The 144,179-nt window shown below is 46.7% G+C and overlaps 2 protein-coding genes across 12 annotated transcripts; one reads left to right on the forward strand and one right to left on the reverse strand.

The window, feature by feature from the left end:
* Positions 1–15,003: 15,003 nt before the first annotated feature.
* LOC105487621 (family with sequence similarity 120 member B) lies at positions 15,004–100,838 on the reverse strand. Of its 11 annotated transcripts, none has more exons than XR_011623204.1 (11): positions 100,702–100,838; positions 88,571–90,217; positions 84,493–84,673; positions 75,394–75,495; positions 65,225–65,397; positions 55,316–55,408; positions 29,421–29,627; positions 26,812–26,920; positions 22,468–22,560; positions 15,477–22,377; positions 15,004–15,313 (listed from the first exon to the last, which is right to left on the reverse strand). XR_011623204.1 is itself a non-coding variant. In XM_011751113.3 (11 exons), exons 2-10 carry the CDS (start codon positions 90,194–90,196, stop codon positions 15,488–15,490), a joined length of 2,625 nt encoding a protein of 874 aa, XP_011749415.2. In that variant the 5' UTR covers positions 90,197–90,217; positions 100,702–100,838; the 3' UTR covers positions 15,004–15,313; positions 15,477–15,487. The 11 variants fall into 11 exon arrangements, 8 of the variants coding, with proteins under 8 accessions (XP_011749415.2, XP_011749412.2, XP_011749413.2 ...); XR_011623203.1 differs by having other exon boundaries at positions 15,004–15,317; XM_011751113.3 differs by having other exon boundaries at positions 15,477–15,528.
* Positions 100,839–117,232: 16,394 nt separating this feature from the next.
* Positions 117,233–125,281, forward strand: LOC105487619 (delta like canonical Notch ligand 1). Its single transcript, XM_011751106.3, has 11 exons — positions 117,233–117,360; positions 117,638–117,934; positions 118,657–118,717; positions 118,951–119,208; positions 121,159–121,219; positions 121,759–121,889; positions 122,035–122,204; positions 122,323–122,539; positions 123,457–124,255; positions 124,381–124,498; positions 124,608–125,281. Exons 1-11 carry the CDS (start codon positions 117,307–117,309, stop codon positions 124,611–124,613), a joined length of 2,172 nt encoding a protein of 723 aa, XP_011749408.1. The 5' UTR covers positions 117,233–117,306; the 3' UTR covers positions 124,614–125,281.
* Positions 125,282–144,179: the final 18,898 nt, after the last annotated feature.

Genomic DNA, 144,179 nt, shown 5'->3' on the forward strand with positions numbered 1-144,179 from the left:
ACAAGTCCAGATCCTCCCAGGCTTCCAGGGTCTTCACAGTCTAACCCAAGACTCTGTTCTCATGTCTCTCCTGCTTTTGCTCTTCCAAGACCTTCCACCCAGCACACGCGGCTCACCAGCCTGGTCAACACGCACGCGCGGGTCCCGCCCACCCGGCTCACGGCGCACGCGCGGGTCCTGCCCACCCGGCTCACAGCGCGTGCCACCCTCTTCTTTGTTCCAGTTACCTGAGTCCGTGCTGTCATCTCACCCACATGGGTCGCCCCTCTTCCTGTCTGCCCCGCTCAAGAATGAGCTTCTGGTGGGCAGGCCCAGGTGGACTCATCTTTGGGCCCTGGCATCCAGCACGGACAGCACGCTTGTGGACACAACCAGTCTGCAATGTACGAGGCCCTGTACGCTGCACACGTGATTTTGGAAATACTGTCTACTGAACTGTGTCCGCATTTGGAAGATTTCCATAACTCACTGAACCAGTATCTTCCACATGACCCAAGCATGATGTTCACAGGAAAAAGATTCATTCAAAGTGCAGGACAGACCAATGGATTGTGATACAGCAGCACGCGCGTGGTCACCGACCGGCTTCAGATTCTACACTGTGGTCTTTAGAGGATGACCACTTGTGGAGTTTTGATGTGGTATCAGGGAAGAGTCCACAGTTCCCCAAAAAGGCCACTAACAAGCACCTCCCTGACTTTTCTTTTTGACTTCAACAGCAAAACAACACATTGCTGTGGGCTGACTGCAGGAGTGTGCATGTGGCCCGGTTTTCATGGGATTCAGATATTATGCAGATTTGAAAAAGTGTAAAAAAAATGCTGCTCTTCTAATTGTTTTTTTTTTTGGAAAATATAGAGGCTTTTTGCAAAAACAACATTAACATGTAGGTGGTGTACTGTTATTTTGAAATGAATTAATAAACATATATTTTAAAATTTCTCTGGTAAACCTGCAATCTGCAGTAACTTTTAAGTGTAGAGGGGTCTGGGACCATGGAGAATGAGACATGCTGCTGGAGGGTAACTGGGTTGGACAGAATCTGTGTTGTCTGTGACCGTCTGATTTCTGTCTTTGGACACCTACCCACAGCACCCTGGCAAACCTCATAGCCCAATGAGTGCCTGCTGCTTTTTCATAAAAGAAAAGTCTTCCAGTATCCAAACATAACAGGAAAGCAATTTTGTTATATAAATGCAGAAATACTTAGTTTGGGAGTTAACTGATTCTGTACTGGGAGAACTTTTATGAAAAGCTGATGGCTCGGTCTTACTTCATGCCAAGAACCCTCCTTTAAACCAGCTTTGAGACTGAAGGGTCAAATTGTTGCCAGGAAATGTACAAAACCCAAGAATATTGTAAAGGAGCAAAGGGAGAGGAGGATTTCTGAGGAAAAAAAGAGCATCTGACTCTCTGTTAAAACCCTTCAGATAGAAATAAAATTCTAGAACTATAAACTGGCGCTGCCACCTTAGAACCCAGAGAGCCTCCTGAGGGGTGGCACCTCTAGCACCAACACACCACCGTCTCAGAACCAGCTTCCCACAGCCAACTCCAACCCAACACCGACACCACCATCTCAGAACCAGCTTCCCGACGGCCAACTCCAACCCCAAGTTAGAAAACATTCTCCCTTTCACGTGAAATTCACATTTCTCCTTCACAAACACACCCTGCTTCCTGCCCATCTCTCATCCCCAGAGGAGCTTTTGGAAGAGACATGTTCAGTCGCCTCCTCACACTCCACAGATTTTTTTTGTCTTGATTTGAATAGTAAGGGCTGTGGCTGGAAGCAATTGATTTAATAGACAAATTGGTATCTTAATTTAACAGAATTATCTGCATTGTCCATACTTTTATAGCTACAGGGACTGGGTCAAGGGAGAGCCTGTCTCAAACCATTTCATAAAAACGTACAAACCCGATGCTCACAAAGGGGCAGAGGACTGAGTGGACACCTAGAAACACCCCCAGGGCCCCTTTCACTCTTGGTATTAAACTGTCTCATATAAGATGGGATCAGAAGACAGTGAAATTGTAGAGAGAGCCAGTGGGGAAACGTATGACCTGCATGACCTTCCTGGACTACTGTATCTGGTTTTATTGAAAATGTGATTAAAGTTCAGTGGCCCCCGTGGGGAAACGCAAAGCTGTAATCAGTGAAGAGCTGGTGGTTTCCTGACGTCCACGTGTGACCTGGACTGCCCTGGGTTCTCAGGTTGTCTCCTGGTCAGGGTGAGGCCTGCGGGACCCCGGCCCAGGGTGTGGGTGCTGCCAACAGAAATCACCTCAGTCTCTCACAATGTGTCTTATGGGGTTTATTCTTACTCCAGCTTCCACAGATAAAAGAGACTTTTTAGGAAGTCATAAAGAAATAAAGATAAACCTCCTTTTGAAGGGCTGCTGCTTCTTTTTCTTTTTAGTTCAGATAACATGCCAGGTAGAAAAGGTTGAAGTTGACTGTTTTTTATCTAACATCTAATAAAGTTGGCAATAATGAGATAAATCAGATTCTTAGACTGATTTCACCCTTCAATTTCCTCCTTCAGAAAAACAAACAGCTTGCAAGCCAAGGGCTGTTTCTACAGGCCTGAGGGGCTTACCCACTGGGCTTCCATGCTGTAACATTGCCCACAGCACCTGCAGCAATGACAGGAACAAAATCAGCCATGCAGGCAGCAAGGGCCACCGGGGAAATGGGGGCTGGAGGAGGAGCACAGGCCACAGGGCCCAAGGATGGCACAGGGGACTGCAGACGCACATGGCCAGCAGCCTTCCAGGCACCCAGGACCAGCTCGCACACTTGGCTCAACGTGAGGGAAAAGGAAGAAATCAGGGCATTTCCAATGACTGGCTGGTTTCATCACTGTTTGACTAAATTTCATCACCGTTTGACTAAATCTCATCACTGTTTGACTAAATCTCATCACCATTTGACTAAATTTTATCACCGTTTGATTAAATCTCATCACTGTTTGACTAAATCTCATCACCATTTGACTAAATTTCATCACCGTTTGACTAAATCCCATCACTGTTTGACTAAATCTCATCACCATTTGACTAAATTTCATCACTGCGGGGGGTTGTGGCAACAACAGTGTGTGTTTATAATTTGTTTTCATTTCACTTCTGTGATGCCTTAGATTGAAAGTTGTATTAAGAAAGAACCTTAAGCATAAGGAATCTAAGTTATGTTTGCACATATTTAAATAACATTGGGTGAGCAATCACAAATCACAGGACTCCACACTTTTTCTTCTTTCCAAGGGAATGTACACATGACTTGAATTGGAGAAATCCTGAACTGCAGCAAACCCATCTCCTTGAGGACAATGACACTGGCTTAGGCAGTCAAAAACCAAGGGTGGCCGAGTGCAGAGCAGGGCCAGGTGATGATGCTGTCACAATACCCCATGCAAACCACATGGACTCCGCTTGTCACCTGGGAGGGCTGTCTTAGATGCCCTACAGCCTTACCAGCTCTCGAACTTTAGTAACAGGTCTTGATGAAAAACAAAAGCAAACAGTTATGTTTTCTTGCAAGTAATAGCAGACCATTTGTATTTGGCAAGAAGTCACAAGACTGCATTATGGAACACTGTCACCACATGCAGGAGAGCCGCCAAGCCCTCAGTCTGTGAGGCCGTGGTGCTTCCTCTGCATGGTGGCTTCGTCCAAGGCACTGGCAGATGAAATGCTGGAATGGAGGAGGGGCCTCGGGCACACTCCTGCCCACCCCTGTGTGTGCCACCAGGTCATCTTCTATGAGCCCTGAGTCAGGCCAGTCACTTCCTCTCTCCAATGGAGAGCTCATGAGCTAATGATAAGGCCATTTTTGACAAGACAAACTTAAACAAGAAGTCACAGCATACACACTGATGTGCACATCTCTATGGAGTTTATGAACTTGTACCAGACACATGTGTCAAAAAAGCCAGTGTGAAAGTGACTTGCATGAAATCACATCCTAAACCAAGGGTGACAGGTTTGAGGGCAGCTGTCAGAGGACACTGCATGCCAAGCTGGTGCTGCAGATGTGGCCAGGGCACGTGTGGGATGGAGGAGAGGTGTTCCTGCTGTTTTCTACCTTTCCAAAGGAGAGAGCTCACAGAGGCTGCTCTCAGCTACTTAGCAGAGCACAAGCCTCTGCTGACCACAGGAAGATGGTTCTTCCTTTCTTCTTTTCTGAAAACACATTCACCATGTATATGTAAACATTTACTAATATTTAAGTTAAACACGATCGTTGTATTTAAGGGTGAAGATCAGTGAGACTTTTATGTGGCCGGCAGGTTGTTTTGATGAAGTGTCTGCCAGAAGGTTCTCTGAAGCCCCCTGAGCTGTGTCTCCACTCTGCTTCAACTCCTTGTTGCTCTAAGAGTCAGCCCCACTCTAACTGCTGCACGTAGGATGCACAGCACAGCAGAGCGGCTTAAGCCACGTCCACGTGATGCCATGCAACACATCTGTACTGGGCATCTGTGTAAAATGCACGGTGAATTTCATCATATGCCTTGATTGCAGAATAAGCAAGATACACTGACTTTATGCTCAATGTCCAAGTTTTTAAACAATGCTGTCTTCAACCCTGAAAGGGTTCTGTCCTATTCCGGCAAGTAGGTATCAGCTGGGCCACCTAAAACACCAGCAATCATGTGATATTCCAAGCCGACTCCTGGGACAGGTGACAGAATCAATGTCTCCCTCATCCAGTAGAAAGTGAGCTGCAGCCGGAGGATCTGGGGTGTGGGACGCAGCCCCAGGAAATGTGAGTGGCTGAGGCTGAGGAGCATCTGTCGACTGTGGACTTGTGGATCTGTCACTTGTAGTTCCCTTTGTGAGTGCAGTGGCTGAATTCCAGGTGTGTGTGAATGTGGCAAAGTGACCGATCTGTGGATTTGTAAGATATGTCAAGATTGATTGGGAAAACTTTGTTCTATTTTTTACATACCTATCTGACCTAATTCTAGAATGCCCTTCAGACCTGCTCCCTCCCTTCCTGAACGGAAGATCAAAGCCATCACTATGGATCTCCTAATTGCTGAAACCAAAGATCACATTTTCAGCCATTTTAACCTATGACTAATTATGGGCCCCTGGCATCTCAGGGACACCGCATGTGTTTCCTCGGGACGTGCCCTTTCTAACGGCCTGTGGTGCTGTGTGATCAGTTTTCTCCCCGCCCCTCTCTGTAGACTCACCTTTTCCAATAGACCCACGAGTGCTGGTGTTCCCAGGTTCTATTCTTGGGTCTCTACAAGATTCCTGAGTGGTGCTGGTCCCTGCCATGCCTGTGTCCAGCCTGACGGGCCTGCATGCCTCTAGTGTTGGAAGGAAGCTGTGCCACTGCGAATACAGTGGTGTGTGCTCACTGTGCTGCGTAAGGCTAGATGCTTTATGGATACACATTCTCTCATTTAAACCTGGGGGAGGTAATGTTATCCTTTCAGACATACGTGCAGATTCAAGGTGGCTGTCATGCCCATGCCCTGTGCTAACAGGCGGTAGACACTAAGTCAAGACCTCTTGCCCTACGCCAGTTGCCCAGCCACAGCGGTCCTCAAAGCTGTGTCTTTCTCCTCTGCTTGTGTCCTCCCCTGCATTTCCTAAGGTCATGGTGGTAAAATCTGAACCCAACTCAAGTCAGAAGCCTAGAAGTTGTCCCAAGGCCCTCCTCTGTCACCTCCTACCCTCCCCCAGTTTCAAAGGCTCAGAGCTTCTCTAGAATTTCTAAACTGTATCACTCTCCTTGTGTCTCCAAGAAGAGACCGGAGGACTCTTATCTAAGGAAACTGAAAAAGCTAAGGATTCTAAGATCAGGACTTCCCCAAGGACCCCATGACTGACAAGACAGCTTAAGACCCAATCAGGCAGGCAGGCTTTCGGCCACTTTTTTAAAGCCCAGCTCCTACACGAGACCAGGCATTCAAGAATCACCAGGCATTGCAGAAGAAAAACTGAAAATGAAAACAGACCAAAACAACCAAATAAACAGAAAAAGAAACTTGGAAAAAATAGTGTCTACAAAGGACACTATGAAATAACAAAATAAAACTACTGACACAATTTCCTCAGAGACAGAAGACAAAGTGTTGCAGCCATGAAACAAAGACTTTCCAGCAAAAAAGGAACAGTCTGGGCTTTCAGAATTTAAAAACAGCAAAATTAAATAATTAATAGAAGGGATGAAAGATAAAGTTGAGAAACCTTCCCAGAAAGTAGGGCAAAATGACAGATATTAGGAGAGAAAATATAAGATCATTACAGGACTATGATATAGTGTATGACCTCTGAGACAGGGAACAGAACAGATAAAATGGAGGGCAGAAAATCATCAAAGAAATCATTCAAGAAAACTTTTCCAGATCTGAAAGAAATGAATTAGCTTTATGGCACTGCTGCCTTTGCAGACAGGAGCACTGACAATGGGAGGTGAGGCTTGAGGGCTCTGGGGGCTGGGCCTCCCCCATGGGATCCTCTACTGGAAGCACCAAAAGGCTAGACAGGCAGGTGCCCCAGGACCACAAGGCAGCCATGCCTGGGTCCTTTCGAGAGGAAGCTCACCCATCCCGACCTCTTTAAGAGTGGGGGAAACATGTTCCTTGCCACAGGTCAGAGTCACAAACTCAAGTCTGTAGATGGGAAATGACAGAGATGAGTTGGCAAATAAAATACGTGGAAAGTTGAAGTAAATGCAGTGAAATCTCAGTAATGCAAAATCTTGAACATTGGTTCTGAAGTTGAAGCTTCTAATATTGGGAAAAGATGGAAAGAGCTGCGTCTTTTAAGTGGAGAATTGGATGAGGGGGGTAGGAAGCTCACTGACAGAGGCAGCACACCAAAAGCAGCTTCTACTGTGGAGGGAGGCTCAGCAGAAAGAGGCAAGACAGACGGATTCTGGAATAAGATTCCAGAAAATTATAAAAAGGCCATCTGGGAAGAAGTCAGATGCCCTTCCACCCATTTTCCTCCTCCCATTGATGCTAAGGATGGGACAGAAACTGTGGCAAAGACACCACTTGCACTTTTTGCTCAGGCAGGACAGTTTGATTGGACATTCTCTACAATAATGAAGCTAACAGTCAAAGATGAACTGAGTCAATCACACTGATATCTGGTCAGGCCAATTTAAGTTGCTAGGACATGTGTTCTGTGATGAAGGACTGAGGGGCTACACTGAAAATTCTACAGAGTGCCCAGCATGGTAGGTAAAAACAAACCCACACCAAGGTCTCTCATCACAAAATTTCACAAATAGGGACAAAGAGAGGCCCTTATAAACATCCAGGGAGAAAATATGGGTACAGACAAGCATCGACAACCAGAAAAGCATCAGATGCCTGCCTGAAACACTGGAAGCGGGGAGACAATGAGGCAATGTCTTCAAAATTCTAAGAAATTATTTCCAACCTAGAATTCTACAACCAGGTAAACTTTTAATTAAATATTAAGGTATAATAAAGACATTTTCAGACCTGCAAGGCCTCAAAAACATATTCCCTATTCTCCTCTTCTCTCAGGATAAGGAAATAAATCGAGAAAGAGGATTGTATGGGACTCAGTGCCCCAATCCCAGAGAGAGGGATGACAGCCACAGCTCACAAGGCAGGGCTGGGCCAGTGAGCAGAAGATATGTCGAGAAGATGAAATTGACAGGATGCCTAATATATAGGTGTACTGTGTACTGAAATGAGATTTCTGTAACTGAGAACTGAAATTATGATAAATGTATAGAAAACTAAATAAACTCACAGAAAAAAACAAGAATCTAGGGAAAACAAGTGATAAGTGAAAAAGTAAAAGTAACTATTTGGTTTAGCTGTGAACAGTGATTTCATGGAAATAGTAATATAAACTAACTAAAATTAAAAACATTCGAGAGAACTCGGAAACGCAGTGAGATGAGAGGCAAGAGAGGAAATCCTTTGATGTCCATACTGAGTGCTAGATAGGTAATCCCTAAAACAGAAAATAAAGAAATAGCAATAGGAATATTATTTAGAAGTACACAGATTATTAGGAAACAATCATCTGAAAAGCTGAAAGTGTAAGTAGGTGTTTCTGGGAAACACAGAATAATTTCTAAATTATTCTGCTTTTATAAACAGCCTATAGAACTATTTTGACTCTCTAAACTATGTGAATGTTTTACTTTGAAAAAATTAAACCTCAAATTAGAAAAGAGTAAGTAGGCTGGGAAATCAAGCTAATGAATTATTGTAGGAGACAATGTTGAAACAAATGACATCTTTATACACTGTGAACTCAATAATGTAGATTAGTCAGTTGTTTCTTATGCATTTGTCTTTCAAATCATATAGAAAATAAAAAGTGCAGGTCTAAAAATAATGCTTTTAAAATTCCCCATATATTTATCTCTACTGGAGATTTTTTACTGTTTCATGTGGCACTCGGGAACCAGGCATCAAGTTACTGTCTAGGGCCCTTTAATTTTAACCTGAGGGATTTCCCTTTGGCATTTCTTGCACAGCAAGTCTAGTGGTAATGAACTCCCTCAGCTTATGTTTATTTGGGAGTGGTTCCTTCATTTTTGAAGGATAGTTTTGCCAGACAGACAATTCTCAGTTGACAGTGTTTTTTCTTTCGGCATTTTAAATGTATCTATCTATTGTGCTCTGTCCTCCAAAGTTTCTGATAAAATGGCAATAATTCTATTGAAGGTCCCTTGTAATCTATCTGATTGGTAACTTCTCACTCTCAGGATTGTCTTTGGCCCTCAATGGTTTGGCTATAATGTCTCGGTATGAGTCTCTTTCCAAGTTTATCCTAGCTGGAGTTTGTTGAGTTTCTTGGATTTGTAGATTTATGTCTTTTATCAAATAGGAGTTTTCAGAATTATTTATTCTATTTCTCTCTCTCTTCCCCTTCTGAGACTCCTGAAATGTGTGTGTTGGTCCACTTGCTGTTTCCCAGGTTCCTTAAGCTCTGTTCACGTTTCTTCATTCTTCATTCCATTTCTCAGGCTCAATAATTTTCCTGTTTTCAAGTTTGCTGATTCTTTATTGTCTGCTCAAATCTGCTTCTGAACTCCTCTGGTGAATTTTCATTTCAGTTACTGTTCTTTTCAGATCTAGAATTTCTTTTTGGATCCTATTTGTAATTTATCCTTATTGAGTCCATTTTCAATGGACTTTGTCCATGTTTTCTTTGAGCATCTTTAAGATAGCTGTTTCAAAGTCTTGTCCACTAAGTCTGACATCTAGGCTTCTTCACAAATATTTACTGCCATTTATTTTTTGTTTTGTTCGAATGAATGGGCTATACTTTCCTGTTTCTTGTATGCCATGTAATTTTCTTTATCGCTGAAAAACAGACATTTGAATCTTATAACGTTGTACCTCTGGAAATCAGATAATCCTCCTCCCCTTGGGTTTGCTTTTTGTTAAAGGGTGCCTCTGTGGTGAAGACCAGCCTGAGGGAAAAACGTCTCAGTTCTTCTTAGTTTTTTTCTGAACCTGCCACTCCCCTGGCCATGTGCTGGAGCTTTCTAAATTTTCTCTTATATATGGTTGCTCTTGAATGTCCTAATCCTTAAATGCCTGACTCCCCCAAAAAGCAAAAACAAATCAATAGAAACCCACCAGTGTCCCTCCATTAGATCCCATGAAGATGCTTTAGCCAGGGTCCTTATTGCTCATCCTGGCTCCAGCGAACTGCACCAGGAATGTGTGCATGACTGTCTACCATGCACTTGGGAACCAGGTATCCAAAACTGATGGAAACTAACCACAACTTACCAGGCAAGCTTCCCATTAGAGGCTGCAAGTTGTCAAGTAGACTCCCGAGTTCCAAAATACTTACTTTGGTTAGTTTCTGCCAGTGCCATTTTTGTCTAGGTGGGGATACAGATCCCTGGTGCTTCCAGGTCTGCCATCTTCTCTGACATCATTCCCCTCCCATGAATTTCTTAAGGTAACACTTCTATTTGTAAAAGTAATTTTGGTTTTGATTTCCTCAATACATATTTTTAAATGGTGAGTTAATTTCTCAGTGGAAAAATTTTTGCTTTTTATCCTTTTGTTGTTGATTTCTCATTCTACTTTTCTTTTCTTCTTCTTGTTTTTTTTTAAAGAGTCTTGCTCTGTCACCCAGGCTGCAGTGCAGTGGCGCAATCTTGGCTGACTACAACCTCCACCTCCCAGGTTCAAGCGATTCTCCCGCCTCAGCCTTCTGAATAGCTGGGACAACAGGCGGCCACCACCACGTCCAGCTAATTTTTGTATTTTTAGTAGAGACAGGGTTTCTCCATGTTGGCCAGGCTGGTCTCGAACCCCTGACCTCAGGTGATCCACCCACCTCAGCCTCCCAAAGTGCTGGGATTACAAGTGTGAGCCACCGCTCCTGGCCTCTATTTTCTTAAGGGCAGAAAATAGGCTTGTGTTATTTCAGTAAATTGGCTTTTCAGTATTTTGACTGAGGTTTACTTTGGGGTCTACTACATGGTTAAATTTTGTGAACTGACCATCTGTGTTTGAGAATATTAATAAAAAGGTATCTATTTGTTCTGTATATTTCTATTAGAATAAGCTTGTTTACTTACTCAAATGTATGTCATTTCTTTTGGTTTATGAAATCTTGATTTCTGAGAGTGAAATGCATGTTAAGTGTCCTACTACTGAGTCTATTTCTCCTTGTATTTTGCTTGTAATTTTCATTTATTATGCCAGATGCATGAGGATGATAGCTTTAAGACTTTATTATTTACTTTTCTTCTTTTAATGTGCACACTTAACATTTCAGCATACATAAACTTACATTTTTCCAAAAACATCCAGATTTAATAAAAATTTGTGTCCTTTCTAAGCAAGGTAAGAAATTTAGTATGCTTTTTTCTTTTTATCTCATTGCCCTCATTCATCTCTTTCCTTGAAATAATATGGAAATTTAGTCTCCAATTGTTCGGCTTCTTTGCTTTGGGTTAATAGTTGCTTAGCAATGACTGAAATTTTACTAATTTCTGTACTCAACATTGTTTCTCATTGCCCATGTATTCCTGTTAGATGTGCTCATTTTGCTATCCAGTTTCTCTTGGAAAGGATCTATGGGTCAAATAATTTCTGATTCCTGAAAATGTGTTAACTTTTCCTTAGTGTAGAATGCTAATTTGGCTGACCTTAGGATTCTGGGCTCAACATTATTTTTCTATAAAGGTAAAGAAACATGATGTGGCCGCTGGAGTAAGAAGCAGGTTGCAGAAGTTTTCTGTAAGATGGGACGGACAGCATGGAGGGGACACCGCTGATGACTCAGGGACAAGGGGCTGTCTGAGCAGCTGAGGGACCCTGGGTTCACAGCTGGAGAGATGGCCTTAAGTAGGAGCAGAGAGCTCATCCATGTGGGTAGGTTAAAAAGTGGATACTTCCTCTGTTGTGGATTTGTCTATTCCTACTGGTATTCTGTTTATGAATTCTGACTTGATGATGCAGATGCTTGAAGGGTAGCAAACATGGGTGTGAGAACTTACAGAAAGCAAAGTTGTCACCTGTGACTGAGGACAGGAGAAGTGCTGGAGGGTTGAGCAGAGGACACGAACCAACCATCTGAAGAGCGGGGGGAAGTGGGGAATGGCCACTGGGCAGCACCCAGGGCTCACTGGATTTAAGGTGGGACCAGTAATGATGACTGTGGGATTTTCTCTAGCCACATTCTAAAAGCAGAGTTGGATTTAACACAGGTGTGTGGTTTTACCACATAGACACAATAAAATAAGAGAGGCAAAGTAGTGTATACAAGAAAGTCACTTCCATTACTGGCCACGGAAGTCAGCAGATAGGGGAGGACAGGTGAAGAAGGGACCAGGGCCGATGACGGGCACTCGGCTGCAGTGTGCTGGGTCAATGGACCCAGCTCCTGTCTGACTGAGGAATCACCGTGTGCCAGAGATAACGAGCTGTGTGGCTGGAGAGTGCTGGGGACTGAGACTGTGAAGGAGTTACTGGTAATGACAAGGCCAAAGGTGGGGAACAAGATCACTGGGAGGGGACATCAAGAAACTGAGATCAGGGCACTGGAAGGATCAGCTACAGGATACTAAGGCTGCCAGAAACGATTACAAGAGTCATACTGGGAAGAGTTGACAGCCAGGAACCCGAAGGCCAACAAGGAGGACTGGTGGGTGGCAGGGTTGGATGATGAGATTCCAAGTTTGTTGCTTTAATGGAGAAGGGGAAATGGTCTGTGCAGAAGACTATTTTCCAAAAACGGCCATAGTAATACTTCTGGTCTCACATGATTTCCTGGGACTCTGTCCTGCTCAGTCAAGAGGAAGCAGTTACTTCATCTCCATCTGAATTTGGACTTTTTTTTTTTTTTTTTTTTTTGGTCTGCCTTGATGGACAGGATATGGCAGAAGAGATGTTGGATGCTGTGACTTCGGAGGCTGGGCTATGAAGAGTAACATGGTTTCTACCTGGCTCTTTAGCCTTTGGGATGCTTGTGTTCAGAATCCAGTTACCATCCAGTTATCAGTTAACTAGTCTTCAGGACCAATGAGAGGCTCACATGGAGAGACAAAAGCCCCATCTAAGAGCCAGCATCAGCCAGATACAGGCAAGAACGAATATGTGTCCGACTCCAGGTCTTCCAGCCAAGCCCAGACATGGGAGCCAGGACAGGTGATGCCTGCCATGCCTTGCCTGGACTCAACGCCCAGAATCCATAAGCACAGTGAATGGGTGTTCTGCACCACTACATGCTGAAGCAACTACAACAGCCTGGAAACAGGCCAAGAATGCGAGGGGCATCAGCTCTAGGCACCAAGGTATGGGGGAAACGCCAGCTTTCTGTGAGCAGGAAGGTGAAGGGAACGGTCAAAGACAGGGTGGGTGACGGTAGATTTACGTGGAGTTTCAGGAGTCAGTGAAAGACCACAGAGCCGTGGCCATGGTGGCAGCAGGGAGATGTTTCTGGGGCAGGCTCACCATTCCCCACATCCACATGCTGAAATGTCTTACAAAGAATCAAAGAAATGTGAAAGTATATTAATTATGAGTAATAAACATATTTTGCTTTACTTTCAATTTGATACATGGAAATTTCATCATAAGACTTGACTGCAGTGTTAACTTACATATTGGAATGACAAAAAATTCAGTTCTCTGGTTTTTCAAGTGTAATGAAGATTATATTAACTTAATGGCTTAAATAAGGCTTGTTAGCCAAACACAAATATTTCATTGACAAACTAGAATTCAGGTATTATGAAGGAGAAAACAATTTTCAGAGATGCCCACTCTCTTAGTCTAAGGGATGAGGAATTTATTTCAAAGCTATACAAGTGCAAAGAAATAGATCTAGAAGCAGCAGGATTTCAAATGAGCAAAGATGGAAGAAATAGAAAGTTAATGTTTACTGACATGGGGAAATCCTCACAAGAGCAATGAAAAAAATCTATTTCCAAAGCTAGGAAAAAATGTGGGTCCTACAAAACTTGCATGGAAAATAATTAGATGTAAATGTCCTTAAGAAGAAACTGAAGGGAGTGGTTAGGGTATTTAAAATGTAAGAAATACAAATGTCATAAAATACCCAGAGGCCGTGTCCCTTTTTAGTAAACACTCAGGATTTTAAGGAAAGATGACGCTTTGGAGCTCTGTGCCTTTGGCCTGTTGGTCAAGGTAATTCGTCAAGTGCAGGCACAACGGGCCTGCAAGCACGTTCAGGGGCTTATTTTGTTTTTAAAGAGCAACAACCAGAAGGAAGTGTCTTCAGGTGACAGAAGTGAGCACTCCTAAGGACCCTGGGCACCTTCTGGGCACCTTCAGAGCCACAGTGTGGCCCAGCAGGACCGGGGGTCACACCAGCTTTTCCTCTCCTTTCTCAGGTGGAGAGAGACATGAGTTCGAGGTTTCTGGAAGACGGCCTCCCACAGAGGGCTGGCCTTCTAACTCCTCATCTGAATCTTTTCTATCATCAACACCCTGGCCATTCCTTTTGCCACAGGTACAGCTCCGTACAATCTGGGGCTTAAAATTTCAATTCTTGGATGACCTGAAGATTCTTCCATGAAAAGGATTACTCTGAACTTAATTTTTTTTAAAAAACAAAAGCCTCCAATGCTCAGAGATAAAGAGGAACAAACGTGCCATTCACTTGCGGCATCATAAACCAGGCCTGCTGGCAGCACAGCCGCCGGCTGCTCTCAGCATGTTCTCTGTGGATTTCCTGTGTGACTGCATGGAGGGCCAGGCCTGTCCTCACAGGCACTGCCACTGAAAATCCTGAGCCAGGCCCTGGCAAAATGAAATGAAAGGGATGACTCCACAGAAACAGATACAGGAGTCACACACATGCTGTCATGCCTCCCAGGCAGAACCCTCCAGGCAGAATTAACTCTTCCACCAGAAAGGTGGGAAGTTCGTTGTTACTTTTCTGTTCAAACACTTCTCAGGACCAAGAGCACACATAGTTGGAAACTTACGTTTGATTAGAATTTCTGATTAGAAAAGAATTTCTGAAATACGCCCAGCTTCACTTTCTGGGGTTTTGGTTCCTCATGGTCCACTCAAGTCTGAAAACATTAAATGGGAAATCCATTTTAACTTGCTCGCCATTGTGAGTGGTGTGATGAAACTTCGTACCTCCTGCTCTGTCATGCCCGGGACACGAATCAGCCCCGCATCCAGCTTCTCCGACCATGAGTCACTTAGTGGTGGTCTTGGTTTTCAGATAGCAAGAAGGGTGATTACAGTATGATATTTTGAGAGAGATCACATTCACGTAACTTTTATTGGTTATTGACTGCTGTTAATCTCTTACTGTTCCTTGTTAAGCTTTGCCACAGTATGTACGTAGAGGAAAAAGCCACGTGTATACATATATGTAGGGTTCCACACATACTATCCACAGTCTCAGGCATCCACTGAGGGTCTTGGGATGTCTCTCCCACAGATAAGGGAGGACTACTATATAGTGTTTTCTGACTTTCTAATAACAGGAGACAATCCCTCATAATCTAGTGTTGTTAATAAAAAATCAGAATACAACAGATCCCCATTTATTTTAAAATGAAATTAGCTAGGCATCATATATATGAATGAAAGATCAGAATGAAATACACGAAGATATTAACAATGATTGTTTTGGGCCACAGAATCAGGCACAAGCTCGGCAGAGAAGCCAACAAAAGCTCTTCTGCATGATGGGCGGAGGCACCACTGAAAAGGCATCTTTCCTTCTTCATGCAAGCGAGGCCCGGCTCCCACAGGCATGGTCTCCTTGCAGCTGCGACAGCAGAGGAGGGCGCTAGCAGGGCTCTGCGTCCAGGTGTGCCTCTTTTTCTCTCCACGCTCTTTCTGGAGGAAGCAAGCGTGTCTTGAAACCAAGTTAACTCGGCACCAGGTCAGCAGGATTCAATATCTGAGTCCTGTTTACTTTGGTACGTGATACGGAAGATTTATGTTATAAAGGCAGACGTGACTGATTTCTTCTGGAGATGCGGGTGGTGAACTTACCTGGAGGACGGCTAGTACCTTCTCCACTGGTCATGCTCATACTGTCTGCTTCCTGCAGTAAACAGACATGAAAACCAAAGTAAGAATACATCTCTCTCAATACACAAACAAGAACGCTGCACATTTCTAAGTATGAACAAAGATGCTGAGCTGTATTTGGAGGACAGAGCTTCATCCTCTTTACAGTTGTGGCCACATGCCATTAAAACTGTGTTCCATAATTATTCCATTAAAGTGGAAGCAATTAATTAAGAGGTTCATGGAAGGAAACAATGTCGAAGTTGTTCCTCTTCACACCAGCTCCATCCATCTGCGGGATTTCTAGGCATTTACTATTGCTGACGTTTGGAAATGGAAATTCACATGCAGATGGCTCACCGTGGACGTTCTGCCAACACAGAAAAGCCCACGTGCAGCTCTTTCTGTGGCTGGCCCAGACTTCCCTTCTCCAGTCCCAGCGTGGGTGGCCACTGTCTGCCTTTCTGACAGACAGGGAACGTTGGGAAGAGACTCGGGGCGGAACCTCCCTCCTCGTAGTAGAAACAGTGACAGTTTTTCACATTTTAAAAATAACACTTTTCTTCCAGAGTTCCCTGCTCTATCTTCTGGTGTATGACAGCGTGAGCCTTCACTTGCAGTGACTGGGGACGGTCTCCACCACTCTCCTCTGACCCATTCCTGCCGTGGGCAGTCTGGGTCTCTCACACTCCCCCCAAAAGTGTGGGCTCCGGCAGAAGGTGTGAAAGGAGAGGGTTACAGCCACAGTGAGGTTTCCAGACCCTTGTTACCTCTGCCCCCACCCTTGTTATCACAGATGATCACAGGCAGTTTTACAGCAGGCCTCCTACAGAATCACCACAGAGAAGTGACAATCTGGAAAGTCACAGGCAAATTGTAGCTATGGACTGTGGAATTTAACACATCATCTCTTGCCAGCTGGGCTGAGCAACAGCAAGGAAGAGGTTAAAGCCTTCTCACTTGAGCAGCCTTTGTTCTCGGGGCAGCTGCCTGCACTGAGCTCTGAGGCCTTTGAAGTGGACCAGAGAGTTCAGGCTCCCCAGGACCCCACTACCTGTCCACACACTTAGGCCCCGGAAACTTGACAACCTTTTGGCAGTGACTGAATACTTTCATGATGAGGCATTTTTAGTGTTTTTACTAACACAAGGAATTTTACCTATCAATTGCCCTGGAAACAGTGACAACTTTCTACTTGAACTACTTTAATGTCTCCAAGAAATACCAAAAGAGGAGTTCAAGGTAGGCAAAACCCAGGAAGAAATGTGTTGCCCCAAAGTCACTCACAGTAATTACAAGTGAAAAAGTGGATTACTTGGTCTGAAAAGCACATTCCAGTATGTGTATAACATACCCTTTACACTGGAATCTCTGAAATGAGAATACACACAGGCACCCCGATGTCATTTCTGTAACTACGTCCACATGGAAGGCAGAACGCAAATGAAACGTAGCACCCTCGCTTCTGTTGTGCAAGAACCGCTTAATTTCTCCTGCTCTTATTCCTAAACTCTTAAATCTGGCATTCGGCATTTAACATCTCAATTCTGCCTTTAAGCTGAGAGTCTCCTAGGGCTACTTTCTGGCCCCAAACCACATGCATCACCACTCTTTGATTTCTGTGTTACTGTTACGATCTACTCCAATAAAGCAGAGATCTTTGTCAAAGACCTATTTATGAAACTAGGGCACGGCCTTGAAGTGGTGTTAGGCTCCAGCTGCTGACGTCATTACAGTTTTATTGTTTCTAAGTGACCAGAACAGAAGTGGTAAAACGTGCTTCCCTAGGCCTTGCACCCAGACTGACATACATTCCTTCAGGTGCCCAATAGTTCCTGAAATTCTAAGTGGTCCTGTGGGTGGCGAGAAAGGACCCTACACCTGGAGTTCACGCCACGTAGCCCGACCGTCTCCTCCCTTCTGGAGGGCTGCGGGCTCTGCAGAGCCCGGGAGAGCCCACTGAACAGTGACGTAGGAACGAGGCGGCAGAGACAGGTGTGGAGCTGCTCTCCTGGTCTCACGTCCTTCACTCAGCAGGGCCAGCGGTGCCCACACTTATCCTGGGCCCACTGCTCACATCTCCTCTGTGCTCCTTTCTGGGTCAGGAAGAGCTACAAATTCACTTTGGTTACTTGACTTTTTATTTGTCTTTGTCAATGACATCCTAAATAAATGGATATCAGAAATGAAACTTGTGCTAAAGTGGTACTTATAGATGTGCGTACTGGATTTAAAAGCAAATTACTGGGCATGCTACGGAAAGCTTGGCAAAATGCAGAACCTAGGGAGAACCTCTGCCACCCCCACAGCCTTGTGGACCAGCTCAGGGATTCAGGAATCTACAGGAAGCAAGTATTAAAGCAAGACAAGAGGGCACACACACCAGGGGCCTTCATCTGCTAAGTCTGCCTCCTTAGGTCCATCCTGGGACATGCACAGCACCCTCAGCAGTGGGAACACAGCAAAGATGAAAATGAGGGACTGAGTGTGGGACACGCAGGGTGCAGGGGCCACAGAGCCCAGGGCGCAGGGAGTCCCGAGGGAGGATGGCATGTTCTGGGTAGAGAAAGGAGTGCCTCCTGGGGAGGCCTGTGGCCACTCATACGTCCAAACCCACAGAGACACAGGCTGCGGAGGCAGCCCTGGGTTGTTTACTAGAGGCTGAGTAACCCTTTTCTGAAACGCTTGGAACCAGAAGTGGTTCAGGTTTCAGATTTTTTTCAGATTTTGGAATATCTGCATTATACTTACCGGGGTTCAGCAACCCTAATCTGAATGTCCGAAATTCCAAAATGCTTCAAGGAGCATTTCCTTTGAGCGTCCTGTTGGTGGGTAAAAATTCTGGACTGTGGAGCATTCTGGATTTCAGACTTGGGATACTCAGTCTGTACATATTTTCTGCTTCCTATCAGCAGCTTACACTATTACAGGCAGAAAGGATTAAGAAACAAGTGCTCCCGGAGATACCGGCGGTGCCTGTCCTGGCTCCTGTCGGGGACAGTCTGCCTTTGTTCCCTTCCTCCCTGCTCCCTGGCCCTTTCTGTCAGCTGTCCTCAGAGCCTCTCCTCTCTGCCAGCTTCTGGACGGCCTCCCTCTCCAGCTCAGTCCTGATGGGACGCTGCCTCTGTCTGTCTCCCGCCAGCCCCCCATGTCCTGTCACCTCCAAACCTGTGTCCATCTGAGGGCTGTCTCCTCACCCACACAACCAGCTGCTGCATGCCACTTAGAGATCCCTCAGACTTAGCTCAGCCTGCCCCAAGGAGCTGCCACCAGGCAGGACGAGGAAACCATGGTGGCTTCCGGACTTCTGGCAAGACCAGGGGTGACTGGGGGCTGCCTGTTACTGGCTGGCCGAGGGATCTGCTGCAGAGGCACACAGGGTTCCAAGAGTGAGACTTTCCCCGGCAGGGATCCAGGGCTGACAATGACTAGCTAGGGTTCTGCCTATGGAAAGTCATTCTGCTGTTTTAATTTGCACGAGGAGGAGAAATTTCTGGACGCTGTTCTCTGCTAACAGAATCAGAAAAAAACCTGTTTCCTGTCAATCCAAGGAAGGGGGTTCTTCTGGTCTACTTCAAAGATGCTCGTGTCTCTGTCATCACACTAAAGAAAGAAAGAAGCCAATGTGCATGGCATGCTTCCTGGACCTGACCTAGGGCTATGCTCTGGGGGAGCCCCGGGAGAAGCAGATGGCTCTGCTCCCTCCAGGCCACACCTGCAGGCTTTGGTGCTGTTCCTGCTTCACTTCATTCTGCAAGAACAGCGATACTGAGGTAGGACTGACATTGCTTTACGTTTAACAGAACAGTTTGACATAAATATTAAGAGAAATGTTAGCATTAATGCCAGGAAAGGAAAAACTTGGTTTTGGAAGAAGCGGCCACGATCACCTCCGCCTGGGTGCTGGTGCTGTGGAGGCGCCGTCCCTGCAGCTGGTCAGGCCACACTGATCAAAAGCCAGGGAGCAGCCCAGGGGTCCAGGGATCCCCTAAGGGCAGGCCACTGGGAAGGGACAGAACCAGGGCTTGAGTCAAAGTCAGCCTGTCTGAAGCTCCCACAGCGGGCCGCCTCTGGAAGAAAGGGAAAAAAGAAAAGCCTGTGACTCTTACCATTCCCAGAGGAGTCAGTACCAAACAGGTCCCACTCTACCTACCTTCTAAGATCAGGGCAGGCCGGGGCATGTTCTTGATGGTACATCTGTCTGTAAATGACACAGCTCTACCTTTCTCACTCACTGCTAGGAGTTATGACATGGTTCCACCTTCCTTACTGGCTCCTGAGAGTTACACTTTACTAACGTCTCACCCACCATTCAATAAATAGAATCCAAAGTCACAGAATTCCAGAGCTAGAAAGGACACTCAAGGTTATCCAGGGCACGTGCCCGATGGAAAGGGTTCAGGGCGTTGCCTGCAGCGACGTGTCCCGTCAGTGGCAGGCCTGACGGCACACTCTCGTTTCCTCCGTGACGTGACGGGCGGGCACACCTGTCTGCAGAACCCACAGCCTTTGCCCATCCTCCCATCTGGACTGTGGACTCTCTTGACCATCCCCTCCCCACCTTCCTGAGGCCCAGGGGGAAGAAGGGGACAACTCCAAGCCAGAGGGTAAGAGAAGGTCCCCTTTCTTACCACGAGGCTAGGAGTAGGGGACACGACAGCATGCCCTGCCCAGTCAGGCTGCCCGAAAGAGAGGCTGCGGCTCTTCCCTCCCCTCCAGCCTGCCTTACTGGGTCAGGTGGGTTCTGCTGAATCCTCACCTGGAGGGGCCGATGCCTTTCATGTCATCGAGGTTGGCCTGGCATTTACGGCCAGGCTGGTCATGGATCTCCAGGGCGGGAAGGTGTGGATGGATGAGGCTGGGATGCCCGTTACACCCAGTGGCTTTACTCCACATCAGTCAACCCAGTATTTCCAACATTACTAGACCCTAGATCTAGACCAAGCTGTGTGCCATCATCAGCTGGATGTGGACGGTCTGCAGGCCTTGAGCATTTCCACGGGATGTGGTCACTGAGGTCTCACCACCTGCTGCAATCACCTGGGTCCAGCTTCTTGGTTGGGGTGGACTCCAGATTCACACAGAGCTGCAGGGCCCTCCAGGTCTAGCCCACCTGACCTCGTGACAGCTCTGACTGCCTCCTCTGTCTCCACATCTGGCACAGAGGTGTCTGGCATCAGCTCCCACCCTCTCATCAGGCCTTTGCTTAAATATCACCTTGTCAAGGAGATCTCAGATCCGCTATTTAAAGCAGCAGAGAGAGCGAGGGAGTGATGGAGGGGGAGCGTAAGCTCTACCCACCCATTTGGACCTAAGTGCTCTGCACACGCTCACCTTCCTCTGGGAGCAGCCTCACCATGGCTCATGTGAGGAAGGCCTCTCACCCCAAAGACTCAGAAGCCCAGACCCCGCACTCTTCCCAAAGCAGCCCTAATGTGCACTGCCAGCTGCAGACAGATCCGCCAGGATCCGCCAGGTCAGGGCTGTAGGCCCCCAGCCCATGGGGAGCCCCCAGGACAGGCGCTGAGCAATCTACACACACACGACCTCAGGGCTGCAGTTTCTGACCTGAAAGCAGACTCTTAACCAGAGTGGAGAAGCGAACTGGAAAGCCACAGCACACGCATCGCACAGGACTGCACCCCTAGGCCAGAGTCACCGAGGGCAGCGGCAACGGCCCCCAGCACCAGGCTTCAGTCTGAGGCTAGGTCAGTTTACAAAATCGCTCCTGTTGTTTTCAGGTTCCCTGTTCGTGGTTTACTCCAATCAACTGCAGTACCTTCTAAGTTAAAAGCAATCTCAAATATCCTTGCACAAACGGAAGGTCTTCTGCCCAGATCTCAGCTGCACTGCACTGGTATAAATACTCGGATTTAGTCACTGACAAAGTGGAAGTGACCCTTATGTTAAACTGCAGTAGAGACCATGAGAGGACGGACTGCACATGCTCAGTGGGGGCCATCTTGAAGCTCCAGATGACAGTGAGCACACGGCTTGGTGGGGTAGAGTTTCTGCAGGTTAGGCTCATTCAAGGAAACATCTCAAGCACATGTAAACCTAAATTCATGGAGCCCTCTCTCAAGGACGGGCATTTCAAACACAGTCACCACGAATTCTGATCTACCCTGAACAATCATACGGTGGACTCGCAATGTTTGCTGACTGCACAGACCCAAGAGGAAAGGACACGGTACTCAACAGACATGCGGCCCTGCAGCCTCCATGCAGACTCCACCCCAGACAGACCCCAAAGGTCAACTGGATTCACACCGAAGACTTGCTGTGTTTTAGAGAATAATTTGAGCAGCTTGCGAGTCTACACATTTGAGACGTTGTGAAAGTCACAAACACCATAAATTAAAGGTAGATTTGGCTTTTAAGGCATTAAATGATAAATATTAGGTAATTTCAAAGTTTATGAAGTTTGGCTCTCAAAACTGTAAGGAATTTGAGCTCAAATCCTGATGTGAAGCTCTCGATGTATTTAAATTCAGCATAATATAATGCATTAAAACAGTATCTGTACAATATATGTAAAAATCACAGGGTTGGGGCTATTTTCTACCTCACAGTGTAATCCAAGTCACGGAAAATATCGGAATGCTATCACCTGAACACGGCTATGGTGAAACACTACAACCTGCCCTTTTTTCATGAGAACAATGGATCTTCCACATGTAAACTTTACAAGTGCCTTCTAGCGAGCAAATTACAAAAACTGGATCTTGAGCAGAATGAACTGATAGAAAATGAATAAAGGGGCCAGAAGCAGACAGGGCTAGCATCGAGCATGGAAATTATTTGTTTTTATTTCACTAAATGATAAAAATTAGATGCATCGGTATACTTATCTGTTTATTTACTGGAACTATACAACCTCTTTCTGAAAGAAAGGAAGGCAGTTATCAGCAAAAGCACAAGGTGAGAGGCAGTGCCATGCAGGTGGCCCAGCAGTGACCACTGGCCTTCTTACCTGGTCCCTGGTCTCTCCACGGCTGCCCCTGACTGGAACGGCTATACCCAGAGCCCGTCCTGTGGTAGCCGGAGCCCTGTCTTCCCCACCTCCCTGTGGGAACACATGGTCAGAGGATTAGCAAGTTGTCAAATGTCTTAACCCAAATGACACATCATGTAAAGGTGGCAAGGCGGCACCAGGTTGGCAGTTTGCCTGTACTTAAATCAGAGGGAGGGTCATGAAAAAACGCAAATTTAAGGGTTGCATCCCCAGAGAACCCGGCTCGGGAGGGAGTCACCCATCTGCCTGTTAAACCCTACCCCAGGGGAATCTGGTATTGGTGGTGAGAGGTCAGACTCTGCAAACAAAGACTCCAGCAGCCCAACCACTCCTCTTCCCTGTGGCCCCCTGGACCCACACAGGCCACGGCACCCATGACCAAGCCCATCCCTCTGGGGCCCTGGGTGAGGCATGGAGCAGCACTTCTGGGACTTGTGAGCTTCTCCCCATTCTCCATAAACTTCATTCACACACACTTTTCACACTTTAAAATTTCCGTAACTTCCCAGTCCATGACACCTTGTCCTGTTCGTCTCTACCAGAAGGCCTGATTCAATACAAACTCATGTGATTTTTTAAAGGAATCATGATAGTCCATGGCGCTCCACAAAGAAGGCCCAGGCCACTCAGCCCTGCCATGGGTACCGTCCCTGCTCCACAGGTGCACTGGAAGCATCTGCGAGGCGGGCCACACTGTCACCAGGACTCCCAGTGCGTGACCACACATGCAGCGTGCAGGCCACAGGCCGCCTGGGGCTTTAACTATGAGTGAAGGACGGCCTTGCAGGATGTGCCTCCGCCAGGCTGGTCCTCCCTGGACATGCTGCGGTGTCCATGGGGGCATGGCTTTGTGCTGGCACATGCTGCCAGGCTGCCCTCAGGACACACATGTCTGTTAACAGACACACAAATCTGTTAGTTCAGGACCTGTATCCTGAACTAACAGATTTCTGATCATATCACCTCAAAAAACTTCAAAAGCTCCCCAGTGTGAGGTGGGTAGAAAAGCCATGACTCGCCTGGCATTCAACAGCCTCTGTGGTCTCTGAGGCCAACTTAACTTCCCCAGTGTCCTCCCACTGTGGTACCTTACCCCAGTCTAGCTACTGAAAGTCCCCCAAGTCCACCTTCCTGCCGGGATGTCATCCCTTTGTGACTGCTGCCCTTGCCTCTGAGCTACTGGTCTGCAGGACTGGTGACATGCCCCTCACATCTGGCCAGGGTCAGCCCGTGTGTGCTCATCTTACGCACGTGGTCTCCAGCTCACCTCCAGCATGGGCACTCATGACCACACACGGAGAATAACAGGTGACTCCAAGCTCGGAGCAGTTGTGAGCTCACGGCTGTCGGCATGGGTCCAGAGGCCAACACACCAGGAGTAGGTTGGCGTTGCAGTGGCCTGGCTGTGCGGCCCGCGTAAGCAGACAATGGCAGTCAGGACTGCAGAGCCCCACCACGTCCCTACAGCCCCTCCCCAACAGAGGAGGGGTAAGCTCGGCATTACCCGAGAACACGGGGCTGGGGCCAAGCGATGGAGGCTCCAGCCTAACGTCTGCAACTAAGAACCAACCTTGGTTTTGGGTGAGCCACGTGGGGAATAAGGTTCTTCAGCAAAATGAGGCACTGAACCATATAACCTTAAGTTGGATTTGTGAAGAAAATTACTTTGAGAACAAAAAAGGGAACAGTTTCCAAATCACGAAATGATCTTACTAATCTATCACAATCTATCTAAAATGTAGTTCGCCGCATTAATGGAATAATACAACAGGAAAATGCAGTCTGCCTCATTAACTTGGAATAATATGACAGGACACTGATTTCTGCCCATTTGTAGGCAAACTTCATTAGAAAGGAGTCAAAATTTAGTTTCTATACAAATTACAAGTAACTGTACCACTGCATTAAACTAACAGGTTATCTTTAGTGCTCAAAATAAACTTGTCATGCAGGACCTCCTGGCCTCTGAAATGAAAGAGGAGTTTGGCCTGACAGCCGCCATGCCTGCGGCCACCTAAGCAGCCTGTGTCTCTGAAACGGAAGGGTTGGGCCGGGCAACTGCCATGCCTACTGCCACCTAGGCAGCCTGTGTCTCTGAAATGAAAGAGGAGTTTGGCCTGACAGCCGCCATGCCTACTGCCACCTAAGCGGCAGTGTCCAGGACCTGCAGGTCTCTCAGCCCCTTGCCATGGTTTCGCTGACAACCTCAGTTTGGAGAGGGGAGGGAACCCGCAGGACTGCGTGTGCAGTGCAGACTTTTTTTTTTTTTGTAAAGACAGGGTCTCGCTATGTTTCTCAGGTCCGTGTCAAACTCCTGGCCTTAAATGATTCTCCCACCTCGGCCTCCCAAAGTGCTCAGATTACAGGTATGTGCCCAGCCACGGCGCAGACTTCTGAGGACCTGCCAGCCAGGTAAGGAAACAGACAATGTGAGAGAATATCACATATTTATTTTGCAATAAATCAACTTTGTTTTGGGGTCCCAATCTCTGTCTATCTATAGTTGGTGGCTGAAAGTCAAAGACAGAGAAAAGGATTGGGAACAGTAGAAAAAGCAGCCTTCCCTCTCATGGTTGGACATGGCTCCACACACCCTGGCTGCTCTCCTTTCGTGGGGTGCTACACACGACACCTGGTGGGATCTGGGCGCACCTGAGGTAGCTCACAAAACCTCTGAGAATGGTATTTGCAAGGCTGACACCAAGTAGTTCTCCTAGAGATACTCTGGGTGGATAAGAATCTGGGCTGAGTTCTCTTATTCCATCGAGAAAAATAATGGGACTGCAGTAGTTACAGGTGTAAACATGAACTGAAGGAGGGCATGAAAGAATAATTAAAAAGTCTTATTAACAAAATAAGCTAATAAGATGTCTAACTTCACTGACAGACAAAGCAGCATTCAATCAATGAGATACATTTTTCATCTACCAAATTGTTTTTTACAAACCATCAGAACACGAGGTCAAGAGATCGAGACCATCCTGGCCAACATGGTGAAACCCCGTCTCTACTAAAAATACAAAAATTAGCCAGGTGTGGTGGCAGGCGCCTATAATCCCAGCTACTCAGGAGGCTGAGGCAAGAGAATCGCTTGAACCCGGGAGGTGGAGGTTGCAGTGAGCCAGGATCGAGCCACTGCACTCCAGCCTGGGCAACAAGAGCGAAACTCCATCTCAAAAAAACAAAACAAAACAAAAAAAACCCCAGACTTTTAGAAGTGTCAAGGGTGCCCTGAAATGGAAACTCTTGCTCACTGCTGGAGAAGGTATTCAGTGATCATTTTACCTAAAATTGATTAAATTTCAATCTACGATCCCACAGATGATGACACTCTGTTTTAAGAAAATAATAATAATACACATAAAAGCATTAGGAGTAATGAGAAAAAAATGGAAAGATCCTCAGAGCTCCAAACAGGGAACAAACTATCTAGTAGTGGAAGATTCTGGGACCGTTGCTTAAGAAGAATGGTGTTAACGCCCGAAATTAGGTGTAAGTTGGAAAGCAGGATGCACACTGCGCGGAGTGTGCTCACCACAAGATCCAAACACGGAAAGCCTCGGCAGAAGCCCACACTTGTTATCTTTATGTGACAGAATTAAAGGCCATGGATACTTCCTTTTTAATTACTTTCTTTATACTCATTTTTTATAATATACTTTTATTGTAAGAAAAAATAAACCTAAACTCTTGTCAAATAAACAAACATTACCTAAGCAGCCCTTCTACTTTGGGGAACCCCAGAAAGGTTGTTACACACGCAGAGAAAGAGTTCTTAATTATTTAATTAATGAGTGAATCCTTCCTGAGAAATTTTCCAAATGGGACCAGAATTCAAACCACTGGGTAGAGATCTATCATTTTAATTCTTCTTTTTTTTTTTTTTTTTGAGATGGAGTCTCGCTCTGTCGCCCAGGCTGGAGTGCAGTGGCGTGATCTCGGCTCACTGCAACCTCCGCCTCCCAGGTTCAAGTGATCCTCCTGCCTCAGCCTCCCAAGTAGCTGGGACTACAGGTGCCCACCAACACGCCTGGGTAATTTTTGTATTTTTAGTAGAGACGGGGTTTCACCATGTTGGCCAGGCTGGTCTGGAACTCCTGACCTCAGGAGATCCGCCTGCCTCGGCCTCCCAAACTGCTGGGATTACAGGCATAAGCCACCACACCCGGCCCCATCATTTAAATTCTATTCTGTTCATCCAATTGTATCAGCCTCTTCTTAGAATTCATTTATCAACAAAACTCAGGAAGCAGTTAGGGTCTACGTCTGTGGGGCTTCTTGAGGCACCTGGCCCTTTCCCACCTGCATGGTGTGAGCCCCAGTGGGCTCGGCCGGTGATGCGTCTGTTCTCCTTCATGCAGGCCTTGCAGACCACTGCCTTCAGGTTGTGGAATTTGGTGAGCCGAGATCTCTGCAAACAGACCAGATGCAAATGAGATGTGAGGGGCCAGATGTGACTGGAAGGAAGCTTATGGGACACCCTCCCACGCCACTCCCAAGGCTAGGCAGCAATGGTGGCTGCACCCTCCTCCCAGGCACAAATCGCAGCAGTTTTCCTTCAGCATGGCCACATCCCAAGGGGTTCTTCGAGAACATATTCTCCTAAATCCCCCAGAAAAATAACACCAAGAAGCTTGTGTAGGTTAAACAATCATTTCTAAAAAAGAATCTTCAAGTCCTATTATGACCATTTAGGTGATTACCACACAATTTTACCTTAAAAATGTTTGGATTTAATATATCTTAATCTTTCAATTCTTAATTATAAGAACATTCAGCAGAAATGCCAAGGCCAGAAAACAAAAACAAAAACAAAACATCAGCAGATCAAGAAACGGAACATGGAACATTCAACCTTTCCTTCAAGCTTCCTGTTTTATTACTATTATTCTATCCTGTACTTTTTTTTCCAAACTAGAACCTATAATCACTTGGAACTCGGTCAAGAGATTGGATAAAGAAAGGAAGAGATCCTTGAAGGATGATTTACAGGCTGTGGTCCAATAAGGCTACTTCAGCTTTCATTTCTATAGCCTACTTTCCAATACTTGCTGGCTTATTAGAAGCATATTTTTCCTCTTATTCTGCTTTTGCTCTCTACAAAATTCAGGCTGCTTCTAAGTTCTAAATACTTGCAGTCCTATGCCACTCTGGAATCCGTGTGTGTGTGTATGTGAGGAACAGTGATGGCAACACATTACCAAATGTGTTCTCTCTGCTATGAAAGCTTGGAGTGCTTTATCGTGACAGACCGGTACGCTCTCTCACGGATCACACCGCTTTTTGCATCCCTGCGGGTACTAAAACACATTCCAAATGAGCTTGGCTTGAGGCCTTATTTGGAAATCTTCCAGGAGTCATGTAGCGATTGTATTTATAAAGCTGGACAGCAGCCAGCGTCCCCAACTAAACTGGCAGTCTCTGGGGAGTATTTTCAAGTAATAAACCATAACTATACCTATCGGATTAGTCTGATTATCTGTGGGGACACTTTCGCAGGGAGTACTTGTTCCTCATTAAAAAACGGGGAGAGGGGCTGGTCACGGTGGCTCATGCCTGTAATCCCAGCACTTTGGGAGGCTGAAGCAGGTGGATCACTTTGAACCCACGAGTTCAAGATCAGCCTGGGCAACATGGAAAAACCTCATCTCTACAGAAAATACAAAAATTAGCCAGGCATGGTGACGCACACCTGCGGTCCCGGCTACTCAGAGGGCTGAGGAGGGAGGATCACTCGAGCCCAGGAGGTGGAAGTTTGCAGTCAGTGGAGACTGCACCACTGCACTCCAGGCTGGGCAACAGAGCAAGACCCTGTCTCAAAAAAAAAAGTATGTGTATTACATATATGTGTACACATATGTGTGTGTGTGAGAAATAGGGAGAGGAGTAAAAAGCACTTCAAAAATTAAAAATGTGTCAGACTGGTGTGATGCTGCTTGCCCTACCTAAGCATAAGTTTCGGAGTCCTGAACCCTATTTAAGAATTCTGGAAGAAGCTACAGGTTGAGCACTCCTAATCTGAAAATCCAAAATCTAAAACTGCTACAAGCGGAAAATTCCACACCTGATCTCATGTGATGGATGCAGTGAAAACACTGTTTCATGCATGTCATTAACAATATTGTATAAAATTACCTTCGGGCTATTGTATAAGGTGTATATGAGACATACATGAATTCTGCGTTTAAACCTGGGTCTCAGACCCAAGAGATCTCATTATGTAGGTACAGCTGACCCTTGAACAACATGGGTTTGAACTGCATAGATCACTTACACTCCCATTCTCTTCTGCCTCTGCCACGCCTGAGGCAGCAAGACCCACCCCCTTCCTCCTTCTCCTCAGCCCACTCAACGTGACGATGATCACCTCCATTTAATGGACAGTAAATATAGTTTTCTCTTATGATTTTCTTAATCACATTTTCTTTTCTCTAGCTCACTTACTTTATTGTAAGAATACAGTATATAATACATATATAATACAAATGACGTGTTAATTGACTGCTTATGTTATTGGTTAAGGCTCTGGTCAACAGTAGGCTCTTTGTAGTAACATTTTGGGGGAGTCAAAAATTATCTGCAGGTTTTCCACTGCAGAACGATTTGGAGCCCTTAACCCTTGCACTGTTCAAGGATCAACTGTATATGCAAACATTCCAAAATTCCAAAAACATTCAAAATCCAAAACACTCTGGTCCTAAGTATTTTAGATAAGGGCTATTCAACCTGTATGAGTTATGTTGACGCTGAAGCCAAATGCTTCAAATCATGTGTTCCTGGTTTAATGGAATAATGGAATCCTTTATTTGGAAAGCATTAATTTGAAAAATGCAACAGCCAACTTCATGTTTTTTGTGTAGCCTGGTACTACAGGGATGTTTCTGGTGAAAGGTAGGTGTCTGTGAACTCACATTTTGTTCTAAAAGCACCTCCACAGCATAACCCTTTTCAGACTGCAAGTACTTCTGATGAAAAAGCTTCCCATCAAATATATTCCAGGGCATGAAATCACTCATCTTCCAGGGGAAGCCACACGCGCTGTTGACTAAAACCAGAGTGGTGAGGCCGCGGACGAGAAGGGAGCCCAGCTGCACGGCTCTGGGGTTGATGTAATCAGGCTGTGGAGACCAGAACACACACCAAAAATGTAAGGCAGGAGTCACACACGCAGGAAACAGATCTCAGCACTGCACAGTTACTCTGCTCCAAACGGACGCTCGCTTAGAATGGACGGCATCACCATGGCTGCGTCCTCAAAGCTGAGCTTCACCAGCTCTACTGATGACAGAGGTCTTGGAAGCAAGCTCGGCTGACAGAAACGAGGGCGCCTCTTCATTAAGAGTGTCCCCATCCATCCGCCCATCTGTTTGAACCTCAGCCACTGACTCAGGCCTGCTCCACACACACAGGCGTGAGCACAGTCTCCTGCCTCCCAGGAACCTCTGGGCTGAGAACAGACATGGTGAAAACTGTGGTCCACTAGGAGAAAGCTCACATGATCATTCACTTCTGGGTGCATTCTTTCCTGAACAACTTTCTTCGAAGGCAAAGGGACGGACAGGGAAGCCAAGAGAGTATCATTTTAGACACTATTAAATTTATTGTATTTAAAAATCATAATTGTTGTAATGATGAGTATTTGTTACGAAAGATCTAACTTTAAATGAATACTTACAATTTAAGAATAAAACAGCTTACATATCTCACCAGGTTGGTAGGCTGATAATCTTTGCAAATTAAGATCATACCCGTATGAAATATTTCTTTTCACTGTCAAATTTACCTTGATGTCCAACATTCTGACTGTTCTCAAACAGGGAAGTCATCCTAAGATGCCGCAGAGGGCTCCTGCATTTAGCAAGAACGCTGCATGAGACACTCTCTGCCTCCTGGCTGACACTGGCCCCAGGGGAAGTGACACTGATATCTAGCGAGTGTCCACATGAATCCATAAATGAGGTAAGTGCAACTGAATCCATCATCGTCCGGCTTATCTATGCAGCGCAAATTAACCAAGAGGTATTTTAAATAAAACTGAAACAAATTAGGAGAAAAGTAACAGATATTTTAGCCCCTTTAGAAGTTAAGGTTTCACTTACTAAAATAGAAGCTTGCTAACCATTGTAAGAAATTTATCATGAACTGAGATTATCCGAGAGTTAATCTAAGGTTTAATCACAATGATTTTGGTTGCACAGTACTACTTTATCCTCAAATAGTGCTGTACGACACTTTGTGTTGTACAAAATTATCCAAAACAACACTTGTTTTTAAAAACAGCAATCATTATACAAGTACACAGGGCTCAGCAGATGCTGACTAACAGGACGTGTTAGTGAGAAGTGCATTTCCTACAGAAGCCTGAAGGTGACTGCCAGTATTGTTTTAGCATCCATTCTATGCTTTTTCTTATTCATTGTTATTTACAATGGTTTTCAAATGTTAAATCAACCTTGCATTCTAAAAATAAACCCAACTTGGTCATCATGTATTACTGGTTTTATATATTGCTGGATTTGATTTGTTAATATTTTGTTTGGAAGTTTTGAATTTATTTTCATGAAACAGAACGGCCTACATTTTTATTTCTTGTGACGTCTTTGTTAGATTTTTGCATCAGGATTTTGCTGGACTTATAGAAACAGTTGGAAAGCCTTCCTTCTTCTGCTCTCTGGAAGAATGGGTGCAGCACAGCTGCTGGTTCCTCCTTCGGGGTCTGGAAAAACTCACAGGGAAGCCCTCTGATCCTGAGGTTTCCTTGTGGGCACAGTTTTCATCTCAGATTCAATGTTTTCAGCAGACATGGAACCATTCAAGTTTTCTATTTCTTCATACCTCAGTCTTATTAGGTTGTATTTTTCAAGGAATGTGTTCATTTTACCTGAAATTTTTTCACACGTTTACTCTTCGTGGCACACATTTTACCTGAAGTTTCCAATGCATTGGTATAAATGTTCCCTCATCTCTTTAGTCTGCATTATCTATATATACAGATGTCCCTTTTTCAGGCTGTATACTGGCAATTTATGCTTTCTCCTTTTTTGATCAATTTCGTAACAGGTTTATCAGTTTTATTCATCTTTTCAAATTAACTTAGAAAAAAAGACTTTATATTTTTAGAGCAGTTTTAGGTTCACAGCAAAACTGAGAGGAAGGTGCAGAGATTTCCCACATACCCTCTGCTTCTCTACAGATCAATGCCTCCACCTGCCAGTCCCTGGAGGACACATTTGCTACAATCGATGGACCCACACTGACACGTCCCTCAAGTCCACAGCTGACACGAGGGTTCACTCTTGGCGGTGCACATTCTGCGAGTTTGGACAAACACGTAAGGACCTGGACCCACCATGAGACTCATCCAGAGCAGGTGCACTGCCCTAAAGTCCTCCTGCTGCCTGCTCACCCTCCCTCCCCCGAGCCCTCAGCAAGCGCTCATCTTTCTACTGTTTCCATTGTTCTCCCTCTTCCGACTTCCTATAGCTGGAATCAGACAGTAGCAGCTTCTTCAGGTTGGCTTCTGTCCCTCAGTAATACGCATTTAAGTTTCCTCCATGTCTTTTCATAGCTTGATAGACTTGTTTTTAGTAATGAATGACATTCCACTGTCTGGATGGACCACAGTTGGTTCATCTCATCACCCATCGAAGGACACCTGGCTGCTTCCAAGTTTTGGGAGTTACGAATAGGGCTGCTGAAACGTCTGTGTACAGGTTGTGGTGTGGCCGCAGCAAGGAGCACAGCTACTGGACTGCGTGCTAAGACCCGTCTAACTTTGTAAGAAACCGCTTCACAGCCATCCAGAGTGGCTGCGCCACTTTGAATCCCTACCAGCAAGGAGGGAGAACTCCTGCAAATGACATAAAAAGAAACCTTTCTCTATTCTCCATTCGTTTCCTATTTCACTAGTTCCTGCTTTTACTATTTCCTTCCTACCTACCACACACCCCGCGTTTGATTTTTTATTTGTAATTTATAGAGATGTATACTTAGATCATTGATTTTCAGCCTTTTTTTTTTTCAAGTACATTCATTTAATTCTACAAATTTCCTTCTCAGAATAGCTTTCAGCTGCATCCCACACATTTTTATGGACAATATTTTCACTGTCATTCAAAATATTTTATAATGCCGACTGTGGTTTCTCCTTTTTCCCTGTGAATTATTTAGAAGTGTACTGTTTCAATTTCAAATAATTGAGAATTTTTACTTATTGTTATTACTGATTTCTAGCTTACTGTGGACAGAAAAAAGATGGATGATTTCAATTGTCTGAAAGTCGCAGAAGCTTGCTTTATGAACTGTCATCTAGTCAATTCTGGTAGATTTTCCATATGCACTGGAAAAGTGTTTACTCCAGTTTTTGGGTGCAGAATTCTATAGGCCCGTTAGGATGAGTGTGTTCACTGTGTTCAAAAATGTGTTCAGAAATTCGAATCCATAGCAACCTTCTGTCTGTTTGTCCTATCAGCTCTTGAGAGGGGCTTTGTTAAAGCTCCACAGACTTCCTCTGCAGGGGCCAGACAGTGAAGAGTTTAGGCCCCCTATAGTTTCTGTTAGATATTCTTTTTTAAACTAACCCTTTAAAAATCCCAAAAAGCATTCTTAGCTCATAGACCCACACAAAAGCAGGCCAAAGGCTACACTTGGCCTACTGGCTGCAGTTTGTGGACCCCTGTGCTCACAGGTCCCACCGTGATTACAGATGTGTCTGCTTCGTTCTTCAGTCGTGTCCGTTTTCATCTGATGTACCTGGAAGCTGTGCATACTAACTTACAGATCTAGAGAATCCGGAAATAATCCCGGGGTGCTGACCTTTCTTCTCGGGTGTCCCTTCTTTCTTTCACGGCCGTTTCTAACTGAAGTCTACTTCTGACGCAGGCACACTGGTTTCTTTGGGTTAGCAGTGGCATGAAACAGCTTTTTCTGTCCTAAAACTTTTAATTTTCCAGTGTCCTGAGACCTTAGGTATCTGTTTGGTTGGTGATTATTTTAATTTTTATTTTGAAATGACTACAGATTCACAGGAATTGACAAAGATAGGATAGAGGGCTGTACCTTTCACCGATGGTGAACATCTGACATACTATAGGACAATATCCAAACCAGGAAGCTGACATCAATGCCATCCACAAACCTTATTCAGGTTCTAGGCACTTTCAAAACCTGGTGGGTTTGTGCAGCCCCTGCCACCATCATCAAGACACAAAACTGTCTCTTCACATAAGACCTCCCTCATGCTGTCCCAAGTCTCTAGCAACTGGTAATCTGTTATCCATCTCTTTATCGTGTCATTTTCAGAATGTAACATAAATAGAATCATGTAATATGTGACCTTTTGGGATTGGCTTTTTTACTCAGTATAATTCCCCTGAGATCCATTCAGGCAGTTCCAAGCACCAGCCACTCACCCAAGCGCCAGCCACTCATTCCTCTTTATTGCTGAGTTGTGTTCCCCGGCATGGATGCACCAGCCTGTTAAACATTCATCCATTTAAAGACATCTGGGTTGTTTCCAACCTATGCTACTACAAATACAGCTGCTCTGAATATTCATGCACAAGTTTTTGAATGAACCTAAGTTTTCACTTCTCTGGGATAAATGGCCAGGCGTGTGATTGCTAGTTCAGATGGTAAATGCATTATTAGTTTTTAAGAAACTGCCAAACTGTTTTCCACAGTGACCGACACCAGCCATGTAAGAGGCTAGTGTATGAGGATCGCATCCTTGCCAAAATTTGGTGGTGTCACTATTTTATTTTTAATTTCAGCTGCTCTAATCCGTGTGCAGTGATATCTCACCGTGGTTTTAATTTGCATTTCCCTAGTGGTTAATTATGTTGAACAACTTTTCATGTACTTATTTACCATCTGAATGTCTTGGGTAAAATGTCTGTCTTTTGCCTACTTTCTAATTGGATTGTTTTTAATGTTGAGTTCTGAGAATCTTCATATTTTCTAGATATAAGATCTCTGTCAGACAAGTGGTTTGCAAATATTGTCTCCCAGGCAGTGGCTTGTCTTTTCCTTATCCTAATAGAGCAACATTTTTAATTTTGAATTTAAAATGTTGAATTAAATATGTTTGAATTAAAAATGTTTCCAATTTATCAATTTTTCCTTTTATAGACTATGCTTTTGGTATGAAGTCTAAGAACTCTTTGCCTGACCCTAGATACCAAAGATCTTCTCTTTTTTCCCCAAAAGCGTAATAGTTTTATGTTTTACATTTAATTTCATATTCCATTTGAGTTAATTTTTGTAAAACGTGTGAGGCCAAAGACAAGGTTCTTCTGTTTTTTTTCTTTTTCTTTTTTTTGGCTTATGGGTATCCAATGCTCCAGCCACATTTGCTAAAGAGGCTGCCTTCCTCCAATGAGTTGCTTCTGCACCTTGTCCAGATCCGCTGGTGGGACTCGCGTGGGTCTACGTCTGGGTTCTCTATTCTGTTTCATTGACCTTGTGTCTGTCCCTTCACCAACACTACACTCTCTTGATTACAGCAGTCGTATAGCGAGGTATGTTATCAAGTGCAGTGATTCTGCCCATTTTATTATTCTTTTTCAAGATGATTTTTGTGATTTTTAGTTCCACTGCCCTTCCAGATAAATTTTAGAATAATCTTGCCATATCTGCAAAAAAATACCTTGCTGGGATTTTTGCTAGCAAGTACATCAAACCCGTACATCAGTTTGGAGGGAACCAACCTCTCTATTATGCTAAGCCTTTCAGTACATGAACATGGCATGTGCCTCCATTTATTTGGGTTTGCTCTGATTTATCAGTATTTTGCAGTTTTTAGCATATAGATCCTGTATATGTTTATTTGATTTATGCCTAGGTAATTCATTTTTGTGAAACAATTGTTAAATGGTACTATCTTTTACATTTAGGTTTCCATATGTTCATTAATAGTATATAGAAATGTAGGTGATGCTTGGTATGTATGTCTTGTAGCTTGAGGCCTTGCTGAACTCTCACTAGCTCTGGTTTTGTTTTTCTTTTTTATTTTTTTGAAAGACAGGGTCTCACTCTGTTGCCCAGGCAGGAGTGCAATGGCGCGGTATTGGCTCACTGCAAGCTCCACCTCCCAGGTTCACGCCATTCTCCTGACTCAGCCTCCCGAGTAGCTGGGACCACAGGCACCTGCCACCACGCCCGGCTAATTTTTTGTATTTTTTAGTAGAGATGGGGTCTCACTCTGTTGCCCAGGCTGGAGTATGGTGGTGTGATCATGAATCACTAGAGCCTTGGCCTCTCCGGCTCAAACAATCCCTCCCACCTCAGCTCCCTAAGTAGCGAACACATCCAGCTACTTTTTCAATTTTTTGTAGAGATGGGGGTCTCACTACGTTGCCCAGGCTGGTCTTGAACCTCTTTGTTTAGGTAATCCTCTTACCTCAGCCTCCCAAAGTGCTGGGATTACAGGCATGAGCCACCACACCTGACCTAGCTCTAGTTTTTTTGTAGATTCCTTGGAATTTTTTATTTGGAGAATCATGTCATTTGCAAATAGAGACAGTTTTGTTTCCTTCTTTTTGTCTGCATGCTTTTTATTTCCTTTTCTGTCCTCACTGCACTAGCCAGAACTTCCAGCACTATATTGAATAAGAGTGGTGAGGGCAGACATCCCTGTCCCTAATATCCCTGATACTGGGGAAAAGCAATTAGTCTTTTACTGTTATATGTTACATTGGCTGTAGGGGCTTTTGTAGATGTTCTTTATCAAGCTGAGAAAGACCTCCTCCATTATCATTTTTCTGAAAGTTTTTTTTACCATGAATGGGCAGTGAATTTTGTCGAATCCTTTTTCTGAATGATCTATATAATCATGTGACTTTTCTTCCTTAACCTATTAATATGGAGGTTTCACTGACTGAGTTTTAAGTACTAAACCAGCCATATAGTCCTGGAATAAAGAATCCACTTGGTCATAGTGTATAATTAATTGCTGGATTTGATTCACTCATATTTTGTTAAAGATTTTTGTATCTATGTTCATAAGGGATAATGGCCTGTAGTTTTCCGTTTTGTACTATTTTTTTTTTTCTGTCTGGTTTGGGTGTCAGGGTAATACTGGCCTCACTGGGGAGTAGTCTACCTTCTTGTATTTTCTGGAAGACTGTAGAACTGCCATTAATTCTTCCTTAAACATGTGGTAAATTGCCGAGTGACACTTCTGGGCTAGAGACATCTTTTGGGGGGAGTTTGCAAACTGTGGATTCAATTTCTTTAACAGTTATGGAGTTCTTTAAAGAACCTGTTTGGTATTGGGGGTTGTGGCCACCTGTGCTTTTCAGAGATTTGCCCCTATATCTAAGTTGTTGAAGGCATGTGTGTAGAGTTGTTTGCAGTGCTTCCCTTTCTTCTCAGAAGGGTCTATAGTAATACCCCCGCCTTATCCCTAATAGTACTAATTTGTGTTTTCTTACTTCTCGACAGGCAAACGCATCAGAGCGTAAGTGGCTTCTAACGACAAGCTGACCCCCCTTGATCTCTGTCTTCTACAGGATCTTGACATGGCACTTTTTTATAACCTTTTCGGTTCACTGACACCTTCAAATAGCTTTATTAAAAAATGTTGTGCTAGCTTTTCTATTTGTCTTCAGCCAGAAAGTGAGTCCAAAGAAATTGTTTCTCTCTACAGCTCATTTTTGGAGTATGACACCCCAAGGCTCAGGCAAGAAAAGCAAAAATAAACAAGTGGGACTACCTCACATAGCAAAGCTTCTGAACAGCAAAGGGACCAATGAAGTAAACGAAAAGGCAGTCTATGGACTTGGAGAAAATATTTGCAAACCATGTATCTATTAAGGGGCTAACATCCAAAATATGTAAGGAACTCACACAACTCGACAGCAAAAAACAACCCAATTAAAACACGGGCAAAGAACATGAACAGACATTTCTCTAAAGGCAATACACAAATGGTCAGCAGGCATATGCAAAGGTGTCCAACACTAATCACCGCGGAGATGCAAATCAAACCCACAGTGTGAAATCACCTCACCACGTGTTCGGAGGGCTATCGTCAAAAAAGACAAGAAATAAGTGCTGGTGAGGATGTGGAGAAAGGGGAACCCTTCTACACTGTTGGTGGGCATGTAAATTGGCACAGTCATTATAGAAAACAGTACGGAGGTTCCTCCAAAGCCTAAAATTAGAACTACTATACGACCCAGCAATCTCACTTCTAGGTATAGATCCAAAGCAACTGAAATCAGTATGTTGATGAGATACCTGCACCCCATGTTTCCTGCAGCACTCTATACAACAGCCAAAGCTCAGAACCAACCTAAGCATCTATCAACCGATGAATGGATAAAGAAAACAGTACATATACAGAATGGAATACTGTTCAGCTATTAAAAAAAGAAAAGAAAAGAAATCCTGTCACGTGACGACATGGATGGAAGTGCAGAACTTTATGTGAAGTGAAGTCAGGCAAAGTCAGACAAATACTGCACAATCTCACCTGCATGTGGAATCTAAAAAACGCCAAATACAAACAAACCAAGAGCAGAACGGGAGTTCCTGGGTGAGGGAGGAAATGGGAAGAGGTGAGTCCAAGGACACAGAGTTGCGGTTACACAGGATGAATGGGTCTGGAGAGATCTAATGCACAGCATGAGGACTAGAGGTCATAACACTCTACTGTACACGGAAAATCTGCCTAGAGAGTAGATTTTAGGTGCTTTTACCACACACACATACACAAAAGGTAATTATGGAAGATGACGCACAGGTTAATTTGGGAAAAAACAAACAAACAAAATCTCTTTTGTATTGTGAATCTTTCTGGTAGTCTCATGAAGCCTATGAACACTTTCTTAGATCAGCAGTTAATGTGTATAATAAAATACAAAGATTTATAAATTAATTATGAGACAGTTTTCAAAATAATATAAAAATCAAATGTAAGATACAGTAATTTAGCCCCCTTTTTATATAGGTTGAGCATCTCTATTCTGAAAATACAGAATCTAAAATACTGCCAAATCCAAAGCTTTTTGAGCACCGACATGACGCTGAAAGAAAATACTCATGGGAGCATTTTGGATTTCAGGTCTTTGGATTATAAATGCTCAAGTAGTAAGTATAATGAAATATTCAGAAATCTGAAACACTTCTGGTCCCAAGCACTTTGGCTGAGAAGTACTCAACCTGTAAAAACTGTACATAAGACCCAGCAGTGGGCCTAATAACCATAGTTTTGAGAAAATGATGACAGTAAACAATATATGAGGACTTCTCCAACTGTAATGAAAATATCTGATTTCTATTGGTAACAGAACCACAGGTGCTGTTGACTATATCATAAAGGAAATGATAAATTTCAGTTAGAAGTTAGTGAAAACACAGGTATATTTTTTCCTGTTTCAGACCACAGATCCCCACTGAAGGACCCCTGCACTACAGCCTAGTTTTAACAGAGCCAGCAGGCTGATTCAAAAGGTGAGTTGGGTCATGTCATTCCTTCGTTCCAAGTCTTGAGCAAGGAGAAACCCCTCACCAGGCTGCCTGGGCCCATGGCTCTGGCCCCGTCCCTTGCTCCTCCTGATTTGCCCGACACAGGCACACCCCCACCCCGGCACTGGCCATCTACTTAGTACGCTCTTCTCCCAGAAAGCTGAATAGTTAATTCTCTTATTTTTTCAAGTCTTAGCTCAAATAGCCCCTTTTTAAAGTGGTCAAATAAAGGTGCAGCCCACCCTGCCCATACCCGGAAGCTCAGGGCTCAGCTCTGCCTCTCTACGTTCCAGGGTGCTGGCTGCCCCTTTGCAGGCCCGTCCACGCCAACGCTTCCTGGTTCTGCTTCCTGCTTCCGGTCCATTTCCCCCAGTAGGATGTGGTTCTGCTTCCTACTTCCTGCCCATTTCCCCTGCTAGGATGTGGTTCTGCTTCCTGCTTCCTGTCTCTTTCCCCCGCTAGGCTGTAGATCCGAAAAGGGCAGGCGTCGCTCACTGATATCCCATTCTCTTCACAGAGCATGGCATAGAATAGGCGCTCAACGTCCTTTTTTTATTGTTTTAAACAAACGGAATGAACTGACAAGAAACTTTACTGTGGGACATGAATGGGAACAAGTCCTCAGGGAGGGGTGATGATGAAGAGGACTCTGAGTTACACATCCTCCTAGCGGGTGGCACGGTGTGTGCCAGGCGTCCACAGGTCAAGTCCAAACCAAAGGTCTGGGCTCTCAAGTCTCATGCTCCTCTTAGAAACTGCTGGGGGTTAAAGAATCCTTATAAAAAGAAAACTTACATAAGATGTGCCACAGCTACTCTGGGTATGGTAAAGATTAATAGATAAATAAATGGCAGGAGCGTTCTTTCAACACCTGGGCTGTGATCTCTGATGGAAGTCTGCAGAGTGTATGAATCAAGGAAAATTCCACAGACAGAAATGAGCATTTTATGGCAACTCTATCAGGTATTAAATATAAACTGTAAACCAAGAAAAAAACATTAAGCTGGTAAAAAGGTCACAGCCTGAAAGGGCTGACTGTGTTGATGAACTGATCTCTCAAAACATAAACATTTCCCTTTTGTTTTCAACTTCTTCAGTTAACTGCTCTATTCTAAGGGTTTCTCTGCCATCCAGAATGAATGGTGCTCTCCCAGGCATCTGGGACTAGGGACGCACGCACAGCACAGGGCAGCATGAGCCAGTGCTCTCCCAGGCATCTGGGACTAGGGACGCGCACACAGCACAGGGCAGCGTGAGCCAGTGCTCTCCCAGGCATCTGGGTTTAGGGAAGCGCGCACAGCACAGGGCAGCGTGAGCCGGTGCTCAGGCATCTGGGATTAGGGAGGCGCACAGCACAGGGCAGCGTGAGCCGGTGCTCTCCCAGGCATCTGGGATCAGGAACGTGCGCACAGCACAGGGCAGCGTGAGCCGGTGCTCTCCCAGGCATCTGGGATCAGGAACGTGCGCACAGCACGGGGCAGCGTGAGCCGGTGCTCTCCCAGGCATCTGGGATCAGGAACGTGCGCACAGCACGGGGCAGCGTGAGCCGGTGCTCTCCCAGGCATCTGGGATCAGGAACGTGCGCACAGCACGGGGCAGCGTGAGCCGGTGCTCTCCCAGGCATCTGGGATCAGGGACGTGCGCACAGCACAGGGCAGCGTGAGCCGGTGCTCTCCCAGGCATCTGGGATCAGGAACGTGCGCACAGCACGGGGCAGCGTGAGCCGGTGCTCTCCCAGGCATCTGGGATCAGGGACATGCGCACAGCACAGGGCAGCGTGAGCCGGTGCTCTCCCAGGCATCTGGGATTAGGGAGGCGCATAGCACAGGGCAGCGTGAGCCGGTGCTCTCCCAGGCATCTGGGATTAGGGAGGCGCACAGCACAGGGCAGCGTGAGCCGGTGCTCTCCCAGGCATCTGGGATCAGGAACGTGCGCACAGCACAAAGTGGCTTTCTGCACCTGCTCTACGCAGAAACAGGCACTTCCTCCTCTTCTCTAGGGGGTTACCCAAACCCCTGTGCCAAGCACTCAGATTTCTATTTCTTACCAAGTGGCCGCTTCTCCATCCTCTCCATGTTCACATCTGGCTAGAGTCCACATTTTCAGTTCACATTCAAACGCCTCAAAAGATGATCTCACTGTCTCTCCTGCCTCACCATTCGTCCCTGTACCAAACCGCTCCAACCAGCCTCCACTCCTCCAATCTCCTGGAATTGTTCTCAACAAGGTGAGCAGTGACCAAGGCTCAGGCCCAATGCGTACTGACCAGTCTTTTCTGGCGCACTGCCCTGCTGCACGTGGTCGCCCCCACATGCCAGCACTCTCTGCTCTACCATTCCTCTGGTATCCCCTCGCCCACCCCTGTCTTCCTCCTCCACACTCTGATCTCTGTGTTCACTGTCTTTCTGCTGGTCCTTAAACAAGGGTGTTATTCCCCTTGGCTTACTGTCCTTATCACACTACACGTACATCTCTCAACTGAACCTCATTCTCATCTATTTACAAAGACATGTCTTATGCTTCCCAAATCTTCAATGCCAAACTCTCTTCCAAGCTTCACACTTGCACATCCAGCTGTCTGGAAACAGATCCCATACACAGTCCTCACAAAGCTGACTTCATCACCTCCTCCCCTTGTCTGTTAACCTACCCCAGAGACCCGAACTAGAGAAACAGTAACCACACTAGGGCCTCCTCCTCATCTCATGCTGTAATCACGATGAGGGCCTAGCAATTTCACTTCCTGAATGTGACCTGCCATCTCTCTCTTCACCTCCACCTCCAGTTCTGCCGTCCCAGTTAATTCGTTACAGCTCCCCGTGTACCTGGGCAAGGCTCCTCACTGGCCTTTTTAGGGCCACCCGTCTGCGGCTCCCAAACACCCCAGGGAACTTCTTTGCTCTTTCTTCAGAAACAGTCCCCACTCTTTCCCTTGTTCTTACCTCTGACTCATTAAATCCTGCCCACCTTTACAGATCTAGTCCAGGAGTCATTTCCTCCTTGGAGTTTCTGAGACACCTTCCAGGCCCAGACAGGGGCATCCCTCGTCCCTGCATCCACTGTGCCCTGTGTGTCTCCTGTGCAGTTCTTGCCGCTGCACTTACTTTCTCAGGACTCTGAGCTCTTTGAAGGCCTCCTTGCCGTACCTTCTCTGTACCCCTCCTCACAAATCTGGCACATCACAGGAATTCAAATTTCTACTGACTAAATGAGTTTGCTGATTAAGTATCTGAACATGATTCTCTACCAGCTGAGGCTGCTCAATGAATGCACGAGCGGAAGTGTCTGTATAAGGAAATATGCTGATTCCATTCGAGAACACAATGCTTATTTGCAAGGACACAATTATTGACTTACTGTGTAACAGGCCAAGATTCTTACTCAACATACGTCCTTTGTAGGCAAAAGCAAACCACAATAAGCCTACCCTGACCTGAGAGCTTGCTGTTAGGAACAGATAACCTGAGAACTGTGTTTTGCCAACAATCCGTTTCCACCCTGAAGGAATGGAGTTCACAAGGCCTTTGCTTTGTGAGCCCTGCTGCCTATGTGCTGTGTGATTACAAACATTCCACAGTGGGTTATTTAGAAAGATACTGAAACTGCGGAACTCTGTGCTGACACACTGATTACAGCAACAACCACAGATTGGACCTACTTCGTATGAACACTTTAACCACCAGCTTAGGGACCATCCCTGAGTTACAGCAGAGGGAGCCCTGAATTGGAAGCCTCAGCTCTCTCACCACCTGGCCAAGGGGCTGAAAGCAGGTGATGCCACTTGGGTGGGTTGTGGCGATCTCATCTGTGCAATGAAGAACTGGATTTGGTTCGGTTCAGTCACCAACAGCTAACAACTACTGAACCAGGTGCAAATGTGGAAGTCCTATCCTCAAGAAATTAAAGTATAATGGAAATAAAGACAGATGACATCAAACTATTATCTACTGATGTGCTCTGAAGGCCCTTCACAGGTAAAGCTGCTATGACACGCCGCAGCAAGGACAGGTGAATATTCCTTAGGAATGTAAAGTGACATCACCAGTTCATCTAACAGATGCCATCCTGGGTCAGACACTCAACCAACAATGCTCCATTCATTGCACTAACACTGAGTGAAGGGAAGAAGACAGGTGATTATTTCCCAAACTGAAAACTGAAAAGTTTGCTCTTGAAAATAACCAGGCCTAAATGACAGACGTGTTCATTATTAGCAGTTAGGATGTGCTCTGAACAAGTGTTACGTGTGGGTCATTTTTTCAGTGAAAAAAAGCCTCAACAAGTCAACAATAAACATTAAACAATTCTGTTCCAAGCAAGAACTCGCCAATTCCTGGTGCAAGAGCATCAAGAAGAAATGAGATCTCATCTCGGGGAGAGTAAACGGCTGAAACGGAACCTGCTGGGGCCACGCCAGTTCACCCTGTTTTTCCTAAATACACCTACTTCTGCCAGGCTCATTCAAGCTAAAAGTAAACCAAACTTGCCATGTTCCCATTTCACAATTTACATATAATTTACCTGTTTTATTTCTCTGCCTCAAAGAATTACACATATGATCAAATCCAAAATGGGCAAAACCACCAGTGGAGGGTTTGAAGGGTGAGGAGCCAGGACGACACAACCTGAGATGCGCTCTTGCCGAGTCAGAGCACCTACTGTGCGGAGTGGTGTCAGCACCAGAGTGAAAGTTTAACCCAAGATGCTTTTTATAGACATTGTTTCCTCAGCGAGGCTTTCTTTTGCCCGCTACTCTACGGAGAAGTGAGGGTAACAAATCCAGGTAGAACTGAGGAATGATCTGGCATGGTAGCAGCACTGTGTTGGTGCAGGGGACTCTGGGATGCTGGGTTTGCATATTCCGTTGATTTGGTACCTGGGCATTTACATCCAGCATCAACAAGCACACCTATGATCTTTCCCAGACCAACAAGCACACCTATGATCTTTCCCGGACCAACAAGCACACCTATGATCTTTCCCGGACCAACAAGCACACCTATGATCTTTCCCGGACCAACAAGCGCGCCTATGATCTTTTCCGGACCAACAAGCGCGCCTATGATCTTTCCCGGACCAACAAGCGCGCCTATGATCTTTTCCGGACCAACAAGCACACCTATGATCTTTCCCGGTGTTTCTGGAGGTCAGGGAGACAGAAGATACTACTTTAAAAGTGTGTTCATTGCAACATTCTTATTTCCCAGAATATACTTTAAAAGTGTTTCTCAGGCCTGTTTGCCTTGTACTTTACTTTTCTAATTGTAACGTAAGTTTTGTAAAGTAAATTACACCTCTTCTCAGCACATTTCCGTGAAGAGGTCCATAAAAACACTGTGCTGTAGCCTTGGGACTTGTGAAAAGCCTGGAAACAAAGACCGACTTCCAAATTACTAATCACACAGAAAAAACGGCTAATTTAAGCTAACTGCGGTTACATGGGGAGACAGAACATTTTCACAGGCTGCAGGAGTAAAATCTGAGGATCTGAGGTTATCTTTTCAGCAACAGAGAAAGTCACCTGGCGACGCTCCTTCCCTAAGGAACTCTGGAATTTAGGGAACATCCTGGGAGCCCACGTCAGCGTGACAGAGGGTGGCCGCAGGTCTAAGGCCCACATCACCACTTCACTATGACTGAAAGGTATGGCCTTTGGGTTGTCCAACCCAACGAATAAAATTCGTAAATAAAAGCAGCCTGTATTTTGGAAATAGGCTTTAAGGTGCTCTGGAATAAAAGACAAGGAAAGCTGAGCTCTTCCGGCTGAGGCCATAGAGTCCAGGGTCCCAGGGCATCCGATGGGAACCAGGAAACTGGAAAAACCAGTTCTTAAAGTTCCTAAAGCCTGACAGTAAATATTTAACAGTAAACAGCTCACCGTTTTTGTGTTTATATGCTAAGGAAGGTTCATTTACTAGGGTTTATGGGCAGTTATGTAAAATGATACTTGTATGAACAAAACTGCTATTTTAAGTTTCAGACATTGCTTCATCAGGGCCCTTGTCCTACAAGCTGGTGGAAATCTAAACAGAGGGAAAACATTATGAACACATTGTTATTTATTAGTAAAGAAAACAGCAAAAATAAACTGGTTTTCTTTGGTCCAAAAGGCCTAGTTTGATTTTATAACTAAGATTCTTTCTCTTCGCTGGAAGCCTTCCGATTGTAGTGGGCAGTCTTACAGAATAACTCATAACGATGTCTTTTCCCGAAACCTCGACGGTCCGGCATTCTGGTGGCACGACGCACAGCGAGAGCCCGTCCAGCTTCTACTCATGTCCGGCTACTCCTCAGCCTCCCTGAGCAGGGGCAGGAGGAGCCCAAACCTCCCATGTTGTTAGAGATGCTCCATGAGGGCAGAACCCACCAACCCAGCAGCACCGCAGTTCACAACTGCATTCATCTGAGATTCCCGTGTTGTATCCGACAGCTGCCTAAAGCCCACACAGTATTCACCTAAGGAAACAGCACGGCTCTGAGTTACAACTGTCAGTTCATAAAATTAGACTATCTTCTCTTCTAAGAACGCGCTCACATTCAAAGAATCATAGAGGGGAAGAGACCAGAAGCACAGCCAGGCAAGGCTGAATTGAAATCCCACCGTCCCGCCCCTGTAGATACTACCATCATCTTGGAGTATTTTACATTCGTCAAACCGCTTTCACTAGATGTCTCTGAAATACTAATCTCAGTGACTCCTAATAAAGATTTAATCACTCTTTTAACATTAATATAATTAAAATAACGTATATAAGCAGTACCTGAATTGAGGCTTTCTTAGCTTTTAAGACTAAATCGAGTATAAAAAATCATTCTTTAAAAAAGTTTAATTAAAACTGAGAGTAAACAAATTACTCAGACCGCATGAACCATGCTCTTATCAAATGGCTGAAACAAGACACTGTATGTCTCGATAGAAAATAAGCTCTCATAATTCCTAATAAAAAATTTATTTTACTCATATTAGTAGGATAAACTCCTTAAAAATAACTGAATAAATCTGAGAGTCAACTACCTACCTTCACGCTTATTTTTTCTATTTTTCAATTTCCTGACTCACTTAACACAAGGAAAACATTAAGAAAAGATGAATTTCTTGAAAAATGTGCGTGAAGGTCCTGACCCGCCTCAGTTATTTGGTTTCCATCTCTTCTCTGCTCCAAGCCTGAGGGTGGCAGCTGGCGCCAGGCGCTGGTCTCGCGAGCTGCAGCCTCCTGGCCAATCATCTCTCCCTTCCTGTCCCGGAACGAATGGCGGACACTCTTCAAGGCCTGACTCCTGAAGACTCACGAGCTAGGCACACAGAGGGGGCTCTGACCACCAGGCCTCATTTGACAAGTGTTGATTGTGAGGTGCTTTTTGCTTTTTTCTTTTTCAATTAATCTTTCTGGAGAATTTCCTTTTTTCCCTTTTGCATCTTAAGGTGGAGGTTTTTATTCCAAATGTTTTTTACACACAATTCTTGAAACTCTTGAATTCAATGATAGCTTCTTATCATGGCAAAAGGTACATATCAAAAAAACAGAAAAGTTTTAGTTACTAACATCTGAGGGGATGTCATTCCACATATTTAAGGAAATTGCTAAGCAGGTCCACACAAACACTTGTAAAGAAATGTTCACAGCAGTGTTATTCACGGGGCCAAAAAGTGAAACTACCAACTGTCTCTCAGTCGATGATGGACAAACAAAACATCGTCCATCCACACAACCCTCAGCCATTGAGAACCTGGGAAACACAGTGCTCCGTGAATGACGCCAGACACGAAAGGCCACAAACTGTGCGATGCCATGTTTATGAAATGTCCGGGACAAAGAAATATACAGAGGCAGAAAATGGACGCGTGGTAAACAGGGGCTGAGGAGTGTGGGGCTGGGGCTGGGGGGAGGGAGACTGCATAAGAGGTAGAGGTTTCTTTCTGAGGTGACAAAAAAGTTCTAAAATTGATTGTGGCTGAACAACAACTCTGTGAATGCACTAAAAGCCATTAAATTGTACACCTTAAATGGGTGAATTGTATAGTTTATGTGACTTTGTCTAAATAACATCTGTCTATCCATGCACCTGTACTGAGATACATATCCACTATTTCTTGCTTGACGTGGTGGCTCAGTGTTCACTCCCACCTGCACACAGGGCTAAGTGCTACAAACTCTGCTGCAGCATCTCCATCCGTGAGAGATGCACAACCATCCTGAGACCTCAGCATGATGATGAATATGAATAGCTGTATTTATAAATGTAAAGCTGCAGGAAGAAACCAAGTTTAACAGAATGTTAACGAAAACAAGTCCTTAAAGGTGTCAGAAGGCGAATCTTCCTGAGAAATGCAGTGAGGTACTATCTGAACTGCTGACTGCAGTTCCTCTGTTCTTCTCCTTTACTGCCTTGCCCCACCCTCTTTAGTCATTTAGGACATCCCACAATGACGGCTACAGGATCAGACAGCTAACTGGAGAGGGTAATATTACCGAGTTCTGGCTTCTGAGTTTAGGTTTAACCCCCAGAAGAACTTAAAGAACTCAGATTTGCCAGAGCAGGACTGGACAGCACTCCTGGAACCAGGGAAGAAGGAGAGGAAGCCAGGGGCACAGAGAAACTGGGAGCCCTACAGAAACGGGGTCCTCTGCCTTGCCCCCCCAGAGGGAGGGTGATGGACCCTCAGGTGGCTGGTGCATCTTAGAGCAGACCATCACTTTCCCTGCCCTCCACATAGAGCTCGGGGAAGTAGCTGCATCTCAGAAAAGAAAGATCTGCATGGAGTGTCTGGGCAGCAAGGGCCCCCTAAGGTGCCACTGGCCTAGTGCATGTGGCAGCAGGAGGACACAGGGCCTGAGGGCCGCTCGCTGCGGAAGTCTGTGAGGTGCAGAGAGTAGGGTCAGGAGAACAAAGGGCCTGAGGGCCGCCCGCTGGGGAAGTCTGTGAGGTGCAGAGAGCAGGGTCAGGACAGCTCAAGGGCAGCTGAGAGTCTCCTGGTCTCACCTCTGCAATGCCTCTGTGATAAATTTCTGCCAACTCACAGAATGGGTTTAAAAGAGAAATTACATTGCTATATTCAAAAAAGGTACATTTTTGGTAAAATTGAAATTACATCCTGAGATTTGTTTCCGCTGTAGAAAAATAAGTTACATGTGAAAGATTCTTATTCATGCAGACAAAACACATCTACCAGCATTAAAGCATAAACTCTAAGTATAAGATTTACAGATACATTCAGCAAACTGACCATTACTGAGCACCTACGAGGTGCAAAGGTTCCATGGAAATTAGAAAAGACTCAGTTTCCACCCCCAAGTAACCGAGCTCTCCTGATTCCAAGAACACAGACATTCTTCTCTTAAGATTCTCCAGGACAAGAGAATCTCCTATCTAGGAATCAGGTAAGGGAGCAGGAAAAAAAAAACTACCCTAAGTTTGCTGAGGCAAGGGTCACCCAAGGAGTGCCACAGGCTACATCCAGTGGTGGGTTCAGCCCCAGGGCCCGCTCCAGCACTGCTGGCAGTAACGCCTGGATCCTTTATCACGAGAGACCCCGCCAGCTGACCTCTTCACTCTCTCCAAACTGGACTCGGAATTCCTCACAGAGATCACATTTTCTCAGACACGGACCAGGCTCTGCAGCAGGAGACACCTACTACAATTATGAGGATGATGGGCAAAGCCAGTGAAAGTGAGGCCCTGCTGCCAAGTCCAGGAGGCAGACACGCTGCACAGCTGGTTCCAGGCACCTGAGTTCTCAAAGTCAATTCCTAGATTCAAATGCAGCCACAAACCTCTCTTCTTTCTCGCCTGTGAAAATTCTGGATAAATATTGGAAAGTCCATGTGCACAAGAGAGAATAAAAGTGAGAAAAAAATATGAATACTAATTTATTTTGCTTTGTTCACTTCCATCTTATCTCATTTAAGCTGTTGAGGGACTCATCAGTCATCTTCTGTGTTTACATTTCACTTTGAAAAGTCCAGTAAAACTTTCAAGATTCCTATTTCTACTGCTATGGGCAAATATGTCCTTCCAAAATTTCTTTTTTTTTTTTTATGTTAAGCAATTCTTTTTTTGTTTTATACTTTAAGTTCTAGGGTACATGTGCACAACGTGCAGGTTTGTTACATATGTATACATGTGCCATGTTGGTGTGCTGCACCCATCAACTCGTCATTTACATCAGGTATAACTCCCAATGCCATCCCTTCCCCTCCCCCCTCCCCATGATAGGCCCCGGTGTGTGATGTTCCCCTTCCCGAGTCCAAGTGATCTCACTGTTATGCTGAAGGCTAAATCCCCAATGGGAAGGTATCTGGAGGTGAGGCCTATGAGAGCTGACTGGGTCATGGCGGGGGAGGGGGGTCTTATGGAAGAGGGTGAGTGCCCTCAGGAGACTGCTGTCTGCTCTCCGCCCTGTGAGGACACAGTGAGAAACCGGCTGTCGGAAAGCCAGGAGGGAGCACCCCCAGACAGCAGAGCTGCTGGCACGTCGATCTGGGACATCAAGTTTCCAAAACAGTGAGAAGGGAATGTTTGGATTTTAGGCCACCCAGTCTGTGGTGTTTTGTTATGGCAGCCCAAACTGACTAGCACATCTACTATTCATTCATTCACCAAATTTTTATTGAGCGCCTATTGTAAAGCAATTTTCCTTCTTTAAAAATTGTATTTCTTCTGTGGACTTGTGTAGGGAAGTAAAAGCAGTTTAATAAATATCTCCTTGAAAACATATTACACAATCCTGTATTTTCATGGTTGTCTTAGGGATTTAATCAGTAAAGCGCCATTTTAGCAGCTTGATCTCATTATGTCTCCAAAGCATTTTGATTCTGCCTACAGGAAAACATTTGATTCGTAAAGTGAGAATTCACCAAGAGCAGCACTGAGTAAAGATCTTTTATGAGAAGGTTTCTCAATCTGCTTTTGACACAAGGCATACCTGCTTATCACTTTAGAGATATCTCACTGTCTAGTGAGAAGACAGGAAGTAAAGGCAGTGCCTGGTAGAACTCGGAACCCTGGCCTTTTGATCAGCTCGGACATGTGCTAGTACCTTGACCTGGAGCAAACCGTTCCCCTAATCTGAGCCTAAAATCCTGGTCTGTAAGGCAAAAGTGCTTGACTAGATTGTCTCTAAGGTACCACTGTGCTCTGAACCAACAGGCAACATGACACTTCACAATTAAATCACACAACATATACGCATATTGAAACACTGCACTGTACCCCATAAATATGCACAATTATTATGTGCCAACTGAAAGCATTACTTAATCTTAAAAAAGCACTTGATGCTTGTAAGGCATCCTAACAGGTGTGAGGAGATCCATGTGAGTCAGCCACCCCCCGACCCCTAAGACTCCCAAATCCAGGTTTTATCACGGCGAGAGTCTTTGTGTAGGAGAATGAGGTGGAGGTGGAACTAAGAGTCAGCGAATTTACATCCTCACTTCAGCTCCTTTATAAGGACCAAGGCCAAGACACAAAATTCTTTGTATCTTAATTTTTCTAAGAATAAGATAAGACTTAATTACCTCAAAGGAATGACATGAAAACTAACTACCGAAGCCCTCTAATGTCTTTAAAACCTGCCACATTCATGCATGGGGTTATTACTGTCACTGTGTGTGCGTGCAGACCTGGCTGCAGGAGGGGCACAGAGACAAAAGCATGGGGCTCCCCGTCCCACCTCTCCCCGCGGACTGACCTGCTGGCTCCAGCCAAGGGTTAGCACGCTCTTCTGGAAAGAGCCGGATGGAAACACTTTTGGCTTTGGGGGCCATATGATGTCCCTCGCAGCCGTTCAACTCTGCTGTTGCAGGGCAAAGGTAGCTGTAAATGACTGAGCATGGCTATGTGCCAAGACAACCATTTTGGACACGGAAATGTGCGTTTCATGTAATTTTCACATCATGGAATAAGATTCTTTTGATTTTTTCCTAACCATTTAGAAACAAACACCATTCTTAGCTCACAGGACTCACTACATGCTGGTGGCAGAATGTGGCCTATGGATGATAGTCTGGTAATCCCTGGTTGAAGCTTTTGAAAAAGTGAGAGTATCATTATCATTTAAAGTTTCATTAATTTGTAGCAAAATAAAAATATCATTTGGAGATTCAATGGCATAGAATTATTTTATTTTCAACTTCTACTGGTGAGTTTTATAGCTTCTCTATAACCTAAAAATAAAAATTTGTTTAAATCAGAATTGTCACAATTTAAAACAAGCTTAAAAGTGACTTATTCTAGGTTAATGAACTGTTTCTGGTGAGAAGAAAAGGATCAAAGCAGTGTGGGCTCAGCTGCAATGAGCATGTTCTGCCTCATTCTTCTCTCATCAAAGTCCTGAATATGAATATGGCAATAAGAAGGAGAAAAAAAAATCTAAAAAATAACGTGAGCTTATCCGAGGCTGGGCAGGGTGGTGAGTATGTGTGTCCTGACCTGAGGCCATAATCAACAGGACTAAGGGAAGATCAAGGCCCACAACACTGCTCATTTTGTGTACTCATGCTGACAAAGTACTCATTTGTTGGAAACTGTCACGTGTTCTTCTCAACAGCTGCATTCACCTAGTCTTTCACCCTCTAAGCCTTGTGGCTGGCTCTGCTCAACTCCCACTCACCCCACACCAGAGACCATGCGGGCCCTGAGCTCTCTCAACTCCACCCCCCACCTCCCAAGTGACGCTTCCCCTCCTGTGGGTGACACTGGCCCCTGACAGGTGTGGGCCACCAGGGGCACCCCATTCAGGTGCGCCCACACGCCACTCTCCCTCATGCCCCTGGCACCTGCCCCTCAGAGCACAGGTCCAGCCAAGTAGACTCAGCTGCCTGCCCCTCCCCACTTGCCATTCCCCTTCCCGGCCATCCCCCATTCCCCAATGCAATGGAGAGATTCCTACTCTTTCCAAGGAGCCAGCGAGGCTCTGCCAAGGCAATTGGCCAGAACCTAACAGCTTTCACCACCCATGATTCCCAGCTCTCAGCTCCCCACACACCAAGCTCTCGTCTCACAAGGATAACTGGGGAGGTCTTTGCTCCCCTTTCATCTTTCAGGCAGCAGAATCTAACTCCCAAGAACAGCGAGTTAGTGCCACCTCCCAACAGCCGCAGAGTCTGGATGTGCAACATGCCACTAAATGACAGAATGCCACTGAGTCTACACTTTGCTTATTTATCTATTTTTCCATACAAGATTTAGGCTCCAAGCATTCTCCCACTGAGAACAAGCAGCAGCTCACTGCTGTTATAATCGTGAGGAGCTCCTGCTCTGTCCCCTTTGTGTTTCTGGTCAAGGGTCCTTTTACCAACACCTGCTGAGTCTGTCACAGACCACCCCACCCGATGGTGATGGCAGGCGGATAAACACTTGCACCAACTGGCCAGGCTTTGCAATTCTGATAGGCTCAAAAAGGGTGTGTGTTCCTTCCATGATTCCAACAGAGCCCTGCTCCAGGCAGCCTTGCGGGGGGCGGTGTCAGAGGCCCTGTGCTCAAGCCACTCTGCCACTGCCACCGCCCAGTTTTGCCAACTCTTTGATTTGAATTCCCTCAGAAGGACATATCCAGTTCATGAACAGAAAACATCTGGACCTTTTTCCTTGGTAATTCTCTCCTCCATGGTTTCACGGTTCAGTATCTGCTATCATCAAAAGCACTGCCTACAACCTCTTTCTTCAGGTGGACATTATTTGAGAGTAAGGGCCAAAACCAAAGGGTGAAGTCCAAGACACAACTTTGTTTCAAACAGCCAAGAATGCATGACGTAGACCACAGACGTCATCCCTAGTAAGGCAAGAAGGAACCCTGCAGACCAAGCAGCAGATGAACCTAGACTCTTTTCTGCCCACCATCTTGAGAAATTCCCACAGCCAGCATGAATCCTCGTCCTCCGGGTTCAGACATAAACCTCTCATTAGCCTTGGTTTATGACATTTTGGTCTCAGAAAATCCAAGTGGGCTCAAAGTCTGACCAGCTTCACACACACACAAATACGTGTTCAATTCCACAAGGGTAAAGTGCCAGGAGGGGGCTGCAGGAGAGAGGAGATGGCCTAGGGCTCAGCCTGACTGGGGGTTTCAGGAGTACGTGCCCCAGGCACATCACACCCTCTCCTCCCTCCTTTTCCGCACTCTGTCCCATCCTCTCCTCCCCTTGTTCTGATGTTGTAAACTCCAGAGCCCTAGCTTTGCTTTTCAACCCAGGAGCCAATCCAGCGCATCAGAAAATCATTCCATGGTCATCTACATGCATATGTACGAAAGGGCTTTTAGCTTTACCAACTGTAGGTCTCACCATTGTAATCTACAAGCTCATAACATTTCCAGGTAACAGAGGTGAGAAATGAAAATGCCACCAGTTATCTGAAGAGGATGATTGTGGGGAGGAAGGACAGGCATGCCAGTATCTGTGTTTCAGCAGCACCAGCCTCAGAAGGGCCCCCGGGCATCCATGTCCCAAGTGCCCCCATCAGCTCTTGAGACTAGAATTGTAGGGAACCCCAGAGAGGTGTCAGAGGGAGTTCTGCAAAGATGGGGCTTTGTCTAGACACCTGCTTTGTATTGCACAATCACTTTGCTGAACCAGAGAGACTCTGCCTGTCTCAGCAAATGCTCATGCATACTTTTAAATTGCAGGTATTAATTTAATCAAGTTAATCAATGTTGGCAGGATGCTGGGTACTGGAAAATAAAGAGGAGCAAGAACACTGCCCCTTTTCTCAAAGGGTGTTAGTCTGGGAGAGGAGGGAAACTGAAAACCCTAAGTGGGACCCTCTGGCTTCTCACCCACGAGTCCCTCTCGGAACACACTCCAGACCAGCCTGGCCAGGACTCTCTGGGACAGTGACTTGGCATGTGGATCCAGAACAAGACCACGGTGTGAAAGGCGCTGCTGAACAAAGATAATGAAAGGGACATCGCAGGCTCAAAGGAGGAGAGGTCGGAGAAGGTGGAGGAGACTCAGGGCCCCTGGATATGGAAGTGGGCATTTTTCAGCCTTTGCTTCATTGACTTCATGCAATGGAAGGGGCAGGCATCTCTCTCAGTGACTGAACAAGAGGAAATGCAGCACAAATCACCAGCACGCAGCCACGTCCCAGAGCCTGCCAGAGAAGGGAAACAGAGGGAATAGAAACCTTGCTGTAGGAGAATTTTTTTCCCCCAAATGAGAGACACCTGAGTTTTTCAGCAAGCGACCATAGCCAGTGAAAATAATGAAGTTAGAGAGAGGAGGTAGAGAAGACAGAGAGCTGGAGGGACGGTTCATGCAACAAACTCCCCAGGCAGGTGTGGAGGCGGGGTCCCAGGGCTAAGAGGGCGCTGCAAATCTGTAGGAAATGGTCAAGTTGACTCATTTTAAGTGATCTTCCAAATTATTCCTGGGATTTTTACAACTTCAATTATTAAAGTTCAAAAGTTTAAAACGCACACGCAGCACATGGAGTTGATGAAGATTTACAGACTATTAAACCCACGAAGTTAAAAGACGGATGCTTTAACTCACATAATAGAGATCCCAGCAAAATACATTTTTTAGTCAGGAGTTCCAGACCAGCCTGGCCAACAGGGTGAAACCCCATCTCTACTAAAAATACAAAAATCAGCTGGGTGTGGTGGCGGGCGCCTGTAATCTCAGCTACTTGGGAGGCTGACGCAGGAGAATTGCTTGAACCCAGGAGGCAGAGGTTGCAGTGAGCCGAGACTGCACCATTGCACTCCAGCCTGGGCAACAGAGCAAGACTCCATCTCAAAAACAACAACAACAACAAACCCCAAAAAATCACATTTTAAAAAAAGTATGTTTTGGCTGGGCACAGTAGCTCACAATTTTAATCCCAGCACTGTGGGAGGCTGATGCAGGTGCATCACTGAAGGTCAGGAGTTCTAGACCAGTCTAGCCAACATGGTGAAACCCCATTTCTACTGAAAATACAAAAACAAAAATTAGCCGGGTGTGGTGGTGCCTGCCTGTAATCCCAGCTACTCAGGAGGCTGGGGTTGCATGAGCTGAGTTCACGCCACTGCACTCTAGCCTGGAAGACAGGAGAGACTCCGTCTCGAAAAACCAAACCAAACACTATGTTTAATAAGTGCTTTCTTCAATCATGAGACTATCAAGGCAGTACTGAGAACAAGTTTCACAAAACTGGAATTGAGGCAGCGCCTGTTAGTACCTCATCTGGCTGCTCATCCCAGAGCCCTTAAAGAGACAAACTACTGCATCACGAAAAGATCCTAAAATGCCCTCCTGATCTTTTCCGTGAAACTTCAACTATAACGGGGAAGAGAAGGCTGGACTGCACAGCTGTCTTCCGGGCAGTGACAACTAATCGGTCATGTCTGTACCTGTAGATTTACAAGCTGCGAGGTGGATTTTCCTTGGAGGCACAAGGCCTGCGCAATAAACGCGTGCAAATCCTCCAGGCAAAGAGTGTCCACCTGAAAAGGACAGAGAAAGGCCAGTGTTAGGCTACAGGAAAAATTAACCATTTCTTACAAATTGATCTCAGTTACTAACTATGAGTGGGTGTACAGGTGCAAACACGCACACACATGCACGCACAGGCACACGCACAGGCACATACATGTGCACACAAGCACACAGAGGTGCACAGGCATGCACACACACACGGGCACGCGTGTGCACGCACAGGTGCACAAACAGGCGCATGCGCAGGCACGCACATGGCGCATCAGACCTCAGGCAGCGGACAGTGTGCAGTGGAAAGAGCACAGCCTCTTCACACCATCCTTGGCTCCTGGCTGTGAAGCTCTCTCTATGGTGTCCCCAGTTGTGCCCACAACTCACAGCCCAGCTGGAAGGGGAGCCTGAATTTCTAGTCCGGTTAGACTCTAATGAGGTAGAACTCTCCAGAACGTCTGGGAATAATCATGAGGCGCCAACAAGACCAGGTCTTAGGGCCAGACAGGTGATCACGTTCGGCACAAACTGCACAGAGCAAACAGTTTAGGGGCTTTCAGAGCGCGAGTATCCACAGCTGGGCTGAGCTGGGGTCATCATACACTTTCAGCAACCCAGAGAAAACTGTGTCCTCGAATCCTAGTTGAGAGTAAATCAGAACCCACAATATGAGACCCTACTAATACTCTGTGGAATCAAAAGACACAACAAAAGTGAGAAGAGGAAAGAGGGACAGAGTAACAAGAGACAGCAAAGGGCAGGCTGAGCATCCTGGGTGTGGAGTAGATGCCGGAGATGAGGAGAGGGCGTGAAGAGCGAGGAAGATCTGAACGGTCCAGGCTCCAACAACAGCAGACAGTGCTTTTGCCACATCCCATCCCCTGCCCCACTCGGCGAGGGGGTCGAGACAGTCCCCTCCCAGCCACCAAGTTCTGCCACCCAGAAAAAGGCAGAACATGCCCGCTGACTGAATGACTCCACGCCGTCCTAAGACCACAAGAGCTGCTTCTCACAGAAGAGCACCTCCTGTGGCAAATAAAGGCTTACGGAAAAAGAAACAGGAAAGCCAACAGCAAACCCATCAATAACAACTTCACTGACTCTTCTTGGATATTAAAAACGGCTAACATGCCTATTTGCAATAAGAACGACCCCACCATAAATCAGAAAGACTCCTGTGCTCCCCGGGAGGATGGTGGCATTTGCTTCCCCCAGGGTGGGGGTGCTGACTGCCGCGTGGACCTGCTGATGCTTTTACTCACCGTGTCACTATCCTAGTCCACTTTTATTCCAAGTAGCTGTTACCTTGGAATAAAAGGAATAGAAAATATGTGCATTTCTATGATGTAAACTTACCTTTCCAGAGGATATTCTCAGATGAGTCTTTAATAAAATCATTTGTGGCTGTTGTTAACTGGGAGGTCAGACCAAATGAGAGTACAGCTGACTCCTGACAATACAGGTTTGAATTGTATGGGTTCACTTATATGTGGATTTTTTTCCAACCAAATGCAGATGGAAAAATACAGTGTTCACGGGATGTAAAACCCGAATATAAAGGGCCAACTTTTCAAATACGTGGGCTCCGCAGGCTGACTGCAGGACTTGAGCATGCATGGATTTTGGCATCCTTGGGGGTCTTGGGACCAATCCCCCACATATACCAAGACACAACTGTATTTAGTTTCTCTGTCATTTTCAGGCACTGAACAGTATGCGATTTTATCCCATATTACACATCAAAACATCAAATTTAGGCTTAATATATAAAACTGTAATATTTTTATAAATGTATCTTTTTAGCCTTATTCATTCTGAGTTATTATCCCTGTGAATAATACAGCACCTTCTTCATCTAGTGAATGCCAAATTGATTTGTCAATCTGTTGTTTTCCAGTTTCAGAAAGTTCTGATTTAAACATCTCCTTTAAAGACAAGTTACCAAGTCTGCTCATGCCAACTTGCACTAAAGAGATTTTATTTAAGAGGTCTTTGTTAATAGAAAAAAGGTAAAGTGGAAATTTTCCTCCCGATGCTTGTCTTGCTTCAGGTTTATACAAATAGGGATGTGATGTTCCTGTTCTGGGGTCCTGGGCTTTTTCTGCTTGAAGTGAATTTAAAGAACTGACAGCCACCTGCGCAGTAATGAGAAGGCAGAACTGCGCTGCATGGCCACACACAGGATCAGCATTGTCAATACGGAACAGCAGGCAGCATGTCCCTCCTGGAGTGCCCACCATGGCCTCCCCATTGTTGTGTACACACATGGTTATCAACAACAAAACACATGTATTTTTACGGGTGAGAAAAGTCAGCTTACTGGCTACCACCACTTCTCAAGTCCCACTGCGATGCAATGTTAACCACAGACACCTGCAGATTATCAGACAACAGGAATACTAACCAACAGTGCATGCATGTTATATATAATATCAAAAGAAGTATCTTTTTACTTTTTTTTCCTCCAATGTTTGGGGGTACATGTGCAGGATGTGTAGGCTTGTTACACAGGTAAACATGTGCCATGAGGGGTGGCTGCACAGATCATCTCATCACCTAGGTATTAAGCCTGGCATCCATTAGCGATTCTTCATGATGCTCTCCTTCCCCCTCCCCCACCCCCCACAGTCCCCCGTGTGTGTCCTTCCCTGCCATGTGACCCTGTGTTCTCATCATTCAGCTCCGCCTTATAAGTGAGAACATGCAGTATTTGGTTTTCTGTTCCCGTGTTCGTTTGCTGAGGATAATGGCCTCCAACTCCATCCATGTCCCTGCAAAGGACATGATCCAGTTCCTTTTTATGGCTGCATAGTATTCCATGATGTATATATACCACATTTTCTTTACTCATTCTATCACTGATAAGCATTTAGGTTGATTCCATGTCTTTGCTATTGTGAATAGTGCTGCAGTGAACATATGCATGCAGGTATCTTTACAATAGAATGATTTCTATTCCTTTGGGTAGATTCAATGATGGGATTGCTGGGTCAAATAGTATTTCTGCCTCTAGGTCTTTGAGGAATCACCACACTGTCTTTCACAATTGTTGAACTAATTTACACTCCCGCCAACAGTGTAAAAGTGTTCTTGTTTCTCTGCAACCTCGCCAGCATTTGTTTTTGACTTTTTAATAACAGCTATTCTGATTGGCATGACAGTATCTCATTGTGGTTTTGATTTGCATTTCTCTAATGATCAATGATGTTGAATTTTTCTTCATATGTTTGTTGGCTGCATATATATCCCCCCCCTTTTTTTTTTTTTTTGAGATAGAGTCTCGCTCTATTGCCCAGGCTGGAGTGCAGTGTCATGATCTCCACTCACTGCAAGCTCCGCCTCCCAGGGTCCTGCCACTGCTTCTGCCTCAGCCTCCGGAGTAGTTGGGATTACAGGCGCCTGCCACCACGCCCGGCTAATTTTTTTTTTTTCTTTTTTTGAGATGGGGTTTCACTGTGTTAGCCAGGATGGTCTCAATCTCCTAACCTCGTGATCTGCCTGCCTCAGCCTCCCAAAGTGCTGGGATTACAGGTGTGAGCCACTGTGCCCAGCCACATGTCCTCTTTTGAGAAGTGTCTGTTCATGTCTTTTGCCTACTTTTTAATGGGATTGTTTGCTTTTTTTTTCCTGTAAATTTGTTTAAGTTCCTTGTAGACTGGATATTAGATCTCTGCCAGATGAATAGATAGTAAAAATTTTCTCCTATTCTGTAGGTTGTTTACTCTGATGATAGTTTATTTTGCTGTGCAGAGGCTCTTTAATTAGATCCCATTTGTCAGTTTTTGCTTTTGCTGCAATTGCTTTTGGTGTTTTCATCATGAAGTTTTTACCCATGCCTGTGTTCTGAATGGCATTGCCTAGATTTTCTTCTAGGGTTTTTATGCTTTTGGGTTTACATTTAAGTCTTTAATCCATCTTGGGTTAATTTTTGTAGATAGTGTAATGAAGGGATCCAGTTTCAATTTTCTGTATGTGGCTCAGTCAGTTATCCCAGCACTGTTAATTAAACAGTGAGTCCTTTCCCTATAGATTATTTTTGTCAAGTTGGTAAAAGATCAGATGGTTGTAGATGTGTCATCTTATTTCTGAGTTCTCTATTCTGTTCCATTGGTCTATGTTTCTGTTCTTGTATGAGTACCATGCTGTTTTGGTTATGGCAGTCTTGTAGTATAGTTTGAAGTCAGGTAGCGTGATGCCTCCAGCTTTGCCCTTTTTGGTTAGGATTGTCTTGGCTATTTAGGCTCTTTTGGGTTCTGTATGCATTTTAAAATAGTTTTTTTCTAATTCTGTGAGGAATGTCAATGGTAGTTTAATGGGAACAGCATTGAATCTATAAATTACTTTGGGTCATATGGCCATTTTCACAATATTGATTCTTCCTATCCATGAGCATGGAATGGTTCTCCATTTGTTTGTGTCCTCTCTGATTTCTTTGAGCAGTAGTTTTTAGTTCTCCTTGAAGAGGTCCTTCACTTCCCTTGTTAGCTGTATTACCAGGTATTTTATTCTTTTTGTAGCAATTGTGAATGGGAGTTTATTTGTGATTCTCTCTCCTGTTGTTGGTGTATAGGAATACTAGCAATTTTATATCCTGAGACTTTGCTGAAGTTGGTTCCCAGGGATAAAGTCAACTACATCATGGTGGATAAGCTTTTTGATCTGCTGCTGGATTTGGTTTGCCAGTATTTTAGTGAGGATTTTTGCATCAATGTTCATCAAGGATATCGGCCTGAAGTTTTCTCTTTTTGTTCTGTCTATCAGGTTTTGGTATCAAGATGACGCTGGCCTCATAGAACAAGTTAGAAAGGTGTCCTTCCTTTTCAATATTTTGGAATAGTTTCAGCAGAAACAGTGCCAGCTCTTCTTTGTACCTCTGGTAGAATTCAGCTGTGAATCCGTCTGGTTCTGGATTTTGTTTGTTTGATTGGTAAACTATTTATTATAGCCTTAATTTCAGAACTCATTATTGGTCTATTCAGGGATTCAATTTCTTCCTGGTTCAGTCCTGGGAAGGTATATGTGTATAAGAATTTATCAATTTCATCTAGATTTTCTAGTTTATGTGCATAGAGGTGCTCATCGTATTCTCTGATGGTTACTTACATTTCTGTGAGGTGAGTGGTGATAACCCGCTTATCATTTCTGATTGTTTTTATTTGATTCTTCTCTCTTCTTTACTAGGGTAGCTAGTGGTCTATTAATTTTTTTCAAAAAAACAGCTCCTGGATTTGATGATTTTTTTTAAAGGGTTTTTTGTGTCTCTATCTCCTTCAGTTCAGCTCTGATCTTGGTTATTTCTTGTGTTCTGCTAGCTTTGGGGTTTTCTTTTGCTCTTGGTTCTCTAGTTCTTTTACCAGAGATGTCAGGTGGTTAACCTGAGATCTTTCTAGCATTTAGTGCTATAAATTTCCCTCTTAACATTGCTTTAGCTGCATCCCAGAGATTCCGGTACGTTGTCTCTTTGTTCTCATTAATTTCGTTATTTAACCAAGAGTCACTCAGGAGCAGGTTGTTCAATTTCCATGTAGCTGTGTGGTTTTGAGTGAATTTCTTAATCTTGAGTTCGAATTTGACTGCTCTGTGGTCTAAGAGACTGTTATGATTTCAACTCTTCTGCATTTGCTGAGAAGTGTTTTACTTCCTATTATGTGATCCATTTTACAGTAAGTGCCGAGCAGCAATGAGAAGAACGTATATTATGCTGAATTTGGGTGGAGAGTTCTGTAGATATCTATCAGGTCCAAGTGATCCAGAGCTGAGTTCAGGTCCCGAATGTCTTCATTAATTTTCTGTCTTGATGATCTAATATTTGTCAGTGGGGTGTTAAAGTCTCCCACTATTATTGTGTGGGAGTCTCTGTGGGTCTCTAAGAACTTGCTTTGTGAATCTGGGTGCTCCTGTACTGGGTGCATATATACATATGATAGTTAGCTCTTCTTGTTAAATTGAAACCTCTAGCATTATGTAATACTCTTGTCTTTTTTTATCTTTGTTGGTTTAAAGTCTGTTTTGTCAGAAACTAGGATTGCAGTCTCTACTTTTTTCTGTTTTCCATTTGCTTGGTAAATTTTCTTCCAACCCTTTATTTTGAGCCCATGTGTGTCTTTGCACATGAGATGGGTTTCCTGAAGACAGCATATGGATGAGTCTTGGCTTTTTATCCAGCTTGCCATTCTGTGCCTTTTAACTGGGGCATTTAGCCCATTTACGTTTAGGGTTAGTATTGTTATGTGTGAATTTGATCCTGTTATCATGATGCTAGTTGGTTATTTTGCAGACTTGTTTATGTGGTTGCTTCACAGTATCACTGGTCCGCATACTTCAGTGTGTTTTTGTAGTGGCTGGTAATGGTTTTGCTTTTCCATATTTAATGCTTCCTTCAAGAGTTCTTGCAAGGCAAGCCTGTTGGTGACAAATTCCCTAAGCATTTGCTTGTCTGAAAAGGATCTTATTTCTCCTTCACTTATAAAGTTAGTTTGGTTGAATATAAAATTCCGGGTTTGAAATTCTTAATAATGTTGAGTATTGGCCCTCAATCTCTTTTGGCTTGTAGAGTTTCTGCTGAGAGGTCCGCTGTTAGTCAGATGGGTTTCCCTTTGTAGGTGACCTGGCCTTTCTCTCTGGCTGCCCTTAACATTTTTTCTTTCATTTCAACCTGGAGAAACTGATGATTATGTGTCTTGTGGTTGATCTTCTCATACAGTATCTTACTGGGGTTCTTTGTATTTTCTGAATTTGAAAGTTGGCCTATCTCGCTAGGTTGAGAAAGTTCTCCTGAATGATATCCTAAAGTATGTTTTCCAACTTGGTTCCATTCTCCCATCTTTTTCAGGTACCCAGTCAGTTGTAAGTTTGGTCTCTTCATAATCTCATATTTTTTGGAGGTTTTGTTTATTCCTTTTCATTCTTTTGTCTCTATTCTTGTCTGCCTATCTTAATTCAGGAAGACAGTCTTCAAGCTCTGAGATTCTTTCCTCCATTTGGTCTATTCTGCTACTGATACTTGTGGCTGCACTGTGAAGTTCTTGTGTTGTGTTTTTCAGCTCCATCAAGTTGGTTATGTTCCTCTCTAAACCGGCTATGATGGCTATCAGCTCCTGTAGTTTTATCACATTTCTTAGCTTCTTTGCATTGGATTACAACATGCTCCTTTAGCTTGGCGAAGTTCATTATTAGCCACCTTCTGAAGCCTACTTCTGTCAAATCAGGCGTTTTAGCCTCAGCACAGTTCTGTGTCCTTGCTGGAGAGGTGTTTGCAGTCACGTGGAGGAGAAAAGGCACGCTGGCTTTTTCAGTTTTCAGGATCTTTGCATTGATTCTTTCTCATCTTTATAGGCTTATCTACCTTTGTCTTTGAGGTCTCTAACCCTATCCCTAACCTTTGAATGAGGTTTTTGTGGGGTCTTTTTTGTTGATGATGTTGTTTTCTGTTTTTCTTTTAACAGGCCATTCTACCGTAGGGCTGTTGCGGTTTGCTGGAGGTCCACTCCAGATGCCAGTTGCCTCATTTCTCCCATACCTGGAGGTATAGCCAGTGAACACTGTGAAACAGCAAAGATGGCAGCCAGCTCCTTCCTCTGGAAGCGCCGTCCTAGCGGTTACTGACCTGTTGCTGGCCCACACCCACCTGTAGGAGGTGGCTGGAGACCCCTATTGGGAGGACTCACCCAGTCAGGAGAACGGGATCAGGGATCTGGCTGCTTTTTGGTAGAGCTGATGTGCTGCACTAGAGGTGGGGGTCCCTTCCTCGTCTGGACTGCCTGTATTCTCCGAAGCTGGCAGGCTGGAGCAGGTGAGTTGACTGAACTGAGGCCTCCCCTCTTCCTAGGAACTTGGACCCATCTAAGGCAGACTCCAATTCACTGCCATTGGCTGGCTAGGATTCCAAGCCAGTGGGTCTTAAATTGTGAGGTGACATGGAAGCAGAGCCTGCAGAATGATGCCGTCTGGCTCCCTGGACTCAGCCCTTTCCTAGGGATATGTACGGACAGATTTCTTGTCTTGCCAGGGATCGCAGAGCCGGAGTATGTAAAACTCTTGGGTTTCTGTGTATGCCTGAGCGGCTGCTCTGCTGAGACTCCAAACGGCTCTGTGCATTGGACCCCGGGCCCTGGTGGCAGGGGCTCATGAAGGGTCTGATACACGGGTTGTGAAGACCATGGGAGAAGCATGGTTTCCCAGGCAGGCTCGCACAATCATTCACGGCTTCCCCTGGCTGGGCGTGGGGGTTCCTTTGGCTCCATACTGTTCCCAGGTGGGGCCCTGCTCTCCACCCCTGGTTTACTTTGTTCTCTGTGGGTTGTGTTGTTTGCCTAGTCAGTCCCAATGTGAAAATCTGAGCATTTCAGCTGAAAGTGTTGAATTCACTTGCCCCTTTTTGTTCCTCTCTGTGAGAGCTATGGACCGTGGCTTTTCTAATCGGCCATCTTGGATTCATCTCCTCTCTTTTTACATTTACATTTTAAATAGTCCTGCCATCCTATATTAATTTATAATCTTCTATGTCTTGAGCAAATAAAGAAGTAATCTGCTTAAAATGATAATGCAAAAACTAAGGTTTACATGGCATGTGCATGTGAAACCAATAATGCAGCAATAAAACCTCTAAGCACTACTCAGCCATATTATGTCTTACAAAATGCAAAATGTAGAGCAAGCTATAGAATGGGCAGAGCCAAGAGGACATTTAGAAAGAAAAAATCAGTCCAAGGTTCCCTTGAGACGTAATTCCACAATAAGAGTACATTTCTTAAAGACAATCAATAATTTGTAAAGTAAATTCAGGTTTGAAAAAAGAATTATATAATTTTCTAATCCAGGAACACCGAATGGCTATGCCAATGGAGACCCACCATATAGGGAGGTCAGAGAAGCCGGGATGATGGCTTGAAGGAGTGAAGAAAGCTTATGAGATGTCTCGACAGCCTGAAGAAGTAGATACTTTGTCCACAGTGGAACAAAAATCATCTTAAATCACAGAGCTAGGGAGGGAGGTGGGGGGGAGCGATGCAGAGAAAGAGGGGCTGGGAGATGGGAGGGTTCTCAGCCTTTCTCTTACTAAAGGTGTCCAAGCAATATTGTGCATGTAAAAAACTATTAAAAAGGTGAATCTCTTAACTGACCTTTATGATTTTCACATATAAACTAGGTATAAAGCTAATGCAAAAGAAACAGTCCACCTTGTTGAGTGAGCCTAAAACGAAGGTTCTAGCACTACAATGCCTAGCGCAGCTGGATGGGAGGACATAAATGATGAAGGTCATGACACCACCAGCTGATATCGTCCCAACAGCCCTAGGAAGCAGCTACTATGATTATCTCCTTTTCAGATTAGAAAATGAAGGCACATAATCAGTAAACATTTGCTGGATGATGGAATGAAACTGACAGAGGAAAAAGCTGAAGTAATCTGCCCAGAGGCAAAGAGCTACGAGAAGCTAGGTCTCTAGCTGGTCCCTTCTCACCTTTACACTAAAACCCAGAAACAAGAACCACCACCCAAACAATGCCACGAGGACAGAGGAGGTACACTATGGTCCACAAAGTTGGAGAAAGCTTAGTCAAGGCCAAAGCAGCTTCCATCACCTGCAAGATTTCCTAAGTCTCTAATACAATCTCTAAGTCTCCATTGTATTAGTGACAAGAGTTTCTCATACGTATTTTGCCATACAATCTTCTTTTTAGTTTTAGAGCACCTAAAGAACTAATAATGTTCCATGGAACAGACACTGGAAAAAGACGATCTGGGACACCAGCCATGGTGATATTCCACACACTCCCCCTCATAAAGTAAGCGCAGGCTACAGCGACTAGAACGAGCAGCTGGACATTACCTGCACAAAGAGGTAGATCAAGAGGCAGCACAAAGCTTGAAACGGGCTTTCGACAGCCTGCAGTTCTTCTCTTGAGGAGGAAAGGTTGAAACAGGCGAGGAGTGTGTCCAAGCGCCGAACCTGCATTTCTGGCTCTTGATTCAGCCATAATATTTTCAAACTAGGCGTTCCCCCTAGTTAGGAAAAAAAGTCCATTAACTATTGTTCTTTGCAGCACAGAGTTATAATATGCTCCTTGTAGAAATACAGTGAAAGGAAACAAATCTCGTCCCTTCCTGATGTAAAACGAACTAGGAAGTAAACATGATCAGATTCCTGTTTTTTTAAACGCCCAAACCTAAAGGGCTGGCATACGTACGTTTCAATGAAAACATTCCTTCTTTTTTTAATGACTAAATTGTGAGGGATACTGCACTTCCAACCGTTAAGAATGTTTTCAGAGCATCTTTCAAATGCACTGTCTCAAGGATACAACAAGGCACTGCCGCCCTGCAGTATCACAGCTCTGATGGGGCACTTGGATGAAACGCCATCCATCTACCCCCTTAGTTTGCTCTCTTACTCTCCTAAATTAATGGTTTTCAACCCTTCATGTGGAAAAGAATCAACTGTAGAGATTATTTTTAAAAATGCATTTTCCTGGGATCTATATGCAGAAACTCTGATTTGATTTGACAGGTGTGGGTGCCTGGAAGTCTGCATTTTCACAACCCAGAAGGCAATCTGTGAACCCCAGGCTTTGGAAAGCACTTTCCTAAAACTATTAAACAAACAGAAATTCCTAAAATGTAATTTTTAGTGTTTCACTTCTGTATTTTATATATATGTTTAAATTATTAAAATCAAAAGAAAAAAGCCCTTACTCATTTACTTAAGCCACGACAAATGACGACGACTTACGCAGAGTTGCAGATGCAGGTGCAGCTCTGCTTCCATACTGACAAACAGAAAGGTGCCGTTCATAAGGTCAGACTTGTTCATCTGTGACTGGCGAGATGGCCTCCCTTGCTATCCACAGCTGTGATTTTCTGTGAGGGCCACTTGACAATAAAATATATGCCAAAAGCTCAAAGCTGGCTGGGATCTAAATGTCCCTTTTGTTTACTAAGGAAACAGAACCTACTAACCAAATGGCTTCAGAGTCAAATGACCTAAAAAAGGAAATTCTTCTCTTTCTTTTCTTACGTTTCCCACGATGGCAGTGATTACCCTCAGGGGTATATTTCCCGCCATCAGAAGTGAAACAACTCAACAAAACTCACTTAAATTCCAAAATGGCTGAAGTATTCCCTCCACCTGATAAGCTTTTTTTCTCTAAAGAGAAAGAAAACGCTAAAGATAATTAGCCAACACAAAACAACCCTATGGCAGTAGTACTTCAGAGATGAGTCCGAGATAACCACAAGTGTCAGTAATTGCTTCTTAGAAACATACTTTCAGGAGAATAATCAACTCAGGCAACGTGTGCAGCCTCGGGACTGTGGAATACAGTGCAGCAATTCCTCAAGAGTCTAGACACAGAAATACCATTTGACCCAGCAATCCCATTACTAGGTATATACCCAAAGGTATAAATCTTTCTACCATAAAGACACATGCACATATATGTTTACTGCGGCACTATTCACAATAACAAAGACTTGGAACCAAAACAAATGCCCATCAATGATAGACTGGATAAACAAAATGTGGCACATACACACCACAGAATACTATGCAGCCATAAAAAAGAATGAGTTCATGTCCTTTGCAGGGACATGGATGAAGCTGGAAACCCTAATTCTCAGCTAACTCGCACAAGAACAGAAAACCAAACACCGCATGTTCTCACTCGTAAGTGGAAGCTGAACAATGAGAGCACATGGACACAGGGAGGGGAACATCACACCCCGGGGCCAATGTGGGGAGGGGGTAGGGAGGAGGGATAGCATTAGGAGAGATACCTAATGCATATGGGGCTTAAAACCTAGATGATGGGCTGATAGGTGCAGCAAGCCACTATGGCACATGTATACCTCTGTAACAATCCTACAAGTTCTGCACATGTATCCCAGAACTCAAATTTAAAAAAAAAACAAAAATACTCAAAAAACCCTGACTACGCACATGCAAAGTGAATCTTTAGATGAGCAACTTCAAAAGCCTATTTATAATAAGCAAAAAAATTCATTCATATATAAACAGAATACATTTACATCTCAATCCATCAAACTCTATACTTATATGGATAAGTATTCTAATTTCACGCTTGCAAAAATGACATCATTACACCACTCCCATCTGGTGCATTCAACAAGGAAAGTGGCTATAAAAAGTAGTAAATGCAAAATTTAACCCTTGTGACTCTAATGTGAATTTGTTAACACATTTGACAAAGCTTCCCACTATTTTTTACAAGTTGGTGAAAAACCACTTTCAAGATTTTAACCGATTTATGTTGATCTGCGATGGTCGGGGTGGTTTCAGACACTGGCAGCCACATAAGCAGAGCCTCCACCAAGGCCAGGCACAGGTACACCCACACACCAGCTTCCTTAAGTGCATGTGCACACACACACACACGCACACACCCAGCTTCCTTAAGTGCATGTGCACACACACACACACGCACACACCCAGCTTTCTTAAGTGCATGTGCACACACACACACACACACACCCCCCAGCTTCCTTTTACCACTCACAGAAGCCTCCAAGACTTGTTGAGACTTTCTTGACGGACCTGTATGCAACAAGGGTCAGATGAAAACCTTCGACAATGTATGTAAGAGGAGGTGAACAAGAAAGCCACTGCAACTGTTTGATAGCAAATGACAGACTGAATCAAATACGTGGTCTTTTTTTCATGAAATGCATGACTTACCCTCATTTCATTTTGTAAAATAGTCTTCTAAGATATTCTGCAATTCTGGTAAATCAAATGTGTATAACCAAGAAATACTAAGCTTTCTGATTGTTGAACACCACTTTAAAAAGGTCCTTCAAGATAGACAAATTACCAATTAGATGTGTGCATTAGTTTTCCTAGGTTTCTAAAATAAGGATATGCTTAAAGTAACTTAAACAATGACACTTACAAGAGAAAAAAAGCTATCAGCACTTTGAAAATGAAGAATTGACAAATCTACAATTCTGGAGACTGAAAAGGCAATTTCAAATGCTTGCCTTTGGTGTGGGCCAAGACTCCCACCCAAAGAATGGAGAATGTCAGGAAAGTGAGTAAGAGGAGTGAGAGCAGTGTGCTGGGAAAGGGTAGACACACATGCACAGATCAAGGACCTTCACGAGCTGGGTTTGAGAAATGGAAGCTAAACTGCGTTATCAGAAACATCATCTTCCATGATATATTGTAAAGGAAATGAAATGTAGTATACTGTAGACATGCTCCCACATGCACACATGGGAAGAAGTGTAGTATATACGTCCTGTAGACATGCTCCCACACGCACACATGGAAAGGAAGTGTAGTATATATGTCCTGTAGACATGCTCCCACACGCACACATGGAAAGGAAGTGCAGTATGTATGTCCTGTAGACATGCTCCCACATGCACACATATAAAGGAAGTGCAGTATATACGTCCTGTAGACATGCTCCCACACGCACACATGGAAAGGAAGTGCAGTATATATGTCCTGTAGACATGCTCCCACATGCACACATATAAAGGAAGTGTAGTATATACGTCCTGTAGACATGCTCCCACACGCACACATATAAAGGAAGTGTAGTATATACATCCTGTAGACATGCTCCCACACCCACACATATAGAGGAAGTGTAGTATATATATGTCCTGTAGACACGCTCCCACACGCACACATATAAAGATGGGGCTCATACGCTGGGCAGTGGCTCACACCTGTAACCCCAACATTTTGGGAGGCAGAAGCGGATGGATCACTTGAGGCCAGGAATTTGACACCAGCCTGGCCAACAAGGCGAAACGCCAGTCTCTACTAAAAATACAAAAATTAGGGTGTGGTGGCATGTGCCTGTAGTCCCAGCTACTCAGGACGCGGAGGTTGCAGTGAGCTGAGATTGTGCCACTGCACTCCAGTCTGGGCAACAGAGTGAGACTCTGTCTCAAAAAAAAAAAAAAAAAGATGAGGCCCACAGAAATACACACATGTAAATAAGCTCCCTGAATAAAACAAACCAGTGTCTTGGTCCATCTGAGATGCTACGGAAAACACCATAAATGAAGTAGCTTGTAACAGCAGAAAATTTCTGGAGGCTGGAAGTCCAAGATCAAGGTGCCAGCATGATTGGTTTCTGGTAAGGCCCTGCTTCCTGGTTCACAGACAGCACACGGCACCTTCAGACCGAACAAGGGGCCTCTTTTATAAGGGCAGGAATCGCATCTAATCACCTCTTTCCCTCCCAAAGGCCCAACTCCAAATACCATCACATTAGTGATTAAGTTTTCAACACAGGAATTTGGCAGGGGGCGGGGGGGGGGGTTACAAACATTCAAACCATAGCACCCAGGAATGAGATTTCTTTTTTTGCTCCCTGGCTGGTTAATTTTGATTATTTCCCCTTCCTAATTTTTAACTAATTTCTATAGTTTTTTCCTGCACTTCCACTTTGTTGAAAAATACTTGTGATTTCCTTTTATTTCTACAATTCAGGAAAGCCAACATTAAATCACACGTGCTGTCAGAGGAAAAAGCCTTTAAAAAAGAAAAAGAACATGGGCCACTATATTGAAAAAGTCACTGAAAATGTAGCACTCATGAGATTACCCTAATTAAAACTGTCTTAGAAGAACAACGAAAATCAGGTATGGGTGTCATTTGGGAAAAACCGGCTCTAATGGTGCGACAAGAACCTTTTGCAGGTTTTCCTGACAGGTGGAAGAGGAGGGCCCATCGGCAGGATCTCACTTGTTTTTTTGAGACGGAGTCTTGCTGTTGTCGCCCGGGCCGGAGTGCAATGGCATGATCTCAGCTCACTGCAACCTCCGCCTCCAGGGTTCCAGCAATTCTCCTGCCTCAGCCTACTGAGTAGCTGAGATTACAGGTGCCTGCCACCACACCCGGCTAATTTTTGTATTTTTAGTAGAGACGGGGTTTCACCATATTGGCCAGGCTGGTCTCAAACTCCTGACCTCAGGTGACCCACCTGCCATGGCCTCCCAAAGTGCTGGGATTACAGGCGTGACCCCCACCCCGCCCGGCTGATCTCACTGTTTTTAATCGTATCTTGTATTCTGTGAATACTTGTGACAGGAAATTGGTTGCTCTGTTTTCCATTTTCGTTTAAAATCATTTGGCAATATTCCTCATAGATACTGAAAAGCATTTTAAATTTAAAATAGTCTATTTTTAATTATCGCTAATGCAAGTGTAAATAAAGAGTCATCCATTGAAATAACCTGGAATAAAAATTCAGTAATAGTTGTGGAAACCAGTGTGTTTGAGACGTGGCCCTCCGTGTAAAAGTTCAAATCCTATGTCCAGAGTAACAGCTGTGGAAATGAGTGTGTCGGAGATGTGGCCCTCCGTGTAAAAGTTCAAATCCAATTTCTAGAGTAATAGCTGTGAAAAAGAGTGTGTCTGAGACGTGGCCATCCATGTAAAAATTCAAATCCTACGTCCAGAGTAACAGCTGTGGAAATGAGTGTGTCTGAGACGTGGCCCTCCGTGTAAAAGTTCAAATCCTACGTCCAGAGTAACAGCTGTGGAAATGAGTGTGTCTGAGACGTGGCCCTCCGTGTAAAAGCTCAAATCCTACGTCCAGAGTAACAGCTGTGGAAATGAGTGTGTCTGAGATGTGGCCCTCCATGTAAAAGCTCAAATCCTACGTCCAGAGTAACAGCTGTGGAAATGAGTGTGTCTGAGACGTGGCCCTCCGTGTAAAAGTTCAAATCCTATGTCCAGCGTAACAGCTGTGGAAATGAGTGTGTCCGAGACGTGGCCCTCCGTGTAAAAATTCAAATCCAATTTCTAGAGCAACAGCTGTGGAAATGAGTGTGTTTGAGACGTGGCCCTCTGTGTGAAAGTTCAAATCCAATTTCTAGAGTAATAGCTGTGAAAAAGAGTGTGTTTGAAACGTGGCCCTCCGTGTAAAAGTTCAAATCCTATGTCCAGAGTAACAGCTGTGGAAATGAGTGTGTCTGAGACGTGGCCCTCCGTGTAGAAGTTCAAATCCTACGTCCAGAGTAACAGCTGTGGAAATGAGTGTGTCTGAGACGTGGCCCTCCGTGTAAAAGTTCAAATCCAATTTCTAGAGCAACAGCTGTGGAAATGAGTGTGTCTGAGACGTGGCCCTCCGTGTGAAAGTTCAAATCCAATTTCTAGAGTAATAGCTGTGGAAAAGAGTGTGTTTGAAACGTGGCCCTCCGTGTAAAAGTTCAAATCCTACGTCCAGAATAACAGCTGTGGAAATGAGTGTGTCTGAGACGTGGCCCTCCGTGTGAAAGTTCAAATCCAATTTCTAGAGTAACAGCTGTGGAAATGAGTGTGTCTGAGACGTGGCCCTCCGTGTGAAAGTTCAAATCCAATTTCTAGAGTAACAGCTGTGGAAATGAGTGTGTCTGAGACGTGGCCCTCCGTGTGAAAGTTCAAATCCAATTTCTAGAGTAACAGCTGTGGAAATGAGTGTGTCTGAGACGTGGCCCTCCGTGTAAAAGTTCAAATCCTACGTCCAGAGTAACAGCTGTGGAAATGAGTGTGTCTGAGACGTGGCCCTCCGTGTAAAAGCTCAAATCCTACGTCCAGAGTAACAGCTGTGGAAATGAGTGTGTCTGAGACGTGGCCCTCCGTGTGAAAGTTCAAATCCAATTTCTAGAGTAACAGCTGTGGAAATGAGTGTGTCTGAGACGTGGCCCTCCGTGTGAAAGTTCAAATCCAATTTCTAGAGTAACAGCTGTGGAAATGAGTGTGTCTGAGACGTGGCCCTCCGTGTGAAAGTTCAAATCCAATTTCTAGAGTAACAGCTGTGGAAATGAGTGTGTCTGAGACGTGGCCCTCCGTGTAAAAGTTCAAATCCTACGTCCAGAGTAACAGCTGTGGAAATGAGTGTGTCTGAGACGTGGCCCTCCGTGTAAAAGCTCAAATCCTACGTCCAGAGTAACAGCTGTGGAAATGAGTGTGTCTGAGACGTGGCCCTCCGTGTAAAAGTTCAAATCCAATTTCTAGAGTAACAGCTGTGGAAATGAGTGTGTCTGAGACGTGGCCCTCCGTGTGAAAGTTCAAATCCAATTTCTAGAGTAACAGCTGTGGAAATGAGTGTGTCTGAGACGTGGCCCTCCGTGTGAAAGTTCAAATCCAATTTCTAGAGTAACAGCTGTGGAAATGAGTGTGTCTGAGACGTGGCCCTCCGTGTGAAAGTTCAAATCCAATTTCTAGAGTAACAGCTGTGGAAATGAGTGTGTCTGAGACGTGGCCCTCCGTGTAAAAGTTCAAATCCTACGTCCAGAGTAACAGCTGTGGAAATGAGTGTGTCTGAGACGTGGCCCTCCGTGTAAAAGCTCAAATCCTACGTCCAGAGTAACAGCTGTGGAAATGAGTGTGTCTGAGACGTGGCCCTCCGTGTGAAAGTTCAAATCCAATTTCTAGAGTAATAGCTGTGGAAAAGAGTGTGTTTGAGACGTGGCCCTCCGTGTAAAAGTTCAAATCCAATTTCTAGAGCAACAGCTGTGGAAATGAGTGTGTCTGAGACGTGGCCCTCCGTGTAAAAGTTCAAATCCAATTTCTAGAGTAATAGCTGTGGAAATGAGTGTGTCTGAAACGTGGCCCTCCGTGTGAAAGTTCAAATCCAATTTCTAGAGCAACAGCTGTGGAAATGAGTGTGTCTGAGACGCGGCCCTCCGTGTGAAAGTTCAAATCCAATTTCTAGAGTAACAGCTGTGGAAATGAGTGTGTCTGAGACGTGGCCCTCCGTGTGAAAGTTCAAATCCAATTTCTAGAGTAACAGCTGTGGAAATGAGTGTGTCTGAGACGCGGCCCTCCGTGTGAAAGTTCAAATCCCATTTCTAGAGTAACAGCTGTGGAAATGAGTGTGTCTGAGACGTGGCCCTCCGTGTGAAAGTTCAAATCCCATTTCTAGAGCAACAGCTGTGGAAATGAGTGTGTCTGAGACGCGGCCCTCCGTGTGAAAGTTCAAATCCAATTTCTAGAGCAACAGCTGTGGAAATGAGTGTGTCTGAGACGCGGCCCTCCGTGTGAAAGTTCAAATCCAATTTCTAGAGCAACAGCTGTGGAAATGAGTGTGTCTGAGACGCGGCCCTCCGTGTGAAAGTTCAAATCCAATTTCTAGAGTAACAGCTGTGGAAATGAGTGTGTCTGAGACGCGGCCCTCCGTGTGAAAGTTCAAATCCAATTTCTAGAGTAACAGCTGTGGAAATGAGTGTGTCTGAGACGCGGCCCTCCGTGTGAAAGTTCAAATCCAATTTCTAGAGTAACAGCTGTGGAAATGAGTGTGTCTGAGACGCGGCCCTCCGTGTGAAAGTTCAAATCCAATTTCTAGAGCAACAGCTGTGGAAATGAGTGTGTCTGAGACGCGGCCCTCCGTGTGAAAGTTCAAATCCAATTTCTAGAGCAACAGCTGTGGAAATGAGTGTGTCTGAGACGTGGCCCTCCGTGTGAAAGTTCAAATCCAGTTTCTAGAGTAACAGCTGTGGAAATGAGTGTGTCTGAGACGTGGCCCTCCGTGTGAAAGTTCAAATCCAATTTCTAGAGTAACAGCTGTGGAAATGAGTGTGTCTGAGACGTGGCCCTCCGTGTGAAAGTTCAAATCCAATTTCTAGAGTAACAGCTGTGGAAATGAGTGTGTCTGAGACGTGGCCCTCCGTGTAGGGCACAGGCTTCTGGAGTTCCTTCCAGAAAAGAACCCAACGTGTGGTCCACGGTGCTACACACACGCTTTCCCACTCCCAGACTGCAACAGAGGATGTTTTCACAAGCTCTGAAGTAGTCTCTCTAATACACAATTTCTGGAATTTAATAAAACATTATATAGAGTGGCCCTTAAAATTAACTCTTGACACAATGACGAATAGTCAAATGTTCTCTTTAATTCAAACAATGGAGAGCGATGTAATAGTCATTTTCCATATTATATTTGGAAAGATACTATAAGATGAAAATTACATATATAATAAAACATTTTTGGAAAATTATTTTGGCTATCCTTTAAAAAAATGCTGCTTAACATAAAAACAAATGTCAATGCATTTTAATTATGTTTCTGTGATAAGTACTTTTAAGGTTTTAGTCTACGATTGATTGATTAACAGAATAAGGAACACTCCCTACAATAGCTTTTCTTAACTTCTCTCTCAATACAATTCCATGTATTTAAAAACCATTTATAGTGCTCAGATCCATACTTGGTAAATTACAGGTTCATGTGATGGAGAATAATAGCAACACCAGAGAATTGAATGTATACGAAAATGGAATAGCAAAACTGTGGGAAAATATTTGTTCTGTGAAACAATGATGTGAGCCACTAAAAATAAACTCTGAAGCTTAGCCTCCTCTTCCTTAACTGTTTGTATGTAGAACCCTACCCCGACACTTGTACATTCCTGACCTGTTTCAGATACTACGAACTCACAGAAAGAAAGGCTGTTCTTTGGATATACTTCAGCTAATCTGTAGGTGAACTTTGTTTTTCCTTACCTCTCATTAAGTTTTAAGATACTACTCATGAAAATATAACCTTTTTTCCAGTTAAAATAACCCTCCTTTATCTTCTCTTTCTGGTTCCAGAACTCATCAAAATATACTTTCAGTGGTGGGGAAAAGATAAGATTGTTGATTCCAGCAGAATATCAAGAATCTATCCTGCTAAACTTCATGGACGTCTACCAAGCAACAACTAGATGTCAGGCACTGGGGCTGTGGCAGCAACATGCCCTGACCACGGCCATCCTTCTGTCTCTTTTCTCTCCCCACTGCTGTGGACCTGGACCGGGGTGGTGGAGAAAGAGGCAGAGCACCGCCGCAGATGGTCCAGGGTAAACCTGCCACAGCATCTTCCTTCCATTATTTTAGGACTTTATTAGATGAATACATTAATCATGAGCCAAGAGTTTAAATAAAAACTAGTATTTGTGCAGTTCTGGTAAAAGATGCTTTCCATAACTGATCCATTCTTAGACTTTTATCATAGAATGGAAAGATCTGTGGTTCATTTAAAGAAAGGCTGTCTGTACCTGGAACAGTCATCTGCAGTGGCCTGACGAGGTCCGGGTGCCTCAGTGGGTTCCCAGGATATACAAACCACTCCTTGACAGCCGGGCAGGTGCTGGCAACATCTGAAGAAAAAGAGTTGGGTCAGTAGATGTGCAAGAGCACGCGTCGCCAAGCTCACAGTGTCACAGACCCAGTTCTGCCCAGGTGGCCAATTCAAAGTCCATAAATAGGTGAGCTCTCAAATCCAAGGTGACTAAGTAACCTTAGTTATCCAACAATTAATTTCTTATCCTCCAATCTGAAGGTAACCTGTTCACTCCATCAAGAACCATACTCTGTGGAACCGACGAAATCCTCAAGATAATCTGGGTAAGTAAACAATAATATGGGAGAGAGAGTTTACCATGTTAATGACTCCTACGATGTCCTTCCTCCCTAACCCCCTCACACTGTTCCAGAAAACACATAAAGAAAACTACTGGAATTTGACAGTCAACACGGATACAGTTCTTTAAAGTAAGACCAGGTAAAGAAGACAGTGGGTGTAGCTGAGGAACTCTAAAGGGAGGAGGTCAGCAGAGAGCAGGTGCTTACAGGGGAAGGGAAGAAGAGGTGGTGTCCCTAGATGCCAGACATTCCAGCACAAACATGATCATCAGTCAGACAGCTGGTCAAGTTGGGCAGAGGGCTTCGATGCGGGGCAGAGAGAGGCGGTGGGCTGGATCCAGGGCTGGGGGAAGCAGGCCTCGATGAAGAGAAGAAGAGGGGGCACTTTTCTATAAAAGAGCTGAGAAATGAAGTGGAGAGATGTTCCCTTAAAGTAGAAGAAAAAGACAAAAACAGGAATCAAAGATGAAGAAAGAGAGTATCAATCCAGGGAGCCCCACCTGCATTTCACAGCAGTTCTAGGAGAGAACTGAGACAACAGAGATTTGCTAAACACAGGATAAAGAGAACATCTCAAAACCTTCTAAGAAAAAAAAAGTCAGCAAAAAAGGAACATGAATCACTCCAGCACTGGACTTTGCACTCGGCATTATCAGCACCTGTGATGCCACAGGACCATGGCGGTGGCTGTGATGAAGGAGAGTTGCTGAGCAGGGGACCGTGGCGGTGGCTGTGATGGAGCCACTGGGCAGGGGACCGTGGTGGTGGCTGTGATGGAGAGTTACTGAGCAGGGGACCGTGGCGGTGGCTGTGATGGAGCCACTGGGCAGGGGACCGTGGTGGTGGGCGCTTGCGAATGGGCAGAGCCACCGACCTGCCTTCCTGCCGTCAACACCAGAACTGAAGAAAGGGTTCTAGTGACTGCATTCATGTGATGGACGATGGGCGGGGCCAGATTGTTATCCCAGGCAGAAGGGAAACAACCCTCTATCACGCCAATTTTCTGCCCACAGGCACTGTCCAGATTGTATCCTAGTGAGGGAGGTAGTCCTCACATGAGGACACAGAGACTGGAGATCAAGACTACTGAGGCCACGATCTGCAGGACAGAGCACCAGAGAGCAGGGCAGCGTGCAGACCCAAGTGCTCTTTAGCCTCCGGCTGAAGAGAGAGCTGTCAGGTTTAGGGTAAGACTCAGAGAAGCCAGGCAAGGTCCTGGGGCTGACCAACCAATGGAGCTTGCACGGGGCTTGAAGACAGCGGAGTGTCCACCACCAGCAAACATGAAGAGGCCTCGTCCTACACCTCGGGCACTCTGGTGACAGCCCGGGAGGCCCTGTCTTAGGAGTAGGCCTGTGCTAGCAGTAAAGTGAAAGCCACAACGGACACAGCCTAATAAAGTTTAAAGGTAAGTCTCGGAAGGAGCAGGCAGAGCAACTGCCTGACAGAACAAAACTCAACACTCTTCTTAGTATCCAAAATGTTCTAGCATCCAATCAAAAAACGCTAGACGTGAAAGTAAGCAAAACTATGTGGACCCTGTGGGAGGAAGTCAATAAATGGCCCAGAGGAAGAGGCAAAAGAGACTGAGAAAGACAAAATCTTATTTTAAAAATGCTCATCTCTTCCAAATTTGATAGGAAATATCAACCCATAGATTTAGGAAGCTCAAGAATCCCATGAAGGGAGCAGAGTGAACCTTACTTAAAATCCAGCAAACAGGAGAGGAATTGTAAAGACAGCCAGAGGAAAAAAAGCCATGATACACATGGGGAACAATGATAAAGATGAGCCTTGTTGTCTCATAAGAAAGTACACAAGCCAGGAGAAAATACAGAACTACCTAAAATTCTATATGCAGCAAAACTGTACCCCCCCAAACAAAGATGAAATACAGTCCCGCAGGGCATAACAATAATCCGGTTAGTGACGGACTGCATACACATTCCTGGTGACGCCTTGAGGATCCTGATCCCGTGGAGTCCTAGACTAAATTTGTGTGCTTGTGTCTGAGTTTTTAACAAAGAAGTTTAAAAAAATTAAAAACTTCTAAAGTATGAATTCAGGAGGTAGAGTTAAAAAATTTTCCAATAGAAAAAGGCTTATACAATGACATAAAGAATTTTTTGTCCAGTTGTATAATGTATTTGTATTTTAAGTTAGGTGTTAATTACAAAAGAGTCAAAAAGTTAAATAAATTTAAGTTTATAAAGTAAAAAAGTTAGAGTAAGGTTAATTTATTGTTGAGGAAAGAAATATTTTTTATGAATGTATGATAGCCCTAAGTGTGCAGTGTGTATAAAGCCTACAGCAGTGTATGGTCGTGTCCCGGCTTCCCACTCACTCTCCACTCACTCACTGGAGTCACTGGAGCAGCCGCGTGTGCAGTGTGTATAAAGCCTACAGCCGTGTATGGTCATGTCCTGGCTTCCCACTCACTCTCCACTCGCTCATGGACTCACGAGAGCAGCCCGTGTGTGCAGTGTGTATAAAGTCTACAGCAGTGTACGATCATGTCCTGGCTTCCCATTCACTCTCCACTCGCTCACCCAGCGGACTCCTCAGAGCACCCGTGTGTGCAGTGTGTATAAAGCCTACAGCCGTGTATGGTCGTGTCCTGGCTTCCCATTCACTCTCCACTCACCCATGGACTCACGAGAGCAGCCTGCGTGTGCAGTGTGTATAAAGCCTACAGCCGTGTATGGTCGTGTCCTGGCTTCCCACACACTCCCCACTCGCTCATGGACTCACGAGAGCAGCCCGTGTGTGCAGTGTGTATAAAGTCTACAGCCGTGTATGGTCATGTCCTGGCTTCCCACACACTCCCCACTCGCTCATGGACTCACGAGAGCAGCCTGCGTGTGCAGTGTGTATAAAGTCTATAATTTAAAGTGGGTATTGGCAAACTACCAGCTCATGGATCAAATCTGCCTGCTTTTATACAGTCTGAAAACTAATAATGTTTTTCATATTTTTTTAATGGTTGGAAAAAAATGTTTTTAAGAATATTTTGTGACTCCTGAGAATTATACTCTCTAAAATTCAAGTTTTGGCCTGGTGCGGTAACTTGCATCTGTAATCCCAACACTTTGGGATGGTGAGGTGGGAGGAGCGCTTGAGGTCAGGAGTTTGAGACCAGCCTAGGTAACACAGCGAGATCCTATCTCTTCAAAAAAAATTTTTTTTTAATTAGCTGGGTGTGGTGGCGCATGACTGTCATCTCAGTTACTCAAGAGGCTGAGGCAAGAGGACCCCTTCAGCCTTGGAGCTGAAGGCTGCAGTGAACTGTGATGGTGCCACTGCACTCCAGCCTGGGCAACAGAGTGAGACTCTGTCTCTGAAAAATAAATCAATCAATAAAATAAAATTCAAGTTCTGTCACATGGAAACATTGAATAAAGGCTTCCTGGCACACAGCCACACTCATTCCTGCACATGTTGTCTCTGGTTGTTCTTGCACTACAATAGCAGGATTGGGTAGTTGTGACAGGGACTGTGGAGGGAGCCCTCAAAACCTATAATATTTTTTATTATCTGACCCTTCACAGAAAAAGTGTGCCAACCCCAATTTAAAAGTGTTAAAATCATGTATTATAGGGTTTAAAACATACGCATAATCTCCAAACGTTACATATTGGTTACATACTGTATGCTGCTATTTATATAACATTCTCAAATGAACAAGAACATAGAGATGAAAAACAGACTAACAGCTGCCAGAGGACAGGAATGGGGGGAAGAAAGATTGCCAGGACATAGGGGCACATGGAGGGAGTGCTAACAAACCAGTTCCGTATCTTGGCTGTGGTGGTGGTTGCAGGATCTTTGCACGGACCTACACACCCACACACATAACTGCATGCATGTAAAAAACGGCACAAGTGAATAAGGTCTGCAGTTTGGTTAGCACTGTACCTGATGTTAAATTTCTGGCTTTGATATTACACCACAGTTATAGTAGATGTCATCTTTGGAGGAATCTGAGTGAAGGGTACATGGGAATCTATGTACTATTCTTGCAACTTCCTGTGAATCTGTAATTATTTCAAATTTAAAATATATATATATATGTATAAGACATAAAACAACAATAGCAAAAATGTTGGGGAAAATGAAAATACACAGTTACAAGGTTTTTATATTGCAAGTAACATGGTATATTATTCGATAGTAAATGGTGATGTTAAAGATATTAAAAGTAATTGCAAAAACTGCAATTACTTTTGTACCAATCTAACAGACCCCCAGATCAACCACTTTTTTTTTTTTCTTTTGAGACTAAGTCTCGCTCTTGTCCCCAGGCTGGAGTGCAATGGCATACCTTGGCTCACTGCAACCTCTGCCTCCTGGGCTCAAGCAATTCTCCTACCTTAGCCTCTCGAGTAGCTGGGATTACAGGCGCCTGCCAACACGCCCAGCTAATTTTTATGTTTTTAGTAGAGACAGGGTTTCACCATGTTGGCCAGGCTGGTCTCAAACTCCTGACCTCAGGTGATCTGCCCACCTCAGCCTCCCAAAGTGCTGAGATTACAGGCATGAGCTACCACGTTCAGCCAACCACTTTTTTTTTTTAAATGGTAAATCTAGTAATCCAAATGAGTGCACAACAACACAATACTAAAAATTATTAAACTAATCCAAAAGAAGTAAGAAAATGAGAAAATAAGGTGGGGGGAAAAAGAACAAAGAGTAAAATGGAAGAGTGAGCCCTAATTACGCCAGAAGTTACATTCAGTGTGAACATTCCAATTAAAAGAAAGAGACTGTGACACTGGACGTGCCGTCTTTAAAACAGATGCACTTTAAATGTTAAGAAATAGTTTAAAAGTAAAAGGATAGAAAAAAACACATCATGCAATCATTAATAGTAAGAATACTGGAGTGACTATATTACAATAAAACAAAGACAACTTTAGGACAAGGAGTATTACCATGTTTTTAAAAGTGAACTCTCCTATTAAAAGGGTTGATTCATTAAGAAACATAACAGTCCTCAATATATATGCACCTAACAACAGTTTCAAAATACCTACAGCAAAAACTGACAGAACAGAAGGAATAAATAGACAAATCCACAGTAAGAGCTGGAGTTTTTAACTGTTTTCTCTCAGGAACTAAGAACAAGTAGACAGAAACTCAGTAAAAGACTTGAATAACCTTATTAGCACTACTGACTTCTACAGAACACTCTACTCCACAACTGTAAAATACACATTTTCAAATACAAATGAGATCATAAACTAAGTCAAACACATAACATAGAGTACAGTTCATTATCATCATATATAAAACAGCAAAAACAGCATTTTATTTTCACATATTAATAATGTAAACTTCACATAGAAAGCCAAAAAGTTGAGGGAGAAAGAACTAAATATTAACCATGAAGACAAGTTCAATGTGAATGTTTTTTCCTGTTTATGTGGTTATCTAATAAAGTTATCCACTTGGTCGTAAATACATTACATTAACAAAGTATGAAATTTAGGTTAGTGAAGTTTACATAGTTTAATTTAATGAAAGAGTCTGAAAATAACTCCAATATTGTGATTTAATGTAAAAACGTTTTCATGAGGAAGATCTCTTTTTTCCATCATTAGAGTCAATGTGCAAATATCCATGTTAAGAAAGAATGTGGGTGGAGAGCACCTAAGAAAAAGAAATTTTAAAAAATGATTTAAATATGTGCAAAAATCACAAGCATTCTTATACACCAGTAACAGACAAACAGAGAGCCAAATCATGAATGAACTCCCATTCACAATAGCTTCAAAGAGAATAAAATACCTAGGAATCCAACTTACAAGGGATGTAAAGGACCTCTTCAAGGAGAACTACAAACCACTGCTCAGTGAAATAAAAGAGGACACAAACAAATGGAAGAACATTCCATGCTCATGGATAGGAAGAATCAATATTGTGAAAACGGCCATACTGCCCAAAGTAATTTATAGATTCAATGCCATCCCCATCAAGCTACCAATGACTTTCTTCACAGAATTGGAAAAAACCGCCTTAAAGTTCATATGGAACCAAAAAAGATCCCGCATTGCCAAGACAATCCTAAGTCAAAAGAACAAAGCTGGAGGCATCATGCTACCTGACTTCAAACTACACTACAAGGCCACAGTAACCAAAACAGCATGGTACTGGTACCAAAACAGAGATATAGACCAATGGAACAGAACAGAGTCCTCAGAAATAATACCACACATCTACAGCCATCTAATCTTTGACAAACCTGACAAAAACAAGAAATGGGGAAAGGATTCCCTATTTAATAAATGGTGCTGGGAAAATTGGCTAGCCATAAGCAGAAAGCTGAAACTGGATCCTTTCCTTACTCCTTATATGAAAATTAATTCAAGATGGATTAGAGACTTAAATGTTAGACCTAATACCATAAAAACCCTAGAAGAAAACCTAGGTAATACCATTCAGGACATAGGCATGGGCAAGGACTTCATGTCTAAAACACCAAAAGCAACGGCAGCAAAAGCCAAAATTGACAAATGGGATCTCATTAAACTAAAGAGCTTCTGCACAGCAAAAGAAACTACCATCAGAGTGAACAGGCAACCTACAGAATGGGAGAACATTTTTGCAATCTACTTATCTGACAAAGGGCTAATATCCAGAACCTACAAAGAACTCAAACAAATTTACAAGAAAAAAACAAACAACCCCATCAAAAAGTGGGCGAAGGATATGAACAGACATTTCTCAAAAGAAGACATTCATACAGCCAACAGACACATGAAAAAATGCTCATCATCACTGGCCATCAGAGAAATGCAAATCAAAACCACAATGAGATACCATCTCACACCAGTTAGAATGGCAATCATTAAAAAGTCAGGAAACAACAGGTGCTGGAGAGGATGTGGAGAAATAGGAACACTTTTACACTGTTGGTGGGATTGTAAACTAGTTCAACCATTATGGAAAACAGTATGGCGATTCCTCAAGGATCTAGAACTAGAAGTACCATATGACCCAGCCATCCCATTACTATATGACCCAGCCATCCCATTACTGGGTATATACCCAAAGGATTATAAATCATGCTGCTATAAAGACACATGCACACGTATGTTTATTGAGGCACTATTCACAATAGCAAAGACTTGGAATCAACCCAAATGTCCATCAGTGACAGACTGGATTAAGAAAATGTGGCACATATACACCATGGAATACTATGCAGCCATAAAAAAGGATGAGTTCATGTCCTTTGTAGGGACATGGATGCAGCTGGAAACCATCATTCTCAGCAAACTATCGCAAGAACAGAAAACCAAACACCGCATATTCTCACTCATAGGTGGGAATTGAACATTGAGATCACTTGGACATGGGAAGTGGAACATCACGTACCGGGGCCTATTGTGGGGAGAGGGAAGGAGGGGGGGGATGGCACTGGGAGTTATACCTGATGTAAATGACGAGTTGAAGGGTGCTGACGAGTTAATAGGTGCAGCACACCAACATGGCACATGTATACATATGTAACAAACCTGCACGTTGTGCACATGTACCCTAGAACTTAAAGTATAATAATAAAAAAAAATGATTTAAGTAACATTTGGCTCCAGAGTCCGTTTTTAAATCAGCTTAAACATCTTTCTTCTGTCCGCTTCCTTAGGCCACAGGGGTAAACTCTCGCAGTATGTATGGGAGAAAGCAGTGCATGCTGGGTGGTGCTACAGGAACCTAACAAAAGCTGGATTAAATAACCCCACTACCCCTGAGTCCCATCATCCAAAAATAATAATGATGACTTTTCCATCTGATGATTCTATCAGCACTTTTAGATCATATAAATGTTCACTTTCTGGAACAACAGAGTAAGGTTAATATTGACACGTTTGGAAATAATGACGTTTAGGCAAATGGACCACTTTCACCGGTATTCTACTCCTTCTCTCTCTCATCCTGGTAATAGTGTGTAGACCATGTTTCTTATCAACACACTCTCAAATCAGACTGTAAAGTACCTGTCAAAGGTCTCTGTTTAAAAAAACAAGGCCTTACTGAAATAGGAGGTCACTAAATGCATTCAGCATCTCTGGTTTCTAATATGAAGTGTTCTTCCACACTCCTGATTCTCCCCAAAACTATTCCAAACGGTGAGTTATGGGACCTTCACTAACTTTCTCCTTGGGGTTAAAATTCCTCATTTTCACTGTTTGGGTGATTGACGGTCCACTCTCTACTCTTGTTGCTAAGCACATAATGGAAATATAGATGAGAAAAACACAAATTTAATTACAAAAACACCAAAGGAAAATTGTTTGTATTTAAAAACATGACATACGAGATTCTGTAAAATTATTTTATAAAAATCACATTTTGAGGGAAGACTAAGTAGACACTGTTTTCTTCTAATAATAAGTATATCCTACTCTCCCCTACAGCAGGAAAGAGTTTTCACATTTTTTAAAAAAGCATAAATCCTTTTAAGGCATAAAAATATGACACTTTATAGAAATCATGCATTCTTTTAACACATACTGATCAACTGCCTGCTAATTAGATATAGATGTCAAATGGCACTTATACTTAGTTTTTTATAGATGTCAGTGGTATTCTCAATTACAGATTTGACAGGGAAATAAAACCTATTTAATTGTCTCCATGTCCTGAAAGAATGCACTCTATTTCATGTGGCCAGTTTCTCAGAATTCAACTCCAAACAGAACCTTTCCTAAGAGGGGCCAACCAATCCTCACCTTGACAGTCCTCCAGTAAGAGTGAGTAGACCCGCTGTCGGATGGGACGGTAAATGAAGGCCTGGCTGGGTAAGGCCTGGTCAAGCTCATCTTCCAGGGTGTTGCTGCATTCAATCTCTCCACTGCTCATGATGTTGTACACCAGGTAGCTCTCTGCTTGGACGTGATGTGTTCTAGCAATCTGTTTGAAATTTAAATACAACTGGATTTCTCCTTAAAAACAAGACAGTAACCTTCAAATCAAATAGACAAAGTCAATGCCTTTCATCATACGGCAGTTTCTTAAGGCCCTCAGAAATGTAATTGACACTGAAATTCATGACATCAAGTTGCCATGTTCTCTTTCCTTCGGACTACCAATTTCAAACTTTCTATTCCCCCTCCTCCGCCTCTCTCCAAATGTCTACGTCTTCTGCAGTATTTCACTGTTCTGTCTCCTGGATACCCTCCCAGTAACCGGGTGTTCACTACTTCTCACCAGTATTGCTATGAAAGGATCTTAATCCCCTAGCCCAGTTTCTCTCCTTTCCAACCCATCCTTCACACCATTGCCACACTGTCTTTGAAAACTTTGCTACCCTACTCAAAACATTTGAAAGGCTACCACAAATCCTTCACATAACATTCGAGGTCCCACTATGAAGCCTCAATCTCCTTTTTCTAGCCTTGTACACCATTTCACCCTCATAGAAATGGCCATAATCCAGTCTCAACAGAACATCTTCATTGTTCCTCAAGAGTACTCAATCTTCTTCTACCTTCACTTGTGCCCCATAAGAACTTACCCTACCCAGAATCTCTCTTCCACTCTTTCCCAGCCTCCCACTTTACAATCCTCTTTCCCTTTAAGGTTCGCCGATGTCACCCTCTCCTCCTCCCTTAGACAGGACCAACCTCCAGCTTGCCTTATGGAGCTTGTATCTTATTTTCCCTGTAACACAGCTGTCTGGTCTGCCTCCCTTATTAAGCTGTAAGCTGCTTAGCATTAGAAGCCGTACTGTATTCATTCACTCATTTGTTCAGAAATTGCTTCATGAGTGAAAACCACATGCCAGGCACAGGTGCTTCTCCTCTGTAATGTCAAGACAGTGCTGGCTCATGGTAGGTGATGAGATACAAGATTTAAATTAATTCCACTTTCTCATTAAATAAGTAGTTAAAATCAGAAGGTCTATCATAGCCTAAATATATAGGTTTTACCTTCCAGTGAAGAACATTATTACTGTAAGAATAAGTTCATCTAGGTTACTATTCAAAATTTAAATCCAGTCTACTACTAAAGGCATTAAAATGTGATGCTAGGATAACCTGGATACCAGAAACTCTGAATCCTAAGTGTCTCATTTATATGTACTTAAACAGTCCTAGTTATGTTGATTCATTATTCCTAGGCTTCAGTCTTAATCTGTTCCTTACCGTCTTCCTAAAGAAAATGGGTTTAATAAAAAAGTGCCCGGCTCCCAGGACTATTGTGAGGATTAAATGAGTCAATATAAGAAAAACACTTGTCCTGAGGTGTGGCTTGCAGCTCACTGCCAAAGCATGTTCTATAGGATTATAAGACTAGCCGGCCAGGCATGGTGGCTCATGCCTATAATCCCAGCACTTTGGGAGGTCGAGGCAGGTAGATCACTTGAGGTCAGGAGTTCAAGGCCAGCCTGGGCAACATGGCGAAACCCATCTCTACTAAAAAATACAAAAATTAGCTGGTCGCGGTGGAGCGCGCCTATAGTCCCAGCTACTCAGGAGGCTGAGGTAGGAGAATTGCTTGAACCTGGGAGGCAGAGGATATCTTGCCACTGCACTGCAACCTGGGTGACAGTGAGACCCTGTCTCAAAGAAACAAACACTCAACTGATCTTCCAAAATGCTGACATAGAGATATATGGCTGTGGTTATGTGCGTACCCAATGTAACTGCTGTGCCCACAGCCTTTCTACCTGAGCATTTTTCCAGGGTGACTATGTATAGTTGATATAGTTGAAATACATGTTGGAATTTTAGTTGCCTATTAGGGTTGGAAGATGACACTGCAAAAAATTTTTTATAGAGAAAGTGTAAGGGCAATGTAAGAAACTTCAAAACTGTTTTCAAAGATACAATTAAGTTAAATCCATGTGAACAACTCGACCCACCACTTTGCCCAGGCACTCCCTTCCTGTGAGGACTCTCCTTGACCCCGCCTTCCCCAACAAAGGCTCTTACACTGCCAAACCCCCGATGGCTTTGCCTCCACTCCCAACCCTGTGCTGCAGTAACTCTCGGAGGCCACCAGGACCTCCTCATGACTGACCCAAGTGCCTATGTCTAGTCCTATTTCACTTCTTTACCTCTGTAGCATGTGATACTCCTGTTTCTTTTCTCCTTCGCGAAACCTGCCCCCTTGGACTTTTGTGGGGATTATCCCCTCCTTATTCTTCCTCCTCTGCTCACTCCAGATCTCTCAGTGTAGTGTCCCTTAGTCTCCATCCCACATCATCTTTTACTTTACACATAAAATAGGGTAACTCCCAGATGCCTGTCTCTTGCCAGTAATAGAACTTTAGGCCCATATTTCACTATGAGAACATGTGTTGGAGGTGCTATCTACTCAACTAAAATATAACCCACTTAACCTTCTTCTCCCTGTCAAACCTTTCCTCCTCCTTCCTTAGATTAACAGCATCTACCATCCCTGGTGCTCCAGGAGGAACTTCACCTCCACAGCAAGGCTTATTTATTAGTTTCACTTCTGAAACATTTCTTGAATTTGTTTCTTCCTATTTCCACTGCCATTTTCCTAATTCTAGCTCTTTTGTATTTTACCTGAGTTTCTGCAATGGCCACTTTAACTCCACTCACTGCACTGTAATGTTTCTAAAACCAAAAATCTGATCACATCAATATACCTGCTTACAAAAATCGAATGCTGGTTGGTTGGCAGGTTCACATCACTGCCCTCCAGGTCTCATCACACAGCTGCTCAGCTGCTGTCCAGGCCTGAGTTCTGCATCAGACTTGGGGCAGGAGCTTCCTTACAGATCTATGTAGTTGTAACTAGATGAAAGATGGTGGCGTTCACAGCACCGGGAACAAGGAAAGGTGTGTGGTTAAGATAGTTAAGTTTGGTTTAGAACTTGCTGAGGTACCTTTGAGACATTCATGTGGACACAGACCTCTTCTGTAAAACAAGGATAAGTCTATCTCACAGGGCTGTTGAGAAGATCTAATGAGAAAAGTTACCTAATGCACCTACCACAGAACCTCATACGTAGTGGCCCCCTTCAAAAATCTTCAAAGGTGCTATAATACTTTCAGAATTAAGTCCAAATTCCTCATGAGGCATTTAATAACCTTCCCAATTTGGCTTTGTCTACCTTTTCCCATTTTTTTTCTCCAAACCCCACACTCCAGCCTGGCCTTTCTCCCTGTGCCCCCGAGTGATGCAGATTCGAAACCTACACCTTTAGTACTTCCACAACTCCCAAGTATTTGCTTATTCAATGCATACTTTGCCTGCCTCATTAAGGTCTGGCTCCAGTTCTACCTCTTTGGGGAATTTTTCCCTGTACTTTATTTATTTTTGTGACAGAGTTTTGCTCTCATTGTCCAGGCTGGAATGCAAATGGCATGATCTCAGCACACTGCAACCTCCGCCTCCCGAGTAGCTGGGATCACATGTGTGTGCCACCATGCCCAGCTGATTTTTGTATTTGTAGTAGAGATGGGGTTTCACTATATGGGTCAGGCTGGTCTTGAACTCCTGACCTCAGGTGATCCACCTGCTTTGGCCTCCCAAAGTGCTGGGATTACAGGCGTGAGCCACTGCACCCAGCCTTCTCCCTGTACTTTAACCCACAAAGTTCTCTTTCTCTCTTGTATTCTTACAGCACTTTTCTGTAACATTCATGTGATAGTATCCAACACTGGTTATGAGTTTTCACACATATAATGTCACACTTCCTAACAAGCCTTATAGACTCCTGTTGTGCATCCTCTCACAGTGGCCAAACACCAAGGCAGTAATAGATCTTCACCAACAAATCCGTCAGTGGGTATATTTTCAATCATGGCATACTGGCTGGGCAGATCCACATACCTTTAAGATTTCTGTGTCTGAAACCATGGTTACTTGTTGCTTTATTTCAGGCCCCACATTCGTGGGGTCTTCTTGTTTAATTTCAGGGTTTGTACACATGAGAGCTTCTAGCTTAAATTCAAAATCTGTTGCTACAGGTAATTTTTGATTGATTTCAGGGTGTGTACACATGGAGTCTTCTTGCTTGGATATAGGATCTGTACATATGGGAACTTCCTGTTTGGATTCATGGCCTGTACATAAAATTTCTTGCCTAGATTCAGGGTCTGTCCATATTAAAACTTCTTGCCCAGACTGAGGGCCTGTACACATGGGAACTTCTTGCCTGGATTCAGGGCCTGTACACATGGGAACTTCTTGCCTGGATTCAGGGCCTGTACACATGGGAACTTCTTGCCTGGATTCAGGGTCTGAACACATGGGAACTTCTTGCCTGGGTTCAGGGTCTGAACACATGGGAACTTCTTGCCTGGATTCAGGGCCTGTACACATGGGAACTTCTTGCCTGGATTCAGGGCCTGTACACATGGGAACTTCTTGCCTGGGTTCAGGGTCTGAACACATGTGAACTTCTTGCTTGGATTCAGGGTCTGAACACATGGGAACTTCTTCCCTGGACTCAGGGTCCGAACTCATGGATATTACTTGTTTGTCCAAAGTTATTACACCTTTGGGTTTTTGGAAAAACCATGGAGATTTCTGTCCTGGTAAAAGATACGATGCCATTCCTTTATAAAAAAGAGCTTTGTTTGGTCCCAGAGGTAATAACTCTTCTAATTTTCTCTCACCTTGATACAAGTGAAGAACTTTCGATATATGGTCTGACACAGCTAATATGATGTTACCTTTTTTGTCAAAGTTCTCCTTTACAGAGGTATAGGATGATAAGCATTTGTACCTAAAGCTTTCAAACATGCCCTCTGGGATGATGTCGTTGCCAAGGAGGCAGGCCAGAAGAGGAAGGTCGGCTACATGGAGGCCCAGACTCTCACAGAGCTTCTCTCTGCAGAGCATGACAGTGTCCAGGCTCTCGAGGCAGAGCTCGCTAATTGAAAAGTAGGGACAAGTGTCATAGATTAGGTAATCAGTGTCTTCCCCTAGAATCCCAAGGCAGTTATGCTGGAGGCCATAGGAAGCTACCTCATAATCTGCTTCCTGTAAGGAACACAAAGTTTCCTGGCCCAGTGTCTTTAGAGCAAATCGTGTAAACACAGCTAGCCCTGAGGGGATGAAAAACATATTTCTGCCTGGCTGCTCCTTGTGTGACTTGATGTAATGAAAAATCCTGGATATCTCCCTATTGTTCTTGAGCCTTCGTTTCACCCATTCATCTCTCTTATCCTGCTCCACCATGCCATCAAAGAAGAATATCAACTTGATCCCAACCGCCGTAAAAGTTTTAACAAAATCTCGCAAAGCAGAAAAGTATTCTCGCCACTGGCCACCGCAGATCCAAGACTCTGGAGTATACCAGTATCTGAGACAACACATGGCATCAACCACAATGGTAGGGGTACATCCAGGATACTTGCTTCGGTGGTGCTCTGCCAGTTCTTTGAAATTTACTACTGTACATATATGTGGACAGGTACTTCCCACAAATCCTTGCAAACCTCTCACACCCATAACTGAACTCCGGGAAAGGATCTGGAAAGAAAAATAAATTAATCAGTAATTATGGCATTATCATTAGACGTATGGCACCTTTCAAAGCAAACACAGTAGTTAATATTTACACTCTGTTTCCAAAAACATTCTTGTCTCTGAGGTAACACGATACGCTGGTTAGGAGCCTGAAGAGTTCTCAATTCAAACATATGAGGAACTTCACCGAAGTATAAGTTAATTACTTGAGCTGGGCTTTCACAAGGACAAGAGAGTGCAGCAGTCTTTTAATGTTTTCACTAAGATTATTATTCAAGGTATTTCTTGATAAAATTCAGAAAGAGGTTAAGTTTTCAAAGTAGTAGTATTTCTCACCTAGGGACTCAGAAGTTACTGTCAAAAATCTAAAACATAAATTGAAATACCACATGGATGATTCTCAAGATAATTTTTCTGAGTAAAAGAAGTCAGACAAAAAGAGTACACACTATGACTCGACTTACATAAAATTCTAGTTCATGAAGAGTTAGGCTAACCCCTAGGGACAGAAAGCAGGTCAGCGGTTGCCTGGGATGGGGACAGACGGTGGAGGGAAGGATTACCAAGGGTACACTTTTGGGGGTGACAGATATATTCACCACTTAGTGGTCATGGTTTTACAAGTATATGTGTATGTTAAAACTTACCAAACTGTATACTGCAAACATGTGTCACATACACCTGAATAAAGGTGTTAAGAAAGTCACATAAAATTCACTATGCCTAATGTTGTAGTATCTGAGATAGTGACTGACTTTGCAGAGAAACTGCCCATTTGGAAATTTAAAAACAGATACAAAGTAGTTTACAGTTATAATTTGGAATCTGGAAAAGGTACGAGCACAATATTGTATATGACGTTATAAAAGGCGTTCTTCAAGTAGGCAATGATGGGCGTCAATGGTCAGAAAAACTCCATGCTGACATTCTTTATGATCTATGCTTTTTCCACTACAGTTTTCTTTAAGATTAATGCAGGCTTTATGTCCTTTGATAAAACACAACAAAAAATTCTTAATATGCAAACAGCAACACAAAACCAACGACGCCCCTCCTCGACAGGCTGAAGGCAGCAGGCACCAGGTGACTAAGTGCATGGGTATCTCTCATGTTCAGGGTATTTCCCAGCTGCCAGGCAGAGGTGAGCACTTTACACAGACATTCTAATCTTTAGGGTGACCCTGACATGTAAGTATTATCCGCTTTATTCTACAAATGAAGAAACTATAAATTGTCAGGTTGAGAAAAGGCATCCTCATAAGACTATCTTTTAAGAATGTACTGATTTTTTTTTTTTAGACCAGGTCTCACTCTGTTGCCTCATCTGGAGTGCAGTGGTGTGATCACAGTTCACTGCAGCCTCAACCTACCAGTTCAAGCCAACCTCTTGTCTCAGCTGCCACCACACCTGGATGATTTTTTTTTTAAATTTTAGCAGAGACAAGATCTCACTATGTTGTGTTGTCCAGGCTGGTCTCAAACTCTCGAACTCAAGCGATCCTCCTACCTCAGCCTCCCAAAGTGCTGAGATTACAGACATGAGCCACTGTGCCCAACCAGAATTTATTAATTTTTAATGGGCTCTAGCCCCTAACGGCAGAATTTGAAGGTATCCGTTTAATAGCCACATTAACGGGATTTTCATTAATTGCATAATGAAAATATACAAAAATTGGGTGAACATAAATAACACACATTTTATGTTGACATTTAGAAAAGTCTTGCTCATAAAGCTATTAAATATAATGGGATACATTCATACATCTACACCAAAATCACTACAGTGATGTGATTTGTAAAGAGTTTATCTTGGAAACACGGCCAAGGTATTTGAGTTTTTGAAGTGGAAAGTGGGCTTCATATGTGATTATGTCAACTGTAAGGAGGTTCTACGGGATGGACCCTATGTACAGGAAGGTTACACTCTTATTTCTGAAAAAGGGTATTCTTTTTCATTTGTTATTCCAACAGAGTAACAGGGGACAGGCGTTGGAAAGGAAATACAAGAATACAAAGATTGGTCAAAATGGATTTTAAAAGAAGGCTTAGATTTCATCAGCTCTAGACGACTGCTGTATGCCTGGCTTTAATTTAAACAGGGCTTGCATGGTTTGCAGCTGATGAGCTGGCTACAGATAAGCCTCACAAATCTCGAGTGTGACTTGATTTCTATGCTGTGAGGGAAGGCCCCACTTCTCTCACCAAGCTCTGTGCTGGCTGCTGCGGGCCCAGGAGAGGCCCTGGACAGCAAAAAGGAAAAAAAAGGAACAGCATTTGAATACAGTCAAAGCAAAGGACTGAATCTGACTGCGAGCCAGGTCCTAGGGTTCACTGCACGCCCACTGTGGTCAGAAGCCAGCAGCCAGTGGGGCTCTTGGGCCAGGCAGTTCCCAGAGTTGCGGGTTGGACTGCTCAAGACACACAGGACCAATTTCTCACAGTTTAAATCATGAGTTCGAGTGTGACACTACAATATGCTCTTCTACAGTATTCACCAAGAAAAAGTGGGATAGTAAAGGTTTTGGGAACTTGTGATATTAGAGGATGTCTTCCAGTATTTCAGTATCTTCAAAGTGCTATAACACTCACAACATCCATTAATCAATGCAATTAGTGACGTAGGGAATAAAATGTATAAAAAGGTATGGAAAATTCCATGGATATGTCTCTAAATTTTTTCTTTTTAAAGCCTTTCATTGCTAAGACTATATATGGAGGCTTTTCATTCTCTAAAGGTGGTTATTATAGGATGACTGGGGAAAATAATATGTGTATATAAAAGTCATTCTATCTGCAAATTATATAAGAAATTTTCATTATCTAGGTAATCATTGTTTAGAAAGAAAACAGAAGTTATTTCTCATTAGGGAGGAGTCTAATTGCCCTAAATACGGCCTGGGACCCTTTGGGGATCACTCCCTTTAAGGTGGGCCTCACCATCCTGTCTTATCCCAGCACCTGGCACAGCATCTGCATGGGACAGGCCCAGTATTTGAATGAATAAATGAATTAATCCAAGGACAGTATATAAAGATAAATCAGGAATCAGTAAGTTACAGACTTCAATTATCGCCAAAGAAGCAGTGCAAAGTAGAATCACTGCCCTCAAGCAGCTTACAAAAGGTTTGGGAAACAAAGCATCAACAAATCCTAGTAAGGAGCTGCAGCAGGCGTAAGGTACAGCTGGAGGCTGCCTCGTTCCTGGGGCTGGCTCATTCTCCTGACAGCCAGACCAGTTCCAGGGTATTGGGTTACCAGTAAACGGGGAAGTGGAAAGTGGAAAGAGAAGTCCAGAAGCTCCTTTACTATAATCTTTCAGCTTACAGACACTTGAGGTTAAGAGCAATGTGCTCAGCAAAAACGAAACTGCCTGACATTGATGGACACACACACAGTGAGGACGACTCGTCTGGCGTCACTCTAGACACAGGGATGAGGGACTTATGGACAGCCCAAGGGCAACTCCCCATCTAGACAGCAGCCTCTGCAGGACAACCAATACCCGGCTGCTATAACCACCTTAACACACTCCCAGCATCTAAGCCATGTCAAAGCATGACTGTAGAAAGCTAGAAGTGTAACTCAGGCAAGTAGTAATGAGCAAGGGCACTTAAGAGACAGGGAAGCTGGATCAGAGCACTAGAGGAGCTCAGGCTCACAGAGTTCATCACCAAAGGCCCACTGGAATAAGCAAGGTAAGCTGGAAACAATAAAACCGTAATCTTTGCACAGAAATAATTTACATCTCTAATCTACAAACTAGCACATAACCCCACAATGTCTGTACTCTAATGAAGAGTAAGCAGCAAAGCCAAACAGAGGTAAATCTGTTAGAAAATTAAATAATCTTGGGTTAGTCTGAAACAACAGCCCAGTATGACAATACAAAACACGAAGTCTTCTTTTTTCTTGTTTTGTTTCCAAGTACAAAGTAATTTTTCTTTCAATGGTAACTTCTGGCTAAGCCTGGGTCCAGGCTCTCCCAGTGATGTCCCCCCATAGCTTGCTGTGGAACATCTGAGGTCTGTTGTTTCTTCTCTCCTCTCCTCCCCTGCCTAAAAAGTGAAACTCATAGGGACGTCTCGAACACCAGTTGGGTGAGAACAGGCACCAAAAACCCCAGGAGATTAATAGTTATCCCTCGCCAGCACAAAGGACAGCATCTGCTGAAGGTTTATAATTTATGAATGCACAAACAACCAGGTGAATAAATAAGGGTGGGTGCCAGTTAAGTTGGTCTTGATGCTTCAGAGGATCTCCATACAAGGGTCATTAAACTGCTGAGCTTTGCAAGAATTTCCAACCACTGATAAAGACTCTCACCTTCACCACACTTTTGCTAGGGCCTTGAGCCCTCTTCTCTACCAGGCCTCAATCTGGGGCTTTTAGCAAGAATCCTGCTCAGTTTAGAGAGAACCCACCTTTGATATCTGGCCACCCTGGCCTGCCTTCAGCAAGAATTTCCCTGTCCCTGATGTCTTCCCTCAGAAATGCCCACCCCTCACCCTCACTCTGCTCGTTGGTTGTAAATCCCCAGCTGTCCTCACCGTGTTCAGAGTGGAGTCAGATCTCTCTCCTTCACTGCAACAGTCTTGAGTAAAATCTTCCTACTGTTTGAACAAAGGCCAGAATTTCAACATCGGCACCTCAAAGAAAGCCTATAGCTATTATGTACTTTAAAATTTCTAGGAATAGATGTGTAGACTCAGGGTGCCCTGGAGGATACCTCAGAACAGTCAGGCCATGACCACTGGCGCCAGCTGATGTCACAGGGGAAGTGGGAGAATGATGGGCAGAGTTTTGTTGATAAAAGGAAAAGTTCCAGAATAAAATGCAACAGTCCAGATTCTAACTGCCACTTAGCAACAGTGAAATTGTGGTACAATTTTATTTATAATTATAAATTTGTTCATCAAACATGTTTATCAATTGCCTAAAGTTTAGTAAAATCTGTCCAACGTGTCAAAATTCTTAAATTATCACAAATTTTAAAACAAAGACATAAATTTTAGTAAGGTTTTATTGTATTTATAATTTTTATAAGCTAGATTACTTTTTAATATTGGGAAATATATTAGTTTGTAAAAAAAAAATGATCAAAAAATGAACCATTTGCAGAAAATTCAGAGAAAACACAAGAAAAAATTTTTAAACATTTTACATATTTCAGCCTTTTTCTACTATTCACTGCTTCTAAAAATTGAGATTATACTTTCATAATCTGTTTTTGTGTCCAATTTATTATACATTCCCAACTCATAATGTTACTATTCTCCCACAGTGTCATGTATAACAGATGTACAACATGGACGTGAGTTCTCTAACTCCACTGGAGAACACCTGGATTATTTCCAACTTTGCACGCCATAACTAAGAATGTGAAACGCATCCTTGCATATAAATCTTAGAGATCTCTCATCATTTCCTTAGTATCTCAGACAGGAAGCTGCTGACTCACGGCATAGGCACACATTGGCAGTTTTTCTCCAGAAGCATTGTATCAAGAATAGACCCACTTGTAACATGAATATTCAGCTCTCTTCAACAATATCAGGTAATTTTATTTGAAAATAAATTTGGTTTACTCATTTAGCAAGCACCTTTATGTCAGACATTGGAGTAGTCACTGAGCTATGAACAAGACAGATGAGGTCCCTGCCCTCCAGCAGTCAACAGTCTCTTGGACACAAGTGTAGGACTGAGAAGGTAAGAGTGTTGGGGAATTTTCAGCAGGGAAAGCCAACCTCGTTTAGGGCTCTAAGACAATCCCCTGAGGAGAGGGTAAAGGGAAGGCCTGAAGACAGGCAGGTGTGGCCAGAGGAAGGCATGAGCAACATGGAGGAAATATTTTAAAGGTCTATAAGGTATCTTTTTTCAAATTATTAGGTGCTTAAAACATCTGCTCTATTAAGTAGTTTAATGTAACTTGCAACTGTATAAATTTGTTCAAGTATAGAAATGGAAAAAAAAAAAAAAAAACGCCACCTTCAGTATGTCTAGAACCTATTTTAGGGGAAGATGAAGAGATGAGATACTGCTGGAGGAGTTGGGGCCAGGTGAGTGAAAGGCCTAGCAAACCATGCTAAAATGTCTACGCTTCATCCGAAGGGAAATGATATGTCACTAAGGACTCAAGCAAGTGCGTTTCAGAAACACTGCTCTGCCTATGTTCCGGGGATGGGTGGAGGCAGGCAAGTCTGGAGTCAGATGGTCCATCGTGAACCAGGTGCTATGGCTGTTCAGCATCCACTCTCCCTCCCTATTCTGGGAGAATCCCAAGGCTAGTGGGATGCAGGGCCACTTCCTATCACAGAAGAAAAAGAAGGGCAGAGAGACCCTCTTCTATCCCCCCACAGACACACTAAGAACATGAGATCTAAACACAACCACATTCCCACATTCACTCATAAATACTCATTCAGGATTTACTGTGCTCCAAGGCCTGTGTTAGGAGTCGTGGATACAGCAATGAATAAGACAAGATTCCCAGCTAAGACCATGAACCCTGAGGAAGGAGGCAAGCAAAGACTCGGAGTCCTCTAAGCAGCAGAGAGTTTTGGGTGAGGGCTGTAACACACATATCAAAATATACCTAACTGTTAACTGTGTGCAGTCTACTCCAAAAGTCCCATGGCAGCCCCTCTAGTCCCACTGGCCCAGATTAGAGCACATTATCAGTTTTGTGCAGCCTCTTAAGTCAAAGACACATTCTAGCAGCAAAGAAGGCAGGAGTCACTTTGGGGAGGCAGCAAACTTTGTGTCAGGTGAAATCACCTGCCTGAGGCCACAAGCAGTAATTAACAAGGAGGCCAGGATTTGAATCCACCTGACTCCACAGCCCAGCTGCCTTTCACTAGGCCACAACCCTCACTTAGCACTGCTGTAGGTTAGTGATCTGGTCATTGCTGTGTGCTGCCAGTGGGGCAAAGGCCTCACCACAGAGCCACCCTGTGGGATGTGTCCTTACCCGAGATCTCTCCTTCCCACGTTATTCCCAGTCACTAGCCTATCGGTGGGTCCTAAGAGGAGGATGGGGAATTAAGGAGACTCTCTGGCTTCTCCCAGCAACCCAAAATTCTGGTGCCCTTAGCCTTTCCTACCCACACTGCGCTCTACAAAACCCCTTGGAGGCTCTTGCAGCATAAACAACTTATTCAGAAGACACTTATTTAGGCTCTTATTATCATCTACAGACGACTTTTCCAATCAGTTCTAACAATTAGCTCCTAAACCCATAATAGAGAAAAATACAGAAACTTTGGGCAGGAAAACTGACAGCAGTTAGAAGTGCTAACAGCTGACTCAATGAAATAGAGGACAGAAAACTTTAAAAACTGGAAAGATGCAAAAACCCCCACAGGAAATAGCTGTATATGCCTCAATAAACCTAACAACATTACTGTTCACATCACAACAAATTATATTTTAAATGGTCACTTGAGATCACTGAGGAAAGTTTACATCACATTCAGTACATTCCATTTAAGAACACAGGAAATAATACACTTTAGGAAGATTCCCAACCTAAACGGGATATTTTGGTGCTTAATGGGCAAAAACCTAATCTAGCCAGAAAACTCCTCTGCTATTCAGAAAGTTAATATCCTTTGGTCATAATTAGCCATGGTTTTATTGTAAATGACTTTATAATAATTTGCACAAATCCAAATTAAATTAATTCTTTGGACTAAAGTCCTAATAGGAACACTATCAACACTGCCCACTTTTAAAGAACCTAGTGTGTAGATACATATGGATGTGCACAGATAGGTATTAACATATGGAAACACCGAAGGATATAATTTACTCCATCTTACATTAAATGTTCTATAATAAGAGCTGACTAAAATAGATTCCTCTTTATCATTTGTTTGTAAGGAAAACAGTACTCAGAAGCTGGCTTTTTTGGTTAAGGGAGGCCCTGATTTACTGTACAGCTGAAGACAAATCATTTAACCTCTTTGTACATCACTGATTTCCTCATTTGTAAAAATAAGATAATTATTTACTTCTCAGGGAGATTTAAAACTACTACTAAAAAATTCCTTAGAAATACCTTATCTTTGCATAAATAATTTAAACTTTAAACATGTTTTAAATCTGAAGATTTTCCAACAGAACACAAATTAAAATTATTTATACTCATTATAAAGCTCTATAAAACTGGTGGCATTTTCAAAGTAATAAATCAAAAGTCGCAATAAATTCCTGTGTGAATTCACATAGTGTATAACTGTAGTTTCCATGGAGTTAAGAGTTGCTTTTATGATTTCCATTAAGCAGACTCTCCTTCTTAGCATCAACCTTTTCTTAAAGGGGGTGGCAACTCTGCAGTGAAATAAATCTAACAATACAGGCATTTAAGCTTGCAACAAAGAAGTTACAAAGATCCTGTCCAACATGCTGAGTTACTAAGCTCTGACATCTCCCTCCGGACATTACAGCTAAATAAAGTCAGGTTATGGCAGGAACTTGATCAGTTCCATTAGTTCACATTTTTTCCTCCATGCCTAAATAAAAAGCACACACCAGAAGAGGAAGAAGTAGGAGGTAGGGAAAGGAAGGGGTCTGAAGGACAAAAATGCAAATCTCAAGGAAGGGTATGACAAATAGCCAGTTTTGCAGGGATCTAAGTTGTAAAAGACTTGAAACATACCATTTGGGAACCCTCTTTTCAAAAAAGCATACAAATTATAAACAGAAGATCTCTGAGGTCCCAGTGCCTAGGTAAGGGCCCATGCAAGTGACAGACCCAGAAACCTGAACTTCATTAGCTTTACAGTAAATCTGCCCCATAAATGGTATCCAGATTCAGGATCATGGATGGGGGAGAATCTCAGAATGCTAAAAACTATGTTACCCCAGATGTCACCTACTGTAGTTTTCTCAGTGGGCCACAGGTGGTCAGAGATTTCAGTATGTCTGGAAGATTAGGTGGTTAGAAACTAAGTAAAAAAACTGGAGGGTCAAGGTAGTCACAAAATGGGGTGTGTGGGGGTGTGTGCGTGCGTGTGAAGATGAGCGGTGAGGACCCTGACCCAGCAATGGTGTTGGTGCTTTTCAAGAATACAACTGGTAAGAAGGCTCAATTAGAGTTCCAAAACAAAAGGAATGGCAAAGTCAGGGGGAAAATCCACTAATGACGGAGCTGGGAGATGGCAGAAATGGGATGAAGAAGGTATCAGAACACAGACTGTGAAGGCTGTAGTGGTGACAGAGGGTGGGTCCTAACAGTAAAGTCCAAAGATGGGCAGGTCAAAGAGCCTATGTGAAGGGGAGGTCAGAGAAAGGTCAAAAACAAAAGCATGACACTAGACATGGGGGAACTTGGGAGTACAGCTGTGGATAAGATGCTCTCACATATTCAGGAGATGGAGGTTAGGACCCTGCTGCTCCAGATATGGTCCCCATTCTGGGCTTTTCCCTCTCCATACTTCTCCACTCAAGGACCCAGGCCATGAGAAAGTCCACCCTCTCACTTCTTTACCTCCAGGTTCTCTCCACTACCACTTCGGGGTTTCCAGTCCCTGAACGACGACAAAAGCCTTTTGTCTGTCCACAGTCACCCTCATCCCCAACCCTGTATCTGCCAGACTGAATCTCTTTAACGCTAAGATCTGATCACATCACTTCCTTGCCCCACATGCTCTTTAACTTCCTTCCTGCCATTCCCCATCCCTAACCAACATTTCTTGTCTCACAAATGCTCAACTCCTAGTTCCCAGAATATGTCAGACTGTCTGAAACCATCATGTCTTAAACATTTATGTTCTTACTGCCAGGAACAGGCTCTCAACTCTCGTTCACCTCCCAACTCCTGCTTACTCAAAACTCTGCTCAAATCCCACCTTTATGGAAATTTCCTGGACCCTCTGGGCAAATCACCCTCTAAGGTACCCTTTTCTTTCTGCATCGTAGGATCTGCTTGACGCTCAGTGTTGTCCCACGGGTCTGTAAACTCCTTGCTGGCAGGGAACTCTGTCTTTCTGTCGTTCCCCAAGGAGCTGGGGCCCTGACTCAGGGATATGCGAGAAAAGTGAGAAGATCAGCGGATGCCTCTCTCTTCTAAGGACGACCACAAAAGTCGTGCAGCTATGAAGGATAACAGATCTACCCAGAAACGACACACAGGAGCCAAACGCACATCTTAAGGGAGGGAGTCGAGGTCACAGGTGACCTCAAGATGGGGCAGGCAAGGCGAGCAGCTGCGGGTCGCGAGGTCGGGGAGCACGGGACGACGCGGACCAGGGCCCGGCAGGAGGGTCCTGCGCAGGGGCAGGGATGACGACAGGCCCGGCAGCGGGGAAGCGAGGATCCCATGATGTCGCAGCCGCGGTGACTAGGGCAGAAGCACGGCCAGGACGGCATTAGGGACCGGGCAGAGGCCGAGGGGCTGACGCGCACAAGGGTCGGACGCGGGTAAAGGACGGTCACGCAGGCCGGAAGCGGCCCGGACGGCGCGCGGGTGCCCTCGGGCCCGGCCCTACCTAGAGATGCGCCAACACCAGCCGCAACGCGCCCGCTGCGCCCTAGGCCCAGCCGCCTCAGCCACCGCAACCGCCACAGCCGCCTCGTTCACTTCCGCTTCCGCTCAAGGCGCTTCCGCTCCGGACTTGGCCAGGTTCGCAGGCGCGGGGTCTGTGTGGCCGTTGCGAGAGTGAGGCGCGCAAGCGTCGTGGGTGGGGCGGGGAGAGAGACGCGCAGGCGCAGGGAGCAGGGGCACGGTGCGCAGGGAGCAGGGGCACGGTGCGCAGGCGCCGGCGGAGTGGGACGCCACGGCCTGTTGCCACAGCAACTGCGCCGGTCCTCGCCGACCTCCGGTCCCGCAGTCAGGTAGCTGCCCGTTGGCGTCGGGCGGGTGCCGCCCTTGAACGTCTTTGTTCATACACTGTCCTGCGGCCGGGATTGTGTCTTGATGCTGCATGCCGGTCTTTGTCCTGCCACAGGCACGGAGGACCGGCGGCTCCCGGGGCCTCAGGCCGCAGTTGTGCTATCGCGGCCGGGAGACTCTTCTGGGCCGGAAACGGGGACGGCGCGGGGGCTCCTGCCTTGGGGACCCGCCGCGCGCCTCCCCGCCCCGCTTGGAAAGGGAGCGGGGACGTCCCGGCGTGCGACCCTCGTCTCCCTATCGGGACGGCCCGGCCCCAGTCAGCGCTGAGCACTTCTTGGCCGGGTGGTCTGACCGCCACCGTTGTCGCTCTCAACTACTCTTCAGCTGAAAGTCGTTTCGGGCAGGTTTGCTAGTCTGGAATTGGGTGGGAGAGAATTCCAGGGAGAGGAAAGGCTGAGGCAATAGCAATGAGGGAGCAGGATGCTTCAGAGGAATTCCAGTGGCTGCTGTGGATACATGGTGGCGGGGACAAGTGCCACCTGATCGTGCAGGTCCCTGTCGTCACGTTCAGGAGTTTGGACTCTGCAGTCCACAATCACAGCCTTATTTCTGCAGCTGCTCTAAGATAGAGAAACTCACCTTCAGGACATGCTCCCTTGGGCTAGGAGATCAGGTGAACTCTGGGTGATGCGCAAGTCCACCCCTCTTGCTGCAGTTCCACCTTTTTCTCTACAACCAAGCAAACATTTTGGCAGCCAGGTGTGAGTGATGACCTTGAAACCAGTCTGATTTATTTTTCTGAAAAGTAAGTTATTGACAAATGTCAATTTTTAATAATATCACCTTATTTAGGATGTATCTCCAAACCTATCCTTACACACAGTATGTCTCGGCAAGGCAGCTATAAGCCCTGGTGAGCTAATGGGTCTTCCATCAGGGAAGTGAAATGGTCAAATACTGTTCTAGGAAAAATGTTCTGTTGATTTTCTTCAGAATCTCTGGCAAAGCACTTGATCAAGTACTCAGAAAACATTACCAAATGGAAGTGGCACCAGGTCTGCATTAAAGTATTTGGGAAGGAATCTCCATTCAGCATACACTTACTTTCCTGATGGGCCTTTCTTTAAGTAAAATCAACAGATGGTGTTCAGCACCTACTGCTGATTAGTGCTGTGGGGTGACACCAAGAAGTATGTGAAATGACCTGTAGTCTTAAGGAGTACTCATCGGGGTTGAGGACATAAACTAACATACTTTAAATACCAGGCAACAAGTGAAACATATTGTAAGGAGTAAGGGTTGTAATGTTTCTGTCCCCCCCAACATTCATAGGTTGAAATTAATCCGAGCATGATGATCTTTGGAGGTGGGGCCTTTGGGAGGTGAATAAATCATGAGAGTGGAGCCTCATGAATGGGAATAGTGCCATAATGAGGCCACAGAGCTCTCTTGCCCACTTTCCACCATGTGAGGATACAATGAGAAAATGGCCTGCAACCCAGAAGAGAGGCCTCACCAGAACCTAACTATGGTGGTGTCTGATCTGAGACCTCAGCGCCTCCAGAGCTATGAGAAATGAATTTGCAATGAATTTGTACCACCCAGTCTAAGGTACTTTGCTGTAGCAGTCTGAACAGTCTAAGACAGGGATGAAACAGCTTCAAGGAGCAAATGTGGGAACTGAGCCTGGAAGAAGGAGTAGGATCTGACAAAGGGTTAGAAGAGGAAGGACTCCAAGCAGAAGGAGCAAACCTAGGAAAGAGACTGAGGGAAAAATTCAGGAGACTAGACTCTCATGCGCAGGAGGTTCATGCTGAGGGGAGCAGGAAGCGGAGCTGGACTGGGGAGGCCTTGAAAGGCAGGCAGAGCAGGGAGCCCCAGCAGGTGACAGTGCTCATTGGCCTTCCAGACGGATTTGATGGTATCACTCATGATGGAACAAAAACAAAAAAGACACAAATGTGACATCTGAAAAACAGGAAAGAGAAAGATAATAGAGAAAATGAAGAGAAGAAAATCTTCCCAGGTCTAGAAGATATATTCTCATATGGAAAGGGCCCAGCAGGTGCCCAGCACAACAAACCTAGAAAGACCAACACCAAGGCACATTGCCACAGCATTCAGAACGCCAGGGATAAAGAAGAGATCTTCAGAGTTTCCTGAAGGAAAAATGAAAAGGTCACATTTAGAGGACTGGAAATCAGAATGGCATAGAAATACTCCACAGAATCCCAGGAAGCTGAAATACAATGGGGCATTAACTTCAAAATTCTGAAGAAAATAATTCTAACATAGAATTCAACTCTCATTATATTAGCTGTTTGTGGGTAGGATATAGATATTTTCAGATATCTTTTTCTCAGAAAGCTACTGGAGGATATTCTTCTCCAAAATTAAGAAATAAGTCAGTAAAGAGGATAATATTTGGGACCTAGAAAACAGGAAGTCCCAGCTTAGGAGAGAGGAGGTGGGAAGTACTAGGACAGAAGCTAGGACTTATACAATAGGGGATAGAGGCCTCTAGGAGAGATGTCTCCAGAAGGAAGTGAATCACATGGAATGCCTGATATGGATGAATATCTTAAAAGGGGATCTTCAGAATTTGATGATAAGTAATAGCTAGATAGGAAAGTGAATAAGGAAATAAATGAAGCCATTATTGAGTCTAGTGAGAACAATAAACAAAAAAGGATATAGCATATGTCTTGGCTGTGAATAAATATGTAATTATAACAAGGTAATTACTGAATGGGAGTTTAACCCAAAGGGGTGTTATAATTATTTTTGAAAAAAGGGAGGAGACCTTATATGTGTTTATATAAATGTGCGCGTGTCTAGGAAGTGAGGGTGGGAGAGTTAAATCCTTGTCTTCTAGAGTTAGGAAGTCCATAGACTATACACACAACTGAAAAGTAAGGACAGAACATTAAATACACATTCTTAGAAAATATGAGCATAAGGCCAGGCACAGTGGCTCATGCCCATAATCCCAGCTCTTTGGGAGGCCAAAGTGAGAGGACTGTGTGAGCACAGGAGTTGGAGACCAACCTGGGAAACATAGTGAGACCTTGTCTCTACAGAACATTTTAAAAAATTGGCCAGGTGTGGCATGCACCTGTAGTCCCAGCTACTTGGGAGGCCGAGGTGGGAGGATCATATGAGCCCCAGAATTTGAGGCTGCAGTGAGCTGGGATTGTGCCACTGCACTCCAGCCTGGGCGACAGAGTAAGACCCTGTCTCACAAAAAAAAAAAAAAAAGAAGGAATTGGGAGTGGGAATGTGTGGTGTGGGCAACCACTATTTTTGTTACAAATCTAGAAATACCATTTGAATTTTAAAATTATTAATATTTGATATAAGGAAAAAGTTTTAAGTTTAAAAAAGTTATTCACTAGTACAAGTGGTACTAAGGGGCATGACTGTCACTCAAATTCTAATCTGTCTAAATTCTCAAGCTTTAAAAAATTGTTATGACTACAGTACACTACAATGAAGGGAAGGAAAAGTCGAGGATTACTTCAAGGTCTCTTTCCTGGGAGACTAGAAGAAAAGTTGCATGCAGAAATCAGTGTAACAGGAGCAAGAAGAATTACATAGGATTATCCACATCCTGCTTCACCTCCTGCGTCATAGCTCAGTAAAGCACTTCCCTGTGCTCTGCTGTGCACAGCCAGTTTATCAGTGTGGGAAAAAATCTAAAAATGAGATGGAGGTTTACATAAAAGAGAAACATAGGAAAAGAAAGGGGAATAAAAAAGAAACTAGAGCGAATTTGGGGGTTAATGCAGAGGAAAAAGCTAAAGTGAGAGACATCACATCAGCTGTGAGAGAGAAACCCAGAAAATGAATGGCAGGGGCATCTGGGACAGGTTTCTCTTGGTAACAAGTTGACCCTTTAAATAGACTGCAAGATGTATTTGCAGTTTTAATTTTATTTGGATGCTGAACTAAATTTCTTTGAGTATAACAACCACATGAGCTCAAGATTTTATTTGGGTAATGATATGGTTTCACCGTGTCCCCACCCAAATCTCATCTTGAACTGTAGTTCCTATAATTTCCACATGTCATGGGAGGGACCTGGTGGGAGGTAATTGAATCATGGGGGCGGTTACCTCCATGCTGTTCTCTTCATAGTGGTTGAGTTCTCATGAGACCTGATGGTTTTATAAGGCACTTTTCCCCTGCGTCACTCCTCATTTCTCCTTGCTGCTGCCAAGTGAAGAAGGACATGCTTGCTTCCCCTTCCGACATGATTGTAAGTTTCCTGAGGCCTCCCTAACCATGCTGAACTGTGAGTCAATTAAACCTCTTTCCTTTATAAATCACTCAGTCTCAGGTTTGTCTTTATTAGCAGTGTGAGAATGGACTAATACGCAAATTGGTACCACGTAGTGAGGTGCTGCTGTAAAGATACCCAAAAATGTGGAAGTGACTTTAGAATGGGGTAACAGGCAGAGGTTGGAACAGTTGGAAGGACTCAGAAGAAGATAGGAAAATGTGAGAAAGTTTGGAACTTTCTAGAGACTTGGAGGGCTCAGAAGATAGGAAGATGTGGGAAAGTTCGGAACCTCTTAGAGACTTGTTGAATTGCTTTGACCAAAATGCTGTTAGTGATATAGACAATGAAGTCCAGGCTGAGATGGTCTTAGATGGAGATGATGAACTTGTTGGGAACTGAAGTAAAGGTCACTCTTGTGCTTTAGCAAAGAGAATGGCAGCATTTTGCCCTTGCCTTAGAGATCTGTGGAACTTTGCATTTGAGAGTGATGATTTAGGGTATCTGGTGAAAGAAATTTCTAGGCAGCAAAACATTCAAGAGGAAGCAGAGCATAAAAGTTTGAAAAATTTGCAGGCTGGCAATGCAATAGAAAAGAAAAACCCATTTTCTGGGGAGAAATTCCAGTTGGCAACAGAAATTTGCATAAGCAACGAGGAGAAGAATGTTAATCACTAAAACAGTGGGGAAAATGTCTCCAGGGTATGTCAGAGACCTTCATGGCAGCCCCTCCCATCACAGGGCTAGAGGCCTAGCAGGGAAAAATGGTTTCCTGGGCAAGGCCCAAAGCCCCCCTTTCTGTGTGCAGCCTAGGGACTTGGTGCCCTGCATCCCTGCTGCTCTAGCCATGGCTACAGTGGGCCAATGTACAGATCATGCTGTGACTTTAGAGGGTGCAAGTGCCAAGCCTTGGCAGATTTCATGTGGTATTGATCCTGCCAGTACGCAGAAGACAAGAACCTCCCCCTAGGTTTCAGAGTATGTATGGAAACGCCTGGATGTCCAGGCAGAGGTCTGCTGCAGGGGCAGAGCCCTCATGGAGAATCTTTGCTAGGGCAGTGCAGAAAGGAAATGTGGCATCATATCCCCCACACAGAGTCCCCACTGGCACACCACCTAATGGAGCTGTGAGAAAAGGGCCGCCATCCTCCAGACCCTGGAATGGTAGATCCACTAACAGCTTGCAAAGTGCATCTGGAAAAGCCACAGACACACTATGCCAGCCCATGAAAGTGGCCAGGAGGGGGGTTTTACTCCATAAACCCACAGAGGTGGAGCTGCCCAAGGCGTGGGAGCCTACCTCTCGCATCAGTGTGATGTGGATATGAAACATGGAGTTAAAGGAGATCATTTTAGAACTTTAAGGTTTAATGACTGCCCTATTGGATTTTGGACTCATATGGGGCCTATGGTCCCTTTGTTTTGGCCAATGTCTCCTATTTGGAACGGGAGTATTTACCCAATGCCTGTGTCCCCATTGTATCTAGGAAGTAACTAACTTGCTAGTGATTTTGTAGGCTTATAGGTGGAAGGGACTTGTTTCAGATGACACTTTGAACTTGGACTTTTGAGCTAATGCTGGAACGAGTTAAGACTTTGGGGGACCGTTGGGCAGGCATGATTGTGTTTTGAAATGTGAGGACATGAGATTTGGGAGGGACCAGGAGTGGAATTATATGGCTTGACTGTATTCCCATCCAAATCTCATCTTGAACTGTAGTTTCCATAATCCCCACATGTTGTGGGAGGAAATTTCTGGGAGGTAATTGAATCACGGGGGCAGATACCCTCATGCTGTTTTTGTGGTAGTGAGTTCTCATGAGACCTGATGGTTTTATAAGGGGATTTTCCCCGCCTTCACTCTGCACTTCTCCTTGCTGCTGCCAGGATGTGTTTGCTTCCCCTTCTGCCATGATCGTAAGGTTTCCTGAGGCCTCCCCAGCCATGCTGACCTGTGAGTAAATTAAACCTCTTTCCTTTATAATTACCCAGTCTCAAGTATGTATTAGCAGCATGAGGACAGACTAATCCAGTTAACAATTGACCATCCAAAAATTAGGAAAGACAAAAAGCCAAAACCATGAAAACATACTGATTTCTACATGGGCAATGCACATTAAATGCTGCTGAAGTGTTTTATTGCTGATAAAAGGTATCATATAGAAAGACAATGTTCCTCTTCTTCTAATGATCATTGTAATGGTGAGGATGTCTGGTACTGCTGCAGACATGCAGTCGAGAAATGGAGTGACCGACAGGCATGGATGGCAGAGCAGAAAGACAAGAGCACTTGGGCCTTGACATGGCAGAGCCACTACATCAACCGGCACTCAAACCACCTTCTTTCCTGATTATAAGAGAGAGTATCTTCTTTATACATAGTCAGATAGTCAATCAGGATGTTCTGTTACAACCAAAAGTGTCCTGTTCTAGCTTCCATCTGATAAGGAATAATTCCTACAGAACTGCTCCTCCCACTTTAAACAACTAGAAAACTGGACAAAAATACAAAATTACTATTTTCAGACAACAGATAACAGGAAGGAAAGGATGGAGAATCTTGAAAGGAGGAAAACAAATGAAGTGAGCCCAGTGGTTGTCCCATCTCTACCTAGAGCCCAGAAAAATCAATGAAACAAAAGACTGGTTCTTTGATAAGATCGATACAACTGATAAGCCTATAATACTCTGATCATAGTCTCTCAAGAAGAGAGAAGACACAGATTGTGCATCCCAGCAATGGAAGACAGTATCACTACAGAAACCACCTGCAGTTAAGGAATAAAAGAACATTTGAACAACTTTAGGTAAGAAATTCCTTGAACCATGCAAATCACCAAACCTGACCAAAGAAGTAGAAATGATGAGTAAGCCTATATTAAAAAAGTTGAATTAAGTAAACAAAACAACAACAACAATAAAAAAATCCTTCCCACAGAGAAAAGGCCAGGTGCTGACAGCCTCACTGGTGACTTCTATCAAACTTTTAAGGAAGAAATAGCAATCCTACACAAACTTTCAGAAAATGGAAAAGCAAGAAAGTCTTCCCCAACTCATTCTATAATTCACCTGGTGGCAGAGACAGGTCCAGTTCCACTTTGGGTCCTCAGCCCCTGTGGTGAGTCAGGAGTGAACAAGCCAGTGAGGAAATGAAGTGGTCTTCTACTTCCTGCATGTCTTGCCCTAGCCCATGAGCTCTAAGTCAGTGTGGGTTCCCCTCTGCCTGCAGAGTGGTTGGCTCCTTAGTGCCCAGATGCCTGAGCTCTAGCCACTGAGAAATGAGTGACAGCTGGCAGGTGGTGTTACTTTCTAACACAATCAGTGCCTGGGAGCTTCACAACCTGCAAGCAGCTTCACATCTTGCCTCAATCAGTTTATTAACAGGAATAGGAACAGTCTCAACTAGCAGAAAAGCAAATCATAGTTCGTGATCTTTCCTAAAAAAAATTCAGACTCACCAACTAGGCTCCTACTGATCCCCCAACGAATAGATTTTGAAGGCATTGTATGATCATGAGTTATTAGTGACGACGACTGACAAATATGCCACCCCAGTTCCCCATTTTCCTAAAAGGAACAAAAAAAAAAAAAAAAAAGAAAGAAAAGAAAATATTGTATCTTGAAAACAAACCTTGATGGTGATCCAGGACTATCCCTGTTCTGTTTCCTCATTGGAAGTGGTGGAGTGAGGGAATAGGAATTACAATAAGAATGAAGGAAACTGTTGAAAGCAAGGAATGCAACGATGGAAACTAACATTCTGAGATTAGGAAATATGTTGATTTAAAAGTGAAAAAATACTTGCCTAAATTTTGTTCCTTCTTTTTTTTTTTACCCTCTGATACTTGGATACTTGGGCTGTTTATTGGGGTCCCTTTCTCTCCAGCCCATTTATTGGAGCAGGGCTTTGCAAAGCCGGTCTCCTAGCAGCCGAATGCAGAAGGCCCATTCATATTACAATGGAAGGAAAGGAAAGAAAGAGCTTGGTTTGTTTAAACTGCCTCTGTCTTCATTCACAGCCTGATGTCCGTGTGCATTGTGAGTCCACAATGGCACTAAAGGACTCATTGTGGCTGAAAACAAATCAAAATAAAATAAGGGATGCTAAGATAAAAGAGTCATGCAACAAAATTGCTTAAAAAATCTAAGTCTTGCATCTGAGATTTACGTTACCTTTTGGCTGTGTGGCCTGTTGACCGGTATTTATAACAACCGCTAGAGTTTAATAAACAAAAAGATAAATGGGAACTTCATGTACATTTTTAAAGGCCTTACACAGAAGGGGTGGGTGTGCTGGGTTGCTTTGGAAGCTGTTTAATAATTATTGTTCTTTGTTTGCACAACATTTGGGGAGCCACACTCCGCACTTTGTGTTTATTTTCTGTCTGATAAACATGCCCTCCCTATGCCCATGTGGGCCAACAGCTCCCCAGCACGGTCCCCAACCTCCACCCTGCCTGAACCAACATTAGAGGTTGCAATAACCCACGCCCAGTGCAGCAGGCAACAGGTGGAAAGTTGAATAACTTCACACGTTTTTCGGGGAGGAGGGGGCGGGGTGGGCGGGAGGGAAGGCTTTGGGAGCCGATTTAAGGATTAGATCAGATGTTATTGCTAGTGAAAAATTAAACAGCCCGGTGCTCTGGGGAGTACAGATTAATATATTTAGTGACTCTGTGCACACAAAGGCCGCTCATTGTGGCGACGTCTGAATGCCTGTGAATGGGATGGAACGCACGCAGCCGGTCACCGCAGGTGCCCACATCTGTTCTCCCCGGCAGATGCTCACAGAAAGGGAGGCGGGGGGCGGCGGGGAAGGACGTCGCGTTCGAAAGCTTCCACGGCCGCGCTCCCTGGGGCTCCTCCGGAGCAGCCTGGGGGAACGCGGGGTTCCGCGGGGACATGCGTGAAAGGGCGTGGAGGAAACCCTGAGCCACACGCGCCCAAGGCCAACCAACCCTACACCCGGACCGGCCCAGGGGCCACCCCAGAGGCTGTGTCAGGCCCTGCGGGCGCGCGCCACGTTTCTGAGGTTATTGTTTGCGAGCCTCTGAGCGCTGGGCCTTGAAGCCCCCGCGTTCCCCCGCTCCCGGCGAGCGGAGCCCAGCGTGGGTGATTGACAGGCCGCCCTGGGAACCAGGAGCGACAGGTGCCGCGACCTCCCTGGGGTGGGCACGGCCCTTCCGCCCATCGCCCCTCTCAGCGCCTTTTCTTCCCCATTCACTGTTTTACAAAGTCACAGGCTGCGATTTCCAGGTGCGACGCCTCGACCTCCCGGAAGGAGCCGGAAAGGATGCGCAGCGCGGAGGCGGAGGGTGGCGGCCGCAGGGGGCCCGCCCGGAGGGGCCTGGGCCGGAGACGCCCACCCCGCGCGGGCTCCTGCAGCACCTCCTGGCGTCGGGATCCGGGGTCTCGGCGGGCCGCGCTCCTCCGGGAGCGCGCGGTTTCCGCCAAGAGCGCACAAAGGGCGCGCCCCGGCCCCGCCCGCCGACCCCGGGCCCGCAGGGCTCGGCGGTGTGCGCAGTCGCCTCGCACGGCCCGGGGCCGGGCCGGCTGCACCCGGTGAGGTGGGAATGCGGGCACGAGTCCCGCACGAGGCGGCGGCCAGGCGCGAGGCTGCGTGGGGCAGTCACGACGGCGACTGGGGGCCACCAGGAGGGCCCTGGCTCCGCCCTCGCAGTGACCCGGGGATGACCCGCCGCACGTCCTGGCCGCCTGTGCCCTTGCGCTTCGGGCCCGCACTGGTGCCCCTCCTAATGCTGCCCGGCGCCGCCACCACCTCCAGGAAGCCCTCCGGTGGGCCCACTCCCCGTCGCGGGTCTCAGCGTCCGGCAGTCATCGCACTGAAAACAGCCCTTCCCTGGGCCACGCGGCCTCCACCTAACCCCCCACCCCCGGCCCCCCAGCCCCGGGTCCCGGCGCGTTCAGTCGGCACAAAGTTCGGAGGGGCAGCTCCGGCGTTCGCACGGGGCGGGCCCAGAGCAGCTGCCGCGGTAATCTGATCCCGGGACAAAGGCGTGCCCGCCGGTGCTCCGGCCACAGGTAAACACGCGCTTTGTCATGGAGATGGAGCGCGGGACAGCCCCGGCAGATGATCCGCGGGTTCCAGGGGAAGGAACCGCGGCGCAGAGGGGGGGGGCGGGGGCCGGCGGCCGAGCCGTCATCTGCGCTGGGGCCGCCAGCTGAGCCACGCGACCCGCCCGTTCTCATGCAAATCAGCACATGCCTCCGCTGCTCGCCGCGGGCCTGGCCTCGGCCCCGGGCTCCACGCACGCGAGAGGTGGGCGTCTCGCAGGCCCGTGGCGCGGTTCGGACTCCCCCCACAGCAAAACGACCGCCCGACACGAACCAGGTGGGGTCAGAGCCCGCCTTCCTGTTCTCTGCACGGATCCTGAGAAAGGAAAAGGGTGTGTGGCTCCGGGACCCCGCCGCACAGGGGAAGTCACTCGCCGGGTCTCCAGCGGCGCAGCCTGCGGCCAGCGGGGCGGCTTAGGAGCCTCTGCGGGGCTGATTCCTTCGTCCCCGGCTGCTGTTCTCGTGCCCCCACCGTGGCCCACCCCCGCGCAGAGCTGCCCGCGCCGGGGGTCGCGCTCCTGCCCGCTTTGGAAGCGCCGCTGCCTGGGGGCCGCTCGCCTTGTGTGCACGCGGGCGGCGCTCACCTCCTTCCTGCCCGCGCCAGCGCTGGGGGAGCCTCGAAGTCCAAACATAAACCAGATCGACGCCCCCTCCCTTTTCCAGGCTGTGACGAACGATGGCTTCGTGGGCTTGTAAGTCCACGCACGCGGCAACCGAGTGTCCACACATCTGTGCACCCACTTGGGTGGGCGTGGCTGGGCAGGGGACATGGCCCAGTGAGTGTGTGTGGGGGGGGTAAGGTTCTATGTTCACGTGTCCAAAGACAGCCTTAAGAAGTAAGCAGCAAGGACGTATCCACGATAGCTCCACTACGCAGAGTCTTCGCCTACGGACGCTTCTGAGAGCTTCCCTTGTGGCAGCAAGCGGGTCCGTTCCTCCGCTACGTTAACTGCTTTCAGATTCCAAAACTGACTGATGGAGAATGGGCAGAGGGTGGTTGGTGCAGATGTGATACCAATACTAATTAATAAGCATGGTCTACGTCCCCTTCTTCTTCTTTATTTCAAGTAAGCTGGCATGTTTGATCAACACCAGATTTGCTGCCTGGAAGTTTTTTATCTTGTTGTTCTGAACAAGGACCCTAATTCTTCTTAGGAATAAGAGAACCTCTCTGTTGGGTATACAGTATTCAGTTGGTCTGAGAAAACACAAACCCCACTCAAGTCTCCAGACTTGTTTACACAGAAAACTGAACCTGTGGCTGGCCTAGAGTCTGAGCCTATTCTGGGCATTGTTTATTGCAATCTGCCCAGGCCCTCCTGCCCCCACCACAGTCACCACCACACACAAACCTGGAGAATGGAACCTTTCTTTGGAAAGGGGGGTTGGAATAGGATTGGGTGACCATGGTATTAGGTCATGCACACACTGCTGAGGATGGCCACATTGGAATCTGATAAGATGATGGCCATAAGCTTTTATTCCCAGGTGGCCTAATAAAATGGTGGGGAGATAATCAGTGTCTCCAGCAAACAGAGAACTCCACGTGGTTGCTGTGGCTGCAGCTCTGATCATTATACAGCCTAAGCTTACCCTGGACACTGGAGTTACTCAGCCTGTGGGTTATGCTGCCCAGAAAACAAAACAAAACAAAAAACACCACCACCAGGCAGCAAATTCCTACTTGCATTTCTGTGTCTGATGTATTGGGTGCCTTCTAAGCCCTAATGAGCCTCACTTTGTACAGTAAATTTGCTGAGACATAAAAAAGTATTTAAAAGAAAGTTTCCTGGTTTTTTTTTTTCCTAATGAGCAAGGTGAGGATTTATAGTGTGGGGAGGAGGGACTCTGGCAGCCAGGGCCAACACTGAGGCAAGCCTATTTAACATACCCTGGCTTAAGCGCCCTCATGCATTTGTGGGGTTCAGAGTGCTTAGTTGTGGGAGTATAGAGACATGCAGTTAGGGAGTGAAAAAACGCCATTTGGTTCGGAGCAGATGGCTGGCTAGGGGGCTGATGGCGTCTAAAGGCGTGTCGTCCCCTCCAGCTCGAATCCCTAAGGGCTCCCCTTGTCTTCCCAATCAATGAAAATTAAAGTGCAAAGAAAGGATGAATAGTTGGACCTCGAGTCTCTCCTTTGTTCATCCCAGCTACTGGTGCGCAGGAGTTAAACTACAACAGGCTCCTATAGAAACGCTGAAGTTAAACAGTCTCCCCGTTAGCACAGCTTTTGAAAGAGAGAGGGAGAGAGGAACAAACTTGGGGGTGGGAAGAGAGAAATGGGGGAGAGGAAGAAGGAGGAGAAGGAGGAGAAGGAAGAAGAGGAAGGAGGTGGAGAAGGAGAAAGAGGAGGAGGAGGAGGAGGAGGAAAAAGAGAAAGGAGAAGAACAAGAGGAGGAGGAAGGAGAGGGAGAAGAAGAAAAGAGCTTTCTGCTTGATTTCCCCAATACAGAATCGCGTGGCATAAATTAAGTTGGAAAAGAATGAACGCTTTGGGCAGGATTCTGATGGATTTTACGATGCCTTTCAGTTCCGCTTTGCCGCCGTAATCGAGAAATCTGTGCCATGTCAATTTAACAAATACTTGATACTGAGGGGGGTTTGTTAAAGATTTGGGGCAAGTCTTTTTTCCCCCAAGGTTTAAGCCCTTGCGCGTGGAACTTTTTATTTCCAGTTTTCTAAACAGGCATTCAAATGAGCCTGTTTTCCACTTCCATTTTCTAATTAAAAGGTTCCTGATATTTCATTTCTTACTGAAATCTACGCTCAGTCTTACAGGCAGAGGATTCTGGATTCTGACCTCGAATTCTTTTCTTTTACATTTCTTCTGCTCCCGAAACGCTCTCACCTACCCCCACCCCCACCTCCACCCCCCAGCACAGGGAACAGCTCCTGTGCCTTAGGGAAGCAGAATGCTCAGAAGTCAGCTTTTGGAGGAAACATCAACCTAGAGAAAAAAGGATCCTGACACTAGGTGGCAAGATTAAATTAGGATTTGAGCTGGCCCCTCCCTGTGGTGACAGCAAGTCCCTCTAGAGCCCAAAAAGGACACCATCATGGAGGTGGCAGCATCTTCTGAAGACTCCATTTGCTCTGAACCAAACAGTAGGGGGTTCACGGTGAGGTCCCAGCCTGGCTTTCTCACCTGGCACTAACCATCATATGCTTGTTTCTGCTGGTTAACTCTTCGCTATTCCAGGAGGCAACAGTGGAAAACCTGAAGTGGACATCTCTGTTGATCCTAAAACTTTACAGGTATTTGGGAAACAAGGTAGCAGGAGACAGGCTGGGTCACCTGAAGAGGAGTAGCAGTTCCAGCTGTGCGACAGCCAGAGGGCCTGCCCTGGACGACTTTACCACGTGACCTTCAGATGTCTGGCTGCAGTGGTTGTCCTTGGTGTTCGAAGACTTTCCCTCTGCTTAGACACTTTGTGATCAAGACATCTGCCGGGATGAAAGTCACATTCTGCCTCGACAGTGCCCTGTTCTCACCAATAAGGCAGTTGTAACACACCTACAGAGGACACTGTGGCCATTCTGCTTCCTTGGGGCTGAGCTACAATCAAAGGGGGCACTCCAAGAGTCACCTGGAACCCTACGGTTTGAAGCTACGGAGGTGTTGGGGGTGGTCAGGGAGCCGCTGGCGGGGATGGTAAAGAGAGGAAGTGCAAAGCTAGGTGCCACAGTCGGAGTCTCTGCCCCAACTTACTTCTCCATCGTGCCTAGGAGGGCAATTTAGATAATTCATTGTGTGATACGTGTGTTCTCGACCCTCCCAATAAACTCATTTCCCTTTAAAAAATGAAAACAAAAGTTCTAGTGTCTGATGGACGTGTAAAAACCTAATAAGGTGACGGTTGTGTAAAGGTTGTGGGTTGGGGGCCTGGGCTGGATGGGGCTTTAGAACATGTGCCGGACATTGTTGCAGAGGCCGCGGCGCGCGCGGAGGGGAGCTCTTTCTCTCCGCATTGTGCGGGGAGCAGGTGCTCTCTGCATTACCATACAGCTGAGCGCACAAAGAGCCACTGATTCAGCCTCGCACAATAACAGGCTGCCTTAATGACAGCCACGCGAACGACACACACCAAACTCACTTCTTACCAGGCGGAGGGAGGCCGAGGGGGATACCCGGGAGAGAAGGGCCGAGACCCGGGGAAGGTGGCGGCGGCCGAGGATCCTGTGGGGGAGGGCGCGTGTCTATGGGGGGAGTTGAAGGCCAGGTTCTCCTGGCTCCGGGGGATGTGTTGCCCAGCCCCCGGGCCCCCACTCCCAGTGGCCGCGGACCACGAGAGGGCACCGAAGGCGCGGGGATGCCGGTGTCCCGGGGGCGTCCTGGCCCCGCCCGCGCGTCAGTTCTGCACTCCCCCAGGCTCAGTCGCCATCCTGGGCCAGGAGGTGTCCCCGCGTCGGACCTCCCCAAACTTCCCGAAACTGCCGCTTCGCTCTAGAAGCCCTCGGTCCACCGCTCCGCCCGCCCCTTTCCTACGATGCTCCCCGAGTCGCCACCCCCGCCTCCGCCCCCGAGAGACTCCTCCTTAGGAAGCGCCTGCCCCGAAGAAGGGGCGGCCCCCCGAGAGCTCGGGCCTGGAACTTCATCCTCCTGCTCGCAGCCGCCCTCCCCAGGCCCCCGGGACGCTGTCGGCGCGAGGAGACCCCTCGGCGGGCGCCGCAGCCCGGAGTTTCGGAGGCTGCGTCCCGCTGCTCAAGTGGGGCCCGCAGCGCCGCCCCCCGCGTGTGGCCGAGGGTCTCTGGGCGTCTGCGGCCCGGGAGGGCGTGCGGAGGGGACGGGGCGGCGGCACCAGCTCCAGAAGCAGGGGGATTCTTGCGGTGAACATTTTGCAGGAATGTAAATGAGTGCGTTTTGTGTGGTGAGGGAGGAAGGGGGAGCTGGGGGCGGGGGCAGGGGAGGATTGGGGGGGCGGGGAAGGGTGGGGGCGGGGAGGAGGGTTGCACATTTTACAGCTCACTGACCATTTGGCGATCCATTGAGAGGAGGGTTTGGAAAAGTGGCTCCTTTGTGACAGCTCTCGCCAGATTGGGGGGCTGCTGATTTGCATCTCATTAGCCATGCGGGCGGCCGGCGGAATATAAGTGCGGCAGGCGCCGGCGAGGGCCAGATCCTCTGCGCGCACCCGCGGAGACCCGACCGGGCCGAGGGCAGAGCGCAGGGGAACCCGGGCAGCCGCGACGCAGATCCTCCTCCCACGGCCCGGCCCCTCCGGTCCTGCGCGTGTGTACTGGATGGCATTGGCTGGATTCATCGGAAAGACGCGGATCTTTGCTGTGACACCGGAGATCAGAGCCCGGAGTGCTCCCGGAACGACCGCCGCCGCCGCCGAGTGACACCGGGCCGCGATCCGCAGGGGCCGCCGCGCACACCCGCCGCGGCCGACCGTCCCCTCCGCGCTCGCCGCTGGCCCCGGATTATCGCCTCGCCCGTGGGATTTCCAGACCGCGGCTTTCTAATCGGCTCGGGAGGAAGCTCTGCAGCTCTCTTGGGAATTAAGCTCAATATCTGGACTCTCTCTCTTTCTCTCTCTCCCCCTCCCTCTCCTGCGAAGAAGCTTAAGACAAAACCAGGAAGCCAGCGACCCTCACCTCCTCGGGGACTGGGAGGAAGGAGGAAAACGAAAGTCGCCGCCGCCGCGCTGTCCCCCGAGAGCCGCCTTTCCTCGGGCATCCCTGGGGCTGCGGCGGGACCTCGCAGGGCGGATATAAAGAACCGCGGCCTCGGGAAGAGGCGGAGACCGGCTTTTAAAGAAAGAAGTCCTGGGTCCTCCGGTCTGGGGCGAGGCGAGGGAGCTTTTCTGCCCACGCTCCCCGGGGCCCATCGATCCCCCGCGCGTCCGCCGCTGTTCTAAGGAGAGAAGAGGCGGCCCCGCAGGCTCGCGCGTGGGGCGAAGCAGCATGGGCGGTCGGTGCGCGCTGGCCCTGGCGGTGCTCTCGGCCTTGCTGTGTCAGGTAAGCGGGCAGGTGGGGGCGCCGCAGCCCTGCGGGGTCGCACGGGGGGCCGGGGCGCGGGGCAGGGGCGCGCGGGGAGGGGCGGACAGCGACACGGGCCGCGCCAGTCACGGCCCGAAAGGTGAATCCCGGGGACGAGGACCCCAGCGCCGGCCGTGCCGCGACCGCGCTCGGCCCCTGAGCCCCCCCAGGCTCCCCGCGCACCCCTCACGCAGGGCCCACGCCCCCTCGCCCGGGCGGGTCCCGCGCCCTCACGCCCCCGCCCTCCCGCGCGCAGGTCTGGAGCTCAGGGGTGTTTGAGCTGAAGCTGCAAGAGTTCGTCAACAAGAAGGGGCTGCTGGGGAACCGCAACTGCTGCCGCGGGGGCGCGGGGCCCCCGCCGTGCGCCTGCCGGACCTTCTTCCGCGTGTGCCTCAAGCACTACCAGGCCAGCGTGTCCCCCGAGCCGCCCTGCACCTACGGCAGCACCGTCACCCCCGTGCTGGGCGTCGACTCCTTCAGCCTGCCCGACGGCGCGGGCGCCGACCCCGCGTTCAGCAACCCCATCCGCTTCCCCTTCGGCTTCACCTGGCCGGTGAGTGCCGCACCTGCGGGCGCCGGGCCGGGCCTGAAGCGGGGCGGGCGGAAGGACGCGCTGAGATTCCGCTTCTGGCGCTGGGTGGCGGGACCTCGGGGACCCCGCGAGGCGCAGGTGGGCGCTGCGATCTGCCTGGCGGCGGCCCCAGGGCTCTGGCCCAGCAGCACGGAGACCTCGCCCCGGGGCCCCGCGGGCTGCAGGAGGGGACCGCGCTGGGGCGAAGAGGAGAGGCCGAGTGCGCCCGGGAGGTTTCCGTATCCGGCCTCTGTGCCAGGCCCCCAGTCAGAGGCGCCCCTTCACGTGGGAAGGTTCTGGTTTCCCGACTCCTAGACGCGTTGGTGGCGCAATTACCCGCGGAGCGAGACCGCTCCCACCTGGAACGTGCCCATCCCCCGAGAAAAATGACAACGGCCCTCGGGCCTCTTCCACCCTATCCTCCTGCATTCTCTCTCTCTCTAATTAAAAAAAACAACGTAATATCCTGTAGTATAGGCTGAAAACACACGTCAGGAAACCACTCTTTAAAAAGTTCTTCCATTTCCTTAGGGAAGGTGAGAGCAGGCAGGAGATGCGTGGAGACCCTCTCCAGACACGCTGCCCCAGACCTGCAGCCTTCAGGCCTCTGTTGCTGACCTGGTTGTTATGAATGACTTTGCTTTTTGCCTTTTTCTTTTCGTTACATTTCTGGGTTGTCTTACGTCCTCTACCCTCTCTCCCAGGGCACCTTCTCTCTGATTATTGAAGCTCTCCACACAGATTCTCCTGATGACCTCGCAACAGGTAAAAACAAAACCCAAACCCCAAAACTGCTTCCCCCAGTTAATAGCATTGGACTTTGCCCACCCATCCCGCAACCAAACCCAGACAGCTTTCATTCTGCACGAGCCCCAGAAAGTTCAGGGTGGTGCGACTTGGGCCTCCTTCCTGTAATGAATGTCTCGGTCCACCCCCCGCTCTGTCCCCAGTCTCAAGGTTCTCGGTCAGAACCAACCAGGAACATCTTCTCCCCACAGAAAACCCAGAAAGACTCATCAGCCGCCTGGCCACCCAGAGGCACCTGACCGTGGGCGAGGAGTGGTCCCAGGACCTGCACAGCAGCGGCCGCACGGATCTCAAGTACTCCTACCGCTTCGTGTGTGACGAACACTACTATGGAGAGGGTTGCTCTGTTTTCTGCCGCCCCCGGGACGATGCCTTCGGCCACTTCACCTGTGGGGAGCGTGGGGAGAAAGTGTGCAACCCTGGCTGGAAAGGGCCCTACTGCACAGAGCGTGAGTCTCTGGGAAGGCACCGCCGGCTCAGTCGTCCACCAACACGGACCGCGGGCAGGGATGAGGCTTCCTGAGCCTGGGGGAGCTTGGGACTGTAGAGATGTTCTGATGGGGAAACTGAGGCCCAGAGGACAGAAGTGGATTGCTATAAGTCACAGCTCGCGAGTCTGGGAGTTGGGGTCAATGCAGACATTTTAACATCCAAGACTGTGTTTATCCACTATGGGAACTGCCTTTCTTAATCAGGGAGGCTTTTAGAGACAGGGCCAGGGGTCAGGAAGTAAAGCCAGAGCTACCCTCAGGGTGTGTGTATTAGAGAGGGAGAGGAGGAAGGAAGGGAGGAACACAGAGAGAGCTTGTGTGTCAGGGGCACGCTTTCAACCAGAGTTCCCTGTGCTGTGACAGCATCACACTGGGAAACGTTCCATTTTCTCTGTGGAGCTGGTGTGCTTGACCTCTCTGGAGCAAACGCCTTTCCGGATACTCCCTGTGATGCCTGTGATGCGCACTGTCTATGCTGGCCAGAGGGCAGGCTTTCGCCCCTGTGGGCTGCTGAGGCTGGGTCTCCAAGGCCTGTGTGGGCGAGGGGTGCACAGCCCCATCTGGCTTGAATGCTCAGGCAGTGCCTTGTCTGGAAAAGCAATGTCTTCCCAATAGTGACGGTGGTTCTGCCTGCCTGATTATTAGGTATTGATATGTCAATTTAATGGCAGGTAGGTGACTAGGGCAGGGTGGGGGCCATGCTGGCTCCTGGTTCTGGTTCATGGGGACCTCAAGAGCCCTCTCTCCAGCTTCCTGAGGCCTCATCTGCACGCATGGCCGTCCCAGCCCATTGGTATGGGATTTCCCTACAGCTGGGGATTGGGTCGGACCTGGAGCTGCCCAGAAACTCTAGGGAACTGTCATTCTCCTTGCTTGGAACTGGACAACCTTGGAGAGGCACTCTGTGAGGCCCAGAACCTCTGGCAGGAGCTGGGTAGTGCCTGGGGTTGAGGGTGGGTCTTCCCATTCACTGAGTGCCTTAATGTCCTCGTTACTTAGCTTCCCAAATTCCCTCTAGAACTCACTGAGTTCCTTCTAAGCTCTGCCTTGGCCTGAACTGGTTCTGGTTTTTTTTTTTTTTTAACAAAACAAAATAAAACTTGTGGAGCTGCTTGTTAATGAGTTTCATAACCAGGCAGCGAGAGCCAGCTCCAAGCCTCAAGCCCACTGTCCACCCCCTGCCCTGTGGGAGCCTCTGGCCAGTCTGCTGCCTCCCACCCTGCCTCCCTGCCTCTTCTTCACCACAGGGTAGCCAGAAACTTAGACTTTTTTCTTCAAACACTGAAGTCTCTCCCCGCCCCCAGCTCGCGCGTGCCGTAGATTAGATCTCTCCGGGGATAGGCGCAGGGACACCCGCCGGCTCCCATTGGCAGAAGGGGTGTGTGTGTGTGTGTGTGTGTGTACACGCGAGGGGTGTGTGTGAGGAGGTGGGGCCGGGGGCGCGGGGGAGGCCGGCATTGTTGCACTGGGGCAGCTGCCGTAGAGGACAGACAATGGAGCAGCTGTCCTGCCCTGGCACCCTGCATACCAGCTGTCCACTCTTATCTGCACACACACTTTCTGGGATATTAAGAGGTGGAGCTTTGTGCATAGAATTGGGAAGTGGGGGAGGAGGAGGGGGAAGACTTCTGACCCTCTCTTAGAAGAAAAGGGGATAGGGTGGGGGTGGGGGCTTCCTAGAGCCCTTTTGTCCTTGAGCCACTGTGTTAAGAAGAATGCTCATCCCCAGGGCTGAGTCAAGTCCCAGGCTACTAGGCAGGGGGGGTCAGTCCTCCACAACCTGGGGAGATTAACTCAGCTGGGATTTGCTGACTGAAGCCGGCAACTTGTGTCCCGGCCCCAAGGGCAGCAGCCCTGTTGGGAGGTTACTTGGCGTGGGGCTTGACCCTGTTTTTCCTTTGCTTATAGCGATCTGCCTGCCGGGATGTGATGAGCAGCATGGATTTTGTGACAAGCCAGGGGAATGCAAGTAAGTCTGCACAAGGTGGTGTTTTGTTGTGTTGCCTTTTCTTGTTATCCTTTCACACCTGGTATATTTGTAAAAACAGCCCTATAGGTGATCATTCGAAAAACTCCGGTAAGATTGATTGAGCAGGGGGCTGTTTTCTCGTGTTTCTACTTAATAAATGTTTGGCAGCATGTGAGGTCATGGAGTTGTCATTCATTTATGCCCCTTCATGGCTATGAGAATTTACAGAGAGTAGTTTAAAAAGAGTTGGCCCAGGAAACGACAGTATCGTTCAATGGTTCTCAAATGTTGCCTCATCCCAGAATCACTCAGGGAGTGATTTTTGAGATGCTGACACTGGGGCTGCCCTAATACCCACGAAGCCAGAACCTCTGGTGGGGCCCAGGCCAGGCCACAGTTCCCAAGGTGACCCAGTGTTCTGCTGACCTGGAGAACCAGAGGCTCACTGGTGCTGCGGGAGGATGGTTTCTAGGGTGAGGATGTCCACTGCAAAGCCAGCAACAGTCAGCCTCTATCTGAGTCTTCTGCTTTTCTCCAAGGTGCAGAGTGGGCTGGCAGGGCCGGTACTGTGACGAGTGCATCCGCTATCCAGGCTGTCTCCATGGCACCTGCCAGCAGCCCTGGCAGTGCAACTGCCAGGAAGGCTGGGGGGGCCTTTTCTGCAACCAGGGTAAGCCTTCTCTCCCTGAGGCAGCCTGCTCCCTCCAGAGCAGCCCTGGACTTCCCTGGCTGTTTGGTCACTGGAAAAATAAAGTCTTCCTGCATTTGACGTCGAGCTTCCTATCTCCTACTTTTCCTGTCCCCACCCCTCACAGACCTGAACTACTGCACACACCATAAGCCCTGCAAGAATGGGGCCACCTGCACCAACACGGGCCAGGGGAGCTACACTTGCTCCTGCCGGCCTGGGTACACAGGTGCCACCTGCGAGCTGGGGATCGACGAGTGTGACCCCAGCCCTTGCAAGAATGGAGGGAGCTGCACGGTGAGTTGGAGGCTCCGTGGCATCTTACCCCGAAGTTGGGGTGCCCTGGTGTTGAATGGAGTGTGTGGGCTCCTTGGAGCAACTTTGGAAAGCCTTTTCTGACCTCTCCATCATGTAGGATCTCGAGAACAGCTATTCCTGTACCTGCCCACCTGGCTTCTATGGCAAAATCTGTGAATTGAGTGCTATGACCTGTGCGGATGGCCCTTGCTTTAACGGGGGCCGGTGCTCAGACAGCCCCGATGGAGGGTACAGCTGCCGCTGCCCTGTGGGCTACTCTGGCTTCAACTGTGAGAAGAAAATTGACTACTGCAGTTCTTCACCCTGTTCTAATGGTAAGGGGGCAGCTGGCGATTGCTCAGAAACTTGGGCGACTGGTCAATACTGAGATGGCATTAAAACGAGCATTTGTGAGTGACCTCCAGTTTAGGAAGCACTTTTATCCAGACCGCCAGGAATTCTCGATGGAAACTCTGAGTCTGGAAAGACCTGGGGAGTGAGAGAGGCTGAGGCATTTATTACGAAGTTCTCTGCGAAAACCTAGACCAAGCAGTGTATGACTTGCTCAGGGCCACGAGGTGCTCAGGGCACCTGAGGCCACCTGCGGTTCAGTAATTGATGCCCACAGGCCCCGGCCACTCCAGCTTCGGAGAGTGGCCCAGCTGTGTGGCCATCCAGCACAATAGTCAGGGGTGTCCCTGAGTGAGGACAGAGAGCCTCCTGCTAGCAGTGAGGGGCTGGCTGCCCAAAGCAGACACACAGCAAGGGGAGCTGGGCCCCAGATCTGCCAGAGCATTCTGGAATGGTCATCCTTTGCCGCCCTCCCTCCCTCCCTCCCTCCCTCCCCTGTTGTCAGTGCCTGCTCCTCTCACTCACTGTGTAACCGTGAGCAAGGACACCCTCGTTAAGCCTCAGTTTCCCCATCTGAAACCTGGGTCGAGTGGCACATGCTCTTGTCGGGCTGTTGTGGCGACTAACGCAGTCACTGGGTGGAAGGTTCTGCACGGCGCCTGTCCAGATGCTAGCCCACGTGGTTTCTAACTTGTAGAGCTAGACCTGGACACCTCTGATATTTGAGGTCCTAGACCACGTCACCTTGACTCATTCAGGTTGACTGAATGAGTCATTCAGGCCACAGGCTGTCTTTGGTTTGTCTGGTTTCTACAGTGACAGACAGATAGATGCTTCAGAGTGACTTTTTGGTGAACAAACCTACGAGGAGACACGTGACGCTCATGTCCCTGTGTTCCAGGCGCCAAGTGTGTGGACCTCGGTGATGCCTACTTGTGCCGCTGCCAGGCCGGCTTCTCTGGGAGGCACTGTGACAACAACGTGGACGACTGCGCCTCCGCCCCATGCGCCAACGGGGGCACCTGCCGGGATGGTGTGAATGACTTCTCCTGCACCTGCCCGCCCGGCTACACGGGCAGGAACTGCAGTGCCCCAGTCAGCAGGTGCGAGCACGCACCCTGCCACAATGGGGCCACCTGCCATGAGAGGGGCCACCGCTACGTGTGCGAGTGCGCCCGGGGCTACGGGGGTCCCAACTGCCAGTTCCTGCTCCCCGAGCTGCCCCCAGGCCCGGCGGTGGTGGACCTCACTGAGAAGCTAGAGGGCCAGGGCGGGCCATTCCCCTGGGTGGCCGTGTGTGCCGGGGTCGTCCTTGTCCTCATGCTGCTGCTGGGCTGTGCTGCCGTGGTGGTCTGCGTCCGGCTGAGGCTGCAGAAGCGCCGGCCCCCAGCCGACCCTTGCCGGGGGGAGACGGAGACCATGAACAACCTGGCCAACTGCCAGCGTGAGAAGGACATCTCAGTCAGCGTCATCGGGGCCACGCAGATCAAGAACACCAACAAGAAGGCGGACTTCCACGGGGACCACAGTGCCGACAAGAATGGCTTCAAGGCGCGCTACCCCGCGGCGGACTATAACCTCGTGCAGGACCTCAAGGGTGACGACGCCACCGTCAGGGACACGCACAGCAAGCGTGACACCAAGTGCCAGCCCCAGGGCTCCTCAGGAGAGGAGAAGGGGACCCCGACCACACTCAGGGGGTGCGTGCTGTGGGCAGGGCATCAGGAGGGGGGTACATGGGGGTGTCTTCCTGGAAGCACTGGTCCATTTCTCTTCCCAAATGTTCTCATGCATTCATTGTGGATTTTCTCTATTTTCCTTTTAGTGGAGAAGCATCGGAAAGAAAAAGGCCAGACTCGGGCTGTTCAACTTCAAAAGACACCAAGTACCAGTCGGTGTACGTCATATCCGAGGAGAAGGATGAGTGCGTCATAGCAACTGAGGTCAGTGCAGGCAGCGGCCGCTCGCTCCTCCTCAGCATGGGAGCACCTGAAGCCGGAGCATGGGAGTCCGTCTTAGGCTAACTTCCCATTTGTCTTGTGGCCCTTCCAGGTGTAAAATGGAAGTGAGATGGCAAGATTCCTGTTTCTCTTAAAATAAGTAAAATTCCAAGGATATATGCCCCAACGAATGCTGCTGAAGAGGAGGGAGGCCTTGTGGACTGCTGCTGAGAAACTGAGTTCAGACCGAGCAGGTTCTCCTCCTGAGGGCCTCGACGCCTGCCGACAGCCTGCCACGGCCCGGCCGCCTGCGGCTCTGCCTTCCGTGACGTCGCCGTTGCACTATGGACAGTTGCTCTTAAAAGAATATATATTTAAATGGGTGAACTGAATTACGCATAAGAAGCATGCACTGCCTGAAGTGTATATTTTGGATTCTTATGAGCCAGTCTTTTCTTGAATTAGAAACACAAACACTGCCTTTATTGTCCTTTTTGATACGAAAATGTGCTTTTTCTAGATGGAAAAGATGTGTGTTATTTTTTGGATTTGTAAAAATATTTTTCATGATATCTGTAAAGCTTGAGTATTTTGTGATGTTCATTTTTTATAATTTAAATTTTGGTAAATATGTACAAAGGCACTTCGGGTCTATGTGACTATATTTTTTGTATATAAATGTATTTATGGAATATTGTGCAAATGTTATTTGAGTTTTTTACTGTTTTGTTAATGAAGAAATTCCTTTTTAAAATATTTTTCCAAAATAAATTTTATGAATGACAACCAGAAGGCGTAGTTACTCGGCTTTGCCTTAGCGTGGACCTGCACTCACCTGCGGCCTGAGAGGCTGAGGGCAGAGGTGGCCTTGGTGTTTCTCTTTTCAAGGCTTTGGTTTCCCTGGATCCATGAGAAGCAACCCATTCCTCTGCTCCATCAGGAAGCTGCCTGCTGGCCATTATGAGGTGGTGATGGTAAGAGCAGGCACGGTCATGAAGCAGCCCCGATTTTCTAATTCCATCTCCCTGATGCATTTATTAGTTCTTTCCACAGAAAGAATAAGCATTCCTAATTCATTCCTTCATTCCTTCGTTCATTCATGTCAGTGTAGACTCATGAGTTATTTTGTACCCAGTGGGTGACAGTTGTCATGATTTTGTCACCGTTTGGCGCCAACATGGCCTCGGACTGGGTGTGGGAGTCATGGAAGCGGCTCCTCTGCTTCCTGTTGGTGGGCGGCCCTGTCTCTGAGCATGTCCCGCCTTCCGGCTCAGCAGGACCCCGCGGACTCCTTGTGGACTGACCCCACTCCGGCCCTGGAATTGGCTGCTTTTCCCCCACTAAGCCCTGGTTCCTTCTAGTGGAAATGGTAGCGATTGCATTTTTAACCTGTGCATACCTCAAAGCATTGAGCGGTTCCCAGGATGGACAGAGGGCGACCTACGTAGCAGGAGCTCCATGGAGGGACTGGTGTTCACTCTCCCTCAGACGGGACTCTGCTGTGCCTTTCCTCCTCGCATTAAGGGCACATTAAATACAGAGGCCAGCAACACCAGCGAAGAGAAGAAGTGTTTTGCTACCAACATTGAATCTTGAATCTGATGACAGCTCTCAGTCTAGTTACCAGTTACAGAAACACAGGGGACTGAAAGCTCCTTCCTGGATGCCCCACGGATCTGCGCAGCCAAATCCAGGAAACTCTGTAGCCAAATAAATTGCAAGGAAAAAACAAGAAAGTGGAAAAGGGTAACCTATAGATTCAAAGAGACACATGTCAATCCATCGCAGCGTCTGGATCTGGTTCCTGTTTCAAACAGTTTAAAAAATTTATGAACCAACTGGAGAAATGTAAGCACTGACTGGGATGTCCGAATGATTTTAAAGTATACTTGCTAAATATTTCAGATGTGATGTGTTATTACTGTTCATTTTTAAAAGAGACCTTCTCTTTTAGAGAAACATTCTGAAATATTTATGGATGAAACAATATAAGGTCTGGGATTGATCCAGAGTCCCACCCCCCACCGTGGGCACAGTGGCAGGGGGAGTCCCACGGGCACTGCTGGGGGTCGCTGCAGCTGGGAGTGGCCCACGGGGGCGCTCATTTTACTGTTCTTTCCTCTTTCGTATACGGTTGAAACGTCCCATAAGCGAAAGCATTAAGCTGGATTATACAGCGAATACACGCACACACAAACACAGTCTCCTGGTGTGTACGGACTGCCGTGTCTATGACGTGACCTACAGCAGAATGCATCTTAGGGAGGCTCGCTGCGGTTGCAGAGGTACGTTGCAAACGAGAAATCTTCTAAGACCAAAACTAAGCCAATCAAACTGGGTGGAGAATGGGAGTCTGGTCAGGGACGTCGGTACCAGCGTCTCGGGGGTTCTGATGCAGAGTGGGTAATTACCCACTCTGCCAAGTCCCTGGAAGGAAACAGCAGTGTCCGCAGCGGTGCTGGGAGCACCTCCTCCGGGTCTGCAGGGGAGGGCGCTTTTCAGGGCGCAGTTCTGCGCATGTGCTCCGCTGGCGCCAGTCGACGCTTCCGGCTGCTTGTAGCGTGGGGTTCAAAATCCTTGGCTTGGCTTCTCCGGTCACGCACCATGCGGCCCCTGCCTGTCCTGGAGCCTCATTTGGTTATTCTCCCACGGGTCCGTTGCCGCTGGGCTCCAGCCGGCGCCCTGGCAGCCTGATCCTCCACCCGCCCCCACTCTGCGACCTGGAGCGTGACCCTCCCTCTGTCTGGTGACTTCCAGTGTGACCTTCCTCCGCCACGACAAGGACCCGCCTGGGTTACCTGCCGCACGTGACGGTGCCCTTGCCGCTCGCCCTGTGGCATGATTAATTTGTGGAGCTGTTTGTTTAGTGGGCGTGTGTCCCAGGAGACTGCAGCCTCAAAGAGGGCGGGCCGTGTTGGCCTTTGTTCACCGCTGCAACCCAATCCCCGCTTGGTGCTGGAGCGAGAAAACGTTCTCTGTCCACGTGAGCTATAATTTGAGAACACACAGACACACGCTCAGGACATTTCATCACGAAATAAGTTCCATGTCGTGTTCACTTTTAACAATGTCACTAGGAGTTTGGAACCATACATGAAGCCAAACGCAGGGATTATCTGAGCGGGTGAAGGTAGTATTATGTTTTTATTCTAATAACTGGCCGCCTAGATACAGCCCTGTATATGGTAAGAGTGCGTTTACTTGGTATTCAGCAAACAAAGCGCTATGCAGTTAGTAATTCCTCAGTCCATGCATTTTATAGAAAAGGTGGAGGGAAGGTAAATGGTTTCCTGAGGAACGGCTGAATGTCTAGAAACATCAAGATGAAGAGTGGTATTTTGCATGCAAGGGTAGGCGCCGTGAGCACCAGGCCTCACAGGCAGGAGGCACACAGTAGGTCTGTGTTGAAAGTAGTGTCTTCCACTACAAGGATAAGACAACAGAGAGTACTTTGAAACTTTACACATTTGTCATTGGAAACAATTCAGAATTAAGTTGTTAAGATGATATGTATTAGTGCAGAGTACTAGCATTTTTCCGGAACAATTTTAATTACATTTATTTGCTCAAACAAGTGACTATTTCCATTTTGGAGAAGCCCATCTGAGCTAAATCACTTTGCTGCTGGGAAGGGCTGGGGAGGTGGTGGAGGTGTCATCAGGGTGTCGTCTGGCTAACACACATTCTTTCTATTATTCTTGTTTCTTATGAAAACATTCATGGCTCCATGCCTGGCATTTGCTGAATCCATCTTCTAGAGATTACGATTTTAATAGAATCCGGAGTGAGGTACCCGAGGAAGCCAGAATGAAACAGCGTTTTAAAATATATTGCAACGTGAGCATCAGAACCTCTTGGTTTTTTTAAAGCACAGAAAAGAAAAATGACAAGACTCATGTCATTAATTACATTCTCAAAGAAAATAAGGTCAGTGTAAGAGGAAATAATCTAAAATTGCAGGACGGGGGATTCTCGTTGGATCAAGGCATGAAGGAAACTTCAAGGATGTCAGTGGTTTATCAAGGAAGTGCTAGAATTTTCCTCGGATACAACTGTTCGAAGCCGAGCCAACCTTCCATGGTAAGAGGTGCAGACGTGTGCCTCAGCTGCTAAGGGCCTTCCAGGCTGTTTCCTGTGCACCAACTTCCTCTGCTTCCTTGGTGTCTAAACCCATGGTCAAAGCACTATTCACGAAAAGTGTGTTAATGTTTTAAGTTAATTTGAACTTTAAAAATTATTGATCCATAAGGAAAAATATGTCTGCTTTGTGGTCCTGAATATTTTACAAGAACCTTGATTGCTTTAGTGACTCTTAATTCACAACAGTGCTGGGATATTCAACAAATGAAATCACTTTTCAGAAACAGGATCAGAATCTGCTACTTCCTGCCCCTCAGCCTGCCTTTCCAAACCCTCAAGTGGCACCTGGTGTAGACACCATGGATCTCAACAGCAGTACTTTAGCCTGATGCCTAGAACCGCTTACACTTTTATGGAAGTGGCCTGAGCAGTGTTTGTGACAGGATTGGTGGTGTCTCCATGTTTCTCTCTTGCACTGTCCCACCCTGACCTGTGGGGGGAGGGAGGAAGGAAGGAAGAAGTGGGGAAGGGTGTCTGGTGTCAGATGCTTACAACAGGAATTGCTCACCTGCAGAAAGGCAAGTATTGTTTCTTCAAGAATTTGTATGAATTTGATTTTGTGAATTTCAGTTGTTTCTTAGAAGCCTAGCAAAAAATGTGGTATAAACATTTGAAATAAAAAAATGCAATAAGCAACAGAGTGAGATCTTGTCTCTACAAAAAAATTTTAAAAGAATTAGCTGAGTGTGGTGGTGGCACCTGCAGTCCCAACTACTCAGGAGGCTGAGACAGGAGGACGGCTTGAGCCCAGGAGGTCAAGGCTTCAGTGAGCTGTGATTGAGTCACTGCACTCCAGCCTGGGGGACAGAGCAAGACTTCATCTTAAAAAAAAAAAAATCAATATTAAAAAGGCATATTGAAAAGGGAAAAACACTCTAAATTTGAGAGTTTTAGTTAAAATGAAAAAGCCTCAGTTAGGACCCTTTCTGATCCTCAAAGTCAATACTTTTGACACAGGAGAGGGAAGGGAGGTGGGGGATTCCTGGAGCTGCTGCCAAGGACAGGGGCAGGGGCCTCAGACGCAGGCTCCAGTGCCCAGGACGGACCTGGCAGAGGACAGTTCAGTGTCTCTGTAGTCAAACAAGTGTCAGAAATGTCATGAAACCCCCAGTTTATTTGTCATGATTACACTCTAGCCCTGACCTAGCAAGGTCACTGGGCAGTGACTGGTGGCAGGAAGGTGAGGAAGAGAAAGAAATACAAATATTTAAGATGAGGCCCAATCAGAGAAACGAAATGGAAAATGAAATTAATCATCCCGTTGCTCTAAATGCTCTAAGTGCTCTAAAAGCACTTCTCATCTTTTTTTCTTTTTTGAGACAGAGTCTCGCTCTGTCACCCAGGCTGGAGGGCAGTGGTGCGATCTCCGCTCATTGCAAGCTCCGCCTCCCAGATTCACACCATTCTCCTGCCTCAGCCTCCCGAGTAACTGGGACCACAGGCACCTATCACCATGCCCGGCAATTTTTTTTTTTTTTGTATTTTTAGTAGAGACAGGTTTTCACCGTGTTAGCCAGGATGGTCTCGATCTCCCGACCTCGTGAGCCACCCGTCTCGGCCTCCCAAAGTGCTGGGATTACAGGCATGAGCCACCGTGCCCCACCAAGCACTTCTCATCCTAACATCCTCTTTCAGCAGAAGGAACTCATCCTGGTCCGAACTGTTCAGGTCACTGTTGACTCTGCCCCCGGCTCCAACGGCACAAAGTCACCTCCTATTTAAAGATGCTACAGAGGACCCTGTCCGCACATGAGCTCCCAGGAGTGATGGAGGGGGAGTGCTGCCTTCCCATTGCCATTCGTGGAGAGCAGCAGAGACTGTGTTTGGACCCCTGCCACAGAAAAGGCTGCGTTGGCCGTGTCTCCAGGGAGGACAAACTAATTTTAACAAACTGACCCAAACAGAACTCGGAAGGTCAGTATGTTGCAATCTCCGGTCCTCCTGCCTGCTTCATGGTTCGTTCCAAAAGCTAAGTATGCTGTTTCAGTTTGATCTGCTATTTCGGGTGATCTAGTCCCTGTTAGTTCTTGACAGTCCAGGAGGCGCCTGGTGGGTGGAGAATCTTCCCCTTTCTCCTCCACAAACTTGACCCTTGTGGAGAAGGCAGCCTGGAATCTGCTGGGTTCTGAATGTCTCCGCCTTTTCTCCAGCGTGAGTGTTGGGCCTGAGCACGATCTCTGCACAGAGGCCTGGGATGTCACCGGGGTGGTGAGGCCAGAGCGGAGCTGGGACTGGCTCTTCCCTGAGGCTGAAATCTGGCTTTTTGGCATTGGGCTTCTGCCTCTTACTGCCTTTGGCCACAGCTCTCTCCTCCACCCTGAAAGGCCCTTGGAGTAGAATTATGAATACAGTGGTGACAGCCTGGGCTCCAGGGAAAACGCGCTGGTGATGAGATGCCCAGGAGCTTGTTTTCCAGACTTGGCTCTGCTGAGCAGCCCTGGAAGTTGAATCTTCACTTTGTCAAATGAGACATAAAGACTGTAAATTGTCTTTCCATCTCTGACATACCAAGCACCGAGCTTACCTCTTTTTTTTGAGACAGGGTCTTACTCCTTTTGCTCAGGCTGGGGTGCAGTGGCACAATCTCAGCTCGCTGCGGCCTTGAACTCCTAGACTCAAGGGATCCTCCCACCTCAACCTCCTGAGTAGCTGAAACCATGGCCATATGCCACCACTGCGCCCAGCTAATTTTCGTATTTTTTTGGAGAGATGGGGTTTTGCCATGCCTCAGACTCCTGGGCTCAAGTAAGCCTCCCACCTTGACCACCCAAAGTGCTGAGATTATAGGCGTGATCCACTGTGCTGGCCCAAGCTTCCCTCGTTTATAAGGTGGAGTCAGATGTCTCATGGCAGACTGGATAAATACCTGATGTCATTTACTCTGTGTGTGTGTGTGCGCGTGTGTGTGTGCGTGTGCACGCGTGTGTGCGTGTGCGTCTGTGTGTGTGTATGCGCGCGTGTGTGTGTGTGTGGGGGGGTGGGGGTGTTAAGTTTGAAGGTAAGGTCTGTACTGTTTCTCCCTTTTCATATTTTTTTTCTTTCTACTCCCTCTTGAAGAGCATGATAATTTGGGTAACAAAATGCCTCTTCATTACAGGGATAATTTGATGTTAAAACCCTAAGGTGAAATGAAATGGACTTAACAAATGCCTGCCTGCCTATCTTTTCTGTGGGGTCTAACTTCTACCCGCTTATTCTCTGGAAAACTTCTATTTCTTTTAGGTGCGTCCCACAGATTCATTTAAATGTTCACTGAGTGCTTCGTCTGTGCTGCACGTTGCTCGCGTGGTGGAAATAAATGAGCAGTAGAAGCTGCGCCTGGCCTGAAGGCGCCCTGGGTCACTCTTGGGGAAACACAGTGCCCACTGTTGATGCTCACCAAGGTTCCGAGCCTGTGGGTAAGCCCCTGCCATGCAGTTGGCCGTGGATCTGCCCTCTGTGACCAGCCTAGAGGTTCACATGAATGGATTCTTCCTCAGCGTGCTTCTGGATGGCATCCGTGCTTTCCTGGCATGTTGCTTAGGGTTTCTGTGAGAATTTCTCCAAGGGAGCCCTGGGCCGGGGAGGCTGCAGGGACCCAGCTTTCAAGCGGCAAAGGCCAGCGGCTTCTCCACACAGCCTGTCCCTGCGTCCTCAGGCTGACGCAGGTTCTGCAAAGGGTCACCCTGACGGATGCTAACAGCTTTTTATTGGCTTCCTCTCCTCCCTGCCTCCCCTTCCTGTGCCCACATCTGTCTCTGGGGCTGGCAGGACATCAGGCTGCTCCTCCATCTGGTTAAAGCTGGGTCCAGTTGCTGGAGGTGGGGCTCTGCTGGGAAGCTTGGAGACAGGGTGGAGACTGCGGGGAGGTGGCTCCCTTCTGGTTTGCCAGAGGGACCAGTAATCAGCACCACAACCCCTACCTATCCCATGGCTTATTTATCTGATTAACTCATCATCATCTGCGGACACCTAGAACAGGGTCTTAGGGTGACTGATTGCTTGGGAACAGGCAGGGGAGGGACTCAGGGCACCAAGAGGTCGCAGGACTTGAGTCGGGGTCAGGGTGTGGGATGGGTAGGATAAACAGAATTGTACAATCCTGGACCACTGGTAATACGAGGACCTGTGTGTACCTGCTCCCCACCCCACACACCTTCCTTGGTGTTGTCGTAGAAATAGAAGCAGAAATACAAAGTTTCTTTCTTCAATGCAAGCCACAGCAGTTCTGGATACAATTTCCAACACACCCCTCCTTGCACCTCACTGCCTTTCCTTCCTGCCCGATCCCTGGGCCCAAAACCCCCATGACTTTTTTAAGCCATAAATACACTGGTTCAGAAAGACATCTGGCTGAAAGAAGAGAGTTATGCCCTGATTCATCTTCACCTTAATTCAATTTAAACCGAAGCAATCGTGAGTCACCGTTCTCCATAGTGATGGCTCATCACAGCTGTGGAGCTCCACGCACCTCACCTGGGGCAGCTGTGTTCAGAAGGCAGATGGGAGGTCAGGTGCTCCTTGCAGGCCACAGCTGACCACCCCTCGGAATGCTTGCTCCTAATTCTGCATCCTCGGCTTATTCAAGGGAACAATGTTACAAACCCATGCTGAGACACCCCCTTTCCCCCCGCCGTGGATCTTAGGGAGTGGGGCCACTCTGGGGCTTGCTGCTGTGGTGTCAAACCCTGGAAGACAGTGGGATCTCACTGAGACAGACCCTCGTGTGACAGACCCTACCACCTTGGCTCCGGAAGATACCTTTGTACCTCTGCTTGCCTCCCACTTGCACGAGGTTCTGAGTCCTTTCCAACAGACCGAAGTCATAGCACGCAGCTGGGGTGTTGCCCGCAGTGCTCAGTGATGGGAGAGCTTAGGGAACATTCGCTGAAAGAGAGAGATGAATGAAGATTCTTGAATGTGGGAGGCTGTGATTTTGTCAGACAAGAACACCATGTGGGAAATTAGGGCCCAGAAGACTTGTTCCCAGTTGGACTGGGCTTATTCGACAGTCACCAGGACCTGGTCACCTCTTCTTGTGGGTTGAGAAGTTCTTGCCTCTCAAAGGGAGTTAAAACTGCAGGGCTCTCCTCGCTGGAATGCCAGGTGAGAAAGGCCCGTGAGACAGATGCCAGGGCCCTGGCAAGGTGGGCGCAAGGCCCCCCAGTTTAGGAGGGGCCAAAGGAAGCACGTTGGGCTGGGGCCTGGCGTCCACGGCCCATCGCAGGCTTGCACAGCCCTGAGGCTCGGCGACGGGAACCTCGCTGCTGTTCATTCCTTGGGGAGGGGATGGAGCCCTTATTCCACAGGCCCTCAGCCTTCCCCACTGGGGCACTCAAGCTGAGCCAGGGGGGCAGATGGGGCAGTAGCCCCTCCGTGGAAGCTCAGCATCCACAGGGACACCCGCAGCAAGGGAGGCAGAGCGGGGCAATATCCACGCAGTGTGAAGATACTTAGCAATCCGTTGGAAACTGAACTCAATGCGATGGCTCAGAAGACTGGCGATTCGCCCTGATTAGATCGACCGGTCCTTACAAATTGCCTTTTCATGTTACACTGTCAATAACTGGCGTGTGTCATAACATTATTATACCCCAGATAGAAGATTCTAGAGGGAGAGACTCAAAGCTGCAGTTGCCCAGAGCCTGAGGGGAGGCAACCAGTTTCGCTCCCAGCTGTCACTCAGCTGGTCCTTCCCTGCACACGGAAGATGAGAGGAGGCGAAGCTGCGCGAGCCCCTCCTGAGAAGGTGCCCCACGGCTCCTGTGGCTTCTCCTGCCCCAGCTCACCTCTAAACCAACGCTCTGCGGCCAGGGCAGGGGCGTCCTCTCCCCACACAGCTCCGAGGGTCCCTGCCACTGGCTGGGCACCAGAGAGGCTTTGTGATTGTCCCCAGCCAGCGTTCCCTTCCTGGGCCATGAGCTTTCTGAAGAGAAGGGTGGTCTGCTTCCCTCCGTCCCTCTGAGGCGTGTCCTGCAGTATGTCCGAGTGATCATGGAAGGTGGAAGGAGAAGCGTGGGAAATGAGGATGTGGGGTTGGCAGGAAGTGACGGTGCCCGTGCCGCTGCCTGAGGGCTTCGCAGCTGCTTGTGAGGGGCACCGCTGGTACTGTGTCCACCAGCAGCGAAGGTGTGCTGAGCCCAAGGTCACCGGCTCCAAACAGCTGCAGGTGCATCTCAGCCAGGTTCTTCCCTACAGCATCAAAGCACCTTGGGTCCTGGCTCCTAGGTCTTGTGGAATTTGCCTACAGCACGAACAGCCTTCTGGAGAGCTCCACACAAAGAACCCAACAGCCCCCCTCGCCTCCAGCTGGCTACGTTCTATGCATCGGGAAACCAAGGCACACAGGCATCACCTTGGGCCACACAGCTGGTGCAGGGGGAGGTGGCCATGAGACCACACTCTTCAGGTTCCACAGAGCCACCGCGGCCGATGCAGCCTCCCCACGGTGACCCCCAGGCCCTACTTCCCTGGGGGCTGAAGCCCACACAGCCGTCTCCTCTCTATGCCGCGTGGGCAAACCTGTCTTCTCCACAGGAAACCCAGCTGCCTCTAGAAATTAACCACATTCTAGAAAGTGGGTTTGACTCCTGCGTACACTTTTACTTTCTCATTTTGGTCTCCAGAGGAAATGAAAATCCACAATTAGCACAGGACATGCGTGTGACCTGCGTGGCTTGCACCATTTGTCATTTTCCCACACATCAGTGGTAACTGGGCATGCGTGGTCCTCACCCACGGGGACTTCCTTGCCCCGGGTTACTTCTGGACAAAGAAGTCTCGGCAGCCACCCTTTCCGTGTCTGCCTTGTCCTCCCTCCTCCCCAGCCCAAAGCCAGGGCCCAGGGCCTGCAGCCGCCTCGTGCCCCCAAGCTGTGTTGCACAGGGCCGCCCACCCTACCGTGCCAAGCAACCTGCTGATGGGCAGATGGAAGGAGCCCTTTCTTGGCCTCCAGAGCCCAGTAAGAACCAGCTCCTGGTAACAGTGGGGTGAAGCCAGTGACATGGGCTGACAGGCAGTCATTCCATTTAGGAAATCATTTGAAAATAATTGGATCAATGGTGTGAAAGACAGAAGAAAGGCCCCTGGGCATGGCTTCCCCTGGCCTTGCAACTCCAGAGCTAACAGCACTTTGTGGATTAAGCCTCAGGCCCTGAGATGTGGATTAGCCTGGATTCCCCAGGGAGCCCAGTGGAAGAACAAGGTCTGTACAGGGGACAGAGCGAGGAGTTTGGCAGCGGCATGGGCGGGGGTCAGCAAGGCTAGAGATGCAGTGTGGCTCAGAGACAGGGAAGGGGCCAGGAGCCCAGGGATGCGGCGGCATCTAGAAACGGGAAGAGGCATGAAGAGGTTCTCTCGGAGTCTCTGGAAGAAGCCAGCCTGCCGATGCCTTGGTTTTTACCCCAGTGGGACCAATGTCAGGCTCCTGACCTGCGGAACCATGATGGGATGAATGTGTGTCTTGTAAGCCACTCGGCTTGTGATGGCAGCGAGAGCTCTGCAGGAGGGGCTGTGAGCCGATGAAGAGGGAGGGTGTATGGTGGCCTCCGCCTGCCCCCCTGGCCATCCGCAGCGGTGGCCCCGTGTGCTCATTAGAGCTTGATGCCCTTGTGCCTTGAAGACTTAGTCCAGACATTCTACTAAAGTGAAGATGGCGGCCGGGCGTGGTGGCTCACGCCTGTAATCCCCCCAGCACTTTGGGAGGCCGAGGTGGGTAGATCACTTAGAGGTCAGGTGTTTGAGACCAGTCTGGTCAACATGGTGAAAGCCCGTTTCTACTGAAAATACAAAAATTAACCAGCTGTTGTGGCATGCGCCTGTAGTCCCAGCTACTTGGGAGGCTGAGGCAGGAGAACTGCTTGAACCCAGGAGGCAGAGGTTGCAGTGAACCGAGATCATGCCCTCCAGCCTGGGCGACAGAGACTCCATTTCAAATAAATAAATAAATAAATAAATAAAATTAAATTAAAAAAAAAATAGCCAGGAATGGTGGTGTGCACCTGTAATCCCAGCTACTCAGGAGGCTGAGGCAGGAGAATTGCTTGAACTTGGGAGGCAGAGGTTGCAGTGAGCTGAGATTGTGCCACTGCACTCCAGCCTGAGTGATAGAGCGAGACTGTCTCAGAAAAACAAAAAACAAAACAAACAAAAAACCAAAGTGAAAATGGCAGATGATGCCACGTGTCCCCTGACCCCACACTGCCATCCGTGCAGAGAAGTGAGCAGGACGCTTCAGTGGGCGCTGGGAGGGAGGCGGCATGTCACTGTGGTCCATGCCCTGAGTGGTTTCGGGGTGTGGAGCTCTGCGCACGGATGCACCTCTCAGGCCCCTTTGTCTCAGCCAACAGTTGAGTGCAGTCAACTGTGTAATCCAGAACCCAGAGTACTTCTCTAGGAAAACTACTCAGTTCTTTCCAAAATGCCACGAGAACTTCAATGATGGGAACAGGGAACAGGTGCTGGGAGCAGCTGCTGCCGATTCACGGCTCTTCTTTTAAATACATTTTCTGTGGGGAAACCAAGGGCTTTCACAAGCATTTTGCTCTGAAATATTCAAGGAATGTTTCTTGTTTTTTCTTATTACAGCAACAGTTTTAGTATGTATAAGCTGAATCAAGAGGCCTGCCGCAGAACTAGGGAAGTAGCAAGATAGAGGGATAAAAAAAAATCTCAATTACTAACCCCTGCAGTTGCTTTGAAATAGCATTTGGTTCTCTACTGGCAGCTTTCAGAGATGAATTCTTGACTCCTTTACAAACCTAGGCTAAAACAGGCACTCAGAGACTGTGTGTAAACTGTCAAATGTCACCCTCAGGCGTTGGGGGTGGGCGAGCACCCGCCCTGGTGATCTGACTCAGAGGGTTTCATGGGCTTCTGCCCCCATTTCCTGATCCGCTGTCACCAGCATTCCCGGCATGGCTGGGGAGGGCCCTGTCTTCTGAGGAGCCCCGGAGTCCCTGGGCTGGGGCTGGCCACCCTCCCTCCACAGGTGTTTATGGTGTGTCTTTGTGCTGGGCCTGGGCTCGGTGAGCAGAGTCAACATGATTCTCAGGAGAGCGTTTATGGTCGGTAAGACAGATGTGAGGTGTATGCATTCACCACACAAGAGATAAAGTGAGGCCTCGGTGTTTGCCAGACTGGGATCTCTATTACCAGCAGGCTCTGTGGGCACCCACTGCTGCGCTTCGACTTTGAGCGACCGGAACACTAAGGGTTTCCATACTTGATTCTCATTCATGTTTTGAACCTCCTGAAAAGCTGGATCCAGGTCAAGTCAGCTAGTTCTTGAGGTGGAGGATTACAAACTTCCCTGCTGTCTCCACACACATGCTCCTGTGGGGAAGGCTCCAGGCTCTTCTCCCTCACAGGCCTTTGCGGTAACAGGCGCTATTTGCTCACAACGTGTTGAACCTGTGGGAATGAAAGCTGCTTAGGGCCATACAGTTAAATGGTAGCAACAGATATTTTTAAGATTAAAAAAGAATGTCACCTAAGAAACAAGAGCACACTTACCTCTGATGTCCCCAACGCATTAGGTAGAATCCCGTTGTCCACCCTGACTGGGTTTTAGGGAGGGATGTCATGGCCTGTCTTTTTGTCAGCAAGTAGCCCCAGCCAGTGTGACCTGGTCTCTGAGCCTTGTCTTCATAACCACCTGCTGAGTTCCCAGGCTTCCTGGTGGGCACCTTTCCTGCCATTTATCAGCTCAAAGTGAAGTGGGAATTGTCCAGTGACTGCCAGCAGCCAGCTCTCGGGCTGCTAGTAAAGACTCCCGCTTTGGGGGCCTACTTCTCTGGACAGCTGCTCTCGTTTCCTGCCTCAGTCAGCCCGCTCCACCCAGCATTTGCCCCACAGGCCAAGGGTCCTGGCACCCCAGATGTCACCCTTCCTTCTGGGAGGGCTGCAGGCCGAGGGTGGAGTGTGGGTTCACACCTAGGTGACAGCAACTCGTCCGGCCACGGGGCTTCCTTAGCTGGTGGTGAGGTTGCGGAGTTCTGAACCCATTCAGTGACAAGGACTGATGGTCACCGTGGGGCAGCGGGGGCTGTTCTGGGTACTGGGCTGCCCCTTTACCTCGGCTGTGGCTGTTCTGTATTAGGACTAGCGGGCACTTTCCTCCTGCCTGTACACCAAGTGAGTCCTCCAGGGCTGCCATGGCAAATTACCTCTTCTACACAACCAAAATTCATTTTCTCACAGTCCTAGAGACCGGAATTCCGGGATGCAGGTGTGGGTGGGGCTGGCTTCTCTGCGGCTGTCAGGGAGACTCTGCTCCGGGCCTCTCCCAACTTCGGGTGCCATGAGATCCTGGTGCCCTTGGCTTGTGGCTGCATCACCTTGATCTCTGCCTCCCTCTTCCACAGCCTTCTTCCCTTGCCTCTGTGTCTCATGTTCTTATAAGAACATCAGTCACTGGATTCCAGGCTGACCCTCATCCAACGCAATCTCATCTCCACTCTCAACTATCTGCAGAGACCCATTTCCACACAAGCTCACATCACGAGGCTCCGGGTGGACATGGATTTTGGAGGAACACCTCTCAGCCCACTACAGAGCCTTTTATTACCGTCCATCAGATGAATTTTTCAAAGGCGCATCTGTTATACATTTTTTTAGTGAGTATTTTCCGAGAACCCTTTGGGTTCAAAGCACCCAGATGGTACAAATGATGTGGAAAATGGCCCTCCCAAAAAAGACTCCATGAGGGAACTTGCACGTCGGGCTAGGGGGAGTTGGAGACAGCACATGTGAGCGGTGTGTGGCTGGTGCCCAGACCAGACGCCACATGATGACAGACCCTGCAGGGAATTACAGGAGGTGACTCAATGTAGAGGATTGGTGTCATACTAACAGAAAGCCAAGACTGAAGAGATAGGAACGACTGTCCAGGTTTCCCAGACAGGTGGCCACACTGGGTCTGCTAAAAACCGGCCCTTGGGTGTGCTGGATGTGGGGGACAGTCCCAGAAAGCAGACAACACAGGCCTGCATGCGGCCCTGGCCATGAGTGTGCTGGACGTGGGTGACCGTCCCAGGAAACAGACAACACAGGCCTGTGTGTAGCCCTGGCCATGAGTGTGCTGGACGTGGGGGACCGTCCCAGGAAGCAGACAACACAGGCCTGCATGCAGCCCTGGCCATGAGTGTGCTGGACTCGGGGGACCATCCCAGGAAGCAGACAACATGGGCCTGTGTGCGGCCCTGGCCGTGAGTGTGCTGGACGTGGGGGACTGTCCCAGGAAGCAGACAACACAGGCCTGTGTGTAGCCCTGACCATGAGTGTGCTGGACGTGGGGGACCGTCCCAGGAAGCAGACAACACAGGCCTGCATGCGGCCCTGGCTGTGAGTCTCCACCTTTCTGTCTCTCTGGGCTATGACTGGGCAGCAGGGAAGGGGGGGATCACCTGCCTTTTGGTTCAGAAAAATCCATTCCACAGTTTCCACCTTCCCTCGCTGACAAACGGGATTTTAAATCCCTTTATCTGGAGACAAACAGAAAGTGTGTGCTTGTGGCGAATAATTTGAGCTGATATTCTTACCAGCTGTTAAGAAACACATGCAAAAAAAGAAAAAAAAAGGCTGGTGACATCTGGCTGGCATTGATATTTTGTGACAGAAGTATCTTTTTCCTGGGGGTGTTTTCCAAGAAACCAGTCTCAGGGTCCCCAGTCCCCTCACTGCCCGACTGCTTCAGCCTCCAGCCCCCAACCTTTGACCTCTTGGAAAAACAAAAAAGAAAGAGATCATATTGACCAAAGCGACTGTAACCCACATTGCGGCCACATAATTGGGCGTGGTGACATTGCGTTAGCTCAGATTAAACAATGGCCGAGCAGCTGCTTCCACTCGCCAGGCTTTCGACTTCAGCTTCCCCTGAGCCACACAATGGGGCATTTTGCTGCAATGGGAAAGATCACGAGAGGAGGCCCTGTTCCCCGCCACGGCCGGCTGACCTCCTCCTCCTTGTCCAACCGCTTGTCATCGGAGGGATTGTAAATCATGTCAGATAAACGTCCTAACTCACACTGAATGTTTTCTCTGAAATATCTAGGTTCATTTTGCCTCATTTTCCCAAGAACACTGACGAAATGGGCCAGTTTCAGAAGGAAGTGTAGGCAGTTGCGTTTCCAGACTGGTTAGACCCCTTGTGGATGAGCCGAGGTGCTCAGATACAGCCCAGCACCAAACAGGGACTTTGCGGTCAACGGCAGACCCCACAGGTGGCCATGGCACCGTAAGACTGTCACGGAGCTGAAAGCATGTGGTCCTTTGGCTGTCATCTGGCTGTCATGTCGCAGCACAATGCACGGTCCTGCACCTGTGGTGACGCCGGCGTGAACAAGCCCATGGTGTTGCCAGTCGGGTAAAAGTCGTGCACATGCCATCGTGCACAGCACATACAGCCAGATAATGATCATAAACATTGTTCCTGGGTGCATATTTACGATACCAAACTTTTAGTCATTATTTTAGAGTATATTCCTTCTACTTATTACAAAAAAGTTAAGGCCGGGCATAGTGGCTCACACCTGTAATCCCAGCACTTTGGGAGGCTGAGGCAGGTGGATCACGAGGTCAGGAGATCAAGACCATCCTGGCTAACACGGTGAAACCCCGTCTCTACTAAAAATTAGCCGGGCGTGGTGGCGGGCACCTGTAGTCCCAGCTTCTTGGGAGGCTGAGGCAGGAGAATGGCATGAACTTGGGAGGTGGAGCTTGCAGTGAGCCAAGATCACACCACTGCCCTCCAGCCTAGGGGACAGAGCAAGACACTGTCTCAAAAAAAAAAAAAGTTAACTGTAAAGCAGCCTCAAGCAGGTCCTATGGGAGGCGTCCAGGAGAAGCCATGTCATCCCAGGAGATGATGGCTCCGTGCGTCACTGCCCCCAGAGACCTTCCAGTGAGACCAGATGTGGAGGGGAAGATGGTGATATTGATGATCTTGGCCCTGTGCAGGCCTAGGATAATGTGTGTGTCTTAGTTTTTAACAAAATGTTTACAAAGTTAAAATTTTTTTAAACAGAAAAAAGCTAATAGAATAAGGATACAAAGAAAGAAACTATTTTTGTGCAGCTGTACATGTTTGTATTTTAAGCTACATGTTATTATGAGAGTTAAAGAGTTAAAAAATTAAAAAGTTTATAAAGCAAAAAGGTTACAGTAAGCTAAGGTTGATTTATGATTGGAGAAGGAAATTTTTAACAATGGATTTAGTGCAGCCTAAGTGTGCAGTGTGCATAAAGCCTATAGCAGCACGGTCATGTCCTGGCTTCCCATTCACTCTCCACTCACTCACAGACTCACCGGAGCAGCCTGCGTGTGCAGTGTGTATAAACCCTACAGCCGTGTATGGTCATGTCCTGGCTTCCCACTCACTCCCCACTCACTCACAGACTCACCGGAGCAGCCTGCGTGTGCAGTGTGTATAAAGCCTACAGCAGCACAGGCAGGTCCCGGCTTCCCACTTACTCCCCACCCACTCGTTGACTCACTAGAGCAGCTTCCAGCCCAAGCTTCGTTCACGGCAAGTGCCTTACACGGCCGTACCATTTTTCATCTTTTATATTTTGTTTTTACTGTTCCTCTTTTCTATTTTTAGATATGTTTAGGTGTACAAATATTTACCATTATGTGACAATTGGCTGCAGTATTTAGCACTGTGCAGGTCTGTAGCCTGGGAGTGATGGCCTGCAGCACACGGCCTGGGTGTGCAGTGGGCTACACCTTCTAGGTGTGTGTCCTCGTTGATATTAACACAGTGACAAAATCACCTCGCATGCATCTCTCAGAACACGCAGCTGTATTCCTCCTCCTCCTGTCTCACATGTGGAAGCTTTTCCCGAAGGCGTCGGCTGCCCATGGTCCCACCCAGACCCCTCAGCACTCATGCAGAAGTGCCGTGTTCTGTGTGGCAGGGACCAGCGAGTGCATGTTCAATCTGCCGTTAGAAGGGCCCCTGGGTGTTCCAACAATGACCCCAGTGCACCAGGACTGGAGGCCCCCTGGGTGGGGAAAACACCTCTCCCAGCCTTTCAGTTCACAGATGGGGAAACTGAGTCTCAATCCATTTCATCAGGTCCCCTAATCACAGTCGGCGCCCTTGCCATCTGATGTGAATAGCTATGCACTCCCTGCACCTCCCAACTGCAGGGACCGCGTGGGGGACGTGGGAGCCTCGTGCTCTCTGTGCCTTGCGACTGCGGGGGCCCATCGTGTTTGCAGAAGGGAACCCTCTCCCTCCTCTGCTTTGGGTCTTTCCAAGGAAGTGCAGGCAGTGGATTCAGGAGATCATAGAAATCCCAGAATGGAAATGTGAAGAAAAGCGCTCCCTGGGGTCAGCAAAGGACAGCAAAAGAACTGGTAATTACCTCAGTAGAGTGCAGGGAAACACAATCTCTGCAAAACTAAGTTTCAAAGTCCTGATTTCAAGGGAGGTGGATATTGGAAAAAACAAACAGCCAACACCCAACCTGAGTCTTTCTGCCTGTGTAGCCTGGGACCGCCTGGCCACTGCGTATCTGCTGAGGCGACGTTGCTCAGAACACAAGCACATGGGCTCATGCTGTCCCGCTGTGGGGTCCTGACCGGAAGGGAGGTGATGAGCAAAGCCCAGGTCACCTCCCACCGTGAGTGTTTCCTGCAGGGCCTGTGGATGAAGGACCCTTCCCTTTCCCTCCAATTGTCACCCTGCCCCGAATCCCTTGTCTACTGTCTTTGCCAGTGGATGTGAGTACCTTGTCCACTCCTTTAAAACTACATAGAACACCTTACAATGTCCCGATTATGCTCTGAAAGGTAAAAGTTGTTTCACAGGGCATGTGTGTAGACCAGTGTTGTACAATTTGGTGTAGATCCCTGAAAAAAATCTCAATTCTTTCTCATAATTTAGTGCAGAGAATAGAATAGAAGACGGAGTGTCAGGGTGGCAAGGAAACTTCAAAACATGTGAGTAGGCTCGTGCCGTGGCTCATGCCTGTAATCCCAACACTTTGGGATGAGACAGGAGAATTGCTTGAGCCCAGGAGTTCAAGCCCAGCCTGGGCAATGTGGCAAGACCCCATCTCTTAAAAAAAAAAAAAGTTACACAAATTAGCCAGGTGTGGTGGCACACGCCTGTAGTCCTAGCTACTTGGGAAGCTGAGGTGGCAGGATGGCTTGAGACCGGGAGTTCAAGGCTGAAGTGAGCTATGATTGTGCCACTACACTCCAGCCTAGGCAACAAGCAAGACCCTGTCCCTAAAGAAAAAAAAAAAAAAGCGTGAATTGCTGAGGCCCAGAGAGTCCAAAGGGCTGGCCTGAGATCACACAGCAGGCGCACGCCATGTGGGGCGAAGCTCAGGCTTCCCCCATCCATCTGTGTGTGCTTTCCTTGTTATTAATTCACATGAGTGAATCGTTGCAAATGATGCATCTGGATAAACACTGGACTTCTGTTTCCCCACAGCTGCAGGAGAATCACAGTCTCAGCGGCTGCCGCTCCTGAGGGGCACGCGTGCTGCCCGGTCTGGAGGGTTCGCTGCAATCGGTGCTACAGCTTTAGGAACTGTGATTTACTGCGGATTTA

Source organism: Macaca nemestrina, chromosome 5 (assembly GCF_043159975.1).
Source record: "Macaca nemestrina isolate mMacNem1 chromosome 5, mMacNem.hap1, whole genome shotgun sequence".
Lineage (NCBI taxonomy): Eukaryota > Metazoa > Chordata > Mammalia > Primates > Cercopithecidae > Macaca > Macaca nemestrina.

Bases quoted from the DNA above. Each gene is read 5' to 3' on its own strand.
- LOC105487621 (XM_011751107.3), bottom strand. From the start codon at position 90,196: ATGGGTGTGAGAGGTTTGCAAGGATTTGTGGGAAGTACCTGTCCACAT. The intron at 29,628-55,315 runs GTACAGACATGA...TGGTCTCCACAG, and splicing joins CGCAGCTTGTAAATCTACAG to CCTGATTACATCAACCCCAG. The intron at 22,378-22,467 runs GTAAGAAGGCCA...CCTTTCTTTCAG, and splicing joins GTGGAGAGACCAGGGACCAG to AAAGAGGTTGTATAGTTCCA.
- LOC105487619 (XM_011751106.3), top strand. From the start codon at position 117,307: ATGGGCGGTCGGTGCGCGCTGGCCCTGGCGGTGCTCTCGGCCTTGCTG. The intron at 117,935-118,656 runs GTGAGTGCCGCA...CCTCTCTCCCAG, and splicing joins CCTTCGGCTTCACCTGGCCG to GGCACCTTCTCTCTGATTAT. The intron at 122,540-123,456 runs GTAAGGGGGCAG...CCTGTGTTCCAG, and splicing joins TTCTTCACCCTGTTCTAATG to GCGCCAAGTGTGTGGACCTC.